The 144,179-nt window shown below is 40.6% G+C and overlaps 2 protein-coding genes and 1 long non-coding RNA gene across 3 annotated transcripts; 1 reads left to right on the forward strand and 2 right to left on the reverse strand.

Annotated features, from left to right (window-relative positions):
• Positions 1-16,057: 16,057 nt before the first annotated feature.
• LOC137765177 (uncharacterized) lies at positions 16,058-17,257 on the reverse strand. The gene is made up of 3 exons (XR_011074129.1): positions 17,113-17,257; positions 16,402-16,957; positions 16,058-16,306 (listed from the first exon to the last, which is right to left on the reverse strand). It is a non-coding gene; the product is annotated as an uncharacterized lncRNA (long non-coding RNA).
• INO80D (INO80 complex subunit D) lies at positions 17,069-77,215 on the forward strand. The gene is made up of 10 exons (XM_068544607.1): positions 17,069-17,165; positions 34,430-34,534; positions 39,699-40,441; positions 46,727-46,835; positions 58,811-59,035; positions 64,767-64,876; positions 66,288-66,421; positions 72,078-72,295; positions 73,441-73,598; positions 74,831-77,215. Exons 1-10 carry the CDS (start codon positions 17,158-17,160, stop codon positions 75,994-75,996), a joined length of 2,976 nt encoding a protein of 991 aa, XP_068400708.1. The 5' UTR covers positions 17,069-17,157; the 3' UTR covers positions 75,997-77,215.
• Positions 60,183-60,639, reverse strand: LOC137764785 (large ribosomal subunit protein uL15-like). The gene has a single exon (XM_068543817.1). It carries the CDS (start codon positions 60,633-60,635, stop codon positions 60,195-60,197), a length of 441 nt encoding a protein of 146 aa, XP_068399918.1. The 5' UTR covers positions 60,636-60,639; the 3' UTR covers positions 60,183-60,194.
• Positions 77,216-144,179: the final 66,964 nt, after the last annotated feature.

Here is a 144,179-nt window from a genome sequence, read left to right on the forward strand (position 1 = left end):
CTAAGCCCGTGTGCCAAAAAAAAAAAAAAAAAAAAAATCTATCACGAGGCAGCAAAAATTTATTTGCCCAAGTATCCGTCCAGGATTTTTCCAAGAACTGGAGAAATAATACTGTTTTAATCTGTTTGGGCTGCTATAACAAAATACCACAGACTGGGTAGCTTATAAACAACAGAAATTTATTTCTCACAGTTCTGGAGGCTGGGGTCAAGTTCTGGTGAAGACCCTCTTCCAGGGTCTGGAAGAGATGGTAGCAGATTACCATCTCTCGCTGTGTCCTCAACATGAAAGGGACTAATCCCATTCATGAAAGTTCCATCCTCATGACTTAAGCACCTCCAAAAGGCACCACCTCCTAATACCGTCACCTTAGGCATTTAGGATTTCAACATATGAATTTTAAGGAGACACAAACATTCAAATCATAGCAAATACCTAAATTGATAGCAGTCCAACTTAAATATGGGAAAGTAACTGCCAATGGCAGAATAGATACTAGTGTACAGTTTTACCTTATTCTGAATAACTGTGCTGGGAGCTACATTCTCCCTGAGTCATGCCATCAAATTAAAGAGATGATTTCAACAGCGGTAATGATGAACTTGAGTCTGAAATGTCCCGGGCTCTAGTTATTGTACGTGCATTCAATAGGACTTAGATTTACTAAGTCTGTGCAGCATTTAGGCTGTTTCTAAAGTTTCTGTTCACTGTATGTATCACAATCTATTGAGATTATAGTTTTTCAGCTGTATGCCAAAGTTGGGGAAAATGATCCAGTTACGAGCAGCATTTGGAACAATCATTATATCCAAATTTTTTTTTTTTTAAACTGGGTGGCAGCACTATGTGATACTGTACACACGGATTTGTGTGTTAGAGGAGAGAGCTCTGGAATCGGTTCCCTAGATTTAAGTCCTGGTTCTACTGCTTAACAGCCATGTCGTCTCTATTACTGTTACCTATTGATATGGGGGTGATGATGATAGTGACACCTGCCTCATAGAGTTGACTACATAACGTATTATGTGTAAAGCACTGGGCAGGAATAAGTGCTTAATAAGTTGTTGATATTTCATCCTTTAAAAAGAAAGAATGAAAAAGTATACCTAGAAGCCTGTGATTTCGTATGCAACCAATCTATAGTTTAGTACTAGAATAGAAAGCATTAAATGGCTTTCCTTTTTTTTGTTGTTTTTTAAAAAATTAATTAATTTATTTGTTTTTATTTTTGGCTGTGTTGGGTCTTTGTTGCTGTGCGGGCTTTCTCTAGTTGCGGCAAGCGGGGACTACTCTTTGTTGCGGTGCGCGGGCTTCTCACTGCGGTGGCTTCTCTTGTTGCAGATCACGGACTCTAGGCGCGCGGGCTTCAGTAGTTGTGGCGCATAGGCTCAGTAGTTGTGGCGCGTGGGCTCAGTAGTTGTGGCGCATGGGTTTAGTTGCTCCGCGGCATGTGGGATCTTCCCGGGCCAGGGCTTGAACACGTGTCCCTTGCATTGGCAGGCGGATTCTTAACCACTGTGCCACCAGGGAAGCCCCTAAATAGCTTTTCACACATAATACTTTACATCAAAAATTGTATTTCTAATTTGTTGAAAGTAGTAAGAATGGGAAAACCTTGGTTTTAGAAACGAACTCCCAGACAGAAAATAAGTATAGAAGAATTAGATATTTGAATTATTCCCTGAGGTTAAGCTTCTAAAAGCAATATCCCCATATTTTGAACCATGATTTATTACATCTTACTGGTCATCACTAATATCTATCTAGTGTCTTGCACAGTCAGAAATGAATAAAAAGTAAATGTACAGTTATAGGCAGGAGTATGAAGAGAACATTTAATTTTTTTCATTTGTCTCTGGCAATGTAATTTCCAACCAATAATGTGCACACAGGTTATAGAAACTGAGCCCTTTGGACAGCAGAGTAATGTATCATGGTAAACTATAATAATTGCTTTTACAACTGGGTGTGATCCTGTAAAATCTGTACTGTTGGTGACAAACAGTGAAGGAGGAGGAGAGACAGATGGATGAACAGGAGTTCTTCACTGCTTCTGGAGGACAAATCAAAACCAATGTCCTACCAATGGAGGATTAATGACATTACTTTTACAAAGGATTTAGACAAATGCGCAAATATATTGCAATTTTTTAAAAAGTGACCTACTGGGCTAAGAAGAAAAAGTAAAAAGGGACCTGTTATTAAAGGGATATTTTCCTTTTGCCTGATTTATGTGGACTGATGGTCCCATTAGTCCAAATATATTCATGTGGTTGGCAGAATAATGGCCCCCAAATATGTCCATGTTCTAATCCCCTAAGCTGTGAATGTTACCTTACATGCAAAAGGGATTTTGTAGATGTGACTGAATTAAGGGTCTTGAGATAGGGAGATTATTCTGGATTATCTGGGTGGGCACAATGTAAGCAGAAAGATAAGAGCTAATAAGAGCAAGGCAGGACAAGAGTCAGAGGAGGTTGAAAGACACTATGTTGCTGGCTTTAAAGACATAGGGGAATTCCTTGGCGGTCCAGTGGTTAGGGCTCCACACTCTTGCTGCCTAGGGCCTGGGTTCAGTCCCTGATCAGGGAGCTAAGATCCCACAGGCCACGAGGTGCAGCCAAAAAATAAACAAAGACATAAGAAGGAATCAGGAGTCAACGAAAGCAGGTAGCTTCTAGAAGCTGGAAAAGGCAAGGAAACAGATTCTCCCCTAGAGCCTCCAGAAGGAACGTAGCCCTGCTGACACCTTGATATTAGCCCAGTAGAACCATTTCGGATTTCTGACCTGCAGGACTGTAAGATAATAAACCTGTGTTGTTTTAAGCCACTAAATTTGTGGTACTTTGTTAGGACAGCAAGTCAAAACGAATACATTCATTAATCTGCACCTAACCTGTGGAGACACCAATTTGTAGCCAGTACAAACTGAAATGTACTTCTAGGTCTCTTGGATTAAAACTGGAGTTATCCGTGGAAAAGTGATTTATTCTGGGGCTGGAGCAGGAAAAAATACAAGGTGAATCTAGAGTGTCTTATGGCGTTAGAAAGTAAAGAAGTGCTGAAAAAGGATGAGAGCATGTGGAAAGGGCATAGGAGCTAACCTGAAAGAGCTCCCAAAGGCCAAAGCTGGAACAATTAGAACAACAAAATAATGATAGTGTTGGATTCTAATTCCCCAAATAAAATATATATCCACGCATCCACAATGAAATAAATAAATAAATAAATGGAGGAGAATGGACAGTTCCACTGATGAATGTTAAAATTAGTGTAGGAAGGTTTGAGGAGAAATAAAATATTTGCATAGTTCAAAGTATCTCCCCCAAGGTATCTTTTAATTACAAATGGCAAAATAGTAACGTTACAGCGGAGAAACCAGAAGACCACCAGCCAAACCAAGTAAGCGGGCTAATAGCACTAGCGTGGTAGGCATAATTCTAAGATGTCCACTCCCTCCCTTTCCTCCCCACCTTCGGGATACATGCCTTTCATAACCATCCAGGCTGTGAATACGATGGATTTTAATCCGTGACTAGGTTATATTATGTGACACAGTTGACTTTAAAAAAGGGAGTATGGGTTTGGGCCTGACCTAATCATATGAGCCTTTTAAATCTGGGTCTAGAAGTCAGAGATTCAAAGTGTGAGAGGGACTTTAGGGCAGGGAAATTCTCCTGCTGCCCTTGTAAATGGAGAAGCCACCAGTGAGAATTTGAGAATAGCTTCTAGGAACTGAGAGTGAGTCCTGCTGCCAACCTGCAAGAAAACAGTCCATCCTGAATTCTGCCAACAACATGAATGAGCTGGAAGAGGACCACAAGCTCCAGCTGAGAACACAGCCCAGCTGACACCTCGATGGTGGCCTTGGGAGACCCTGAGCGGGGAGCCCAGCCACACTCAGCTTGGCCCTCTAAGCTGCAGAAACTGTGAGATAAGAAGCTGGGTGTTGTTCTATGGTGCCAGGTCTGTGGGGACGTGTCACAGCAGCAGCACGAAACTATACAACCAGTCGTAACACAGGTCAACATCATGTCCTCCCTGATAGGATGCTCTGAAAAGGACATATGACGTCTGAGCTTTTCCTGCCAAAAATACATTCCCTCATCTAATCATGAGGAAATATCAGAGAAACCCAGACTGAGAGACATTCTACAAAATAACTGACTGCCACACCATTGTAAAGCAGTTATACTCTAATAAAGATGTTTTAAAAAATAAATAAATAAATAACTGACTGGTACTCTTCAAAAGGGTGGAGGTCATGAAAGACAAGAACAGACTGAGTATCTGAAGCAGAAAAAGGACATTAGTGGTAGACCTGCAAAATCAGAATAAAGTCTGTAGTTAACAACAACAAAACTTACAACAGAACATACCCAAAGTTATTCCTCTGTAGAATCAGGCGACTCTATGTAATCTTAAGCAATTCACTTCTGGAATGTTTTTCCAGTTATTAGGTAACACGAAAAGCATTTGTAGTGTGCTTTAAGATTCTTAGCTGAAATAGTAACAGTTGTGTTGCTTACTGTTTGTCTTTTCTATTTTCCTTTAAGATGGCTAAATTTTGGAAGAGTTATTGTGTTTTGGAAGACTCAGTATGCTTCAACATTGTGATGGCTTTGATGCAACAGTATAGATTAATGAAAACAAATACTATTAATGGATGCAATCCAAAAATGAAAAATTAGACAATTAGTATATTGTGGAGGCTTTTGTGGTTGTTGCTTTGATGTTTGCTTTTTACTATTATTTCAAATTAAGGAGTTGGCATGTAAAACTATAAATACACAAAATCCTTTCAACAGCTTAAAAAAATGAACATTTCAGAAGTTTCCTGAATTCAAGTCAAGACAGAGGGAGGGAAGCAAAAAACACTGTTTGAACAGTTTGATTCAGACAAGATAGAAATGCCCTTTCAGTAGAGAAAAAAAGGGCAAATGACCTGCATGGAGTATTTACATCAGTTTTCTAAGAATGGTATCATGTGTCTCCTTTCCCTATAATCTTTTTCTTAGCTTCATTTCAGAGAACTGGACACATGCTATAGAGACTGAGTGATAATTTATCACTGCATCAGTGATTATTACATGAAGTACTCTGACTTTGCTGCTCATACATTTTAGGTAATGTAATTCTTCCCTCCTTCCTCCATAGAGAGAAACATAGTGTCTACCATCTAGCTCAAGGCTGGCTTAACGGCCTCCTCTGAGGTTAATGTTAACATCATTCTGGAGGGAGCAACAGGAAGCATCTGTGTATCTTACCACAAACTGAGATGATCCACTCTTTCCCCATTTGAAGTATAAATTCTGTTGGTATTAAATTACTTAACTGCTCTTGCTGTGCACACCTAAAACACTTAGATATATAAAACATCATGGTAATAAGCTCTGAGAAAACTGAAATGATTTATGACTATGTAAATATTTATTTAATTCTTCCCAGTTGGTCAGTATTGATTTTTTTTTTTCCCCGTCTATAATTTAAAGGAAACTTGTAGTATGAAAGCTATTCTGACAAATCTTTGGTTCTTATGTTCTGGAACCATCTATGGTGACAGCAAAACTCAGGGAACAATGTTAGTTAATTAACAGCTGCCGAGTTACCTGGAGGAGCAGATGGTATAATTGATCACGTCCTACAAAATGGGGGAAGGGAATACTCCAAGACATTTGCTCAAATATGCTTGAGCGTTTCCACGCAAAAGGCTTTAATGAAAGCCATACTTTTTCCCTCTTGTATGGTTGCCTTTTACTTCGGGTGATTCTCTTATATTGTATTAGTTAACCTGTCAAGTGTTCAATATTAAGTGACATTAAATGTCATTTAAAAGTAGAATATACAGAAAATAAATACATAAACAAAAATAGAGCATACATTTTAAGTGTTTTTACCAATAAAGAATGTACAACACTTGGGGAATTCCTGGCGGTCCAGTGGTTAGGACTCTGAGCTTTCACTGCCAAGGGCGTGGGTTTGATGCCTGGTCAGGGAACTAAGATCCTGCAAGCCGCACGGTGTGGTCAGAAAAAAAAAAAAAAAAAAAAAGAATGTACAACAGAAATATGCCAAGAATACTTAACACCACCCCCAGATTTTTTTTAGCTGGACTATAACATGGTCAAATGGAATATAATGCTCAAAGGTTATTGACATAATTAAAATTGTACAGATATTTTATTAATCATCTTGGACCTGTACTGAGATTGACAACAGAAAGTCCATACTTGCTTCCTTAGAACCTTTCTCATTTAACCTATCCAGAAGCCATATCTTAATTATCTAACAGTCTCAAAGAGATTGTACTGCTTAAAAGTTCAAAATCTCAAATATTCATTAATTCAAATATTTATGGTGCATATTTTGTGCTAGGCACTCTTCTAGATGCTAAGTCAACAAAATAGCTCAAGAGGAAAAAAAAAAAAAAAAGGACAAAACCCTTAGCCTTGGGACTTCCCTGGCTGTCCAGTGGTTAAGACTCCACGCTCCCAATGCAGGGGGCCTGGGTTCGATCCCTGGTCAAGGAACTAGAGACTGCATGCCGCAACTAAGACCCACACAGCCAAATAAATAAATAAAAACAAAACAAAAAACCCCCTAGCCTTCACAGTTTATATTTTTAAAAGTAGGATCTGTATAAAAATAAAACATCCCCCAAACAATAATTCTCTCCTTTCTTGCCAGACGTAAGACACTTGAGGGCAGGGACTGCTGTTTCCCTAATATCCTAACCACAGTGCCTAGCACACTATAAATGATTCATAGGTACTCCTTGAATAATTAAATAGCAGATCTTTTTTTAAAAAAACATTGATTGATTGATTTATTTGTTTGGCTGCGCTGGGTCTTAGTTGCGGCACACGGGATCTTTTTTAGTTGCAGCATGCGGGATCTTTAGTTGCGGCATGCGGAAAATTAGTTGCAGCATGTGGGATCTAGTTCCCTGACCAGGGATCAAACCCGGGCCCCCTGCATTGGGAGAGTGGAGTCTTAACTACTGGACCACCAGAGAAGTCCAGAAGATCTTGCCTGTTAACATCTGTTTGAACTTTTCAGCTTGGCTCTCAAAGTCCTCTTAACTGGGCCCTACCCTACTGCTATCTTTTCCTCCATTTTTCCTCACACACCTTCTGTTGAGACATGCTCACTCCTGCTTTACCAAATGCCATTTTCTCTGTCCAGGTAAATAAAAATTCTCTCCATTTAAATTCAACAAACACTGATCCAGTATCTCCTATGTGCCAGGACTGTGCTAGAGACGTTCACAGATCTTCTTGAATCTATACACATACTCTCATTGGTTTTAGGAGTGGGAGAGGCTCGGAGTTCTGAAAGCAGCCAGGGGTCCCTCGGCTACTGAGTCAGGGCCGGATCTCCCACAGTAACCCAAGGCAGTCTTCTCTTACTCTGCCCATTTTGTTCCCTCCTGAGCCCTTGATTGTTCTCCAAGGGCTTCCCAGATGTCATTTACCTTGCAAGTAGATCGTAAACTCCCTGTGCACAACTGTGCATTATATTTTCTTTTACTTCCCTGCAGAGCCTAACTGAGTACCATGCCCATTGAGCACTCAATAAATACCCTGCTAACTGAGAAGGTTAACCAACTCGGGCTGAGTGTCCTACTTTCAACTGTTAGAAAGTTAACCTTTGCAACAAATTCTATCTTTTGAATTAAGTTCTATATGGTCAGAACCTGCTGTGTGAAAAAATACTTCCTTTTAGTCATAAATACTTCATTGGAGATGCAAGTTATCTTTGACTTGTAGGTAAACAATTTAATGTTCAGCTGATCTACTTCCTTCATTGACTTGAATCACAAGCCTGTTCAGTTTATTTTTACCAGCAAAGAAGACCCAGTGTTTCCAGGTTCTCTTTCATTCTTCTGACCATACAACCGCTCCTTCGTATCTTTGAGGTACGGCAAGCTAAACTGCATGGACAAACTGTATTTTGATGAGATAACCTATCCAGGGTCAAATGTTCTCATCAGCCAGCAGATTTACCACAGATGTGTCCAGCTTGGCCAGGAGTCGGAAAAAAAAAAACTTAAAATATTTTTAAGCGCAGTGGTCTCCAAGTTCCTCTCAGGCCTCACCTTCCCTATAGTGTTCAACCAGGGCAATTCAGACCCTTATCCTGTACCTAGACTGTAAAGCCAATGAGGACAGGGACCGCCTGTCTTGCTCACTAAACCACTGCAGGATGCTACGAACGTCAGCCTCATAAGATATAGCAGTATCTCTTCAACTTTTTGTCCTTAACCCACCATAAAAATATACATATATGTATCTATAACTGAAATTTTTTGTGAAATAATACTTCGACTGCGATGACTTTGGATATTTTCTATTCTATCTCACTCTATTCTTTTTAGTAGGTCATAAGCTGCCAAACTGATTTCTTAAGTTCCCTCTTGTAAAGACTCTATGCCACAGAGTTGAGATGGGGTCTCTCACCACTGTATCACCCCGTACCCTGAATAAGAAGACCCCATAATCATTCTCTGTTAGAGCCAAGTGCCAGGGAAATGCATAGCTGTCTGGCACATGGCTGAGTGAATAAACGCTTGTGGTTTTGTGTTGGCTGAGCCTGTTCTTACTGTGAAAATATACAGTTTGATCATATTTTTTAAAAATAATTAATCATTTTCTCAAGAGCACTAGTAACTAACCAAAAAGAGAAATCTCACACAAATCATGCAAAAAAGTAGTAAATAGGGTTCTAATTAATTTGATATTTGTTCTTCAATACTTGAGAAATTGCTTCTAGAGCAAGACCCCTTTTTATAGTTTTCTAATTAAAGTCCTGCCTTAATTCCAGGCACTTTCTATGAATTCAGCAACAAAAAATGGAAATGGACAGTTGTGGAGTGGCTGATATATGTCATATAGTGTACTACATATGGTTCTATAAATCATCTTATTCAAGCAATTGTGTTGAGAATGAGGGCACTGAGGTTTGAGGGTCTCGGGAAACTGCCTGAGTTTGTACGGTTAGTAAATAAATATTACCTCTGGAATTCACACATGGTTTTCTGATCTAAACCCCACACTTTGTCTACTCCTTAACACTGTGCATTTTAAAACAATAAACTAGTACCTGCCCTATCAAACAGTTCACTGGAAACATTAAATGTGTCAAACACCTACTATTCCCTTTGTGGGATGACTTTTTTTAAAAAAAATTATGTATTTATTTATCTATGGCTGCATTGGGTCTTGATGCACATGGGCTTTCTCTAGCTGTGGTGAGCAGGGGCTACTCTTTGTTTCGGTGTGTGGGCTTCTCCTTGCAGTGGCTTTTCTTTGTTGCGGAGCACAGCTCTAGGCGTGTGGGCTTCAGTAGTTGTGGCACATGGGCTCAGTAGTTGCGGCTCACGGGCTCTAGAGCACAGGCTCAGTAGTTGTGGCGCACAGGCTTAGTTGCTCCGCGGCACGTGGGATCTTCCTGGACCAGGGCTCAAACCCGTGTCCCCTGCATTGGCAGGCGGATTCTTAACCACCGCACCACCAGGGAAGTCCCAGGATGACTTGCTTTGAAGATATTTCGTAAACCTTTTTATGCCTTGTTGTCAGAAACGTCTTCTCCAATATCTCATATTGAAATTTAAATGCATCTCTCTCTTTAGAACGGCTAATGAAGAGGCATTAACTGGTCACAATATTTCTCTTGCTATATGTTCTGTATGTACTCTTCCTGTATCTCATTTTATATATATATATTTTTTTAAATTAATTTATTTATTTACATTTTATTTTTGGCTGCGTTGGGTCTTCGTTGTTGCACACAGGCTTTTCTCTAGTTGCTGTGAGCAGGGGCTACTCTTCGTTGCAGTGCGTGGGCTTCTCATTGCGGTGGCTTCTCTTGTTGTGGAGCACAGGCTCTAGGCGTGTGGGCTTCTGTAGTTGTGGCACACGGCTCAGTAGTTGTGCCTCGCAGGCTCTAGAGCGCAAGCTCAGTAGTTGCAGCGCACAGGCTTAGTTGCTCCTTGGCATGTGGTATCTTCCTGGACCAGGGCTCGAACCCGTGTCCCCTGCATTGGCAGGCGGATTCTTAACCACTGCGCCACCAGGGAAGCCCTCATTTTATATTCTTTAAGACCTTGATTGAGTCTGAAGGACACCCAAATCTCAGCTAAACTTAAAAATCTTTGCTACTGACTGTCAACTATCTGGGTATTCAAAAATATCTGGAAAAAAAAAAAATAATGGATTGTTTTTGTAGGTATTTGGTATGGCATAATCATAGTCTTCTTTTTCTGTATTGAATTAATTCAACTTGTGACTAGTGCTGCTAAGGCCACTGTCTTGGTAGTGTTTAAAAACAAAACACAACACAAACAAAGCAGTACTCCCTGACCTTGGGATGTGCTGCCTGTAAGGTGTTTACTGGCAAGCAACCAGAGAGAGCAGCTGACCTTTACACGGCACTAAGACCCGCCTTGCGCCTTACGTGCACTATGCCCTGTAATCCTCAAACAATGCAATGAGGTAGGTACTGTTCTTATTCCTTAGAGGTTAAGTAGCTTGCCCAGGGTCACACTACCAAGGAAAATGGTAGAGCCAAGTTTCTAAACCAGATGGCCTGGCCTGGAGATTAAGCTCTTAAACCATTAGAGCTCCTCCTGCACAAAAGAAACGCATGTGGGGAAAAGAGAAATCCTAGAAAACAACTCAAGGCATTAAAGGAAGAATAAGGTCGCTGTACACTCAGGTTGGCACCAGAAGGCTTCAGGAACAAGATTTTGAACCAGTCCTCAGAGCAGAGTGGGATTTACCTGGCCAAGCTGAGAACAACAGAGGCATCACGACGAGAATGGCCGTGGCTTGCTCTGCGGGGCAAAAGCAGCATCAGCCTAATAGGAGGAGGCTAGGTTGGGTAATTTTTAGTAGAATCTTATCTACTTCTGTGCCCTCATTTCTTTCTCCTTCTGGTTTTCCTTAAGAATAACACAAAGTGCAAATACCTACTGTAAGACCATACAGCACCCAGGTATGTATAAAACAGAATCACCAGTGTATACAGTTAAGGTAAACAGTACAATTTTTATTTTTGACTGAGGTCTGTTCCTCTTCCTGGTGTACTGCAACTGGCCTCACCATATTATATCTTTGATAATCTTCCTTACCTGAATTTAAATCAAGCTGTTTAAATTGTGTTAAATAGTTATTCCTTACTTTAACTGAATGAGAGGATTTCCCCCTTTTCCCCACCCTTACTATTGAATTCTGGCAGCCTGTAACAAACATATGGCAAAGTTATTATAGTACAGGAAGTCCAAACTTATTAATGGGCTGTGTTCCAGAATATCGCTGTGAATTAGTTATTTGGAACCTGGGATTTATTTTCCCATGGAAATAGTGGTTAAGTTCCCAGCGGGTCTACAAAGCTTGCTTAACCAGGAATGTAGCAGAAATGAACAGTCACCTTTATGCTGATCTCTGCCTATTATTCCGAGGACTCTATGGATTTCTCTTCTTACTGCAATGTTTTAGCTAACCACCACCTCTGGGACAGTTTTCTCATTATGAATTATAGAAAAAGTTGACTAACACTTATAATTCTGCCCAAATCCAATCTTTAATACTGCTTTGGGGTGTTTTTACTAACCATTACTTAGAAAACGACTTAAGTTGGAGAGGTGTTTTCCTCAGTGTAAGGTAAGGAGTCAATAAAACGGCCCAAGAATGCTACGGCCAGGGCGATGGCACATCCTCTGCCTGCAGCATGACGAGAAGGCAGTGAAATGGCACCAGGGACATGTCTTGCCCCTGCTGTTGCCAGTGACCATCTGGTTTTTGGAGGATATCTTTTGTCCCTTATGGGGATTAAAAAAAAAAAAACAGACTTTCTTGGTTTCTGGCTTGGCATTAGGTAGTAGTCCCCAGGTCTCAGTGCCCCTTGGTAGGTGTCAGAACTTGGAGATTACCTGATCATGTGTGTTTTGACTATAGTTGCATCTATATTATAGAAATGTCATATTCGAATAACCTAAAGCTATGATGTGGATGTCTCCCAAATACAATGCTTGTCTCAGAAACATTTTCTTAGTGGCACAGTAACCACAGTACAACTAAAATCTTTGTTTTAGATAGAAACATTACCAACAAATGTTTCCAAGACAGAAATGCTTAAAGTGAAAAAAATTTACATTTATGGCCATAATAGTATGATTTTTGAAAACTTTTAGGCTCTGTACACACACTTCTTTTCACCTCCTTGGAAGTTTTCAAACTACTAGGGACCTCTTGGTACGACTTCAGAGTTTGCCTTTAGAAATGTTAGGAAAAAACATTTCTGTGATTAGGGAAGGTTTATAATCACACCCCTACTCTCTCAAACCCCCCCCCCCCCACTAAATTTGTATAACCATGTCTGCTGTCAGTGCCTTTTTAAACACTTGGTGATTCTGTCAGCAAAACATTCGCCAATAAAGGCATGGCTTTATTGCTTAAAAACATCTAATATATTAAACATGCATAAATCTTTCACTTTAAATCCACACAATCTGTGAATGAGCTCTTTTAAGAATATAAGTTGTATTTTCTTTTCTTTTGGCCACACCCCGTGGCTTGTGGGATCTTAGTTCCCGGAGCAGGGATTGAACCTGGGCCCTTGACAGTGAGAGTGCGGAGTCCTAACCAGTGGACCACCAGGGAATTCCCTAGGTGGCATTTTCTTCACCATAGTGTTCACAATAAGGTGGTTAATTTTTACAAAATTAAAATCATTAATACCAAAAGGCAGATCAATTAAAGTTTATAATAGTAAAAATATTAAGGCAAGTATCTCCTATTTCAACTGAAGGCCAAAACAAGCTACTTGTGAAATTAAGGCATAATAACAGAATAAATAAAAGACACTACTGCTCTAAGTATCACATAGGTAAAACTCTGGCATTCATGGCTCCAGGTCACTTCATCCACTGACTAGATCTTTTAGAAACTACCATAACTTTACAACATAGGTAAGATTTCTAATTATGCTAGTGCATTACAAGTACTGTTCACTTTCAGGATCAGGAAGGAAATCTCTCTTAAACACAGTGCATTTCAATTGACACATATATATTTGTCTCAAAACAATGGATAGACTTAGGTACTAGACTTCATGAAGGTGAAATAAGCCGCTGGTTGCCACTAGTGAATGAAGGGGCTCCAGCTGCTGGCTACTCAGTTTGTTTTTGGCAAAGAGTAAATGGCAGGGGACTTCCCTGGTGGTGCAGTAGTTAAGAATCTGCCTGCCAATGCAGGGGACACGGGTTTGAGCCCTGGTCCGGGAAGATCCCACATGCCGCAGAGCAACTAAGCCCGTGTGCCACAACTACTGAGCGCCTGCACTCTAAAGTCCGCGAGCCACAACTACTGAGCCCGTGTGCCACAACTACTGAAGGCCACGTGCCTAGAGCCTGTGCTCTGCAACAAGAGAAGCCCGCGCACGGCAACGAAGAGTAGCCCCTGCTTGCTGCAACTAGAGACAGCCCGCGTGCAGCAACGAAGACCCAACGCAGCCAATAAATAAGTAAATAAATAATAAATTCTTAAAAAAAAAAAAAAAAAAAAAAAAGAGTAAATGGCAGAAACTTAGCATTTCCAGATATAGCGTATAGAGCTGTGGAAGGCACCTCAAAAACTATAGAGCGAAAGGATTTGGAGTCTTATTGAAAGCCTTAGGGCCAAGAACGTCTACATTCCTTGAAATTGAAGACGATTATCCCAACTGTATTTAAAAGAAGAAAGAAGTGGAAAGGAGGAGGAGGAGGGGAGAAGGGAAAGAAAAATAATACTTTTTGGAGCCCTTGGGGGAATTAAACCAGAGCACATACATAAAAGTGTCCAGCAAGGTTACCAAGATGTATTAGGGGCTCAATGTTAGCCAAATTTGAGTACAGTATTGGGAATTTTATTGGGCAAAATACGTTTATTTAAGGTTAATTATGTCAGTAGTTTTGTCAGCACCTGTAGTTTCTAGGAATTAGAGATAATAACTCCTGAAATGAGTTCAATTATCAACCGAAATAAACACTGACCAATCAAATTCACCAATGTTACAAACGTAGCAGGATTTCTTCTTGTTGGGGCTGTAATTCCCCAAGTCTGGGCTATTTAGCTCAGCTGGTGGATAAACATCATGGATCACAGCCCTGTACAAGTCAAGCTTTATAAAGAGAAAGACACTGAAATGCTAAGATTATGCGCCATATCCCTATCCCAGATGGACATCACGCAAACAAGCTTGTTGGTCACAAGAGGGATTGCATAAAAGGGTCCAGTCAGCTTAAAGCAAACACATCTTAATTTCTCGAAAAATTCAAAGCAGATCTACAAAGTCATGTCATGTCACATATAAGAAACAAGTTGCTCAAAAACACGTTTTTCAAGTCCACTAGATTTCTTCATTAAGGGAACGGATTTCCTTGTTATGACCGAAGTGTTTGATTTCCAAACATTAAAAAAACAACTGTAAATAGAACACAACTTCATAACTGAGGTTTCTGAGATGATAAGAATCAGTTAATTTTACTTTAATTACTTTAGATTTTTCTAGCAAAGAGTAAGGGAAAAAAACTGCAAAAGAAAACCAAGACTATTCAGGTACTGTATTCAAATATAGATGATAAAGATGGGGGTCAGCATGAAAATAATAAATATCTGTTACATGCAATATCTGAACTCATTTTAACATTATGGGAATTTCTAAATTTGGAAGCTCAAAAAATAAACATTTTAAAGTGAGTCATCAGTTATTTCTAAATGCTTTGTAATAAATTTTAAATGAAAGAAATTAAATATTCTACTGAGTCCATTGACAGATGAATGGATAAAGAAGATGTAGTACATACATACAATGGAATATTACTCAGCCATAAAAAGGAACTAAATTGGGTCATTTGTAGAGACCTGGATGGACCTAGAGACTGTCATACAGAGAGAAGTAAGTCGAAAGAGGAAAACAAATATCGTATATTAATGCATACATGTGGAATCTAGAAAAATGGTACAGACGAACCTGTCTGCAAGGCAGAAATAGAGACACAGACATAGAGAACAAACGTATGGACACCAAAGGGGTAAGGGGTGGGTGGGTGGGATGAACCGGGAGATTGGGATTGACATATATACACTAATATGTATAAAATAGATAAGTAATGAGAACCTTCTGTATAGCACAGGGAACTCTACTCAATGCTCTGTGGTGACCTAAATGGGAAGGAAAGCCAAAAAAGAGGGGATATATGTATACACATAGCTGATTCACTTCACTGTACAGCAGAAACACAACATTGTAAAGTAACTATACCCCAATTAAAAATAAATATTCTACTGATGCAAGGCACTACTATTACAAATTCATTCCCACTATGTCAGCCAACCTGTGTCAGAAAAATAACTCTTCGTACAAGATTCAATTCATCATTCCCTGTAGAACATACAAAAAGACCTTTTGTTCATTTTCTAGTACGCTTCTCTTTCTTCATAAAAACAGCAAAATATCTCTGCAATTTGTTCTTCTCCAGTAAGAGTTCTATGGGAATTGTTGCAAGTGGGCAGCACCCTTCTCTCCCTCACCTCTGTGTTAGCTCTGCACTGTGTGACTTTGTTCCCATCTATCTACTAAGCTTTGCTTATGGGAAAAAAGTAGATTCATGACATCCATTGCAATATATTAAAAGCACTTCACACAGTTTGGCAGCACATTAGAAATTCTGAACATTTCAACTCTAACAACAATAGACACATTTCTCAATTCTGTGACACAGAAAGTGGACAGCAACATGTGTAACGCACCAAAGATCTAAACCTTGAAGGATCTAAATTAAAATAAAAATTAAATGCCTGTACATAATTCTAAATAAGCAATTGTACTCAGAGAAAATCTAAAGCTGTCTTTAAAATCTGTTTTCAGTTGTACAGTAACATTTCTTCATGGGCAGACCATAACAGCATTAGGATTATTTCTATAAAGGTGGTCAGTTATACTTAAGTTGTATTTATGCCCCCAGTGATCTCTGCCTTAATTTGCAGTGTGAAAAATAAACAACTGTATCTTGCTCTTCTGGGCAATCAATAGGTTTTATTTACATTGCTTTGAGAAAAGGAGACAAAAGACATCCCTTTACAACTGTCTTCCAGCAATCTCAGTTTGGAGGGGACTATATAACACAAATTTTTATCTATAAGGAAACATATAAATCTCTCTGTATATCAATACAAAAACGTATAAATAAGTAGACAAGTAAAGTGTCTAGGAAGTCTCTTGAAGTCCAAATTTATAAACTGACCACCAGACCCAGAACTTAGATCTGTAACGGAAAAAAAAAATCATTATTAGCCTGAAAAAAAATTCAAACACCACTCTCACGAACATGGAAAAAATTAAACAGAAAACAATAATCACCGGAAAACCTGTGTCTTGTAAAGATTTCTTGCCATCAGAAGATGCAGAAACATTTTTCCCCCTGGTGCAAATGCAAACGTTTCTCAAGCACCCCCAGTTTCTTCCCCGCTTTTTCCCCCAGGCGCCGGTGTAGACGGCCGGTGTGGACTTTTTTCCAGAGATGAGAAGTCGAAATTTGTACTTTATCGGGAGCGGGTGCACTTTTCCCCCCGGCCCCCCTTTCCTCTGCCTCCAAGATGGTAGGAAAGTTGTCGTTTCGGAGGGCAGAGGAGCGGCTCTCTGGTGTTATGTCCTCGCAGTGCCTGTAGTGGTGCTGTAGGAGGCTGCTGCCTCTTCTTGTGCAGCTCCGGCAGCCCTGCCTTCTTGGCTGGAGAGTATATTCAGGGATTTCCCCTTAATAATCACCGACCCTGGGAGCACTTTTTAGTTTCCAAAATAAAAATATGATCCTCACCCCTCTTGCTTGACAGGGAAAGGCTCTCGCCGGAGCCCAGGGGGGAGCAGTAGCAGCGGCGGCCGAGCTTCCTAGTCCATTGCCAGCGCCTCTCACTCTGATCTGTCAGACCAGCCGAGGGAAAAGGGGGGAAGGAGAAAAAAAAAAAACCAGCTGAAAGGTAAGCAGAGGCGGCCCCAGGCCCGGCCCACATCCCCGGGCTCCCGTAGGGCGGCGGGCTGGGCCGCGCAGGCAGGGCGGGCGGCGAGCGCGCTTACGTGAGGCCGGGGATTCGCCGGCCCGCGCCAAGCCCCGGGCAGAGAATGAAAGGGTGAGAGGGGCCGGCGCCGGGGTGGCGGGGGCTGGAGACTCGGGGGCCTGGGGGGTGCCCACGGTTGACGACGGCGGGCCGCCGGGCGGGGGTGCAGCCGGGGCCGGAGCGGGGCGAGCGGCGCGGCCTGCGCGGGCCGGGGTGGGGTGGGGGGGGGGGGGCGCCGGTTAGGCCTCGGGCCGGCGGGCGCCGCAGCGGCCGCGCCCTGCCCCCGCACCCTGGGCCTCCCCGCGCCCCTTCGGGTCCCCCGGGGCCTCCGGGCGGGACGGCGGCGCTGCTGGGCCGAATCTTGCGCGGGGCCCCGGAAGGCTCCCCCGCGGGGCGGCAGGCCCGGGCGGCCGGGACCGGGGCGTCAGGGCCTAGGAGCGGGGAATGGGCGCCCAGCCGCCCCCTCCCCCGGTCTCTCGCCGACGCCTCCCACCCCCGATTCCGGTAATAGTTGAATTTATTTCTCCCCCTCCTCTGCGCTCCGGGCGGCCAGGCCGGGGCGGGGCGGGCGGCCTGGCGGGCGTGGGGTGGGGTGGAGGGGTGGTGAGGAGTCAGGTGCAGCCGCGGCCCGGAAAGTTTCCTTTTAGGCCCGAATTGGGGGCTGGTCTCCTTTCGGGGAGCCCCGGTCCTAGCGCTCGCGACCCTCGAGGGCGTGGGGGAGAGCACTCGGCTATTTTGAAACTCTTTGCCAGTTCCTGTCCGTGGAAGGTACTCCGCCCCTGCACCCCTCGCCCGCTCCCCGGCGAGCCCTTCCAGGGCTGTAGACTCCAGCCCCTTCCCCGGGAGCCCCCCGGTTGGGGAGAGGGCCCTCTCGGCCCGTTTGCAAAAGTTTTCCAGGGATTTGTCTTAGCTTATTAGTTAGTGACTGGGCTTGTTGCAGTGGGAAGGGAGGAGGTAAATTCAGGTGGTATTTCTACGGGGCAGGCTTTCCTAATCGCTTTTTTAGCCCTCACCCCGGAAACCAGGGGTGTTAGGTTCAGATTGAGCACCCACCCTCCTCCCATCCCGGGCTCCTTTGGGTCTCGAGCCCCCTTTTCTGGACAGCCTTGCTGAGGGAAAGAGGTAGGGAGCGGTGAGGAGCCTGTCAGTGCGAGGGGGCTGGATGTCTCGAGCAGCCCCCAGATGGAGGAGTTTCCTGTCCTATTTGGTCAATGTCCGGGAAAACAAGCGCGGGGACGGGACCCAAGAGGGAGACCCAGGTTCTCAGGACGGACCCTGCTGGGAAGCATTAAGAATGAGGAGGGAGTGGAGGTGGGCAGGGCAGCTCTTGAAACAAAGTCTGCAGTTTAAGGATCAGTCGTTTATTTATTCTGATAACAACTATTTGGATTTCTGTGATACTCTTAGGTTCGACCCTAGAAATAGAAAAATGGGCATTTGAAGGAAACTTGTTATTGCCACAACTCAAAAGGGTCTGTGGAAGAGTCCTCGGGGAACTGAACATAGCTGACACGGTGTGGTTTGGGTATGGGCTTTTTTTTTTTTTTTTCTATGTTTTAAACGGATCCAATTTTAGCTATATTTTGGTGCCGTGAGTTTTGAAAGTTAAAAAAAAAAAAAAATCGAAAACTTAAATTTCCAAATCTAGATTTCCTGGTTTTCGGGGATGGGATGTTTCCTGTGGCTACACTTAACCTCCTGGTGTTCTTTAGTGTGGAAGTCGAAATGTTAATGTGCCCTGCCCCCCACTCCCAGCCCCCGGCGTGGGCATGTTTGGAGAGGTGATTTTTTCCTCTTTCATTCGCTCTTTTCTGCCCAGCTTTTTTTTAGCAGACCTAGGACAGGAGGTTGTGTGTAGGTATGTGTGTCCTGCCTGGTAGCAGGCTGGAGTTGGCTGGCAGAGGTGTTCCACATTCTGACCGCTCAACGCCCCCCCCCCCCGCCCCCCAGAGCACTGTTACCCAGGGACAAGGTGGTACTTGCAGAGGGCAAGGGGTAACCCAGGACTTGGTCAGTGCTGACTTCTGTTAGGCGTGGAAGTGAGATTCCTTCTGTGATTCTTACTGTGTCTTCTTTTCCTTTTGTCTGCCTAAAATAAAACTCCTGTTTCTCCACAATGACAGCCATCCAGCCATTTAGTATTTTACTTAAGAAAGGCTTGATATTTGAGATTGTATGGATTTCTTACAAAAATGCAAATTACATTTAATGGTTGTTTAACTTTATTGATTAATTGAAATTGCTTATTGATTTCGATGTTTTCATATACTGTGTACCCAAAATTATTACTTCTGTTATAGCTTGTCCTTATTTTTGGAGCATATTGGATGGAAGAAATCAGTCTATGAGTCTCTTAGGACATTTTAAGGTTTAAAAAAATCTCTTTGCCTCATAATTTGATATTTTTAAGGTATATTGTTGGCGTCATATTCCCAGACTTTCAAAATCTGTATATGAACAAATCCCAAAAGTTTTGAACTCCCCCGGCCTCCACATCTTTCCTAATCTAATCACCCCATGGGCTACTTTATTTTTGAAGGAATGGTGGGTTTCAAATACATTGTATTTGAAACTAAGAAAAGACTTTCAAGGCAAATATTGAATGAATTTTAAGTTGCTAAGGTAATATACTTTTTCACTATTGAATATTTAGTTTCAAAAACAGATGTTTAATTTTCATTTATAAGTCTGAAGTAATCGTTTTCTTTCCTCCAAAAGATTGTGTAAGGAAATTTGTATACCCTACCCCAACCATTTTTCTCAGTGAGTAATGTTAGTACTATTTTTAGAGAAATGAAATTATAGTTTAGATGGCTTTAAAAATTTCCAAGTCAGAGCACCCAAAATTAAACATGTCATTTCAAAAAAAAAATGCTGATCCATTCATTCTTACCTGAAATGTTTCCCCAGCGTTAGTAGCTCTCACTATCCAGCTTTGGAACAGTAGTTATTGATAATGAGAGGTATTTGTATGTGAATACAGTTAACAGCAATATTCTGAGACGGGTAGCACTCCGTGTCTCCCCACACACACCTGGTAACTTGTAAACAATGGATGAATTGGTGAGACTGGGGTGGAGGCAGCAAATTGTCCCCGAAGGAGATACTCCACTGCATATACAATGGTGTCCCATCCAAGTCCATTTAACTTATGCTAATGTGACTCTGTGCTTTGCAAAACAAACAGCAGTGGAGTCTCCTCCCCACTTCCTTTAGGTATGAGTTTGTTCGAGAACCCCAACTGTAATGGCTGGTCCTGGCTTTTTGGGGACACTTGCAGAGTTACTTTTGATCAGCTTAAAATGAAAACCTTAGGTCTTTCTTTTTTCCCCTCCTTGCACTTAAGATGCCAGACTACTTGGTTCTGATTCTCTCCCAGAATGTGACTTGGTTTTAAGACAGCTTTTTGGTTGCATTTTATTTGTAGCATAGTATCCTGCAGTCAGCCGTATTTGGGCTGGGCCTTGGGTTCTGATCCCAGTTCTTCCACTGGGCAGGTTCCTCAGTCTTTATCTATAAAATGGAAATAACTTTTTTTGGATGTAATGTTGTAAAGATTAGATGAGATAGCCCATGTGCTTGGCTCTTAATTCCCCTAGCCCACTCTACTTTTCTATTAGCACCGTCTGTACTATTTCTCTTGTTTGTTTGCTTTTTTTCTGACTAAAGGTAATATTTGCTCATATTCATCCCATTCAGGAGATAACCATTGTTAACATTTTGTTGTGTGTGTGTGTTTTTCCCTATTTTGTGATTGTATATACGTACCACATAATTTCAGGATCTTCCATTTAACAATGTTGTATAGTTTTGTATTGCTTAAAAGCTTGGGCTGTGGAGACAAATTGGCTTTGAATCCTACCTATGTAACTTGGATAAATTACTTACTCTCATTAAGTCTCAGTTTATTCATCTGTGAAAGGGGGTGATAATAACACCTTTTTCATAGGGTTGCTGTGATGATTAAATGAGGAATTGCACATAAAGCCTTTAGAGTAGTGCCTGGTGTGTGACCTTTATACAATATTTTCCTTTAAAGATTTTTTAATATTCTCGATGTGAATTTTTCAATGTGAATGAGTGCTTGACTCAGCATATATTAATACTAATAAGTATTTGAGTACAGATACAATATAATAATTACTTTCATGGGGCAAATAAATATTTTTGTGCCAGTAAAAAATCAGCAGTATATTCACAGAAAGTTTCAGTAGCTTGATGTTAGCCTACTCTCTGTCGTTGAACTCTGTGAGTTGGTAAATGTAAAGGAGTGGTAAGTACACCAGTGGGCAAAGAAGGTGGGTTTACTTCTAGCTCCTTTTAAACTCTTGAAGTTATCTGCCTGCAGCTGTGTGTGTTGCGTGGCTTTGAAGGGCTGAGTAGTCTGTGGCTTTGGTAGGCTCACCTTGGGAGGGTAGGATGTTTATCTGAGGTGATGGTAGGATTTGCTGAAGCCAGTGCTGTTTCATTCATTTAACAGATTAGCTTCTTTAGTGGTAGCCCTGGGCCTTGTAATAAAAAGACACATTGTCTGCCCTTGAGGAGTTTTCAGTCTAGTGCAGAAGAAAAATAAAGCTGACATTTACATCTTTGAATGGTGAGGGATAGTTTAGCCTGCAGGAAGGAAACCTACTTATTCTGGCCTAGGGGCAAGCAGTTAGCATTTTCCAGGGGGGGATTTCTGCCCTGAGCGAATGGGAGGAGTTAGAAAGGCATTCCAGGAGGTGGGACCTGCAAGTACTAATAAATGCCTAAGGACAAAGGAGTATTCTGTATTGCAAATTGTAGGAATTGGGGGAGTAGGAATCTATAATGGGAGAGGGAGTGGTCAGCCTGACCAGGTCCTAAGGAGTTTGTACTTAGGCCAAGGGATTTGGATTCATTTTACATTTATGTAGGCCTTTGGCCAAATAAATTATTTGCATTTTAGAAGATTTGAATCATACGAAAAGTGGAACAAAGGAGGGCAAGTGAGACAGCTGCTGAGAAGAGATTGAAGGTTTGGACTCACGAGGTGGCAGTGGAGATGGAGAGGTCAGTGGAGAGGCTGTTACGGAGGTAAAAGTGGTCTTCGTAGGTTGACCGGATGTGGATTTGGGAACCATCCTCGTATAGGTAACAGCTGAAGTTGTAGAATTAGAAAAATTTGGTTTAGTCAGCGGTTCTTAGTCTTTTTTGGGAATCTGATGAACTTTCTGGCCCCTTCTCCAGTAAAATGCATTTATGCATATTCACAGTTTTATACATTTGCTTGAAACCTGGGATAATCTAGTCTTGGGGTAGATGTAGAGCAGACATTAAAATGAAAGCCTGTAAAAATGTTTTGTTTGACATTCACTCTTTGTGTGTGACTTTATCACTGACACTTTATAGATGAGGAAACAGATTTGTAAAATAACTTGCTCAAGGTCACGCATCTTGTATTTCAACAGTTTAAATGAGCTGCTGACATGGAAAAGATTTTGTGGGAAAATTTGGATTTTTGTCTTCTTTGAAAAATGGGAAGATCTGGAAACCTTGGGTCCACGCGCGCCTGTGTGTTTTAATTCCAACAACTTGTTGGAACTGGTTTGAGTCTGGTGCCTTTAGATAAGCAAAGTTTGCCAAAGTCTGGCCATGGCCCACCCCTGTGGCCCATGTAGGCATTTCATCTTGGATCCCTATAAAACAAGATTAAGAGAATCTTGGGGAACATTGACATTTAAGTGTGGGTTCAAGAGAAGCTTTAACTGAGCGGCCAGAAAGAGTTTTCAAGAAAGAGAAAGTGTCAGGTGCTGCAGAGAGGTCAAGTGAGATAAGGATGGAAAGGTGTACCTGGAATTTAGCAACAAAGAGGCCATTGGTTTCAGATTCTTAGAACAAAAGAACTTTGAGGACTAGAACTACAGCTTAATTTTTCTTTCGTCTTGTCCTGCAGTATAGGGTTTCTGTAACAATTGAGAGTGACTGTGGCATGGATAGGAACTCAGAAAGCATTTGTTGTAAAGGATTGTTAACTGGAGCTAATAAATGCTGTAACCCAATGAAACACTGCTCGTTCTGCTAGTATTGTCATCCTAAGAACACCAGAACACCAGGAATATAGATGTTCTGTAGAATGGAGAAGATATTTTTAATACTAGATTTTTAACATGGATTATAGAAAACAGTTCTCAGTGGATTCTGTTACCCTAGCCTCAAGAAGGTGGGAGGGCCTGACTTAACCGAGAATTACCTTACACCATTCAGAAAACCAGCAGCAGCTGGAGACTGCATTTCAGCCCTGCAGATCTTTGATTAAAATAATACCAATAAACTACTACTTACTGTTTCTAATAGTACAGTGATTAGTATTAACATTAAGTGATTAGTATGTGCTAGGTACCATGCACATGAAATACCTAATTTAATTCTCCTAAGTGACTGGATGAGGTACATACTATTGTAATCCTTTCTTTACAACTGAGAAAACTGAAACCTAAATAACTTGCCCAAGGTCAAACACCCAGTAATTAGCAGAGCCAGATTGAAGCACCATCTCGGATACCCACTAAAGCCAGTAAGTGCTCTCAACTGCTGCATGAGCTATCCTTACCTTTCTAATAAATTAGGTAAAGAACTCGACTAGCATAAAGGCCATTTTAATTAAAATTCACAATGCAAACTTATTTGTACAGTGCTGTTTGAGCACAGTGTTTGGCACATAATAGACATTCAATAAGCAATTTATTTTTAAATATTCTAATTTGAACTTTATGTTGAATATTGTTGATATTTTGGGGTGATAGGCAGTTTTTTCTCACGGTCTTTCTCTTTGAATCACATCAGTTGATAGATTTTTATCATTTCTGAGTCTAGTTTTACTACTTTTCAAATTGATATGTGGGATATTGCTGATTTTTAAAAAAATCAATAATAATAATAATCTGTTTAGTATCACATTTTTATGCTCCATGAAGTTGAATTAAAATTCATTTCAAAAAAAGCTTAAAGTAGGGGGGACATGCTTTTTAAGACTTTATATGATCTGGGATAAGTAAAACTTCTTTTCGTTTGTATTAAATATATTAGAAAACTAACATTCTGAGAATTTAGGTTCATGTTGGATTAGAAAAAATTGTAAGGTATGTTGTAGGTCCAGGCTCTAAAAAGGGGGTAGAATATAAAATTACAGATGGCAATTAGGGGAAAATGCTGTGGCAGTGAAATGAACGTGCTTCTGAAACTCGAGAATCAAAAGAACAGTAATGACATGCAGAGATTCCACATGGAGGTGATACAGTAGCAGTCCCAAAGAGAATAATGTTCAAAGTTTTGCAAATTGGTTTATGGTTGCTGTTGGAAGACCGAAAGGGCTGTAGGTTGCTTTTGTTAAAAGCTTACCTTTCTTACTTTTCTCCCTGCTAATGTCTTATTCCTCCGTATTTGCAAGAAGAAAGAAACTATGGAAAGGAATTTATTTTTCATTAAACTCAGCATGTAATATCAGGAGGATTTTTTTTTTTTTTTTACACCTACCCATATTTCCTTCTCTTGAATTTCAGTATATGGATATGTTTGCTGTGAAAATATTCTTTCTGTGAGTCTATTCTCAGTAATAGTTATTTTTGGTAATAATTAATAAGGGTGTATATTCTACTGCTGCTTTTAAGTGCTTAATTACCTTAATTCTGTTCTTCAAGGGAGCATAGATCTGTTTGTATTCTAATTCTAAAGAAGCTATTTCCACAGCTGAATATAGTATGTACTATAGCTGTGATAAATTTAGTCTGGTTAGGATTTTTTTTTTAGTGATATTCATCGTGTATTAAAAGGTAGAGCTTAGGTATAGTTCTAAATGGATTAGTCAGTGGGATTGTATTTAAATATTAGGGTCTATAAGACATTTGATCAAGATCATGTGGACTTTATACATTATATGTTTCCTCTCTTATTTTATCTTACAATGAATGTCAATGAGTGAAGGCCATGTGAACTTCACCTTTGGTGGAGTAGGGGTAAAGAACTTCAGTGGTGGAAGGCTAGATGTAAAAAATGAAAAATATATAGTTTTTTTTTTTCTTCCCCTGAGATCTACCTTAGCGCTTCTGTGATGATTTCTTCTTTAATTTAAAAGGAAAAACCTGTTAATGTAGAGAAGACCAGATGAATAGTTGTTTCCAGTTTATAGACAAAGTGATTTTTTTTTTTTTTTGGCCGTGCCGTGCGACATGCAGGATCTTAGTTCTCCGACCAGGGGTCGAACCAGTGCCCCCTGCATTGGGAGTGCAGAGTCTTAACCACTGGACTGCCAGGGAAGTCCCTATAGACAAAGTGGTTTTGATATTGAATAATACCCATTAAGAAGGAAGTTAGATTTCAAAGCAGAGGGCCATTGTCCCCCAACATTCTTTCCTTTTATGGTATATAAAGTAAGTTTGAATACATTAGGGAATTGAAAATATAAGTATAAAGATTAAATTGGGCTTTAAAAATTTTTTTTATTGATTTATTTTTGGCTGCTTTGGGTCTTTGTTGCTATGCGCAAGCTTTCTCTAGTTGCGGAGAGCAGCGATACTCTTTGTTGTGGTGCACAGGCTTCTCACTGCGGTGGCTTCCCTTGTTGCCGAGCACAGGCTCTAGGCACTCGGGCTCAGTAGTTGCTCTAGGGCCTGCGGGCTTCAGTAGTTGTGGCGCTCGGGCTCTAGAGCACAGGCTCAGTAGTTGTGGGACACGGACTTAGTTGCTCCGCGGCATGTGGGATCTTCCTGGACCAGGGATCGAACCTGTGTCCCCTGCATTGGCAGGCGGATTCTTAACCACTGCGCCACCAGCGAAGTCCCTGAATTGGCTTTTTAAAAGAGGGATCTGAAAATGGAGAACAGGTAGGTGATTGTTCAAAAAGGAGATGGATGTTTGGCTTTTAGTAGGACTTTAAAACGTTAAAAATCAAAGAAATATTAATAGAAAAAAATAATCACAGGTAGATGTAAAAAAAACTAAGGTTGAAGAGAAGTTGTTTATAAGATGTTGCAATTAAACATCTATTTGTAATGGCATAGAGATCATTAGCAAGAGCTTTGGCACCTTGTGGCAAATGCTGAAAGAGGGCAGTTGGATAGATTAATGAATTCTTAGAGTTAGGAGGAAGTTGAATAGGTAGATTTTAATTCATTCTTACATTGTTTTAAAAAACATTATTTGCCAAATAGACATTGGGTAGCAAATTATGTGAATCTATTTGATGAAATGTTTGGTGTTACCTCAGATGTACTGCAATATTCAAAAAATTTAAAGCTTCTAAATTATATTTTCTCTTGGTATATGGCTATGGCTATTAGAAATTATTGTGTAGACTGTCTGAAGTACCAATTTAGTGATTTTTAAAAATTACTTAATGATTGGTGGGTGAATCTAGTAACCTGTTTTGGGTAGACAACCTAGAATTGAGGTACTACACAGAAGCTATTTATGTAGGCAGCATGTACTTATTGAGCAGCTATTAACTTCTGGATACTATGCTAAGCTCTGGGATATAATGATGAACAGAAAACTGTTTATCCCTCTAGGAGCTTATTTCCTAAGAGGGAAGACAACGGAAGAACAGGCAATTAAAGTAGAATGTGATAAGGGTTGAAACAGGGAAATGCACAGAGTACCTCAGAGGAGCATGTAACTAACTCAGCCTTTGGGAATCTGCATGTGGTGACAACTGAGCTGTGTTCTGAGGCTAGGGCTGGCCGAAGGAGGGGGCACAAAGAGGAAGACATCCATTGCTCTGGACAGAGGGCCTGTCCTTGGGCTTAGTGAGACCCGAGGCGCCTGGGTGCTCAGAGCTCTGGGTGAAGTCCTCCAGTTATGCACTTCCTTTCTTTTGAGTGCATCTCATTGCATAGATTATAATCTTTTCAGGGAAAAAATTATGTCTTTTACTATTAGTATCCTATATAGCTTCTCCGAAAATGATGGACTTGCCATCAGTGTTTAATAAATACATACTTGTCATTAAAGCTAGAATCACATGGATCTGACATAGTGAAAATGAATCAAGTTTAGTAACTTCTTTAATAACATGTTGATTCTTTAAAATACACAGAAAATAACATAAGGAATATGTTTGTTGTAAAAATTAGATAATTTGTTTTATGATTTTGATTTTATTTTGGTACATTTTACTATACAGAATTTTAAAAGATACTTCTGGTTAATGATGTCAGAATACTGACATCTCTGTTCTCTAAACCAACTAAAAAGAATAAGGAGAATGAGAAACAGAAGAAAGACTCAATCTTTGATAACTAAAAAAAACCTCATAATCAGAATATATGAATTAGTGCTATTTAAGTGCAGTGGGAATGGAACCAGGGCAAGAGAGGATGATTTCCTCTGTAGAACTCAAGCAAAGTGGGGGGAGCAGCTTCCTCCCAAGTAGGTGACACACCATGAGGACGAAACTAGTGATCCCCTTACTAGGAATGTCAAAGTTTGTATATACATTGTGCTCCCTGAGTGGCAGGAGAGGTGGGGTTGAATAACAAACCGTAGAGTCGTACTATTTTTGCACGAAGTTGAGAGTAGAGGAGAAGCTGGAAGCATGTAGCCATATAGCTGCTGATCTGGTCAACTGAAGAGAAATAAAGCCTAAATTATCATCCCCTAATCTATGCCATGTGGGCCCCTGTGAGTTGGGGAGACTAGTCCAACATTGAATCAAGCCTTAAGGGAGGAGTGTTGGAGTTGATCATTTTCAGAAAGAACAGAGAAAGTGAAAATTATGAATAAATAGTTCCTTATGCTGGGAGGTGGTGTGCAGGGTTGGGGGTGAGACATGGCTCCTCTGAAACAGGAGTTTAAAGATGAGATACAAAAGCTCAAGAAATAAATAAGATTTAAGAGTGAGCTCATGGAACCAGGGTATGAAATAAAAGAGGAAAATATAGTCATTGTAGAAATGAAGGTCACTTTCAAAGCAGCACATATACACTATAGCTGATGATAATGGAGGTGAGCTTGAGAAATTTGAGCAATCCAAAATGGAGAAAGTAAAAATAAAGACTAGAGACGGAGGCAGATATGGAAGACAGTAAATCTAGCATACCAATAATTGGTACCCCTGAAGAATACAATAGAATAAATGAAGTAGAAAAAAAAATTCAAGATACTAAGGAAGAGTTTCCCACAATAAAAGACGAATTGAAATTCTAGAATGGTTTCTAGTATTTAAATATAGAGACTTTTTTTTTTTTTTTTCCTTTTAATTTTTGGCCACACCACGTGGCTTACGGGATCTTAATTCCCCGACCAGGGATTGAACCCTGGCCCTGGCAGTGAGAGTGCTGAGTCCTAACCACCGGATTGCCAGGGAATTCCCATAAAGACTTTTATTGTTAGGTTAAAATGGGGGGAAAAAGAATCAAACCTCCTATAAAAGAGGCTGGCCTCAGGCTTTTACATTCTAGGAGACATGGAAAAAAATTATACAAAGTCAATAGACAAAAAAAATATATGATCCAGGACTTATGTCCAGGCAAGCTATAGTTTAAGTATAATTTCAGTTGACATATATTTTTAAACAAAAGCCATGGCTTATTTTCCATAAGTCAGTCCTTGGTGGGGAATGTGGAAAAGGGAGGTAACTATTTTATAAACTATTGAATCAAGAGATGAATTGAAAACGAAGTTAAAAGATTAGTGATTAGCATCGAATAATTTTAAATGTAGGACACACGTTCAAATGTCATAAGCTATAGCAATGTAAAAATAATAATCTAAGGAAGAAATACTGAGTTGGAATGGGTAGGTAGTTAACAAAAACGGAAATTTTTCACATTCATAACATGAGGTTAATCACAATAATGCTAAATATACTAATTTTCTTAGTTTGGAGTAAAGAAATGTTATTTAAAGGACACAGACTATAAATCTTCCAAGAAAATAGACTATATAATGAAATATGTAATAAGATAGAATTGAAAGCTAAAACCAGTACAAAAAATGAAGTAATAAAATTAAGATGAAACACTTGTCATGTAAGTAAATACAAAATTATTAATTGGATGAACCCATTTACTAAAAGAAAATGACTCAGATTGGTGCAAAAAAGTCAAACCTGTTAAGAGATGCATCTAAAAAAGGGACCAACAAATAATAATTTAGTAAATATTTTAGGCTTTGTGGTACAACTACTAGTTCTACTGTTACAGCGTGAAAGCAGTCATATACAACATGTAAATGAATGAACAGAACAGCCTTCCAATACAACTTTATTTACAAAAACAGGCAATGGGCCAAATTTGTCTTATAAGCCAGTGTTTGCTGACCTGTGATCTAAAACAGTGCCTCAGAAAACCTGAGAGTAAAATGATGGGCAAAGACTTAACCAGCAAGTTCAAATCCAAAATATGGAATCCAGGTATTAGTGTCAGACAAGGTTGAATTCAAGACAAAAAGCATCAATTGAGTTGCATTTCCTAATGATAAAGAGTGACAGTCTAGTGGTCATGAATCTCTGTATCAAATAATACAGCTTTAAAATTTGTAAAATAAATACAAGGAGAAACAAATAAGATGATAGTAGGAGATTTTGATTCATCTCTTCCAGCTCTTGGTAGATAGAGAAAGCAAACGAAATAAGTAATATCATAGTGAATGTTAATAGCATGATATATGATACAACTAACTACATACCCTGGAAACAATGAATACTCTTTCCCAGGAATATCTATTAGTCCCCAAATAAAAACTCAGTCAAATCCAAAATAGAGATATATGCAGATTATGCTCCTTCTTTTTCTTTTTTCCTTGTGAATTTGTTTTTATTAGGATATAGGGGATGGGTTGAGAAATACTCCGTGGGTTATGCCCCACCAGGGAAGTGTCCATTCTGATCTTCCTGGGACAGCTTTTAGAACTTTTCCTTAGCGCTGCTGTTCTTGCTGCCAGCAGACTCTAAAGTTCCACTGCTGAGTGGCTGCTCCTTGGAAGAGAATTTCCTCTTTTTCTTGGGGGCACTCTCGTTTCTGACTTCAGGGTCACTAACTGGTTCCTCTTTGGGGAACGATTTCTTCCTCTTGGGAAGGCTTCCACTGCTAGCTGTCTCTTCAAGATCACTGCTAACCAGCTTCTCCTTGATTTCTTTTTCTTGGGTTTGGAGAAAGAGATGGGTCTTCCATTCCATTCTCCTGAGGAGCCTACTGGGGCTTTTACTTTTTCTTCATTCGGGGTCTTACGCTCCTGGGAGGCAGCCGAGGACAGAACACACTTGCCCAGGTGATGGGTGTGTGCTGCAGTCAGCTCTCTGGGCTCTCAGCAAGGTCTCAGCACCTTTGTCCTTCCTCACACTCCTCCTCTACACTGCTGCTGTTTTCTAAAGATGTGAGGGCAGTTGCAGCCAGCTGTTTCTTTTCCTTCTTCAAGTGTTTCTTCTGTTTCTCCAACTTCCTTGTAATCTCAGCAGCTGTTCTCTGCCTGAACCATTGCCTCCTTCATGACATCCATTCTTTTGTGGAATCTCTCCAGTCTCATAAGACAGCCGTTCCTCGACTTACTCGTGAAGCTTCTCCCCAAATACACTTGTGGGCACCTCAGAGAAGCAGTCAATTCATGAAGCAGTACTGCGTTTGTTTGCTAGGTATCTGGAGATGCAGCCTTTGTTCTTGGCAGCTGCTAGGCCAATGAAGGTGGAGTGGAAAATAAGTCCATATTTTGGGGTGCTACCCCTTGTCTTCAGAGTTCTGGAAACTTGGTTCCTTTGCTGGGCCCAGAGAATCACTCAGATACCAGTATGCTCCTTATTCTTTTTTTGTGTGTGTGGGATCTTAATTCCCTGACCAGGGATTGGACCTGGGCTCCTGGCAGTGGAAACACGGAGTCCTAACCACTGGACTGCCAGGGAATTCCCAATGCTCCTTATTCTTAACTAGAACTAAAACAAAGGGAAGCATAAAACTCTACCACCTGAAAAAATTAAATACTCTTGGGTCAAAGGAGAAATAAAAAAATAAAATCCAAATCAACTAGAAAGTATTGATAATCAGAATTCTGTGTATTAGTACCTATGGGATATGATTAAAACAGTACTCAGGAAAATTCATAGATGTAAACAAATTACTAAGCAAGAAAAGAATGAAAATAAAAGAATTCAGCCCAAGAAGTTAACAAAATAATAAAATAAATGGAAAGTAAGCAGAAAGAACGAACAAATATAAAAGCAGAAATTGATGAATTAGAAAATACATGGAGGTGCTGATAAATCCAAGAGGTTTTTGTTTTGTTTTGTTTTTTGGGGGAGGATATTGGTAAAAATATTAAACAGATAAACTCCTGTTGAACCCAATCATGAACAAAAGGAGAAAGCACAAATATCATGTATGTGTATGGACATACACAGAATACGAGAATGAGTCACAGATATTTAGAAACTTAAACGTAAGAGGTCACATTGCTAAATTGTATGCAGATAAATTTGAAAACCTGATCTGCACAAAACACTAGTAGGCCCAGGCAACTTTCTAAGTAACATTATAACTACAATGCTTTTTAACTGTTCAGGAACATAGATTTTTATAAATTGTTTTTTAAAATATTATATTAACACCTAATTCTGCCAAAGCACACAAAAAAACTCTAGACATTCTCAAAATACAAAAATCAGAAATCCTCAATATTAGCAAATGTAACTCAGCCATATATTAGAAGAATAATGCATGATGACCAAGTTGCTTTCATCCCAGGAGTGTAAGAAGAGTACAGTATCAGGAAATACTAAATACTAAATATTTTTAGTACATATTTTTATAAGTACAAAAGAGAAAAATGATCATTTCCCTAGAAGCTGGGAAAGAATTCAGTAAAAATTAACCATCAATTCTGAGTTTTTTTGAAAAAAGAAACAACTCTTAATAAAGTAGGAATTTCTTTATACCTCCTTAACATAACACAGAAGTCAGCATTATTGCTGCCATTGACTCAAAGCAGTTCTCATTTAAAGTTAGGAGTACCCGTGGTTGCTATTATTAACATTGTTCCAGTAGTTCTAGCCAATGCAAATAGGAAAAAAAAAAAGGTGCATAAACATTGGAAAGAAAGGGGGAATCATCAATCTTGATAGATATGATGCCACCTAGATAGAAATATGTCAGTAAAAAGTGAACGTTAACCCTTCATGTGATTTATAAAATATTCTCATACATATATAGGCTACCTTTTTCATAATGGCAGTTACTTTTTTCAGTCACTTATTTCCAGCCTGTTTATTTCCTGAAGTTCATATAGACTTACTTGGACTAATTCATGAAAGATTTATGTTTGCCAGGTGGATGAGCAGGCCAAAGAGAGGGTGTAAAAATGAAACAGCATGGGTTTGCTTTGAAATAATTTCCTGTCCTGAACATCCAGACCTTCGGGGCAGCTAAATTTAAATTTTTAGTCCAACTTTTCTTCCTTGCCTCTTGATAAAGTGAAAAGGGAAAGCTGTTATTTTTGTTTTACATTGATGTATGATTAGGTTTACTCAGTAATAAATGTGATTTTTATTAACCAGGCTAATGTTTCAGATTTTTTTTTTTTTTCTGCTAAAGTAAGTGTAATGCTTCTCAAAGGTAATACAGATTCTCTACCTTTATCATCAGCAGGTAAAATGTAGTAATAATAAGAACATTTATGAGTAATAACTTCTATTTGTTCAGTGCTTAACAAGGCATGGTACTTCGCGTGTTGCGTGCTTTGTATCATCGGATCCTTAGAGCAACCTGATAACATAGCTACTAATATTACCCCTATTTTACAGATGAGAAAACTGAGGTTAAATGATTTGTTCAAGGTGAATACTGTAGTTACCTTGGCAGATAATCAGACTTGAGCAGACATATCTTCTGACTCTTCAAGGGTTTATGTATCTTGTCATTCACTGGTATGAGGAGTTTCATATTTAGTTTTGGAAATGAGAGAGTGTTTCTTGAGTTTCTCTGCAACTGGTATCTAAGCTGTTCATCAGCTGTCTGGGTGACTTCTGGAGTGTGGAGAAAGTGGGTTAGACCAGTGGTCCCCAACCTTTTTGGCACCAGGGACCAGTTTCGTGGAAGACAGTTTTTCGGCGGGGTGGTGGGGTGATGGTTCAGGTGGTAATGTGGGCGATGGGGAGCGATGGGGAGTGGCAGATGCAGCTTCGCTCGCTCCCCGGCTGCCCACCTGCTGGGCCGCGGGTTCCGTCACGGGTCCACGGCCTGGGGGTTGGGGATCCCTGGGTTAGACCACAGCAGCCCCCTATGTCCTGATGTGACAGATTAGTTGTTTCAGTTTCATCGCAGACTATATGGTGTTATGGTACATAAATGTTACTGCTGGACCTTTTGTGTGTAGAGAGATAGTGACTATTGTGTGATTGCTTCCTTCCGTTTTCTTCTTAAACCTCCAAAGACTCATAAGCCATGATAATTATATTATAGCACAGTGTGCTGCAGAGCACTCAACTGAGTGGTAGAAATGTGGTGAATAGTCTTTGGACTCAAGAAATTTACAGTCTGGATGGGATAGGTAGGGGGGAATATTAGAGAGAAAATGACTTTTTCAAACAGGAATTTGTTCTTTTTTTGTAGTTTATAGAAACATTTGTTATAAACTGCTAAATATTTTGCCAACATATCAAAAAATGTAGAAGTTCTGGGGGAAGTTTTGGGTCTATGAGCTCATTCCATCGTCATTTTAAAGAGATCTGGGTTCTGAAAATAGGCATAGCATGCAACCATCAATAGTGAAAAAAATGACTTGCCACCTTATGACATTAGTTTGGTGGAAGAGCCCTGCTGCTTTGAGTTATTTACAAAACTTAACCAAAGCAGAAATTATTTAGTTCAATTTGGAGTGGCAGGGCAACTGGATATTTTATAATGTGTCTTATTATTTGAATTCAATATTGGGATGTTGGATTACAATGAAGAATCCATCCTGTTAGGAAGGGTGATATCCTAGTATTCTCCTTCCCAGATGAGCAAGCTTTGCTTATTTCTCTTTGTTAACTAGGCCTTTTGATATTTTTGTAGACAATCTGCTTCATCTTGATTCTGCAGCATTCCAAACTGTGGTATCCTTGGGGTTCTCTTAACATTGCTATGGTGCAGAAGATTTAAAATCAGGTATGGCTGTGGGGCAGAAGTCCCTCAGTGAAATTCTCAACTTAAATCTGCATTATACTCTCTGATTTATCATTTGGGTTTCTTTTTTTGTGGTGGTCTTTTAGCTGATGTTCACAAGGAATAGAGTCACGTGATGTATGAAGGGAAACATATACACTTCTCTGAGGTTGACAATAAGCCCTTGTGCTCATATAGCCCCAAACTGTGCAAGCAGCGGCGACTCAACGGCTACGCTTTCTGTATCAGACACGTTCTGGAGGACAAGACTGCCCCCTTCAAGCAATGTGAATATGTGGCCAAGTATAATAGCCAGCGCTGCACCAACCCCATCCCTAAATCAGAGGACCGCAGGTAAGCGCTGACAGCGGGAAGCAATCTTTGATTATTAATTAGTAGGCTTGGAAGTTGGGTTTTTTTGTTTGTTTGTGTTTTGATATGATGAACTTAAATGTTGAGTTCTGGGGGTAATCTAACTAAGTAAACTTTAGAATGGTTCTAAAGATGAGTGATGGCAATTTTTAAGAAATGGAGTAGTAACTTTGGGGAATTATTATTATTTTTTTGGGGGGGGGGAATTATTTGAAAAGTATGTTTGTTTTCTTCTTTTTTACTTAATAGACTTTCTAGGATTATTTAAAAAAATTTTTTTTTTTGCTTCAAGTCTTGGCACTGATGTGTTTGGTTTGCAGCCTTAGAAAGTATTTCCTGATTTCTCTACTTAGAATTTCATCAGCCTAAATGAGAGAAATTATAGGAACTACTTAGGTGTTATAATTAATGATAATAATTTTGGAGTTTTTAAATCTTTGTTTGAAAGGTAGCAAATGGTATGTACTTATTGAAAAAGAATTATTCAAAAGAATGACTACTTGAATCATTCAGATTTACTTCCTCTCAAACTTCTTTTGGTTAAAAAGGGTTCCATATAGACTATGTTTACTATAATTTAGAAACTGTATTTTCATAGTTAAGTAGGCTTTTTGACTAGGATTATGAATTTATATTTTTCTGAGTTAAAAAAAAATGTGGAGGTGTTTTTAAAGGAGTCTTAATGCTGATTATTCATCTTTCATATTCTTAGGAAAATTTATATGATTTCACATGTAATCTCTTTTTTTCATGTCTCTTTTTTCTCAGTTCTCCAGAAACCATGCTGATCATTGTAGGATATTACAGAGAGATGCATGCTTATTTTCCTAAAAGTTTCAAATACTTGTTATCTTTAGGTAGAAATTTGAACTTTTTACTTCTGTCTTTAAAAAATACATATACAACCTTTATTTTTGTTCCTATATATAAGCGAATGTCACCTACATAAATTGGTTGAAAAGGAATCATGTATTTTATATGTCATGGTGAGCAACTTTTAAACTTTTAGGGTGAAATAAATAATTTGTGTTGATAAATATCCCACCAAAATGAATACAGTATAATGTGGTGATTTGGGAATACTCTCGTAGAATTTCTAATGAGCACTTCAGGCTTCAGATTACAATACCTGAAAGTTAGAAACAGCTGTTTAGTGAGGAAAGGAATAAAATTTTAATCTCAGGTGAGAAAGGTACCAACGTATTAGGCTAAGCATGTCTGTCCAGTTGGTTTTAGTTGACTGAAAATAATTTCTTACTGCTGCCCTTTTCTAACTTGAAGAATGGATGGACTTGGATTAACTTTTTTACTTCAAGATCCATTATAATCACATTTCTATAATTTTGTCTTAAATTTAGTTTATACACACAGTTGCAATTTTTGTCAGCCTTGGATTTTTTTCATTTCAGTCGAAGCAAGTGTTGCCCTTTTCTAACTTGAAGAATGGATGGACGTGGATTAACTTTTTTACTTCAAGATCCATTATAATCACATTTCTATAATTTTGTCTTAAATTTAGTTTATCACACACAGTTGCAATTTTTGTCAGCCTTGGATTTTTTTCATTTCAGTCGAAGCAAGTGTTATCTTAATAGCTAACAGCAAGAAGTAAAGTGAGAGTCACTCTGAATTTCTCCAAAATATTAATTCTCCGAAGCATACGTCTTCACCTTTATATTTGAAGTAATTTTCTTTTTTTAGAAAAAGAAGGGAAAGGACTTTTGTGTTGCTGTGTCAAGAGAAGCTAGGCTTAATAAATGCTAAGTTATATATTTTTTCAGAATTGGTCCAAGATCATATGAACACAAATGCTATGAATACTTTTCTTGTTGTAGGGTTGTTTGAAAACAGATTAAAGTAGACATTAGTAGGAGGTAATATTCTTATTTTACCTCAAGAAACCCAGGTTGAATTCATGTAATAATATGTTTAAACCTGTGTATAAATATAATAGTTACAACTGTACTATATGATACAATGTAGAAAAGATTAATATTCTTTTGAAAATAAGCTTTTATCATTGTTAAGGCAGTTACTCCTTGGACATTTAGGGATTTGACATGGTTTTATGTATAGTTTTAGAAAACAAATTCCCAAGGACTTTTAATTGACAGAATTATCTAGTTGGTAGTCAGCTAGAGGAAGCTTCTTAATAATATCTGGTGTGTAACTTACCTGGTGTGTATTATAAATGCTAACTTATGGGATTCCGTCTTTTGGATAGAATAGTGTTAATGTTCGGTAGAAGTACTGGTATAATTGAAAAGTCCATTTTCTAATATACAGTGGGAAGCTAAGGCCCATTACTGTAGCCTTGATAGCTTAGAGATAAATGGGTATATTAAGTTGGTTATTTTATATGGTATTTTAAATTTAAGTTTGGTATAATTTTATATATGTATTTATTTAATGGTATGTATTTACCAAGAAATTTTCTTGTTTCCTATATTTATTCTTTTCTAAAACAACTTAAGATATAATTCACATACCATACAAGTCGCCCATTTGAAGTGTACAGTTCAGTATTTGTTAGTGTATTTACAGGAGTGTGCAACTATCAACACGGTCTAATTTTACATTTTCATCCCCCCCAAAAGAACCCATTTGCAGTCAGTCCCCTGTATTCTTTTAGACTGGAAATTCATATTTGCATTATTTTAAATGCTGTTCATAACTAAGTAAGCTGTTCTAATTCTAGTTATGAAGAATATTCCCTTTTAGAAGAGGCAGAGTTTTTAAGGGTTCAGGCTAAATGTTGCGATAGTGTGACAGTGGCTGGAGTGGGAGTTGAGGGTGGGGTTGAAGGAGGACTGTATATGTGGATTCGCCTCTGCTGGGTTAGGTAATGTAGCACCTAGTAGCCTCATTTACCAGTCCAGGCTGCCCATGTAAATGAGCAGAAAAGTTTGATTTCTAAATTTAAAAAACCCACTTCACTTCTCCCCACTAATAGTACTAATCCTTTTGTTAATTTGAAAATGAATAGAAAACAACAAAAACCATTAACTCTTTGTTGGGAAGCTTAGTACAGTTATCCCTGAAACCCTATTCCTTGTTGGCTGCAGCTTTATGAATCTATTCTGTTTAAGGTGTGTAAGGGACCTAGCTCAAACCTGCTAGGCACACGCGCGTGCACGCGCACACACACACACACAGTGTAACGTCTCTTTACTGTCCAGAAAGCTTTTTCTTAATAGTTCTCTTTAAAATTAAAGAGTGCCTCTGATAGATTTATTTTTAAGACAAACCAACAAAACCATGTGTCCTGATTTTTGGTGAATCTGTGTTTTTAAGAGTCATTAAAACAGTTTTTTGTTGCAGCCCGTTGAGTTTGGGGATTGACATTATTTACTTTATTGCCTTTTTCCCCCAACTGTGTTCTATGGAGATATCATAAATATGCTGCAGTAAAATAGGTACCATTTTAAATACGTTTGGGAAGCAATGCTATATGGGTAGATTTCTACCCTTGGTGTATAATGCACATTATCATACAAAATGCTTTGAGAGGTTGTTTAGCAGAAACAAATGATGAAATTGTTATCTAATTCTGTTTAAGCCAGCATTTCCCAAATTTATTTAAGCATGGAATACTGCTTTTATGACATACTTGTTAACATACCTTGGAACTGCACGAGGTATACCAGTTCAGGAAATACTGCTTTTCTACTGGTTAGAAGCCTCCACAGGATTTCAGTGAAATTTATTGGAATAACATGCATTCTACTTTCTCATTATGTAGAAGGATTCTGTCTTTTCATAGTATTTTTAAAATAGCGCTTATATTACAGAAGTGACCTGCTCATTGTTGAAGACTTATTGAGTCTTCATGAGCTTTGACTTTTATTTTTTTCTATTTTTTTAATTGAAGTATAGTTGATTTACAATGTTGTGTTAATTTCTGCTGTATAGCACAGTGATTCAGTTATACATATATACACATTCTTTTTCATATTCGTTTCCATTGTAGTTTATCACAGGATATTAAATATTGTTTCCTGTGCTATACGAGCTTTGATTTTTAGTTTGTCTCAGCTCTGTCACTTTCCAGATAGGTGGTTTTGGGCAAGTTATTTAATTTGTATAAAATTTAGTTTCCTCATCTGTATAAAGGGCATTATTTTGGTACCTACTGCAGGTAGAAACTAGCTAGAGGAGATAATCCATGTACTTAACACGTGGCTGGCTATTGAGAAACTCATTTAATCGATTATCACACTAACTAGTTTTATTATTTTATTTTCTCCTCTTCCTTCTCCCTCTCTCTTTGTGTGTGTGTGTGTGTGTGTGTGTGTAGAACACACACAGTAGACATTTGACATTCTTTTTTTTTTTTTAAACTTTTTATTTTATACTGGAGTATAGCCGATTAACAATGTTGTGATAGTTTCAGGTGCACAGCAAAGCGACTCAGCCATACATATACAGGTATCCATTCTCCCCCAGACTCCCCTCCCATCCAGGCTGCCGCATAACACTGAGCAGAGTGCCCTGTGCTATACAGTAGGTCCTTGTTGGTTATCCTTTTTAAATATAGCAGTGTGTACATGTCGATCCCACACTCCCTGACTATTCCTTCCCTCCATCCTTCCCCCCCTCCCCCCATAACCATAAGTTCATTCTCTAAGTCTGTGAGTCGGTTTCTATTTTGTAAATACGTTCATTTGTATCATTTCTTTGACATTTAACATTCTGAAGTGTTATGTCATAAGATCTTTGTGAATCTCCAATACTTGAATGGCATTGGGACATATATTTTTTTCTCCACAAGAGAATTTTAAGTGATCCTTTAGACTCCTGATGAGCTACTTTGTATGCTATGAATAGAGAACAACAAAGCGGTGTGAGAAGCAATAGCTGGGTGGTTGGTTATCCAGGGCCACTCACTATTTGAATGACTTGCTTCTGTCTGGCAGCCTCTTCACGTGTGCAGTTCATATATTTGCTTTAGCAAAATTGCACAGACTTTGAGGATTGCTTGAGGGTAGTGGAAGTTGTATAAATCACATCCACGAATGCCAAAGAGTTATTATAGTCATGCATTTTGAACATATTAGGATTCACATTTTATGATACGTCGTTTTATATTCTCCTTTTCTTAATATGTATCATGAACGTTTTCCTGTATATGTGTGTATTTTTAAAGGTACTGCAACAGCCACTTGCAGGTACTTGGCTTTATCCCGAAAAAAGAGAGGAAGAAAAAGAATGATCCTATAGATGAGGTAAAGGTCAGGCACCAGATGGATACCATGGCCTTTAGCCTGACGGTGCCCACGTTGGCCTTGAAGATGCCCAATGGACTGGATGGAATGTCCCTCTCTCCACCGGGGGCAAGGGTCCCTCTCCACTACCTGGAAACTGAGTTGGAAGACCCATTTGCTTTCAACGAGGAAGATGATGACCTAAAGAAAGGGGCAACTGTGAGAAAGAAGTTGCAGAGCAAGTTGGCCCAGAATCGGCAGCGCCAGAGAGAGACAGAGATTTTAAAAGTTCGACAAGAGCACTTTAGTCCCCCTCCTGCACCTTCTCAGCAGCAGCCTCCGCAGCAGCACTCCCACCTGTCACCTTTATCCACTTTAAAACCTCCAGCGCCACCGCAGGGTCTAGTCTGCAAGTCACCTCAACCTCAGAACACCAGCCTACCAATGCAGGGAGTGGCCCCCACTCCACACACTATAGCACAAGACAGGCAGTTGTCTCACAAGAGGCCTCTGCCCCTCCTGCCATCTAGTAGGGCTCCCGTCGTGGACCCGCCCAGGACTGACCGGGTCCTTATGAAAGCCACAGCCTTCTCTCCACACTTCTCTTGTATAAGTCGACTGCAGAGACTGGTGAAACTGTGCACCCAAAAACATCAGCTGGACACTGATCTGTTTCCCCATTTAGGTGAGTTACCGTCTATTTTACCATATCCCATGTGTGTAATGTAACAAAATGTGCCTGTTGCACAAGGCTTTATTTTCATAACCTTCTCATGTGTAATAGGAGTAAAAGAATACTTGGACAGAGTGGTCAGTTAAAGATTCGTATTTAGGTAGACCGCTTAAAGTAAGTATGCTACTGGAGAGGACAGTGATTGGTGAACAGGATACAGAAGAAATAGGAGCTGGGAATTTAGAATTCCAGTTACAGCTTCTAGCAGTAGTAGTAGCAATATTAAAAGCAGTTGTGTTTGGTTTTGTGCCTCTGAGCTCAGTCCCTGTGTGTCTAATGAAGTTCTCCACATGTCTTATCACAGGACTTTGGAATAAGATAGCATTGTAAATATCTGCTGACAGTTTTCAGAAAAAAAAAAAAAAAATTCTTAAAGTAATACCTGTTCACGATTGAAAAGCAAAAATTTACAGATAAAACTTTAATGTAGTCAAATGTCTGTCTTTTCTTTGTTGCTTCTGAGTTTTCTGTCTTACTCAAGAAAATCTCTCTGATAGCAAGTTTATACAGTTATTCTGTATTTTCTATTAATAGTTTGTTTTGTTTTATTTTTGATCATTTAAGCCTTTGATTCACTTGGAATTTATTCTTGAATGTGTTGTGAGTTGTGATTCTAACTTAAGGAAAAATTATTTGCATGACATATGACAGCAATAGAAAAATGGGAAAAGGATGGGAATAGAGGAAGAAGAAATATAAATGGTCAATAAACAAATGAAAACCTCAATCCTCGTAACAGACGAGGAAACACAAATTAAAGTAACAATGAGTTACCATCATATTGGCAAAAAGTATACCTGTTGTTGATGAGGATATGGGATCTCATACGTTGCTGGTGAGTAATGCAACAACATATACTAATTAAAAGTATATGTAGAGCCAGCAAGCTCACTTCTGGGACTCTATCTATGGATTAAAAAAATATCAGAAAGTAAGGATATGTGTTCCGGGATGTTTACTACAGCATTGCTTACAGTATTGCTTTCAGTATTAAAAATCTGCAAACAACCTTTATAACCTATAGGAAATTCAGAATTGAGTAAATTCTGGTACATATACATTTTATGAAGTATTATGCGGCTATTAAAAAGAATGAATGAAATCTCCATCTTTTACCTGGATGTGCTCATGATACATTAACAAGTAGAAAAATATCAAGAGGTATTGTACTGTCCCATTTTTGTAAAAATAAGCAAAGTGAACAAACAAGGGACACCAGTAAATCTATTGATCAATCATATGGATAGATGTTTGCCTCTCTGGTATGAGCATAGTTAAAGTGTGAATGGATGTACACTATCAGTCTCTTAACGTTGGCTACCATGGCGGGGGATGGAATTGGACAGGATGTGTTTTTGGGAGATGGGAGTGATACTCCTTCTTCTATAGTTTCATATTATTTCATTTGTTATTAAACCATGTATGACTTTTGGTAATTAAAAAACCTAATAAAACTTAAAGAAAAAATTTAGATAAGCAAAAGTAATAAATTAAAACACCCCAAGCCTTATTAATACCTATTTGTTAATATCTTGGCATATTCTTTCAGATATATAAAATTAAGTTCCTGCTAAATGTACAGTATTGTAACCTATTTTAAAATGTTTTGTAATGTATTATCACGTTAGTAATTTTTCATACAGTTTGTCACAGCTGAATTCTTTCTTGAATTTAAATCATTTCCAATTTATTGCAGTATAATTATAGCTATATAGCCCTCTCAGTAAAATAATTACCGTCACATCTTTAATTTTTCCTTCAAATAGATTCCTGGAAGCGGAATTGCTGATCCCAAGCTTTTGCACTTTTTAAAAAGGTTTTTGATATGTATTGCCAAATTTTCCTTCAGAATTATTTTGTCAGTTTACTTTTCTTTCAGCAGTGTATGAGAATGACAGTCTCTCTACATCTTTATAGCCCTGGATATTAGATATTATTACTATTATTTTGCCTTTGCAAATTTGATAGAAAGTTTGCTTTAATTTGCATACCTTAGATCAGTGTTTCTCAAGTGTTTGGCCTGAGAATCACTTTATTTGCACTCTCAAAAATTATCGAGGACACGGTAGAGATTTTGTATATGTGAGTTATATTTACTGATATTTACTGAATTATAAGTTAAAACTGAGAAATTAAAAAAAATACTAATTCATTTTAAAATAACAATAAATTTACTGCATGTTAACATGTTCTTTTTATGAAAAATAACTGTTTTCCAAAACAAAAACAAATATAATGGGAAGAGCAGCATTGTTTGACATTGTTTAGCAAATCTTAATGTCTGGTCTGCTAGATATGTGCTTCTGCATTCAATGTGTCCTGATATGTGGGTTTTTTTTTTCTGGTTAGGAGATAAAAATATGGCCTTACACATTTGTAGTTGGAAAAGAGAGGGATATTGTAATAGTTTTTTCCAAATAATTGTAGGTATTTGTAATTGGTTCTACACCAAAACTTGACAAGTGGTAGTTTCTTAAAAATTAGTTTCAACATGGAATCTGAAACCATATCTAGGAATTTTGCATACTGTTACATTAAAATCCATTGATTTTTGAATGAATATGTTACCCATGCGTGATGTTGTAACATCGTATGTTGGTCATTTGGACGATATTGCTCTACTGAGTTACACAGATGTCCCAAATGTTGACACATTTCATTATTCAAAAATTTTAGATTGCATTCATTAATATTAACACCAGTCTTATCGGAGAAGTCCAGCTCTTAGGTATTTGTCATACTGTCAGTGATAAATTCAAGTTTTCCCCCAAAACTGAGCTTTCAAGTGAACATTTGAATGTTACCATTGGCAACAAATACTGTTCATTGTTTTCCTTGGGGTGATGGTTTCACTGTGTTCATTTTAGAAAAAATGACTGCCAGATAGCCAATAGTTTATCTGTCAGTCACTCTTTCAAGTAAAATTGGTGTTGAATGAGGGAAAAGCAGCTAGTTCAGGTCACAACTAAGAGTCCTACAAAGTGCTTTTCCTCAAGACAGCTGCTGTACTTTCTTCGGATGCAGTAGAGGTGCTTTATATATACCTCATATTTCATCACACACAGCATCATAAAGACATATACACAAGAATCAAGATTTAATCAAATAAACAGTCTTTAATAAATGAGTGCTTTATCAAGGATGGTCTTAAATTGTTTTTTGTATACTTGTTTTCATTTAATTGCAAGTCATGGTATGGAATATATATTGAAAACTAGTACAGTTTTGTGCCCCTGCCTTGATTCACGCTAAGGTGTCAGCAGTTTCACCCACCATGGGTTTTTTTGTTGTTGCTTTTACTGTCAGTGCAAATGTCAACACAGTAAAAAAGGCAAATAACATTTTAGTATTGTTTTGAAGATAGTGTTGACCTAAGCATCTCCCTAAAAAGGGTTTCAGGGACCCCTGGGGATCTGTGGGCCATACTTTGAGTAAGAACTGCTCTTTTAGATTAATAATGTAGTTTTGAATATTGGTTCATACTGCTTTTTTTGGACATATGTATTTCATATTTTATCTTGTCAGTTTTTTCATCCATTTTTATTTAAGCATTTCTCTTTTTTATTGATAGGTGTAAGAGCTTTTTATACATATTTAATGTTTGTTGCAAAACCTCTCCTCACTCCCGTTTGTTACTTGCTTTTAGTATCTATTATAAAGGTTTTGGAATTTAGAGGTTAAATTTTTTTATGTATTTTCTCTCTCTTTTTAAAGATTTCTTCCTTTTGAATCAGGTTTTTTTTCTCCTCTTGTTTAGGCTCTCTTCATTCCAAGAATATATAAATATGTTCACCTATATTTTCTTTTAGCCCTTTTATTATTTTAGTCATCTGTTTGGGACTCATTAGGTGTTAGTTTTGAGGCAGAGATCTAACTTTTCTTTCCAAATGTTTGCCTTTTATTTTACCTTTTACCCATATCATCTGCTAAATTTTTTTTTTTTTTTTTTTTTTTTTTTAATGGCTGTGTTGGGTCTTCGTTTCTGTGCGAGGGCTTTCTCCAGATGCGGCAAGCGGGGGCCGCTCTTCATCGCGGTGCGTGGGCCTCTCACTATCGCGACCTCTCTTGTTGCGGAGCACAGGCTCCAGACGCGCAGGCTCAGTAGTTGTGGCTCACGGGCCCAGTTGCTCCGCGGCATGTGGGATCTTCCCAGACCAGGGCTCGAACCCGTGTCCCCTGCATTGGCAGGCAGATCCTCAACCACTGCGCCACCAGGGAAGCCCATCTGCTAAATTTTTATTTATATTTCTGTTTATTTCTAGATGCTGATAATATTTTAGCTTTTGAAACTATGAAATTTTATGTTGTGTTGAGGGCTGACTTTCAATCATTTTGAACAGAACTAAAACTAATAGAAAAGTTTTGTCTTTTTATTTTTAAAAAATTCAAGCATATGAGGGACCCAAATTTTTAAAACAGTTTATTTTGGAGAAACCAGAAATTACAGTGCACTGTTATAACCAAGTGTACTCTGCATTCATGTCAGCAAAGAATACTTAAAAACGCGGTATTTAATTGGCTTCTACAGTCCTGTTTGGGCTGGTTATCTCAATTAGTTACACTGAAACTAGTGATAATGAAGGCAAGATCAAAGGTTTGCTTTATTGGACAGTTAATTTTACAACAGGAGAAACACTTCCATCTTACTTCTTATGACTTAGATCTTGACTTTTTCAGAGAAAGCATGGGTATCTTAGTAGACATTATTATGACTTCTACAGAAAATATAAAAGATAACAACTCATGTTCCAATTTTTAAAGGTGCCTTGAGTGTCACTTTGTGTTTGAAAGATCTCACCTTTCAACATCCTGAAGGTGATGATGTGGTCACTTACTTGTTTTTTGTTTTTTTGATTTACTCTTTAACAAGCTACTAATTATTTTAGTTAGAGAAAGTAACTTACTTTTTAAGATGACCTGACATTTTGAATAGTCATCTTGGAACTAGATTTGGCGTTTCTTTATGCCAATGGCAATATTTAATTTTAAGCATTTATAATTTGCATTTCAATTAACCTTTTCTTAATTTCCCAATTTGGCACATGTAAACTCATTTAAATTATGGAAGAAATCTGTGAGGTCCTTTTTAACTAACTGTGCCTAATGAAGATGGTCTTTTGATTTTTGAGGGTCTCAAGAAGGAAGACATAGAATACTAGTCATCAAGGTATCTGATTAAAGTTTCATAGTGGTATGAGTTTATTAAGGTTATGTAGTCCACACACTGTTGTATTTTAGGCTATGCAACATCAGTATTTAAGACCTCTTCAAGATACAAAATTAAAAAGACAAAACCTTTGGGACTTCCCTAGCGGTCAGGTGGTTAAGATGCTGTGCTTCCACTGCAGGGGGCACAGGTTCGATCCCTGGTCGGGGAACTAGGATCGCGCATACTCTGCTGTGTGGCCAAAAAAAAAAAAAGAAAAAAAAAAAGGCAAAACCTGTATGTTGGAAGCTCACAATTATCCAGTCATTAAAAATAATAGCATTTAACAAAATAAATAAGCATTATTATACTGTATTTCTCTACTTTTCCCTCTAACCTTGTTTTCCAAATGGAACTCAAAATGTGACAGCTCTTGTTTAAAAGAACCGAAAGAAACCCCAAGCGATACTAGAAAGAGAACATTGCCATCCTACCCTTCCCTCTTCCCGCAGGGGGCAGGAGCCTGGGAATGGCCCTGCCTAGTGGATGGTGTCCTTTCCTCCAGAGATGTTGTTGGGAAAAGGGGATGGAGTGTGCCTGACTTTCACAATATATTCTAGGCCCCTTCTTTGTTGAGGTATAGCATGAGTCCACTGGCACCTTTTGACTTTTTCTTGCCTGAACATGCATTAGGCTTCTTTTCCTGTCGTCTTGAATATGTTTTATGTTTTTCGACATTATTTTAGTGTATAACGTTTTGATACTTAAGAAATTCTACCCCTCTTTTTGACTTGAACTCTCTCTTTGCTTTGTGTTGTTCCTACTCCATTTGTGAAGCATCTGACGAAAGAAGTTCATCCGTGGAATATAGCTTTTTGTTGTAATGTCATTATTTTAAATGCGAGTGCATGTCATACATTCATTATTAATACCTTTGCCAGAACAGGGCTGAAACTCATCAGGAGGGATTTATTCACACTATGATAGTACTTGCTATAGGTGTCGGGTTATGTATTTCAGGTAGCTTTTTATCTAAATTTTAAATAAATGTTAATTTTTTCTAACTTGCAACATCCTCTCCTCCGTCCTAGGGTTGGACTGGTCTGAAGAGAGTGGAGAAGAACTGGAGGACTCAGAGCAGGCCTCGCCATACCAGGTTGCCTGGTCCATCCGAGAGACCCTCAGATACGAAAGACACACGTGAGTCTTCCTTTTTCTTTTTATTCTTAAATTTCCACTGTAGTAGATTGATTTTTCCTATATATGCTAATTTCATTTTGTTTTTTAAAGATAAATTTATTTACTTATGGCTGCGTTGGGTCTTCTTTGCTGCGCGTGGACTTTCTCTAGTTGCAGTGAGTGAGGGCTACTCCTCATTGCGGTGTGCGGGCTTCTCATTGCGTTGGCTTCTCTTGTTGCAGAGCACGGGCTTCACTAGTTGTGGCGGGAGGGCTTCAGTAGTTGTGGCTCGTGGGCTCTAGAGCGCAGGCTCAGTAGTTGTGGCGCACGGGCTTAGCTGCTCCGCGGCATGTGGGATCTTCCTGGACCAGGGCTTGAACCTGTGTCCCCTTCATTGGCAGGCGGACTCTTAACCACTGCGCCACCAGGGAAATCCCTATCCATTCTCTGATATTTCTTTTTTTTTTTTTAAAGATTTATTTATTGATTGACTGATTGCTATGTTGGGTCTTCGTTTCTGTGCTAGGGCTTTCTCTAGTTGCGGCAAGCAGGGGCCACTCTTCATCGCGGTGCGCGGGCCTCTCACTATCGTGGCCTCTCTTGTTGCGGAGCACAGGCTCCAGACGCGCAGGCTCAGTAGTTGTGGCTCACGGGCCTAGTTGCTCTGCGGCATGTGGGATCTTCCCAGACCAGGGCTCGAACCCGTGTCCCCTGCATTAGCAGGCAGACTCTCAACCACTGCGCCACCAGGGAAGCCCCTCTCTGATATTTCTAATGCGCTGAATATTTCTGTGTTAAAACATTTTTTTGAAATAATCTAATTAGAGGTTCTCGATATCTGCCTTATCAGAAAGCTGTAGGTTAATGCCCAGCCCCTTCAGTGGTAAGAAGAAGACTAGTTCTCTTTCAGGGGACTGCCTCAGCGTCATAGGTATATGCTTGGTGCGGTGCGACAGGACTGAGATAGATCCTTGTCTGTGGGGCTAAAAGATGACTCACAGGGCTTCCCTGGTGGCGCAGTGGTTGAGAGTCTGCCTGCCAATGCAGGGGACACGGGTTCGAGCCCTGGTCTGGGAAGATCCCACATGCCACGGAGCAGCTGGGCCCGTGAGCCGCAATTGCTGAGCCTGCGCGTCTGGAGCCTGTGCTCCGCAGCGAGAGAGGCCGCGATAGTGAGAGGCCCGCGCACCGCAATGAAGAGTGGCCCCCGCTTGCCACAACTAGAGAAAGCCCTCGCACAGAAATGAAGAGCTAACACAGCCATAAATAAATAAATAAATTAAAAAAAAAAAAAAAAGATGACTCACAGACTCAGCTAATTATTATTTTTGTTTAAGTACTGTGGTTTGAATAGGTGTTCGGCAAGACAGAGGGGAGACTATCTGCACCCAGGCCGACTCCTAGAATTTCACAGTATCATAATATGCATATACATTCTAAGGTCCGGTTTCTGAATTTATAGGCTTAAAAATGTGATTTGTTAGTACACCCAGAAATGATTAGGCTTAGGGAGCTGATTCACTAGAGGCTAATGTATAAGCCAAAATGACGGTTTTTAGTAAGAAGTATCATCATTAAGTGGTACAGATGTTCACTAAGCAAAACTATATGGGAAGCAAATTATAGTCAGAAGCTTATTTGGACATGGAATTAGCGCAAGGAGAGTTAGCTGGATTTATTAATGGTCAGTGTCATTAAACTATAACAGCCTACTGCCTCCATTTCCACTCTTGGGCTTTATATCCCGTATAGTTGTCCCTGTCTCCCCTGTCTCCTAGTTAGTATTGGAAAATGCTATATATATTTTTTCTCTCTCTGAGATTCCATTTTATATGTCATTTAAGACTGTTTCCTCACCATTAGCATTTCTTGTTTTCAGATAGAAGTACAATTGAGCTTAAGCTTTCTAAGTTACAGATAATATCAACCGTGCTTCCTAAGGTTGATATTCAAATCAGCTTAGCTTGACTTGGGATATTTTGGGTTAATTTTCCAAATGCTATAAATAGGTAACATAAGTAAATGCTCGGCACAATACCTGGTTCATGGGAAATGATAAATGATAGCTAAGAAGCCTATTTTAATTCTGAAAATTACCTGAACATTAGTATTGGGAGTATTTGCCCTTGATTAGGAGCAATGTATATTCCATTTCTGCCTTCTAGTGCAGTTCTCAGAATATTTCTTTTGCTGTTATAGACTTGTGACCATCATCTTTGTCTTCATCTCTATAGCATTTTACTTTCTTGGCCAGTTTGGCTAACTTGCTTCTACTTTGACTTACCATGATACTCTGCTTTCCTGGCTCTTCTTTTCCTTCAGTATATATTTCTCCTTTTTACAAGCAATTTTCCTTAACTTCCTGCCCAGCTGTCCCTTTAATCTTTTCCTCTTCACTCATTTGTTTATTCACTTGTTCAACATATTCTGGTTGAACTAGTATTATGCTTCAGGCATGGGGCACTACATTCTTTTCCTTGGGTGAAACTGGGATTGCGTTGGTTTACCATCCCTTCTATGCCTGCAGCTGCACATCTGCATCTGCCACTGTGCTCTCTCACAGGAGCCTCTGTCCTTTTTTTTTTTTCAGACTACCTATAGAACTACTTTATTCCAGCTTGTTGTTGTGCTTCAGTGTAATAGAAAACGGAGAGCTGTAGAAAATTGGCCCTACCTAGCCTGTCCATTATATCTTCAAGAAGTTTTTGCCATGTGAAATTTCTCAAGGTTTTGCCATTTAAAATTCCTCAGTGAGTTCATTGTGTTTTGGGGGGAAAAAAGGCACAGTGGTGTGATGGTACATTCCCCCCGAAGAACCTTTTCATGAGCTTTCTTCCTAAACCAAAATTGTACTTAAAAGAAATTTGGGGAGAAAGTTTGGCAGAGGTTCCTTGGTTACTTAGTTTAGTTGTAGATGCATATGCCAAAGTGGAGCTCTTAGGATTTTACTTAGGTCTCTCAGTAGCAGAAATAAGTTGGTATCTTAAATGTAGTATTAAGGAACAGTAAGTACTGCCAGTAACTGCTTCCCTTTTCACATTCCTAATGATGTCTTTGATAGAATAAAGTTCTTAATTTCAAAGGGTACAGTTTATTAGTTTTTTCCTTTATGGTTAATTTGTGACCTGCTTAAGAAATCACTGCTTACCCCAGGGTCATGAAGCTATTTTCTCATATTATCTTCTAGAAGCTTTATTGTTTCACTGACGATCTTTCTGGAATTTATTTTTGTATATTTTATATATGATGTGAGTTAGGGCCAAGGATCTTTTCTTTTTTTTTTTTTTTCCATATGGCTTCTCTATTTAAGCAACACTGTTTATTGAACACTTATTTTTCATTGCATTAGAAGCCTTGACATATATGTGTATGTCTGTTTGTGCATTTTCTAATCTCTTCCATTGGTCTGTTTGTCCTTGTGCAAATAACTTCAAAGTTTTAATTAAAATAGCTTCAAATAGGGACTTCCCTGGTGGCGCAGTGGTTAAGAATCCGCCTGCCAATGCAGGTGACACGGGTTCGAACCGTGGTCTGCAAAGATCCCACATGCCACGGAGCAACTAAGCCCGTGCACCATAACTACTGAGCCTGCGCTCTAGAGCCTGCGAGCCACAACTACTGAAGTCGAGCGCCTAGAGCCTGTGCTCCGCAACAAGAGAAGCCACAGCAATGAGCAGCCCGCGCACCGCAACGAAGACTAGCCCCCGCTCGCCACAGCTAGAGGAAACCCACGCACAGCAACAAAGACCCAACAAAGCCAAAAAATAAATTAATAAATTAATAAATATAAAAAAATAGCTTCAAATAGGTTTTAATCTTTTTGAAGAATGCTTTTGGTTTCATTGATTTTTTTTTTTTTTTTTAATTTTTTTTTTTTTTATTTCATTGCTTTCTGCTCTTTGTTTCCTTTTGTTTGGCTTTAATTTTTTTGACGTTTTTAAGGTAATACCTTAAATCAGTTAAATCTGAGATGTTTCTTGTTTTCTTTTTTTTAATTTTAATTTTATTTTTGGCTGCGTTGGGTCTTGGTTGCTGTGAGAGGGTTTTCTCTAGTTGTGGCAAGTGGGGGCTACTCTTCGTTGCAGTGCATGGACTTCTCATTATAGTAGCTTCTCTTGTTGCGGAGCACGGGCTCTGGGAGCGTGGGCTTCAGTAGTTGCAGCATGCAGGCTTCAGTAGTTGCAGCACATGGGCTCAGTTGTGGCTCATGGGCTTAGTTGCTCGGCGGCATGTGGGATCTTCCCAGACCAGGGATCAAACCCATGTCCCCTGCATTGGCAGGCAGATTCTTAACCACTGCATCACCAGGGAAGTCCCTCTTGTTTTCTAACATAGATACTTGGTGCTATACATTTCCCTCTAAACACTGGTTTTAGCTGCATCCTACAGATTTTGATATGACATGTTTTCATTTTTATTCAATTCAAAATATTTTCTAATACACCCCCCACCTTTTTTCTGTTTTGGCCACGCTGCGTGGCTTGTGGGGTCTTAGTTCCCTGAATAGGGAATGAACCCAGGCCCTTGGCAGTGAGAGAGTGGAGTCCTAACCACTGGACCACCGGAGAATTCCTTTTAGTACCCCTTTTGATGTCTTCTTTGATCTATGGGTTATTTAGAAGTTATATTTAGTTTCCACATATTTGGGGATTTATCAGGAATTGGTTTCTAATTTAATTGTGCTGTGTTCAGAGACCACATTTAGATTACAGTGTTCTGTAAATGTCAATTAAGTCAAGTTGGTTGATAGTGTTGTTCAGGTCTTCTTTAATTTTCTTTCTTTTCATCTTTGGTGATTTTCTTTCATTTTGTTCTATCAGTTACTGGAAAGGGATGTTGAAATCTCTATTTGTGGATTTGATTATTTCTCCTTTTAGTTCTCTCACTTTTTTTTTTTTTTTGGAAAATTACATTCTTTATTTTTAAACTATCCCTTAATATTATCACATTTGCTTTGTAGCCAATAAAAACAACATATGTATGCTTGGGTGTGGAAGATGGGGTGAGGCAATGTTGATGGAGAGCAGGACGACCATCAGCCCCTGAATAAGACTCTTGGTATCATTGTTCACAAAGTTTCTTTTGCTGTCTTATTTCTACCATGAGAGACTAAGCAGGATCTTTTTTATTATTCAGTTTATTGAAACTGGGCTTCCCTGGTGGTGCAGTGGTTAAGAATCTGCCTGCCAATGCAGGGGACACGGGTTCAAGCCCTGGTCCGGGAAGATCCCACATGCCGCAGAGCAACTAAGCCCGTGCGCCACAACTACTGAGCCTGTGCTGTAGAGCCCGTGAGCCACAACTACTGAGCCTGCGTGCCACAACCACTGAAGCCCATGCACCTAGAGCCCGTGCTCCGCAACAAGAGAAGCCACCTCAATGAGAAGCCTGTGCACTGCAACAAAGAGTAGCCTCCGCTCTCCATAGCTAGAGAAAGCCTGCGCACAGCAATGAAGACCCAATGCAGCCACAAATAAATAAATTAAAATAAATAAATTTTAAAAAAAAATTTATTGAAACTAAAAAACAAATAAAACAAAATCCCCCAAAACACAGTTCACCTATTTTTCTTACTCATTACCCCTGTCTCTGGCAACCACCAATTAAGTCTCTGTATCTATGAGCTTGATGGGGGTTTTTGTTTGTTTTGTTTTGTTTGTTTATTTTGGCTACACTGGGTCTTAGTTGTGGCATGCAGGATCTTAGTTACAGCATGTGGGCTTCTTAGTTGCACCATGAATGCGGGATCTAGTTCCCCGACCAGGGATCGAACCTGGGCCCCCTGCATTGGGAGCGCAGTCTTACCCACTGGACCACCAGGGAAGTCCCTGTTTTATTTTGTTTTGTTAAAGATTCCACATATAAGAAAGAACATATGGTATTTGTTTCTATTTCTGACTTAATTCATTTAGCATAAAGCCCTTGATGTCCATCCATGATGTCATGAATGGCAACATTTCATTTTTTTTATGGCTGAATAATATTCCATTGCATACATATCATACAATTTCTTTATCCATTCATCTGTGTGTGGGCACTTATGTTGCTTCCACATCTTAGCTATTGTGAATAATGATGCAGTGAACCTGGGGGTGCTGATATCTCTTTGAGACAGTGATTTCATTTCCTTTGGTTATGTTTACCCAGAAGTGAGATTGCTGGATCATATGGTAATTCTGTTCTATTTTTAATTTTTTGAGGACCCTCCATACTGTTTCCCATTGTGACTGCTCCAATTTACATTCCCACCAACCAAGGATTCCCTTTTCTCCACATCCTCACCAACACTTGTTATTTCTTTTTGGTAGTAGCCATTCCAGCAGGTGTGAGGTGATATCTTATTGTGGTTTTGATTTGCATTTTAATGATGATTAACTATGGTGAGCATCTTTTTGTATACCTATTAGCCATCTGTATGTCTTCTTTTGCAAAATTGGATTTTTTGCCTTTTTGCTATTGATTTGTACGAGTTCTTTCACTTTTTACTTCACACATTTTGTAGTTCTGTTATTTGATACATAAACATTTAAGATTGTTCTGTTCTCTCGATGAAGTGATCCTTTTATTTTTATAAAATGACGCTCTTTATCCCAGTCACAGTGTTTGCTCTGAGATCTTACTTTATGTGATGTTAGTATAGCCACTCCAGCTTTTTTTGGTTACTGCTAGCTTGGTATCTTTTTCAGTCCTTTTACTTTTAACCTATTTTGGTCTTTATTTATTTATTTTTTTGGTCTTTATATTTGAAGTGGGTTTCTTGTTGGCCGCATATAGTTAGGTCTTGCTTTTTTATGTACTCTGACAATCTCTGCTTTTTATTTGGGGTATTTAGACCATTTAAATTTAATGTGATTATTGATATTATTGGATTTAAGTCTAACATCTTTTGTTTGTTTTCTATTCGTCCTATTTGTTCTTATCCTTTTTCCCCTGTTTTTCTTTTCTGATTATTTTTCATGATTTCATTTTATCTTCTTTCTTGGCTTATTAGCTGCATTCCTCTGTTTTATTTTTATAGTAGTTGCTTTAGGGTTTACAGTATACATACTTAATTGCCTTAGTGTATCTTTAAGTGTTATACCACTTCATGTATAAGAACCGTATGGCAGTGTACTTCCATTTCTCCTTTCCCATCCTTTGTGCTATAATTGTCATACATTTTACTTCTACCTATGTTATAATCCCCCACGTTTTTACAATTTCTAGAGAGCTCTTTATTCTTTGAGTAGTTCCAGATTGCCATCTGATGTCATTTTCTTCTGTATGAGAGGTTTCCTTTAATATATCTTGTAGTGCAGGTGTTCCAGTGATAAATTCTTTCAGCTTTTGAAAGTCTGAAAAAGTTTTTATTTTGCTGTCACTTAAAAAAATTTATTTTTTATTAAGGTGTAACTGTCTATGCCTTATTTTTTTTCCTCAGCTCTGACTATGCCTTCTTTTCTTAATATTTATTTATTTATATGCGTGGCATGCGGGATCTTAGCTCCCCGACCAGGGATTGAACCCATGCCCCCTGCAGTGGAAGCTCGGAGTCTTAACCACTGGACCACCAGGGAAGTCCCCTAATTCTTTAAACATTTTGTATAAGTCACCAGTGAAGGCATCTGGTCATGAATCTTTTCTTTGTGGGAAGTTTTCGCTCTTTTGTTGTTTTAATAAAGTAAAATAAAGTGACTTTTATTTGGAAAATTTCATGTCATGCCTTGAGATTACAGACAGGCCTGAAGTTTTACGAAATCAGGTTTGGAATTTACTGCTCTGTATTTGGAGCTATTAGTAGCATCTTAATAATAATACCTGTACTTATATTGTGATTTCACATGTATCATTTCTTTCTCTTGACCATGGGAGTTAGGTGAGCCAGCTATGTCTCCATTTCACCCAGATGAGAAAAGTTAAAGAAAGAAGGAAACTTAACACATATCGAGAAATGCTGTAGGTACCAGCCCTTGTCACTGCTGGTATATTATGGGAACTGGCCTTTCTCTTCCTAATTTGCTACTCTTCCTCAGCAACCAGATTTGAAATATTAATGTCTAGCATCTTAGAAGTGGGAGGCATCTTGAAGATCTTCTAGTTTAGGACAGTGCCAAGGATGGTCTGTGGACCTGTGCTAGTCTGCAAACTGCTTGTTACTGGACCACAACAAGATAATTTTGGAAGTTATGAATAAGCTTTGAAAACTTTTTTTTAAATTTTTATTAATTAATTAATTTATTTATGGTTATGTTGGGTCTTTGTTTCTGTGCGAGGGCTTTCTCTAATTGCGGCAGGTGGGGACCATTCTTCATCGCGGTGCGCAGGCCTCTCACTATCGCGGCCTCTCGTGTTGCGGAGCACAGGCTCCAGACGCACAAGCTCAGTAATTGTGGCTCACGGGCCTAGTTGCTCCGCAGCATGTGAGATCTTCCCAGACCAGGGCTCGAACCCACGTCCCCTGCATTGGCAGGCAGAATCTCAACCACTGCGCCACCAGGGAAGCCCTGAAAACTTTTATCATGATGTAACATGCAACATCCAGGTGCATCTTTCCATGGTTAATTTGAGAAACACTCATCTAGTCCATTTTCTCTGCAGTAATAAGAGTCTTTTTAAATAACAACGTTGGCAGTTGATTTTCCACCCTAGCTTTATTTTCCCTTTAAGACTTACTGTTTCTCTTCTTTCATCTTTCTGTTATGGTGCTTCCATTCTCTTAGTTATACAGATTCAAAGTCATTATTGACTTTCTTACCCTTCATACCCAGTCACCAAATTCTTTTGAGATAATGGCCCTTATGTGTTGTGTTCTTTCTATTATCTCTGTGGCCTTTTACTTTTAGTCACTCCCAGTTGTTAGCCGTTGACTCCAAAATCTGTATCTCTTCTCTAAACGTGCCCAAGTTTATAATTTCCAACTGTTTTTCCACCACTCCCTTTGTTGCCTCATCTGTACTTTTTAAAAAAAATAAATTTATTTATTTATTTATGGCTGCGTTGGGTCTTCGTTGCTCTGCCCGGGCTTTCTCTAGTTGCAGCAAGTGGGGGCTACTCTTCGTTGCAGTGCACGGGTTTCTCATTGCAGTGGCTTCTCCTGTTGCGGAGCACGGGCTCTAGGTGCGCGAGCTAAGTTGTTGTGGCACGCGGGCTCAGTAGTTGTGGCTTGCGGGCTCTAGAGCACAGGCTCAGTAGTTGTGGTGCATGGGCTTAGTTGCTCCGCGGCATGTGGGATCTTCCCGGAAGAGGGCTCGAACCCGTGTCCCCTGCATTGGCAGGCGGATTCTTAACCTCTGCGCCACCAGGGAAGCCCCTCATCTGTACTTTCAATTACCTAGGTCTAAAATGGAATTTATTTCCTACCCCAAATCTGCTGTTGCTCCTGTTTCCTGCTCTTTGCCGATGGAAACAGCTGGGTGATTATTGTCCCTTACATCTTCCTTGCCCAGTTGACAAAGTCTGTCTCTCTCTTTTTTCTTTTTTTAATTATTTGGTTGCTTCGGGTCTTCATTGCAGCACGCGGGATCTTCGTTGCGGCACATGGGATCTTTTGTTGTAGCACGTGGGCTTCTCTAGTTGCAGCGTGCGGGGTCTGGAGCACGCGGGGTCCAGAACACGCTGGCTCAGTAGTTGTGGAGCACGGGCTTAGTTGCCCCACAGCATCTGGGATCTTAGTTCCCCGACCAGGGATCGAACCCGCGTCCCCTGCATTGGAAGGCAGATTCTTAACCACGGGACCACCAGGGAAGTCCCCAGAGTCTCTTATACATGCAGATTACCTCTCATATTCTCCAGTGCTGCTGCTGCCCCCCTGGTGTAGGGTCCTTGTTATGTCTTACCTGGAGTTTTATCATAATTTCCTCACTGTTCTCTTCTTCTGTCTCTTCCTCCACTTATATCTGCTGACAGTGTAATCTTTCTCATGCCTAGCTCTGTTATTGTTAGCTATTTTCTTAATAATCTACAAGGTTCTTCATTGCCTATGGAATAAAGGTTGAACTCTTTAATGTGGCCTTTAGCTTTAGAAAGTCTGCCTAACCCACCAGCACTCCCCTGCATTACCCACTCCTTTGCATTACCCACTCCTTAGCCAAACCAGGCTACTCAGTCCTTGCTGTTCCCCATCCTGTCCATCTCTGTATCTTGGCTTATATTGCTTTATCCTTGTGAGGTACCTTTCTTTGCTCATCTTCAAATTCTACCCTTTCTTCAAGGTTCAGTTCTGTTGTCACCTCCTCTACAAAAAGCCTTTCATCCAGCAGTCTTTCTAGGGAACTTTAAAAGCATTTTATCTGTACGTCTCCTATGTTTCTTGTTCTCTACCTCACATTAAAGATACTAACAGCATGTACTGGCTCCACTACAATTCCCAAACGGAGACCTGCTGTGGGACTTTGGGGAATAATTAAAATAGAGATTCCTGCGTCCCATCCCATGGAAATTCTGGTTCAGTAGATCTAGGGTAGGTCTTGGGAAACTGAAATTTTAAAAAGCTCCTAGCTTTTTCACAAAGCATGATAGACATAGAGTAAATGTTGAATGTCTAATGGGTGAAAAGGTTGAAGTGAGATCCTTCAATTGGTATATCTGTAGTAGAAACTATACTGAAGAGAACATGACTCTTATGACATATACTAAACAGAAGTTTACGGAGTAGCCTGTTATGGGCTATTCTGAAGAAAAAACAGGTCATACCACTCAAGAAGAGAAACCAAGAAAGGATTTACAGAATATTGGTAAGATAATATATCGTCTGTAGTGTCATATGTGTGCTGTTTGTTTATGTTATGATATAAGAGAAGGAAGGTAAAATAACACAGGTCAGTTTTCAAGTCTTGTATGCATTATTCCTAACAGTAAAAAAAATGAGATCACATTTATTCTATAGAATGGTGACCTTTTTAACCTCCCTGGTGGTAGACATTGCTGACTAACCACAGCTCTCTTTCTTGTTGAGCCTAAATGTGCCCTCAGCGTCCCTTTCAGTGTAGTGCTCCAGCAGGGGCCACCAATCAATCAACATTAGCGTAATGATAGAAAAGCCTCTATGTAATGCCCTGTTATATGACATGTTGTTTAGGATATCTCCTGTAGTTTAAAAAAATACTGTAGGGCTTCCCTGGTGGCGCAGTGGTTGAGAGTCTGCCTGCCAATGCGGGGGACACGGGTTCGAGCCCTGGTCTGGGAAGATCCCACATGCCGCGGAGCAACTGGGCCCGTGAGCCACAATTACTGAGCCTGCGCGTCTGGAGCCTGTGCTCCACAACAAGAGAGGCCGCGATGGAGAGAGGCCCGCGCACCGCGATGAGGAGTGGTCCCCACTTGCCGCAACTGGAGAAAGCCCTCGCACGGAAACGAAGACTCAACACAGTCATAAATAAATAAAAATAAATAAATAAAAGAACGTGAATTTCTTTAAAAAAAAAAAAAAAAAAAACCTCTCCTCAAAAAAAAAAAAAAAAAAAAATACTGTAGAATGATTGTGATCCCTATAATCAAAATTCTTTTAAGTGCTTAGCAAAAAAAGGGTAGTTAAAAACCAATACATCTGAAAGAGCAGCTCTTAGATAGTATTCACTGCTCCATTAGAATTCACTGCTCTATTTCTGGTATGACCTATCTTTTATGAAATTATGCTGAGTGTTTCCTCATAACCGTCATGTCATTTACTCAGACTTTTTAAGTAAGTAGAGGTAAAGAAATTATTTTCTTCCCCAAAATCCCTAGTCACTTAAAATTTAGAAGACACTGATGCGCTGAGTGTCTAACTATGACAAGCTAAGAAGGTTAAGCTTCTTAGAGCATTGGATTATCTCTACTGCTCACTTATTGTTAAAACACTGTACTTATTTTCAGCTGCTCTACTGAAATTCTCTTCCTCTAATTTTGTTAAATGTGTGCTCACATGCCACAAGTTTCAGCCCTGTGCATCCAGCCCCCCTTCCTCATCTGCTTTTCCCCTTTTTTAAATGAGCCTAACGTGTAATCAAGTTTTCTGCTTCTCTCCCTGCACTTTCTAGGTCGGATGATGATGATACAGAGAGTAGGAGCTCCAGGGTGACCCAACTTTGCACTTACTTTCAGCAGAAATATAAGCACCTCTGCCGCCTGGAGCGGGCAGAATCTCGTCAAAAGAAGTGCCGGCACACGTTTAGGAAAGCTTTGCTGCAGGCGGCCAGTAGAGAGCCAGAATGTACTGGCCAGTTGATCCAGGAACTACAGAGAGCTGCATGCAGTCGGACCAGGTCAGAGCCTCACACTACCACCTCTTTCTAAGAACTCACCTCAGTCCGTTTTCTCTAATTTTTGAGAGGATAGTCGAGACACAATGAGTGGTGGGCATATTATCTTGAAATATTTAAGCATTGTATTTTGGTTTTGTTGCTCAAAGTTCTATGATGGGAAAATAATCCTGCCATGAGGTGACAGTAAAATTAAAGTATTACTATAATTTTGCTGGCGTTTGATTAGAATTTATTCAGTAGAGGATTTGAGAATGTTACCTGTCTTTAAAAAAATACAATGCTTAGAAATTTTGTATTATTTAAAAGTAATATTTAGTTTTTTTTTTAAACCACAGAAGTGGTATTGTATGTTTTTTACTTATATTATTTTAAAATTTTCTTTCCATTGTATTTTCTGTTAATATCTACATAATCCCATGTATCATGTATTCAAAATGTTTTATTACATTGGATTTCTTTGGGGGGGAAAATCCCTTCTGTTTATAATGAAGATACTTGCTTATTGTGAAAATTTGAAAAATATAGAAAAAGGCAGAAAAACTCCATAATATCACCATTCACAAAACAGACCAAGCACTGTGAACATTTTGATTCTGTCTCCTTCTCGTCTTTTTCTGTGTGTGTGTGCGTGCGCACACGTGCGAATAAACATTATATATATAAAACATTTCGGGGTTTATATACCTAAATATTACCAGTGGTTATCTCTAGATGGTGGGATTATTGATAAAGTTAAAAAAAAATTTGTAGTCTGTGTATTTTAATTTTTCTATAGTGATCATGCATGAGTCATTTGAGGAAAAAAGGGTTTAAAACAAGCAGAAAACTAAAAATTAACCTTTGCTTTGTAGCTGTTGATCATATTCCTTACATATACATATAAATTTTGAAATTTCATTTTCATTTTGTATATTTCTGTTTTCATTATATTTGCTGTAAAAAAAAAAATAACCTATTTTTCAGTTGGGTATCTCAAAAAATACTATGCCCTTAAGATTTTTCTGCTTCTTGGCATATTTAAGTTGTTTGAAACTGTGTATGTGTATCTAATATACCTCCATAGTGGCTGCAGCCTGCAGTATTTCCCCTCACTCTTTTTTTTTTTTTTTTGAAAAGCACTTGTTATCATTTAATGAATCTCCCACCACGTGGCTTCAAGCTACCAGGACACAAGCCCCACCGACACCCTTAATCTTCTCCTCAGCTCTTCTGCTGAAGAATTTGGCCTCATGATGACAGGCTGCTTTGGGAGCTTTCCCTTCCCCAGAACTTTGTAGTAACCCGATCGCACCACATCAGTGATAGGAACAGCTCCAGTCTTGTTCTTGGCAGCATTTACCCGTGTCTGCTTACTGACCAAGGTCCACAATTTATCAGGGTTGACAGTTGGGCAGAAGCTCTGGTTCCTCTTTAAGTGGTAATGCCTCATACCAACTTTCCCGAAGTATCCTGGGTGATGTTTGTCGAAGTTGATCCTGTGGTGATGCATGCCACCAGCATTACCGCGGCCTCCCGGGTGCTTCCCGTGTTTGCCGATGCGGCCGTGGCCGTGGCTCACGCGGCCCCTAAGTTTCCGGGTCTTCCTTAGTCTGGATGGCATGTCGGCGGCCGAGACGAAAAAAGCTCCCCTCAAAAAAAAAAAAAAAAAAAAAAAGCTCCCCTCACTCTTAAGAGCTCCCAGTCCCCTGTAATGGAGGTAGTGTCTGTCCTAGAACATCTTTAGTTCTTAGCTTACTGCTTACTTACTCAGAGACTTGCCTTTCTCAGAGAAACATTCCCAGATTCCACTGACTGTGTTGGGTCCCCCTGATATATATGCTATTGTGCTCTGTACTCTGCTTCATTGTAGAATTTATACTTACATTAATGTCTGTCTGTCATGCTAGACAGTGGTTTCTATGAGGGCAGGAACAATGTATATTTTGTTTTTAATCTCCAGTGTGGATGAATGAATGAATAGAATTGAACAAGTGAAGGTCTATTCTCTGTTTATTGAAAGAACTCACTCATTTTGACATAGGTTTTAAAATAATGATATCTAACATTTATATGCTTTCAAGAGTATAATTTCAGTAGAAATTTGAGTTTTGTCCAGCATGAAACAATCTAGATGTAGACCATTGTAGATATCGGGTCTCGTATATTATTATGACCCTGTCAAAGATGTAAGAGACTATACTGTGAGCTTGGGACAATTTGCTATTTGTGTGGAAACTGTATTTACCTATGATTTTTAACTGGCAGAATCGACTGCTTCCTTTTCAGAACATCTCCCAAACCACCCTTAGTGATGTTTTTAAGAAAATTTCATGATAACTAAGTATTACAAAACAAACACCAAGATGAACTTGATTACAGTTCTCAGATTTATATGATGTCATTTGGTTATGTCTCCCATGATTAGTAAAAAGTTTATTGCTCAGTGCATCACTGATAATCATATGACAGTGTGCCATAATCATTCCTTGGTGATTAGTAACTGACTGCTTTACATTGCATATATTTTAGGTTTGCAGAAATCAGCTGTCAGTTGAATAATGTCCTCTGTGTTTAATATTTTTTGTTCTCAAAGGCCTAGTTCCACAAAAGACATTTAAAAGGTTGCTGTTAGATATTTTATTTTTATTTTATTTATTTTATTTTAAAATTTTTAAAATTTTATTTCTTTAAAAATTTTTTGGCTGTGCTGCACGGCATGCAGGATCTTAGTTCCCCGACCAGGGATCGAACCTGCGCCCCCTGCAGTGGAAGCGCGGAGTCTTAACCACTGGACTGCCAAGGAAGTCCCGCTGTTAAATATTTTATTTATTTATTAATTTATTTATAAAGTTAGGCTACGTTGCTGTGCGCGGGCTTTCTCTAGTTGCGGGGAGCAGGAGCTGCTCTTCGTTGTGGTGTGTGGGCTTCTTATTGCTGTGGCTTCTCTCGTTGCGGAGCACGGGCTCTAGGCACGCGGGCTTCAGTAGTTGCAGCACGCTGGCTCAGTAGTTGTGGCTGCGGGCTCTAGAGCGCAGGCTCAGTAGTTGTGGCTCATGGGCTTAGTTGTTCTGCGGTATGTGGGATCTTCCCGGACCAGGGATCGAACCCAAGTCCCCTGCATTGGCAGGCAGATTCTTAACCACTGCGCCACCAGGGAAGTCACTAAATATTTTAGAAATTAAAACTATAGGGACTACCTTCTAATAGGTATTCTTTAAATATAGTTTAGATATAAACTGAACAATATTAAAATGTTCTTTATATAATAACTTTGTCATATTTATTGGTGAATATGTGGAACAAGCCATTGAAATAACTTAAAGTATGTAAACCCAAATCTCAGTATCTTGTAACCCACAATCCTGCAGAGAGATAGTGTTGGTTGTGTGAAAACCTCCTTTTTAATGGGGGATCCAGTATAGCATACAAATGGGAAGCCTGTCGTAGATATTTTCATATTAACGACATCAAAACCTTTGTTTTGTTGGGATTATTTGGATAATAAAATATATCTAACATCACAGCAGGCATTTTTACCTTAATTATCCATGGGGATATTGAAATTCTGACTTTGGGTTTATTTTAAGAGAAAGATTGGTGAGTTGGAACATAATGGTGATTTTAAAAAATGAAACCAATGGTTTACTTTGAAGTTTAGGGTAAAGAAAGTGAGGGTCGTGTTGTAACACTAGGCCTGGTAGCTGGCTGAGCAAATTATTAAACTGTTCAATGAAAATTATCCATTCAAAATAGAGAGGTACCTTCTATTTAAATCTAGACCAAGAGAAATTAGGCTTAGCTGCCAAAATAGTAAAGCTTCGTTTTTTTTTGAAAATGTGTATTCTTTTTACAGGGCTTAATGACCTAGTTCCTCACTCTTGTGATCTGACAAATCTTGCAGAACTTTTAATGAAAGCAACTTCTGTGGCAGCACCTGGCAGCATCTATTTGCATTTACTGTTTATATGAAAGTTACAATTATAATGAAAATATTCTTTTATTTAGATTTTATGTAATAAGTTCATATGTAACTTATTCTATATGACCTTCTCTAATTAGTGTAAATCATTCCACTTAAATCCTTAGAAAGATATTAGAAACAATTCAGAATATTTCTTTATGTTTGATGCCTGACTTGTGACTCAGTGCATTAAGTAGATTCTTTTTCCATACTCAGGCATGTGTAAAGGCCTAATAGTTTGTGACGCTCTATAGAATTACATAGATAGCATAGTTTTTATGTTGATACTTTCAAGAATTTAAATATTGTTTATTTTGAAAATTTTTTTATGTTTGTATAAAACTATGGAAGGATCACAAACTAATAAAATGAATTCTTATTATAGAACGAGTGGGAACTAGCAAGTCAAGACGAGGGTGGAAAGGAGATTCTTCACTGCATAGCTTTCTGTTCTGTATCCCATTCCTCATGTATTAGGTTAAGTTTTCTGCAGATGTATTGTTTAGCAGCTTGACGAGGCGGGACAGGAATAAAGATGCAGACGTAAAGAATGGACTTGAGGACACGGGGAGGGGGAAGGGTAAACTAGGACGAAGTGAGAGAGTAGCATTGACATATATACACTACCAAATGTAAAATAGATGGCTAGTGGAAAGCAGCTGCATAGCACAGGGAGATCAGCTCGGTGCTTTGTGACCACCTAGAGGGGTGGGAATGGGAGGGGAGGAGGGAGACACAAGAGGGAGGGGATATGGGGATATATGTATACATATAGCTGATTCACTGTTATACAGCAGAAACTAACACACCATTATAAAGCGATTATACTCCAATAAAGATGCTAAAAAAAAACTGAAAAAAAAACATGATGATGATGATGATGATAGTGGTGACTAACAACCATTGACTCTTTACTGTCTATGGACCATACTGTATACTGTATGTGGTAAGTGTTTTAGGTGTGTTATGTCTTTTGGTGCTTGCCTGTCGACTAGAAGTACTCTTATCTCCACTTTACAGGTGAGGAAGTTGAGGCTTAAGCAAGGCTAAGTAACTTGCCCAAGGTCACAGAGCTAATAAGAGGTAGAGTGGAGATTCAGAACCAGGTCTGTCTGATCTAGTCTCCTGGTCTTCATCACTACTCTCTACTGCCTCTTTGTAAAGTAAAAGGAACCAAAATATCACTTAAAAAAGCAAACAAACAAAAAACAAAAACATAGACATAGCCGAGACCAATTATAATGTAGTATTTGTTTTGTCAGTAGGTTGGAGAAGTATTGGAACTGGTCATTGTAATTCATATTTGCATTTTTTTAAAAAATAAATTTATTTATTTATGGCTGTGTTGGGTCTTCGTTGCTGCATGCGGGCTCTCTCTAGTTGCGTCAAGTGGGGGCTACTCTTCGTTGCGGTGTGCGGGCTTCTCACTGCAGTGGCTTCTCTTCTTGTGGAGCACGGGCTCTAGGCACGCGGGCTTCAGTAGTTGTGGCACGCGGGCTCAGTAGTGTGGCTCGCAGGCTCTAGAGCGCAGGCTCAGTAGTTGTGGTGCACAGGCTTAGTTGCTCCGCGGCACGTGGGATCTTCCCGGACCAGGGCTCGAACCCGTGTCCCCTGCATTGGCAGGCGGATTCTTAACCACTGGGCCACCAGGGAAGCCCCCATATGTGCATTTAAATAATGAATGTAGGTAGTTAAAAATGTGGGTGTTACAGAGTAGTAACGTTATTTAAATAATTGCCCTGGATTCTTAAACCATTTTTAAAAATCAGTTTTGTGGTTTTTGTTCCTTAGCATAAGCCGGACCAAGTTGAAGGAGGTGGAGCCAGCAGCATGCAGTGGGACTGTGAAGGGTGAACAGTGCACCAACAAAGCCCTTCCATTCACCAGACATTGTTTCCAACGTATCCTCTTAACTAAATCAAGTGTGCATTGAAAAGTACTAATTCATTGGGGTGATATATTTCATTCTTAGGCCAAGTGATGAATGACTTTTGAAATCATAGCTGTAATATTGAAAATAATTTTTATATTACTTCTGATTTTCTTGGTGTCCTCTGAGTAGTTTTTTTCTGCTTATATCATTGTGACTCTGTATTCAAGAATCATGTCAAAATGAGCAAAGCTGACAGCAAGCAGTAGGTTTTTCCAGTGGCTGTCACTTACATAAATTTTGTTAATAGGATTCTGGTCCTTCCAGTGGTTCTAGGTAGTTTGTATGAGGCAACCATGACACTCATTGATGGGAAAGTCAAATCCCATTATTCAAAAGCTGTTTTTAGTCTTCCAAGGAAGTTATGCAGTTTTACAGTACACTTTTTTGCTATGGGATTAATTTGCTATTTTTATCGAATATGGTGCTGATTTGAGATGAGTGAAAGATAACAAACATCACTGACTAGGAAAGAAGATATCTTAAGACAGGATATACTTGAGGAAAACCTATGTTAAGGAGCTTCAGACTGGTTATGAAATCTTATTACTTTCACTTTTATTAAACATTTGAAGTTGAGTAGCATTTTAAAAATTTATATAGTTGCAATTACTTTTCTGATTTTTGCCTTCCTTTCTGTTCTTGGTGTTGTATTTTCACAGCTTTTTCAGCAGTAGTTTCTATGCAGTAAAGGCTTTATAAATAGCCTTAACCGTAAAATCATAAAGGAAAAATGAAAGGTATTTCCTTAATAGATATAAAGTATATCTATGGAAATGTAGTTAGTGGCTGGCTAAAAGTATAGGTGCTTAAAAATGATGATGATAAAAAGCTGATGTTCCAATTTTAATGGTACAGTTTTGATTTAAAAGTAATTTTTCATAAGTTATAAGTTTGAGTTTGGTGTTGGAAGTGTGAAATGAAAAATTCAAATTTGGATAGTCAAGTTTTTTGTTATTATATCTTTAAATATTTATTCTTGATGAGTATCTTAGGCAGAAATTTTCCTTAAAAGAAAGTTTTTTGTTTGTTTGTTTTTAATCATCATAGTGGAACTTTTAGGAGTCAGTGTGTTAGGAAGGAAATGACCCTGCTTCTCCAAATAACAGAAATCACAATGGCCATAAATCACAATGGGAGACTCATGTTAGAAGCTCATGAGCAAAATAGACTCCTTCAGAAGTATATTCTGAGAAATAAAGATGATAAGCTCAAACTATTATCATTTTTCTATTAGTAGTAGTTGGGTTGGTTCTTTAGCTTTTATAGATAATAAAATTTATACTTACTAAGCACAAGTTAGGGAAGAAACAAATTTTATGTAGAACTCGAAAAATTAAGTGGTTTCAGTGTATTTTATTCCTAACTTAAAAAAACCCCAGATATCCTCTTGAACCGCTCTCAGCAACTCTTCTCAAGTTGCACGGCCAAGTTTGCAGACGGACAGCAGTGCTCTGTGCCCGTGTTTGACATTACACACCAGACACCTCTGTGTGAAGAACATGCCAAAAAGATGGTAAGTTCAAATTTTATTTTCGGCGACAGAGGCGTTCAAAGTTTATATATATATATTTTAAATTGTATTGAAGTATAGTTGATTTACAATGTTGTGTTCATTTCTTCTGTACAGCAAAGTGACTCAGTTATACATATATGTATATACATACTCTTTTTCATATTCTTTTTCATTATGGTTTTCACAGGATATTGAATGCAGTTCCCTGTGCTGTACAGTAGGAACTTGTTTATCCATCCTATATATAATAGCTTGAGGCTTTCAAAGTTTTGATAGCTGTCCAGAGTAGGAAATATTTTATGACTTAGTACAAACCATATGTGTATGTAAATCACTGAAACAAGTTTTGTGAAAAAATACTCTTTTAATACCTCATATTTTGTAGTCTCTTCTATTTCACTAAAAAAAAAAAAAAAAAATGCTGGTCATAACCTATTGAATTAATTTTATACCCTCACTGAAAAAAAACACCGTTCTAGAAAGTATTTAGTAGTTAGTTAGATGTGGTCATTTTGTTTATTATCTACACCTAGTCTATACTTCTCTTCTCCTCAAGATACATTTTCTTATACATAGGCAGATTTCCCAAGATCTTTCTTTGCTCCATTTCTCTAGGATTTTGCTTTTCTTATATATAATTCTGCGAATGTCTTGGATATTTGATGAAATTTTAGCCAAAAGCCAACCCGTATTATAATTCCACTGGACTTAATTATTGCTTTAGTTAATGCTGGTAGCGTAAGCCCTAATTAATTCAGAATAATTTGGAGAGAAAAGTCTGAATTAGTGAACTACCTGAATTATATAATCACTTAAAATAAATGCATTTCACCCATCAGACACTTACTGAGTTGTTCTGCTATTTGCAAGGTATTGTGCTAGGTACCTATGTATTAAAAAGTTGAATAAGACAACTCTTACCTGCTATGAGCATATTTTAGTTTGCAGGATGCATCAGGGTAACCAAGTGGCCATTGGACAGGACTTAGTAGTGTAACACTGTGGTCCTGGCTTTGCCACTAGCTATATGTATAACATGGACTATTGAGTCATCCTTTCTAGACCTCAGTTGCCGTGTATGAAGTTTACCGGCTTCTTCTCTAAGAACCTGTTTTGTTTTCTAGATTTCCTTTATGGACCATATATTTTGAAAAGTTGTATGCTAAACTACGTATACAAATATTGAATAATTACTTTCCCATTTTAATTTAAAAACATTTAAAATATAGACATTTTTGTTAGCTTATTGAGGTTTTATCACGGCTAAAGAATGACTTCCATATGTTTTTTGAACCACTTTTATGGACCTTCATTGATGATTTCACAGACCCTTGGTAATACGGGCACTGTAGCTTTCAAACCACTGAAATAAATGATCCTGGTTGTAAATGTTGGTTTTAGAATTCTACCATTCCATCATACTTCTAATAAGACTAGGAAAATATTGTTAGATAGGGAGGCTGTACTTTAGGATCTGCTTTATTGATTTAGTGAGTTGATGATTAGTATAACAGTTTTTATGTGAATGCTTCTAAAGAAATTGAAAGCAGTTTATACTTTTCAGCTGGTTAAACATTCCTACTTAGGTAGATTCAGCCAGGCAAAAAGAAGGTTGAATTAGTATAATAAAATTAGTCATCAAATAATATATATTTTATATAATAATGGAAAATAAAAATACAGTATAAAATAATATTAATCAGGTTTTTAAAAGTTATTTTCAACGCAAAGTTTCTATAATACGATACAGGTGGCTTTCTCTCTGAAGGCAGTTATAGAATCTGACACTAGTTAGAGCTATTTTTAAGTTAAAAATTACGTAAGAGTAGAGCAAACACTTGTATTCCATCCGTCCCGCAGTGAGAGACTAACACTGGGTGATAAAAACTGTGCAAATCTCATGGCTCTACTTTCAGACTATATCTTGAATTCACACACATTTTACCAACTTCGCTGCTACCATTTTAGCCTTGGCTACCATCATCTTTGCCTACATTATTGTAATAGTCTGCTAATTAGTCTCCCTTCTTCCTGCCATGCCCACCGTGCCCAGATGTGTTGCTCACGTATCAGCCAGTGTAGACTATGCATGTGGGTCCCACTGTCTTTGAATTTACATATAGTAAAGTTCACTCTTTTTAGTGTTCAGTACTATGAATTTTGACATGCATACAGATACATAATCAAGATACAGAATCATTCTGTCACCCCCAAAAGTCTCTCGTGCTGCCCTTTGTAGTCAGCCCTTTTCTCTCCCCACTGATCTGTTTCTGTCCGTATAATTTTACATTTTCCAGAATGTCTTCTAAATGGAATCATTCAGTATGTAGCCTTTAGAGCAGGCCTTTTAGAATATACATCTGATCATTTTAGTTCCCCGATCAAAACTTTCCAGTGGCTTCCCGTCGCACCTAGAATCCAATCCGAAATTCTTACCGTGCCTATGAGGCACTTCCTGATCTGGCCCTGGCAGCCTCTCCAGCTTCGTCTTATACCCTCTCCTCACTTCCACAGCTCCAGCAACATTGGCCTTCTTGCTCTTTCTTAAACACTCTAAGTATGCTCCCACCTCAGGGACTTTCTGCTTGTTTTTCTCTTTTCCTGGAGTGTTCTTTCCCCAGATTCTCCATGTCTCACTCCTTCATTTCCCTCAGGTTTCTGATCAAGTGTCAGTTCATTTCTGCCTCCCCTCTACCCTGCTACTTTTTATCCTCCTACTCTACCTTATTTTTCTTCCTAACATTTATATTTGCCTAAATTATGTATTAATTAGTTTGTTTATTGTCTGAATCCCCCTACTAGAACGTAAACTTCACAAAGGCAGGAACATTTTTTTGTTCAATGCTACTATATCCCCAGTGCTTGGAACAAAGATGCTTCATAAGTAATTGTTAAATAAATTATCGGTTAGGCACATGGCTTGTGGGGGAGAGGGGTGAGATTCTGAACTGGACTCAGCCACTTGATAGGACAGCCATTGGTAGAAGAGGCTAGAGCTGCCCGAGGTCCAGGCTGGCAGACACAACCTGGTATTCAACAGGTATGAGACCATACAACAGATGGTAAGTTACTAAATGCGTTGTCCTGCATAGAAGTAGAATGGGACAGTGAGAATGCTGGGAGTGAACAGTGTTTGTAAGTAGTGTAGGTAAATGAACAGTTGGCCTTATTAGGAAAGCCCCTAGGACACAGGTGCTCTCTGGAGGAGCTAAGTAAGGGAATACCAAGAGCCAGGCAGGGTCTCAGTCATGGGCACTTCTCTGTGGAGGAGCTGGCACGTTACCAAAAACGTTGCCTGGCTACACAGCATAAGCCTAAGAGAGTAAGACAGAAGCCTAGAAGCAGAACCAGTAGGACTTGTATATTCTTGGCTAGAGCTCTCTTCCTCCCTCCTGCTCAAGATTCACACTGGTCCTAGAGGGAAATCCTGGAATGGATGCCAGCACCTGGTGGGTACTAGTAGCTGCTTATTCACTATTTATTCAGTTACACAGTGGGCATAAAAAAAAGGAGATGTCAAGTGTTGAACCAAAAGGAATTACAGAGGCTGGGAAGCAGCCTCTTTTTTGTTGTTTTCTAAATTTGTGACTTTTGAGTCTGTAATTGTGTTTGGATTCAAGTATTTGTCTGGGACTAAACATCTTTTAGATTTCCTGAATTTATGCTTAATTTTATTCTTTCTTGCTTTGAATTTGTTTGATGCTAGTGATAATTATTAGTCTTCAGATCTTTTTATGTATTTGATTATAAGAGTTATTACTGAGTTCATCAACTCAAAGGTGACATCAATCGTAAAAACCACGATTGTTTTATATACCACCAAGAAGGAAAAAATGTTGCACAGTGCATTTCTTATCGCTTAAAATTTTTATTTTATACTTACCAAAATAGCTTTTTTAGTCTTAGATAGACATAGATATTTTTATCTTCTATAGTGCTCCTGGTTTCAGCTAATTCTTGGTGTGTGAAAGGCAGTATTTTCTACATACATCTACTATAACACAGCTTTGTCCACTTTGTGGATTATTTTCCTTTTTCATTTGGTTGTTGCTTTGCAATAAAAAGGTGGGTGGGGGGGATTGTGGTCAGTTCTTCAATAATGAACATTTGCTTCACCAGTAACAGTTTTATACACTGCCGCTTTTTGTGCCTTTCTGCATACACAGCAGTTTTTCGTCTGCATGTAAAACCAACAATGCACATACCTTCATTCAAACAACGACAGTACAAAGAGCTATGACCAACTTTGAACATGTAGGCAGCACCAACTGTAATGACCATCACCTGGCTGACGGCAGTAATAATATGCTGTCATTGTAAAATGCTTTCCGATTGTAGAGAGAGTAAAATGTGCATCTGGGTCTTCAGATTTAAGGGTACTAGCTGAAGAAAGCTAGTTGTAGTGCAGGTTTCTTATTCCTTCCTGGTTCTTCTTCCTTTGCCTCCTCACTTAATTGCAGCAGTTTTATAAAGCTGTGTGCCCATTGTCTTCTCTCTTTACCATGTCTCCCTGGTCCCTATAAATTATTTGAAGGACTTTTACTGTGTCACGATTTCCAGGTCTCTGTCTCCATCCCCGTCTTCCTTCCTGTGCACCAGATAGGGTTTTCTCCTGCCTCCCTGGACGTCGTCACACCTCAAACTCTATCTGAGCCCAGCTGAATTCCGTAACTTTTTTCCTGATTCTGTTTATTCTGCCGTGTTCTGTATCCCAACTAATGGCATTATCCCCTAACAATCACCTCAACTAGAAGTCCTGGACACATTGGAGAATTTTATATTCCCCTCATCCTCACCACATCCAAGGAGCTGTCACATCTTGGGAATTCTCTCTCAACAGGCCCTCGCTTTTCCATTCCTGCTCACTTTGCCCTCAACTATTTATCAGTCTTGTAATACTTGTTGAAATAGCCCTCTGATTGGAACCATTTCCTCCACTCACTTGCCTCTTCTTCTCTTTATCCCTTTACGTTGCTACCAGGATAGTGAATCCTTTTTAAAACAGGTACTCCTGTCATCAAAAATCATTTCCCATTGCCTATAAAATAAAGTTTAAAATCTGAACAGAGTATTCAAAGTCATACAGGATCTGGTTCCAGGCTTCTTTAGAGCTTACTTTTATATTTTGTCCTCCATTATACCCCGAGCAATAGTCATACCCAATTATTTGCTGTCCTTTCTGTCTGTCTGTGCCATTTCCTTTAGCCTAGAATGATCTTCGCCCTTATCCCAACAACTTAAAATCCTGTTTATCCTTTAATCTCACATAACTACAAATTCAGGATTTTCCTTTTGTGTACCCTTAGAAGGTATTTATATCATTATTGCCCAGTTTTTTCTCCTGTATTTATGTATCCTTGTAGTCCTGTTTTTCCCATGGGGAGACTAAGTTCTTTGAGAGCACAAATCAAATTTTATTCAATTTTTTATACTACAGCACCTATGACAATGCCTGTAAATGTGGGATGAGCTATATGTATATATTGAATTGATTTGAATTAAATTTTAAAATGAATTTCTTCCTCATTTAATTATCGTTATACATAGTTTTAGGCACTGTATAGAATTTTAAGAGATGTAAGTATTTTTTTCAGATAGTTGTTTGGTTTTTCCCAAATAATCTCAGTTTAAAAATACCCATTTATTCATTCCAAAGGATAATTTCTTGAGAGGAGATAGCTCCCGTAAAGTTCAGCACCAGCAGCAGAGGAAACCCAGGAAAAAAACCAAGCCTCCTGCACTTACCAAAAAACACAAGAAGAAGAGAAGGCGTGGACCTCGTCGACCCCAAAAACCCATTCCCCCTGCAGTGCCTCAGGGGAACCTCAGCATGCCCACCAGCGTCTCACTGCCAGTGGAGGCCTCTCACATCCGGTCAGTGATGGCGCCAGAGTTTACGTCTCCTTTACGTGTTCTGATTGTTCTCAGAACATCTGGCTTCATTCACTTTTCTAGTGTTGGAAGTAGGCTAAAGGAACCATTTGGTGTATAAGCCTAGACTTTGTAGTTTTCAGTATGATTTTTTACAAAATATCTGATGGGGTTAGATCTGAAGTAAAGCTTTTGATAACCAAGAGAGCAAATGCTGATATTGGGAATTTAATTGACTAGTCTCAGATTTTTCTATTTCAACAGAAATTCCATATATGTTCCAACAGAAATATTCCATCAGAAATCTGATGCATTATTAATTTTGGCAGGGGTAATAAGCATTTTGACCAGATGAATGAGGCTTCTGTTTCAGCTAAACATCCCAGTTTTATCTGTTTCATTTTTTAAAATTTATTTATTTATTCATTCATTCCTTCATTCATTTATTATTTATTTATTTATTTATTTTGGCTGCACTGGGTCTTCGTTGCTGCGCGCGGGCTTTCTCTAGTTGCGGCGAGCGGGGGCTACTCTTTGTCGCGGTGCGCGGGCTTCTCATTGCGGTGGCTTCTCTTGTTGCGGAGCACGGGCTCTAGGCACGCGGGCTTCAGTAGTTGTGGCTCGCGGGCTCTAGAGCGCAGGCTCAGTAGCTGTGGCGCCCGGGCTTAGTTGCCCCGCGGCATGTGGCATCTTCCCGGACCAGGGCTCGAACGCGTGTCCCCTGCATTGGCACAGGCGGGTTCTTAACCAGTGCGCCACCAGGGAAGCCGTTTCTTTCTTTTTTTTTTTTTTAATTATTATTTTGACCAGATTTTAAATTCTACTAGAAAGTACTAAGACACACTGATACACCAATTTGTAATTCATTTTACTAGTGCACCAAATTGTCATTCATTCTACTAATTTGCAGTAAAAATAGTTATCTCCAAATGGTTGTCTTCTCTTAATACATGGGTAAGCGTTGTAGAAGTGTGTAACTGCATACGGCGAGGTCTGTCGTTTTGGTTTCCGATTTCCTTCTCTTAAAGTAGGAAGGGAGACATTTTGAGTTAGGATTTTCCGTTTTTGCATCGACAGACTTGTCTCGGGGACACTGGTGTGGCGGTCAAGTAGGGAGGGGGCGGGGCCAATCGTGTCGTCTTCCCCAGGAGCCCGTCCACGCCAGAGCTGAGTGCTGATGAGCTGCCGGATGACATTGCCAATGAGATCACTGACATTCCACATGACTTGGAATTGAACCAGGAGGACTTTTCAGACGTCCTGCCGCGGCTACCTGATGACTTACAAGATTTTGATTTTTTTGAAGGTATGGTCAATGTTTTGATTGGCGAAAACTGGTTTTTAAAATGAGTTTTTTAAAGGGGGAGGTAACTTTTTTGAGATATGTTTGGAGTATCCCTCCTCACGTGTAACGTCTTTCACCAGAGACGGGAAAGGTAAAGCACTAAGACTGTTTTACTCTTTTTAGAAGGTGAGGCATGTACAGTTTTTAAACTGATATCCTAGCCTTAGTGGATCAGTACGTTTGAGAGCTAGGTTTATAACTTTGTTCCTTTACTTGTTTATTATCTTTGGCCGCACCGCGCAGCACGCGGGATCTTAGTTCCCCGACCAGGGATTGAACGCGGGGCCGCGGCAGTGAAAGCCCTAAGTCCCAACCTCTGGACCGCCCTGGAAGGCACCTACTTCCGTTTATTTTTGCACAAAGACATTTTAAATTTGAGTTTATTGGTACCTTTCAGAACTTGTCCTCATTTTAATACGCCACCCTGTACTTCAGTTGAAGTGTACTTTTCCAGAACAAAGTTGACTTAATACCGCCAATTCTCTAGTGCCTTCAGGGGAAATCTTTTATACTCTTAGAAGGTTTCTTTCACCATTAAAAACTGGGTATTTGGGGGGTGATCAGTTCGTAACAGTGGATTTTTTATATAGGAAATGAAATCAGCGAGGCCTGTGACTTCCATTTTGTGAAGATCACTTAGAAATGGGAGAAGGGTGAGAGGGGAAGGGTAGAGAGTAACGCAGAAGCATTTCTAAAGGTAGCCTATGAAGCGAGCTGAGTGCTTGGTGTTGCGCTGAAATACGCACGTGAGTTCTGTATTCTAGGCCTCACAGCTGCCCTTCCAGCTGGAAGAGCCCAGGAGTAGAGGCACAAAGGCGGCTCCTCCCGCACAGCCTTTTGTCTCAGATCCGAACTGATTGACGTGTTTTCCGCTTTAATGACGTTAACATAACTTCGGGTAAAAACATACGTGGAATCAGATAGTCAGCCCGGGTCTTACACTGGTAACGCTTAGACTCCGAAGCACCGCACACTTTGCTCAGGTGGCTTCTGGTGGTGCTGTAAACGAACTGAAGGTGCGATTCAGGCCGGGACAGCTTCAGCCCTCACACCTTTCCTGCAGCCGAATGTTTCACTTTTTCCTTTCCATCCGATCCTTAATAGAATATTGTTACCAATGATTCCGCCGTTCGATTTTTGTGGTCGGGGGCGCTGAAAGCTCTGCTGACTGTTGATGGCTCTCGTTTACTCAGGCAAGAACGGGGATCTCCTCCCCACCACCGAAGAGGCCGAGGAGCTCGAGCGGGCCTTGCAGGCCGTGACTTCTCTCGAGTGCCTGAGTACCATCGGGGTGCTCACCCAGTCAGACGGTGTACCCGTCCAGGAGTTGTCAGACAGAGGAATAGGGGTGTTCTCCACAGGGACTGGAGCTTCAGGAATTCAGTCCCTGAGCCGAGAGGTAAACACGGACCTGGGGGAGCTGCTGAATGGGCGTATAGTACACGACACTTTTCCTAGTCTAGAGCTGGATGAGAACCTGCTCCGTTCCGCTACCTTGTCTAACCCACCTACACCCCTGGCAGGGCAGATCCAGGGGCAGTTCTCTGCCCCAGCCAACGTTGGCCTTACTTCTGCCACTCTGATCAGCCAGAGTGCGCTTGGGGAGAGAGCCTTCCCAGGACAGTTTCACGGACTTCATGATGGCAGCCATGCCTCCCAGAGGCCACATCCTGCCCAGCTGCTGAGCAAGGCAGACGACCTAATCACCTCACGACAGCAATACAGCAGTGAGCATTCACACTCCTCGCCCCATGGAAGCCATTATGACAGCGAGCACGTGCCGTCCCCCTACAGTGACCATATCACCTCTCCCCACACAACATCTTACTCTGGTGATAACATGGCAGCTACCTTCTCAGCAGAGATGCCCATCATGGCGCAGCACTTGCTCCCAACCCAACTTGAGGTGCCACTTGGAGGAGTCGTAAACCCCAGGACTCACTGGGGCAATCTCCCTGTCAGCCTCGGAGATCCCTCTCCGTTTAGCAACCTTCTCGGCGCGGATGGACATCTTCTTTCCACTTCCCTGTCCACACCACCCACCACTTCGAACTCAGAGACCACACAGCCTGCCTTCGCCACCGTGACCCCCAGCAGCTCCAGCGTGCTTCCGGGGTTACCGCAGACCAGCTTCAGTGGCATGGGGCCTTCTGCCGAACTGCTGGCCTCCACCTCTCCCAAGCAGCAACTCCCTCAGTTCAGCGCAGCCTTCGGCCACCAGCTGACTTCTCACAGTGGCATCCCCAAGGACCTGCAGCCCAGCCACAGCTCAATAGCGCCTCCCACAGGCTTCACAGTGACAGGTGCCACAGCTACAAGTACCAATAATGCATCTTCTCCCTTTACCTCCCCTAACTGAGCGTATCTGTGTGCTTGCAGGCAGGTGGGGAACCTGGTGTTTTCTATCTTGTTTTCCTCGTAATCACCCCTCTCTCCTTTTCCTAAAGAAGATTTTAAAAATAACAGATGGGGACTAGAGGAGAACTCCCTTTTCCAGTTAAGCAAGTTACCCCGCAGTGGACCTCGCTTCAGTGTTCACATGTGCTCCTTCGCACTGGTGCTCATTCCCTCCTGGCAGGTCCACTCTCCCCCAATGGTTTCCTTAGTGGCTCAGCACAGTGACTGGATAGAATCGACTTTTAGCAGCAAGTCCTAGAAGTGAAAGATACCTCAGATTACCAGTGCCCTTTACTATTTCCTAGTATTCAGATCAATGCTTTCCATTCTAATACCAGGTCTTTACATAGGTGGTTCTAAATAGAATGAGCCTATTCATCGAGTTCCTGTGTAAGAGACGGCAAATGGTGTGTAGAGGCAGATCAAGGCTCTGACTTAGCACCAACTGCTAAACATCACATGAGGCCAGGATTCCATTCCTAATTGTGATCATGTTTAATTAAAAAGAAAAAAATTAGTCTTTTGACTGCCTGTGTGTGTGTGTGCACCCACGCGTGTGTTTTTGTGCAGGGCAGGAAGCAGCTGTCCCATTGTTATTTTTTTTTTTCTTTCCTAATGAGTAGAAGGCTCTTCTCCTTTCCCACATCTCACAACCCTGATAAGGTTGGTCATTCTTTCCCACTGAGTTAACCGACTTTCCTGAATGGAGAAGGGTGGTGGTCTGGTGGCGTGAATAGCACAACCCTTTTCTGCTAAGTTAGCCCAGAACACAAAAAGCTGAATTCATGTCAGTGCCCTGCAGATGTCGTGAAAAGCTTGCCTGGAGGAACTGCGGGGTTGCTGCGATTCTGAGGTCTGGTGGTTGGTTATATTGCCTTTTTAGACATGCATTTGTTTCTAAATCCCTCTTCCATGGAATATATTCGCAAGATGTAATTAAAATAGTTTGATGTGAAAAGCAGGATAGGTCAGATAGGTTTGGAAAGATGGGATCTGTGAACTCCTTGATCCATCTTTTGCTTTTGAATTTTTCATGTTTACAGTAGTGATTCTTTGGTAAGATTTGTAAAATGTTGAAGACACTTGTAGAATCAGTGTACCAGTTGTGAAGTGATGTGTAATATCTGAAGGATACACATTTTAAAGTTTCTTTCAAAGCAGAATATGGAAATTAGACATAAATTTTACCCACCCTTTGGTACTTTTAAAATAATTTAAGTATTTAGGTTTAAGTTTGGGGAAATTTTTTTTTTTTTTTAAGTACCAGAACTTTAGGGTTAAAAATCATATTGGATAGTTTAGTAAGTTGGTGACTATGAAATGAATATGTGAGGTTTCTTTTTACCTGCCTTCTCCCCGACCCCCGATCCCCCCGCCCAAGGGTGGAACTAGATTTTAAAGGCATCTGTACTCTGCTTTTGCTGAGAAGTTTCACTGTCCCTTGAGATACCATTGGCTATTTATACCTGAGTCTAGTCTAATTTACATATATATATTTTAAGATGAGTAGAGAGAACATATCTATTAATGATGTGATATAATAATTCATTTGTCAGGGAATATTTGATCTTAATTCCTTTTCAATAGGTAAAGATTTGGATGTATTTTCCTACTTCCTATATGTATTCTCTTTATGCCATGCTAATTCTAACCAGTCCCTTCTTTTGAAAGCTTTTCTTTCTCTGCTTTTTAAAGGAATGATGGTAATCAGCAGGCATTATGCAGATAAAACGTGCCTGAGATTATGGAGGGGAAATGTCACATGACTGTATGAAATCATTATATGCCCTATTTTGTATTTATTGAAGTTTCTTTTTGTGGGCCAAAAATATGTTTGTAATATATTTAGTTTTTTTTTTTTTTTTTTTAATCATGATAATTGATTGGAAGATTTATTTTTTAATAGCTTTGCCTTTTTTGCAGATTGAGAAATTTCTAAATTATAAAATTATGTCACAAAGCAAAATTATATTTGGTAGCACCGTAAATTTCTATTCTGAAGGGTGAGAAGAGATAATTTGAATATTTTTCACCTGTGAACCTATGTTAGTAAGCTTTTTTATTTTAATGTACTGTAATGAAATGATTATGAGTAGTTACCTCTGCTCAAAAGTGTCATTTAGTTTGCTAAACTCTTCACATCCCATTATAATCATCACGAGATAACTGTCCATTCCCAGTGATTCGAGTCCGTCTCCATTGTGTACTAATTAAAGGTTGTAGCAGAGCAGCCCATTGACTTTCTTTTTTATTGAGGTAAAAGTGGTACATACACATTGACTTTCTCATCAGCCCTTCTTTGACAGTGAAGGGCAAGTCATGGGACGTCGATCTGAATTTTTCTGGCTATTTGTCCCTCGTGGTAGCTGCTTAAAATTCTTCAGTTATCAAAACTGAGTTTGCAGTAAGTTGCACATTTTACTGTTTGCAATTTTCTGTTTTCTGTGCATTTTTAAGCCCTTTTCTGCTTTCTGGTAAGGAGGCATGAAATGATCAGGAATGTTGCCAGTTACAGCTTCACACCAAAAACTTTGAGTAAATTCATTTTTGTGTAGATGCCCACGATGATAGCTGAAGAAAGGGCACCCGTAGAAAGTACCAGTGTAGGTTTGAGGAGTTAGCAAAAAAAACAAATTTTTCTTCTCGTTTCGTCTACTTCAAAACAAATATCCGAGCTTGCGATTTGTTTGCTCTTGCTGTTTCTTGTGAGTCCCTTTTTGGAAGAGAGAAGAACATCTGTGAACCCAGAGATATCTGTTATGTTGTTCTTTTAGCTAATGGAGCAATTCTAGGCTATTAGTAGTAGGTTTGCTATTAATATGTAAAGAAAGGAAGGAAGTGTCTTTTACTCCAGAAATATGAAAATCAGTGTCTTTTAAAATAGCACTTATTCTATAATAAGGCAATACTGGAATCAAAAACAAATTTTATATAAGGTTCTATCTAATTAGGTGGATACTAGCTTTCATTCTAGTGTTAAACTCATGAGAAATAGTGGCAAAGAAGGTTCACTCTGTTTCTGCAGTACTTTGGGACCATTTATAAAGGCCAGTTAGATTGTGTTAATGTGATTTAATTTACAGAGTTGCTGCAGCTAATGGATACATTCTGTGCTCTGAGAATCTGAATTCCATTCTAATGTATAATATTCACTGGCTGTGATCTGTATGTAGCACATCCGAAGGAAAGATGTGTTTTTCTCCTTTACACCCTCTGCATAATTGTTAGTATTATTTTAATTAAAGTACTTAAGACATTGTTTTTCTTCTGTACAAATGGCTTAGCAATTTGCACATCTGGGTAGGTTATGTAGTTAGTAAACAATTCGCAATAGTAAATAGCAATTACATTTAACCCACCAAGTGACAGACTATGCAATGGAAAAATTTTCTAATTATCGTCGCATAGCTTATATGGCAAAGGATTATTTTTCTCTGGTAACCTACCATGTGAGATAGAACTGCTTCATAAATGACTTCCTGAGCAATTTCATGTTGGCAGGCAGTATGGCGTGTCTAGTGTCCTTCCATGAAAAGAGTATAATTTAATGAGAAGCAAATAGTAGGTATGGAGATAAAGTTGGAAAAAATTTTTTTTTCTTAAAATTGTAGTTAACTGTCTTGAGCGGTTTAAGGCTAACGAAAGCTAATACCTTATCTTTGCCAAATAGTTATTTATAAGATTTATTTCTTAAATAAGCCCAACCTCTCAACCGCAAGTTAAGACTCATCACTTTCTGTGACTAACACTAAAGCTTTTCCTTATCAGAGCTCGTTCTCAGTCAGTGATCATAATCCACAGAGGCAAAGACAGTTCTTCGATTTGGAAGGAAACAGTGCCCGTGATACATGCAGATGCCCTAGCTGTACAATTTGCTTCTTACATGAAGAAATTTATATTTCTGTTGCCCTGTACCGTTGGGCTTTTATCATTGGGCACTAGAATTTGAGCCTCTGTAGGTCACGCCCATCCTGTGAATTCACTGATACCTGCCCGCAGCCCTTCCTGTGCCCCTGCATGGTGGGAGTGGCGGTGACGGGTGGTAGCTTCAGCGGCAGTGCTTGCGTGGGGCACGTTGCCTTTTCTTCACGTTAGTTCATAAGATTGCTGTGGACGGTATCGCAAGAAGACGAGGACGTTAACAGCACCAGGCGAACCAGTTCAAGTTAACAGCGTTAGAAATTCCTTTAAATTTTGTTTAGGTGTCTCGTTTCCAGTTTCTTCATCCTTTTCTTTTTAGCCTTCTTTTAACATTCTATTAAATTCTGTTTTTAATCTGGTATATATAGAATAATACAGTGGTCTTTTAAATGGTCAACAGAACTCTGCAGTTTAACGAAGCAATTTAAAGGATTCCCTGGAAGAAAATGTAGTCATACCAGATCTTTCATCACAGACACCTACATCGCTCCAAGGATTTTTTCCTGACAAGAAATATATTTCTTGAGGATGGGGTGGGGGGGTGGGAATATATATGTGATAGAACGTAGATTTTTTTTTTTTTTTTTTTCCTCTCAATACATTGAAAACAACTGAATTTTCATGGGCATTCTATAGAAAAGTAAAACGATGTAATGACTTCTTAATATTCTGAACTTTATAAAGCTTTCCAATATCATATTCTGGAGGGATCCAAAATCCATGTTCAATAGATTAAAGTAGCGTTTTTTAAATGCCACCTTTCAAAAGATGTGTAATAAGATATCAGTGAAGGACATAGTTGGATATCCGTTAAGCATTTTCTTCTTTCCTAACCAGTGAGTCAGGAAAGAAAACATAAAACATAAATGAATAATTATGTCTCTCCTAATGACCGGTGTCATTAATGTGAAAATTGTGGGTCAAACTTAGCCTTATTTCTAAATAGCAAAAATTCTCTTTTCACTCCAGCTCTTATTTTTTGTTAGCTTTCCTCTCTGCACTGTGATACAGAGCAAATAAAAAGAAACGTGGCATTTCAGAGAGAGAAGAAGAGAGCAAACTTGGGATGACTTTTTTTACTCCAGGTTCCCAAATCTTGGGGATGTTTGGCTACTTTTGAGTGGCAGGGTTTTGGTGATCTGAAGTTCAGTCCAAAAACAGTCTTATTAGAGAAAACCTGTCTAACTCTTAGCAATGTAGGGCAGCACAGCTTTCCTTCTGTTTTCCCTTCTGCCTGCTTGCTCAGCCCACACCCGGCACTGAAGTACACACACACACACACACACACACACACACGCACACACACACACACACGATCTGTACTGCTCCTGGCCTAAGAGTAATAGAATCCCCTTCTTTCACTTGGTTTTTGTTTTTGTTTGTTTTTTTAAGCTGGGGACCACTGAAGTAAGCTCTATATGCACCCAAAGTTACCCTTGGAAAAATTTTCAACATGCCGTGCAGAAGGCTGTAATGCAGCTAAATGCCACCCTTGCTTTTACTTGGGGAATAGACTGATTTGCCCTGAAATGACTCCACCCTGCGTTGTTGAGGTACAGTTGGCTCCAACCGAGGAGTGTGGAAGGGATGGGAGGTTTGGTGCTTGTGACGGTGTCTTCACCTGCTCTGAAGGGTTGAATCAGTTCCTCTCAACAGTGATAGTTCTTTTCACTGTGTAGTGTTGAGTATGTCTCAGGGATTCCTTGTGGAAATTAGGGCAGTTTTTAAAATAAGAAAATAGTTTTAAAAGAAACTAAAGGTGACTCATCATTGAAGAGAGCGCAAGAAAGAGAAAACATTTGGTTTCGTAGCCCACGGTGTCTTGCATGGGACGCTTTTCCTTCTCCTTCAGGCTCTCATCTCAGCCTCAGCATACAGAATCCTTTCCCACCACGCACAGCTTTAAAACTTTTATTTAAAAATTTCCTTCCCCAATGAGCTTTCAGAATACTTATTGTAGATTTTAAGAGAAAAGGTATATTAATTTATACTATTAACATCACCTCATAAATTATAAGTTTTATACTAAAGCTGTATTGAGTGTAATGAATTATGTTGCCTATGTGTTTAATAGCTAAAAAATTATATATGAGCTTTTTTTTTTTTTTTTTTTTGACAAAACAAACTAGTGAAGCACCTTTTTACACTGGATCTCTGCCGTGTCAAGGTGTATAGCTATCCTTTGCTACCTTGCAGATATATAAAATAAAAGGATATCCTGGGGCCTCAAAACATAGAACACCTTTAGACCATTTATTACTGCTCATAGAACTGTTGAGAATGATGTCTCTTTAGTAAATGATCTGTGGTTTACACTTACGATGGCTAGAAGCTTAGTTACAGGGTAAATAGAAATACATAGATCAAGTAAAGCTCCCAACTACTGTAGCTGGAATTTGTAAACTAAGTTTTTAAAACCTCTTTTATTTCCTATGGATTTATTCTTTAATTACAGTTAAGTTGGGAAGTAAAATAGAGAAAATAATAAATCTAGATGTTCTCAGTGTCTTATTCAGGAACTTTTTATCCCTCCTCACTAAGGAATTCCCACTGTGACTTAAAAATAGAATTAAAGTACTTGTGTGCATGTATATGTCTGTGCTTTTACACACATGCAAAAATATACATTGGGGGCACGTGTGTGAGAGAGATGAATGTGTGCTTAGGTAAAAGAAAAAGGTAACAATGTATGGTAGAAATATGATTTATTTAGTTGAGGGTATTGGAGTTACTTTCTCATCGTCTCTGTTGTATAAATACACCAAATTCTTGATTATGTTATGTTAAAAGGCTAGCTCTGATATCATGTGCATTTTATTTTAACCTTTTGATTAACTTATGCTATGTTTTTAAAATGACTCAAGAAACAGCAGGTTCTAAGACCAGCCTCTCACTTTTGAGAGTAAAAATAAGAGAGAAACAGACCTGGACATGAGCTCTGTTTATCTATTGGGGTGATGGGACCAGAGATCAGCTGAACCTTTTTTATGTTAATACTAGATTTCTTCATCTTCTGATTTATAAGATATTATTGATCACCTTGTCTCGGTGAAATTAAGAAAAGTATAGGCCTTTTATAAAGAATGACATTTTTTAAGGGGCTGCTTTGTTTAAAGAGTTGGTGGGATCATTTCACCATGCACATTTCAAAGCTGGGTTGATTTCAGTTATTTCCAAAATCTAAAAAAAAAAAAAAAAAGTTACTCAGTTGTGTTGTTATTTATGAAGTTAGCATGCCCCCCAACCCCCATATTTTGGCTATACGAAAAGTTATGCTACCCTTGACTTTTTACCTGATTTATCTGGAATTAAAAAAAAAAAATACATTCCTATATTTTGAGTTTTGTCTTTTTGCTATACATTCATTACTGAAGTATCTGGTGGTCTAAAATAGTCAAAGCTAGAGTTGTTATTAAATGCTCCAATCACATTTATTTTTAATATTAAAAAATCATATACTTTGAAACATGTCAAAACAACTTCTAATAATCCATCTGAATTTGTAGTTACCTTTGAAGCCTCATTCACCTTAGACAACTCAAGACCTAGGAAAGCTTTGTATGTTGTTCTTTTTACAGTTGTATTTTTTGCAGCATCTCCCAGTTTCAGTCACTCTTGCTTTATAGGTTTTTAAAATCTGCGTATTTCTTGTACATATGCATGCAAATGAAAGAAGGGAGGTTGTATTGGTGCCATTTCTCCCTTCAGTTACTATGGGATTTGCTAGAATAAATTCCCCCTGATTGAAGGGTGAAAATAGACCCTTTTGTGTATATCTGTACAGAGATGTGTATATGGGATGTGGTGGCACTTTGCTGAATGTGAACTTGCCTTGTCAGTGGAAAGATTGAGAAGTATTATGTTTATTTATACATTTGTATAAATCTATATATACACGTATGTATATGTGTGTGTATAGATAAATATATATATACATATATTTCCCTAAAGTGTGTGTATAATAGATAAACAGCCTTTGTTAAGCAAGATTATACGTCTATGGGAAATTCTGGATTATTCTATAAGCAAGAAGAGGTGACAGTCTAGGGTAATCGTCAGAGCATACAAAGATGGAAGTCCTTAGGATTATAGTCTTGTTGATGAGTTCCTCTTAGAACTGTACTTACTTGCCAGTCTCACTATTCTTCATCTTCATTACCTTCTAAGTCAATCTCTCACCATTTAAAAATCACACTTTGTTGCGTTTTTTTCCCTTTATTATGTCCTTTCTAGCCAGAATCATTTGGCTTAGCCATATTTCATTAATATTTCACTCGTTTCTTTTAAATATCTTTGTCTCTGAAATTTCCCAGAAGATAACGAATTTTGTATATAATACTTTTTATAGTAATTTTGAGAATTGGGCGTCACCTTTGTCTCAAAACCAACAACCAATAAACCCAAAAACCAACATTCAAACAAGACTACTTTGAAAGTTTTACCTAGATAATTTTGGGACGTTTTACTTCAATTGAAAAAGAACATAATTATGATTTTATGATTGACAGTAGTGTTAGGTTTATTTTGTCATTTATTGTCATTAATTTGTCCTTTCAAAAGTTTGGTTTACTTTGTGATTTAATCATAAATTTACCATTTTCATTTTAATGGAAAGCCTCTTGAATTCTATAACCTAAGCCTCTTAAATTCTATAATTCATTTTATTCATGGTGAAACTGCTTTAATGAATTCTTGTGTAATGAGTTCTGCTATATTTCCTTTTGACTTTTCTCACATTGGTGACATTCTGTTTTAACTTTGCTGCAGCTCTCTAGAAAACTTGCATCCCTATATATTGTGCCTTTAAAGCTTTTATGCACACACAGACAAAAGTGTATATATACATGTCGGAGCATGTGTACATATACTTTCATATATACTCACACAGTATGTCTCTAGTATATATTGTGGGAGTGGATATATAGATGTTCAAAGGCAATGAAATGTTGCTCTCTAGATATATATGTATATAAATAGTGTTGATATACTGTATATACATATGTATATGTATGAGTTTTAAATGGCAATCTTTTACATTTAGCAAAATGCTGCCCCTACTGGAATATTGTCACTGCTATGGCAGTTGTATGTAATGATTTAAAATACATTATCAAAAGTTATTTAAAGAACATTTAAAAGTCTCATCTAAAGACGTCCACACATTATTTATTTATCTTCCTTTTCCTTTTATTGTTATTTTTATTTTTTTTAACTGAAAGGGAGCCTGTCATTTTAAAAATGCCATCTGTCCCGTGAGAGGAAGAGAGCTGGAGATTCACTTGGGGAACCTTGTGCATTTTCCTCTCTCTGAAATGGAGATGTACCACAAAGTAGCCTGTTTATTTCAGTCATAAAGCAATCCTAACATTTCCATTACTGTATGTCATCCACCATCTCCTAGATCAACTTAATTCACCAATTTGCCTCTTCCTTTCATTAATAAATAATGATCATTAAGATCATTTTGCCTGGGGGAAGTTAACTACTCTCTAGCTGCAGGGAAATATATCACCTAATTGTTTTTCAGCCTTGTTCAAAATTCAGCTTTGAGAGAAGGCAGCTCTCTCATGCAGTTGTCTTAAGTAGGTTTTGCATTTATTTAGTTAGAGGTCTTCCCAGACTTTTTTTTTTTTTTTTTTTAAGCACTCCAAGTCTGCATGCACTCGACCTAGATTTGATTCTTACTCCCCACAGCTTCAGGTATTTTTCATTAGTATATCAATTTGATACCCTGAATGAAAGAATATTAAGAGAAAACTGTTACATATTTTATTTTGTGATGAGTTGGCAGCAGATTCCATTTCAAGACCTTATAGAGAGAGGAGTGTAGATGGACAATCCTAAATCTTCAGATGTTAACAAAAAACAGGTGGAATAAGAGTACCCTTGAAGACTCAAATAGAGGTTGGGGTTTGAGGGATTTCACAGAGTAGCTTAGCTGAAACTTGATATCAGAAGCAGCCTTTAACAAGTCTCTTGGCAATTGTATGGTACTAACCAGAGTACTGAAGTACAGATTGAAACCAAGTTGCAGTGGGAAATCAAAGGTGAGGTAGCTTATTGGAAACCAGTAAAATGACAGGTTGCACAGTTTTGAAATCTCTTCTAACAAAGTAACTGCACGGTAGCAAGGACTAGCCGTTCTCAAAGCCCTTCTTTTTCAGTGTTCTCCTTCACCTTGGCACACAAGTATGTTTTAAGGCCATACATTAAAAATATATACAAAAAAAAAAAAAAAAAGCTGCTTAAAGGGAACTTACAAACTGAGAATCTTCTCTGTATTTGTGTAAATAGTGGCTGGAAGCTTAGTTATATGCACAAAAGCTAGGAGCCACTTGTTTCTGCACAGACTGTAGGAGCAAGATGAGGAGATGGGCAGATTTTGGGAAGAGGCCCCCAGTTCTGAGGAAAGGCATATCTACAGCATTGGGTGTGCTGTTGCTGGGGGAGACCACATTTTGGGAGATGATGGGCTTTCGGTTTGTAATTTCCCTTTAAACAAGAAGAGATGGCTCACGTTTTCCATATATATCTCAATGAATGTACTGTATTACCGTTTTAAAAATTTGATGAAATAATAATGGATTGGTCTCCTTTTGTTATCTGGTCCTTGTTTAATTTGTTTAAGGGTTTTTGTATACAAAAGTTTACATTTTTATGTATATTTTTCTTGTGTAAAAACTGATGTAATATGTGTATAAAACACTGTATGTATTATCTGTATATAGTGTGACAAAATGATTTTTCTTTCTTTCTTTTGGATGTATTAATAAATCTTGCTGTGAAGTAGCCTTGCTTTTGGTTTAATTTCTTTTGCCTGGATATTGATGGAAGCTGCTAATCCAGGGTAGGTATTTTTCCCCTTTGTTATTTAAATAGAGTGTGTATGTGTGTGTGTGTGTGTGTGTATATATATATATATATATATATATATACGTGTGTATGTATGTATATATATATATATATATATATATATATAATACCTTATATTTTGTCAAGAACCCCAGGGGGCTATATTCATGGTACTTTATGGTTAACAATGATTAATATTCGTGTAATAACCGTGGATCAATTAAATGCTACTCAAGATGACTTTAATGTGGTATCCAACCTTGAAATCCAACTGGAAGTTGCATTGGAAATTGCTATATGCTATAATGGAGGTCTTACAAGCCAATTTCTATTTCATTTAATCAGGAGCCCTTTCTCTATGCATTTTCATAGTTTCACAAGTATAAGAACAAACAAAAAACTGGAAGAAACACTCTTCCTTTAAGGCAGGGGTCCCCAACCCCTGGGCCACAGACGGGTACTGGTCTCTGGTGCCAAAAAGGTTGGGGACCGCTGCTTTAAGGCATTGCCAAGTGCCCTGTATCTCCTTGGAATTGAATTTTTTTTTTTTTTAATATGTAGATTGGAACTTTTCATTTCCTGTGCTGAGGAATTTTGTGATACAAATAGAGGCTAGGAAAAAATTCACAAAGAAAAATTAGTAATCTTCTAATCACACATTCCTCGTGTAGAGATTTATGATTTTTAATTTTTGTGGGACATTTGGACTTTTCCTTGATTTCTGTCTAATCCAGGCATGTTTAAGATACATTCCAAAATTGTACTTTGCTTCTCTAAAAGAAATTAACGTTCTGCAACTAGAAGCAGATGACCACAGTGCTAGTGAAATGGCCAGCACTGACAGAGCTTCATTCATCCGTTTCTCTGCCTTTGAAATTGACAGGGTATGAAGAAGAATGCTTGAAATTGATCTGTCCATTTCTTCAGTTATATAGTAGTTGATTTTAAACTCCTTTTCTACTTAAGGATACTTTTCTAAATATCTGTGTAAATGCAGAAACTTTTGAGATTGTGCTGAGTTCTTGATTTGATTTTTTAAAAAATAGCCTTAAGGAGATAAGCTTATTAGTGAAATGTTTGAGTTAGGCAGTGTTTAAAGGGATGGTGCTGAGAGCCTGTGGATTGCCAGGTACAAGCAAAAATTCAAGTTTAGAAGAGAATGTTTCCTTAACTCCTTCATTAGCGTATCTCTAGCTCCTTGCTCTTTCATCTCCTTTATTAACTACAATGAGGTATCACCTCACACCAGTCAGAATGGCCATCATCAAAAAATCTACAAACAATCAATGTGGGAGAGGGTGTGGAGAAAAGGGAACCCTCTTGTACTGTTGGTGGGAATGTAAATTGATACAGCCACTGTGGAGAACAGTATGGAGGTTCCTTTAAAAACTAAAAATAGAACTACCATATGACCCAGCAATCCCACTGCTGGGCATATACCTGGAGAAAACCATAATTCAAAAAGATACATGCACCCCAATGTTCATTGCAGCACTATTTACAATAGCCAGGACATGGAAGCAACCTAAATGTCCATCAACAGAGGAATGGGTGAAGATGTACATATATACAATGGAATATTACTCAGCCATAAAAAGGAACGAAATTGTGCCATCTGCAGAGATGTGGATGGACCTAGAGACTGTCATACAGAGTGAAGTAAGTCAGAAAGAGAAAAACAAATATATAATATTGCTAATATGTGGAATCTAGAAAAACGATACAGATGAACTTACTTGCAAAGCAGAAATAGAGACACAGACGTAGAGAACAAACATAAGGATACCAAGGGGGGAAGGAGGGGTGGGATGAACTGGGAGATTGGGATTGACATATATACACTAATATGTATAAAATAGATAACTAATGAGAACCTACTGTATAGCACGGGGAACTCGGTGCTCTTTGGTGACCTAATGGGAAGGAAATCCAAAAAAGAGGGGATATATGTATAAATATAGCTGATTTACTTTGCTGTACAGCAGAAACTAACACAACATTGTAAAGCAACTATACTCCAATAAAAATTAATTTAAAAAAACCCCCCAAAACAACGATTATTAAAAAAAAAAAAAAACCTGTATTGTTTAAAAGCCTTATTTGCATTAATTTCTAGCTTTCAGCAATGTGTGGATCTGAACATTAAGGTGGTACTACTTTGTTTCTTTCACATAACTGGCTTCTTGGAAAATTCTTCTCTAACATGTGACTATGGTCAGTTATTTTTCCTACTTTAAATTCCTGTGATGGAAAGATGCCTACTGCTTAGAATTCTGAAATGTCATTCTAGCCCATGGTAGTATGCTATATTACTGCCTCTATTCTTCCATCTTTCCAATCTTCTGTCATTCTATCTTTTGTCTTTTTTGCCCTTCCATTCATTTTTTTTAATCCACTTGTTTATATTTTTGAGCACTTTGTGTTAAGGACAGTGGAACATATGAGAATGAATCACAACGGGATTCTGCACTCCAAGACTGCCACGTAGAAGAGAGAAGATGCACAACTACACAAACAAGGTATAAATCGTCAAGTGCTTAGAAGTGCGATAGAATGCTGTGTAAGTTCATGTCAGAAAGAGATCATTTGCAACCAAAGGGGAGAGAAAATTTTGCATCTGAACAGAGCATTCAAGGATGAGCAGTATTGGGACATCCAAAAATGGAGAAAGTATTCCAGATGGAGGAAGCTGCATACACAGTCAGGATGCCTCATGGTTTGTTTGAAAATAGGGAGTGGTTTAACTTGACATGTATACGGTGCATGAAGGAGAGTGGTGAGGAGAAGTTAATGGGGGTGAGAGCATAATGATCATGGAAGGATAGACTAGGCAGTGGGACAGGGAGAGATGGTCAGCTGTGATTCAGGAAGACTAATCTGGCCTCATTTAAGAGACGGGGGTTCATGGCAGAGAGGTGAGTTAGGATGCGGCTACTGCAATGGTTAGGCTTGCTAATGAAGTTGAAACTGGTGTGGCAGTAAAAAAAATGGAAAGGAAGGAGGAATTAAAAAAAAAAGACTTGGAAACGTGCTGACTAGATGGCAGGACCAAGGGAGGTGGAGGAAGAATAGAAAGGGGCTTCTTCTCTGGATTTCTGGAAGAATGGTGGTGCTGGTGGCAGGTGTGGACAGCACCACTCTCAACACACAACGGTTTCAGAGAGTCAGTGGGTTGGGTTGGTTTGGTTCTCAATGGGTTTTAAATACTTAAGGTTTGAGTTGGAAGCAGGGGCATCCCACTGGCATGGATAACTGATTGTAGTTAGGGCTCAGAAGAGAGGCCCAAGCTGAAGTTGCAGATGCAGAAGCTATGGACATACAGTTGATTGTTGAAGCCAGCTATAAGTGATGGAGAAGAAAGATAAGGACAGATTTTGGAGAACACTACGTAATCTGTTATATTTTACTTACAGACCTGAAAAGAGCTTCAATAATTTTTCCAGAGTCTCTTATCTAGTAAAGGCTTAGCAGGCTGACTTGCCTAGGGGTGATGGTGTTGAGGAAAGTCAGCCCCTCCCCTGCCGCTGGCCGGTGAGGGCCTGTGAACGTGCATTCACCCCTCACACTCCATTCTAATGACTTCTTGTTCACCTCACCTGGATAGGGCGCTCCAGTGTCCATACTCTTAGCGCCTGAACCCCCAGCCCCTGGCACGATGTGGGTTGCCCATAATCACAGGAAAATATTACTGAATGAAGTTAGGACTCTGAAGAAGTTCATGACAGGAAGGAATGCAGATTTGAAGAGACTTACAGGATCTGGTGAGAGGCAATGTAGCAGTTGGTTAAGGCTATGGACTTTGGAGTAAGACTTCCTTTGTTTTCTGATCTTGGCTTCGTTTTTTTACAAACTGTGTGATCTTGGGTAAGTCATTTAACCTCTCCCTGCTTCAGTTTCGTCATCCATAAAATGCATTGGGAGGATTACATGATACAACCCATGGAGAGCGTGTACAGTAGTCCCTGGCACATACTAAGTAAGCACTTTGTTATTTATTTTAGTTATGCTCATTTTATGACTAGAGGAAAAGACTGACGATACAAACAACATAGGTGTCTAGGGGAATTGGAAAGAAAATGAGCAAAAGAACAAAAGTTAGCTTTGGAGAAGGAGGATGAGGATAGGCACGAAGCTTGGGCAAGAAGTGTCTGAAGATAAAGGGTCTGATAGAGGAGTGCTGATTTTTGTAATACAAGAGGACATGGGTAACCAACAAATAGGGTTACTTTTACTCAAGTTCCAAAATATTCTAGGATGTATTCAGTTACTGAAACCCTGTAAACTAAAATATACATGTCTTTTGCTTTATAACTTTTATAAATTCTACATTTAACCTTATATAGTGCAAAGCATCATGTAGTGGAACAAAATATATCATTGTATCCTTACTTGTAGAATATACTTTGGGTTAAAAAGTATTTAAGAAAATAAAATATAAATACAAAGAATTAGTAGAGGGTCCTTTATCAAAAGATGTGCATGTCAACTGCTAAACTAAAAAGTAGAAATCAAATTTAAAGAGCCAAACCATATATCACCTCCGCAGTCCATAGAGGTCAAGCATGGTGCCCTGCAGTACTTACGCTCTGTACCACAGATATTTCTTTAAGACTAAGATCTTTCCTTTACTTTCTTTTCCCTTCAACTGCTGTCATTTCTTTTTACTGCTAAGCATCATACTTGCCTTTGCCACCTTTACTCCTAAATCCATTGCAATTTAGCTTTCACATTGTTATTTTCCTGAAGCTATTCTTTCCAAGGCTATCGATGATCTTTGCTGTCATTCTCCTTAACTTCTCTGATCCAGTCAGCATTGACGACGTTTCATTGTCCTGTTTCTCCACTTAATTCTCAGATTATGTCTTTTCTGGGTTCTTTGTTAGTTCCAACTCCTCTTTCTTCTCCCTAAGTTTGAACATGTCTCAACCTCATTCTTCAGCCTTCTCTGTTGTTCTTCTCTGTACATGAGCTCCCAGTGTAGGATCCTTCTACTGCCATGGCTTAAACGTTGACCTTCCTGGAGATTAATTCCAAACCTATGTCTACAGCTCTGATTGCTCCGATTAGTCTCACATCTCCTGCTGCTTCCTGAGGACCTCCACCTCCGTATTCAGTCATCACAATAAATTTGGTTTGTCTAAATCCAAACTTACCACCTATCCCTTTTAAACCAGCTTTCAGTCTGAATTTCTGCCCTTGCTCCCTTGTTCAATCATTCATTCAGCAAGTATAAAGACTCCTAGTCACCCACACTAGAATCTTCAGTCATCTTGATTTCTCCCAGCCTCCTAGCTTTTCATCACTTGGTGACTAAACCAGCACATTAGTTTTCTGACTGGTGTCCCTGCTTCTAATCTCTCCTTCTTCAAACCCATCCTTTACATATGCTCCTGCCAGACTGACCTTCCCACGACGCTCCCAAATTGGCCAAGAACAATTTATGATTTCCAGTGGGAACGTCCTTCATTCAATCTCCTTCCATTCCCCCGTTGGAAGGTCCCAACATACTTTGGTTTTCAAGGCTCCACATCTTGTCTCTTCTAACCTGTATGAACCACATTTCATTGCGTGATCATCAACAACAAATGTGCTTCCCTTCACAGCTCCTCTCTTCCAGCCAAACTTATCCATACACACTTGAGTGCATATACCCATAGTCCTGTCTAGACCTGTGATAGTGCATACTGTGAAGACCTGCCCTTTGCTTATCTAAGAGCTACCTTCCTTCAAGCCATCCTACCCTCAAGAAGACTTCCCCCTCCAGAGAAATCCTTAGTTACTTTTCCTCGGCAGCACTCATTACCTGTAGTAATAATTTGATGCAAAATATGTTTCCTTGACTTATTTATCTTTCTATGTCCTATGTCTGCTCGAGAAGAACAAGCTACATTAAGATAGCTGTCTTTTAAAAATCCTTATTGTTTTGGGATGGTGGCCCAGTGCATACAGCAGAACCTCAATAAATTGTTGCTCATTGTGACGCTTAGCAAAAGCCAAATAATACATCTGGTTTCTTTGGGTAAGGAGAAGACAAGGAATCTTCAAATATATCTTGATATTCACAGTTGCTGATCTTGTCTATGACACTCATTTGTCACAGCATATGCTAGATTGTCAGCCAGCATGCATTTATCCATGTCGTCTCGCTCAAAATATGTGTGGAATATTAATCATTAAGAATGTGTGCCAGGGGCTTCCCTGGTGGTGCAGTGGTTAAGAATCCGCCTGCTAATGAAGGGGACACTGGTTCGAGCCCTGGTCCAGGAAGATCCCACATGCCGTGGAACAACTAAGCCCGTGTGCCACAATCAAGGATATCTGAGCCTGTGTGCCACAATTACTGAAGCCTGCGTGCCTAGAGCCTGTGCTCCGCAACGAAGGGTAGCCCCCGCTCGCCACAACTTGAGAAAGCCCGTGCGCAGCAATGAAGACCCAATGCAGCCAAAAATAAATAAATAAGATAAATAAATTTAAAAAAAAAGAATGTGTTCCGGTGTCTTTTTTTATTTATTTAATTTTCATATACTGATGGAGCAGCTATGCCAAAATTATTTTTGAATTTTGGTATTGAAAGTATAACATGTTTTCCTGTTCATGGCTATTACCTACAACATTTCTCTCTGGAAATAGCAAGAAACTTGGGGCTATAATTTATTTGTATTATTATCATTTATTTATCTTACATACTCCTATTTAATTAATAAGCTACTTAACAAATTTATTCATGAAAAGTTGGCAGTAAATCTGATTTATATTAGTTCATCATATTTTCTTGTTGACATAAATTACCGGATTGGAGATGCTCTCTTTTGGAAAGTGTTTTGGGTCTAAGACTAAATTAAAATATTGGTAGATAATGCAATGAAACATTAAAGTCACATATTCTTAAATTGCTGATAAAATAATGCTTAAATTACTAAGAATGGAAGCTATTCTTGATGCCATAGAACTAGTCCAGTAGGGGAACAAAAGTGATTTTTAAAAGCATAATTTCAGTCTCAGAACAATAGAATTCTAAAAGTCAGTTTTGCTTTGGAACACATCCTTACTAGTGCAAATTTGTATTAGTAAATCAAACTGTGCAGCAATTTAGAAATGAGTAGTTGACTAGAAACAGCACTGTAGTGTGAAGAAATGCTCAGATGTGCAAGCTGTTTCTCTAAACTAGAAGTTTAACCTTGGAAAAATAACCTCACCCTTCTGGACCTTAGTTTTCTTACCTGTAAACTAGGACAATTCAGCTAAATTAGTGGTTTCTCAACTTTGCTCTGGGAGTGTCCTCAAGGCCCCTCAGAACAGTGGGTGGGATTAGAAAACGGTGGAGTGGGATGGACTGTCCCGCTTCCCTTTTCATGGGCTTTTGTTTGAAAAGTGACTTCTGGAGCTAGAAGTTTTAAATGTTTGGAAATCTTCGGATTATATTATCTCCAAGATTCCTTCCAAAACTAAAGTTCTAACAACTGTCATTTTAGTTTTGAAAATAGTGTCTTTACTCTGAAGTACAGAGTGCTAAGTAAACAACTGTTTGGATCTCTCTCTCTCTCTCTTTTTAAATTATACTTTTCCCTGCTTATTCCACCAGGTTCTAGCTGTGTAGGGTCTGAAGGATTAGGAAGATCCAGATTCTAACAAAGTCTGTTGAGCGCAATAATTAGGGAGCACCATCTATGACAGAAACTCTTCAAATGCATATTCACGTAACATAACATAATACGTTTCTCAGAACAGCTCGCTGGCCTTTAAAAATTCTTTGTTCTGAATAGCTTTTGATTTTGTTGATGTGAAGTAGTGTTTTCAGATCCATGTGCTGGGGTTGCCCTGGGCTCTCCCGTTATTTTGTGTCCCATGGGCTGTTTGTCAGCTCCTTGCCCCTAGTGGGTCCCACCTCAATGAGCCAATGCTGCCTGTAGGTCCTCTTTCTCTAGCCAACTAGTCAGTGACTCAGCTTCCTAATCAGAGCTCTTTTGACTATTTTTACTGATTTCTGCATGTCATTCCTCCTTCTCTTTCACCATCCTTCCCAAGAGACACTAAGCCCACCATGGTACAGGGGACGGCTCTGCCCTGGCGCCGTGCATGTCTGCCATGGCGATCTGTGCATGTCTCCACGCAGGCCCTGTGATTGTCTCAGAACGTGAGAGCCTTGTAAGAAGATGCTATCAGGCATTTCCCACTTGCCTCCCAGGCTCCCTGGGAAGCCAACATGAGACAGTTCCTCACTGCTTCCCAGCCTCTGATGAGGTTTGAGGCCTTGTCCCTACTGTGAGCGCACAACTGCAGGCTTTAAACTCTTTAGCTGAGCTTGGTGATGGCTCCTCTGCAATAGAGCTTCCTATCGTCCATGTTGTAGTCACCTGGCCCCCCTCTGTGGGACAGAGGACACAGGAGCTGGCCCCTTTGCTCCTTGCTCTTTTGCTATTTAAATAATAAACTGAATCTAACAGGGTTCCGGCCGAATCTGCCAGCTCCGCTTGACACACGGCAGTTATCAGTGGACATGTTATATCTGTCCTTATCATTCCCCCAATTCTTTTCCAATATGCTGTAGAAAAATTTAAAAACTATAAACACGCTACAACTACAACTAGATTGAAGGAAACTTTCCCAGATTTTGTTTGAAGGTAACTTTTCTCCTGTGGCAATTCCTATGTATTAGAATAACAACATAATCGTCATTTCTGTACACTTCCTTTGGAGCAAACTTGTGGTCCATTCATTGGTTGGCACTGGGAAATCTTTGGATTAATTTTAGCACCATTAGGAATGTTTGTCAGAATAATAGCCTTGGAGCCTAAGTGCATCAATTATTCAAGGACTAATTATCTGTCCTGTTAATATTCAAGCATCTTAGGTCTCCTACCTCTTCCTCTGGCTACTTGTTTTATAGACATTTCCTGCTGGATAAGCACAGGTACCGTAGCACAGGCAGGGGAAACAAGGAACCTCAGTCCGTTCCGCCATGTCAAAAGTTGTAATTGAAGACTTTAGAGGCTTTTTAAGTGAGCTGTGGGCCTTAGTTATCCTAGTAGTCCTAACGCTGCCCCTGGTATGCTTTTTTTCGTGCACAGTACTCTTGAACACTTCATCTGAAGGGTAGAACATTGGAATTGGAAGGGTAATTTAGACTAACTGTAATGCATGAACCATCCTTTAAAAGACTTAAAAGATGTCTTTTAACCTTCACTCCCTCTCAGGTAGCCCATGCCATTATTGTACGTCTCTAGCAAGAAAGTGTTATATACATTCCAGCTATTAATGTGTAGTCTGTATTTGGGGGACACACCACTCAATTATTTATTCTCTTCCCCTCCACAAAGATCTGAGTTCTGCCACTAACTTGTTTAGGGACCTCGTTTAGTAAACATCTTAACTTCCCTGGTCTCCTATGTTTTTCTCTATGAAAGAAAGAAGTTGAATGATAGTATTTACAGTATCCTCCAATTAGAAAAGTCTAGGGTTCTGTGATTTTAGTAGTGAAGTCAATATTTCCATTGACTGATTCCTAGTTATTCTTTAGAAAGGAATTATAAATCGGAGGCCTCAAACATGATGTTATGGTCACTGAATTCAAGTGTGCCTACCTTTAATGCTGCCTAGCAAACAAGTACCATAATCCCTTTACTCTTCTCCCTCTCGTAGATGATAGGTTCACACTTTCTCCTCTTTCCTCCAACCTCACCTCACACCTCATCCTCACCTTGAGCAGATATCCTTGCCTCCTGTTTCACTAAGAAAATTAAAGCAATCAGAGACCAGCCCTACACGCTCCTACAAAATATCTACTTATTGGTAGATGCATCTGTTCCCGTTTCCTCCTTTTGTCTTGGTACCGTGGAAGATGAGCCTTTGCCTCTAGCAGGGGCTTCACTTTCCACTGGTGCTTCGATCCCATACCTATTCATTTACCCAAAACACTGCGCCGGTAATTTTCCCTTCTCTTCCCTATTGTTTCTACTGGATCATTTCCACTTACAGACAAACGTGCTGTTACGTTTCACATCTCAGAAAAAACAAAACAAAAAACCCTCTCTTGATTCCTCATCTCTAGTTTTGATTCTATTTTTCTTCACTTTAGAGCAAAGCTCCCAGAAAGCTGTCTCCAGTTTCTCTCCTCCCAGTCTCTCTTGATCCTATGAGATTTTCACCACTGCTTCCAGCCCCGGCTGCTCCACCAGAACTGCTCTGGCCAAGGTCACTTACACTTCTGTGTTGCTGAATCCCAAGGTCACCCTTGCTCCTCGCTTCACTTATCCTAGCAGCAGCCCTTGACACATTTGACCACTCCCTCCATCTTCAATCTCTCTTTTCAGTTATCTTTTAGGATGCTAGAGTTTCTCCGTCTTTTTTCCTTCTCCACTCAGCTGCTTCTCAGTCTCTCTCTGGATCTTTCTCTTCTCCCTGACCTTATAACGTTGGGTGCACCAGGGCTCAGACCTTGCAGCTCTTCTCCCTACACTCACAGTCTTGTCATCTCCTGCAGTCTCATACCTTTAAGTCCCATCTCTTGACAGCTCCTGATTTACGTCTATTAAGAACAACAGACCCCAAAGGGAGTCGCTTATGCGAAGCCCCACGTCACCAAAACCGAGATTTAGCTTAATTAAGGTTTTCATTTTCCCAGAAACGGAACCTTGAACCAGTCAATCGGGAATCCCCTGATCAACACCAGTTAGATAATCTACCTGATAGGCCCCTGCCAATGGGGAAAGTGACCTTGTGATAATCGATCCGGTTTTTGCCTATTATAACTTTCTTGTTCTTGCACCCTTCTGCCTATAAAAGTTTTTCATTTTGTACAGCTCCTTGGGGTTCCTTTCTGTCTGCTAGACTAGACACTGCCTGATTCATGAATCAGTGCCTAAAGCCAGTAAGATCTTTAAAATGTCCTCAGTTGAATTTTGTTTTGTTAACATAGCTCTATCCAGCGTCTTTCCTTTTGTCTCCAGAAACATTTATCTTCTTGATACCTCCACTTGGTTGTCCAAGAGGTTTTCCAATTGAATGTTCAAAGCTGAGCTCCTGACTTCTAACCCTGTCTGCCCCTGCCCCAGTCTTCCCCATCTCGAATGCAATCACTGCAATCACTCCTGCTCCAAACCTCCACGTCATTCTTCTCTCCTTTCTTTCTTTTATACCCCACATCTAGCCCATCTGCAAATCCTGAGGATTCTACTCTCAAAATATACTCTGGTCACTAACAATTGGTTAATCTGATTAACCACCCGGTTACCATGGTGGTCCAAGCCACTGTCATCTCTTGCTTGGATGGTTCCAGTGGCCACCTGGTCACCCTGCTTTTGGTCTTGCCCGCTTCAGTCTATTCTCAACAGCAGCAGCCAGAGTGATTCTGTTAAAACATAAGTCAGATCATGTGAGGCCCCTGCTCAGAAACCTCCATGGGCTGCCCATCTCAGAGTGATGCGAAGCCCTACTGATCTGGCCTTTGTTTCGTCTCTGACCTTGTCTCCTTCTCCCCAGCTCCCTCCACTCCAGCCCTGCTGGGCTCTTTGATAGTTTCCGAATGTGGGCCATGCTCCTGCCTCAGGGTCTTTGTACTTAATCACCCTTGACTCTCTTTCCACACACACCTGAACGTGGCACATCCTTGTACCTACTTCTGGCCTTCACTCAATTAGCACCTTCTCTGTGAGGCTTTCCCTGACAATCTTATCTAAAATTTCAACCTCCCCTACACTTGCTACCCTTTGCCTGCTTTATTTTTTCTCCAGACCACTTGTCGCTACTAATATGCTATATATTTTTCTTATTTCTTTTTTGATATCTTTCTTCTTCATTAGAATGTAGGTTCCAGAAGTGCAGGGATTTCTGACTGTCTTGTTCACTGTTGTCTCCCAGCACCTAGAACAGTGTCTGACATATAGTAGACATTCATTCATTGAATGAATAAATGAATGATGAATGATTTGTCATTGATCCTTATCTGCTATGAAGACTGGTTACAATTTATTTACAGAAAACATTATTTAACTGTACTATACAAGTACCACATGTTCCTGTAAAAGAATTAGAAAATGCTGTTAAGCAAAAAGATGAAAATATCTATAATGCCTTCACCCATAAATAACCTCTGTGATATTTTAGTGTGTACTCTCCTAGACTTTTCTCTCTGTTTATCTATATTTATATACGTATTTTAAAAATGGGATCCTACTATACATATGGTTTTCTAACCTGCCTTTTAATCATTTAACATATGGTAAAAATCTTTCAATGTCAATAAATCTACAACTCCATCATCATTTTTAAATGGCTGCATAATAATCCATTGTATGGAAGTACTACAATTTACTTAACTAATCCTCTTTCTGGACAATTATAATATTATATATTGGTCTCAGATTGATATAAAAGTGTTGGCAGACTTGAACAGGAAGAGATCTAGGACAAGCACGCCAGAACATCTGTCTTCAATTATTTAAAGGATAAGGATGACATATATTTTGCGTAGTTCCAGAAAATAGGACTTGGATGAGTGGATGAACATTAAATGGAGGTAAGTTTCCACTTGATAGAAACAATTTTGTAACCTTTCTTAAAAATGGAAAAGGATGTCTTATGGAGGTAGTGAACTCTTTCTGGAAGTTCTCATGGAAGGGCTGGCTGGCTGTCCTTGTTTCTGAAAGAATTCCTGCCTTGAAGGGAGTTTGAAGTCGATGGTCCTCTGGAAATTGGCTACTTCCAGAAGCCAATTCTGTAGAAGAGTCACGAGGGATACTCTCATGCTGGTTTTGTAAAAGCTGAATGCTGTAGCTTCAAGCCTCCTCCTGTTTCTAGGCTAAGGCAGGAAAAAAAGTCTCCAAAATTTATCTTCTTGTGTATAGCCTGGGAACTAAGAGTGAGGAAGTGAGAAAGTAAATAGAGGTTGAGTGTTTAGAGGAGTTTTTATTTTCCTTGGGATTCTTTTATCTCCCACTTGTCTCACTTTCCTTTTTCTCTTTATTTTATACTTCTTTAATTTCTTTCTTGCCCTCTTTGATTTTGGCACTAAATTCAAGTCATAGGGTTGGTGAGTTAGGCCGTGACCTCAGAGTCTGGGGCAGGGACCCAAGCAGCACCAGGTCAGTGATGGGTGGCGAAGATTCAGGGACCGGCGAGCAGCTCAGGAGCTCTGGGGCCTCTTCCTTGCCTCTCACCCACCACACTTGGCCACCCTGAACTTCCTATCGTCCTTGCTAGGCTCCCAAATGCAAATGCTCTCCTTCCTGTCTTGGAATCATGCCCCTCCCTAAAAGACAAGACATTTCTTGTCTCCTTTTCTGAGTCTCCAGGAACTCTTAGCAGACCTCTCACCAGGAAAGAATAGAGTAGATTGGGAATAATTCCCCTTAGCATTTGCTGCTTGTGGGGTGCCTGGCCAGGCATTACAGGGACACGTGAGGAGGTCCCTAGAGCTGTCCTGTAACAGTGGCCACTGGTCATATGGGGCTACCGAGCCCTTAAAACAGCTTGTTGGAATTGAGATGTGCTGTAAGTGTAAAATACATACCAGATTTCAAATACTTAATATGAAAAAAAGAATGTAAAACACCTCAAAAATAAATTCTTACATTAGTTATGATGGCATTCTGAACTATTGGGTTAAATAAAAATGTAGTATTAAAAATCTTTTTAACTTTTTATTTTATATTGGAGTACAGTTGATTAACAATGTGTGTTAGTTTCAGGTGTACAGCAAAGTGATTCAGTTATACATATTCATGTACCTATTCTTTTTCAAATTCTTTTCCCATTTAGGTTGTTTCGGTGGGAAACCTAAATGTTTCCCATTGAGGTCGTTTCATTGAGCAGAGATCCCTGTGCTATGCAGTAGGTCCTTGTTGGTTATCCATTTTAAATATAGCAGTGTGTACATGTCGACCCCACACTCCCTAACTATCCCCCCCACCCTTCCCCCGGTAACCATAAGTTCGTTCTCTAAGTCTGTGAGTCGGTTTCTCTTTTGAAAATAAGTTCATATGTATTAAATGTATTAAAAATGTAGTATTAAAATTAACTCCATCTGCTTCTTTTTACTTTTTTTTTCTTTTGGTCGCGCCGCGCTGGCACGTGGGATCTTAGTTCCCCAACCAGGGATCGAACCCGGGCCCCCTGCAGTGGAAGCATGGAGTCTTAACCACTGGACTGCCAGGGAAGTCCCTCTTTTTACTTTTTTAATGTAGCTACCAGAAAATTTAAAATTACGTGCGGGGCTCACGTTTTCGCCTTGCCTTACATTTCTTTTGAACAGTGCTGTTCAAAAACTCACTGCATAGTGTGGCCCCTGCTCAAGCAGCATCAGCATTTCCCGAGATCTTGTGAGAAATACAGACTCTCAGAGCTCAGCCCAGACCTAAAGAATCAGAATCTGCATTTTAGATCCGCTGGGGATTCAAGTTTGAGAGGCACCTCTCAGAGGGCTTCCTATAGGTTTAGTGGATCCATCTGCTACCAGGAAAGCATGCTAGCGTGGTGGCATGCTGAACAGCACCCAAGAGACTTTCAGAGTGTTACTGCCAATTCTGTTTTTTTTCCTGTCTCCCAGCATGGACCCTTTGGGTTGAGGTGAACTTCCACAGGGAGGCTGTTGTCTGATAACACTTTCCAGGGTGGGCTGGGAGGTGGGGTGGGGAGAAGCAGGTGTGTCACAGTAGAAGAGGGAAGCCTCAGAGAAAAAGACGAAGTCCTTGTTTGGTCTCAAGTTAATGGTTAACTTACCATGGAGAAAGAAGCAGTTGAGACTGTGGACTTTAGTTTCTGGCTCTTTTTCTACAAACTTATGTGGCCTTGGTTTAATTATCCTCCTGTCCTGGAGAACTGCAAATGCTGTCAATAGATTGGGCCCTTTTACACCCAAGTCTTGTGAGGTAGGGGACTGAGCCAAGAGGAGCAAGGTCTGGGCTTTTCATTGTGGCTTGTTTTTCTCCGCTTCTCTGGATAAGTTAGATAACTCATAGAGCTTCATGGACCTTCAGTAGATCTCCTACCTATAAATAATGGGTTAGTGCTTTGCAAATAGTTGTGAATAAATAACTCAATAGTATTTGTAACAGCTTTATTGTATATCTTAGTCCATTTGGGCTGCTATAACAAAGTACCATAAACTGGATGGCCTGTAAACCATAGAAATTTATTTCTCCCAAGTTGGAAGTCCGAGATCAGGGTGCCAGCATGGTTGAATTCTTCCGGGTTGTGATGGTTACCTTCTTGTATTTTCACATGGCAGGGAGCACAGAAGGAAGCAAGCTCTCTCCCCACTCTTATTAGGACACTAATCCCACTCGTGAAGATTTCATCCTCATGGCCTCGTCTAATCCTAATTATCTCCCAAAGGCCACACTGAAGCGTAGGGTTTCGACATGAATTTTGGGGGATACACAAGCATTTAATTTACAACATTGAGATATAATTTATATGCCATAAGATTCACCCATTTTAAATGTACAATTCAAGCAGAACTTTTATTATATTTAAGTAAAAAAATAATGACACTTTTCTCAGTCCTCTTGTATTCGAATCAGTCATTGAAATTGTGGATGTTTAATTGTTTTTGACCTACAATGTGGTTCAATCTTACATCTAAAATACTGTTTGTTAAAATTCTTTCAAAGCAGGAAAGTATTTTTCCAGAGAGATTTTCTGTTAGAATGATGTCATCCATATCTCATCTCTCTCTTCAGAGTAAACTGCAGTATAATATATGTTATGCCAATCTAGATTCAATAATTCTATTTTTTCCAAAAAGCTCCTTTCCTACTAATTCATTTTACACTTGGAGAATGGATTTTTTTTCACCCAGTAAACAAGTCTAATCAACTTTTTTCCGAAAAGGAGATTTTTCAATATTCAGAAAAAAGAATGAGGAGAGCTGAGGGAGAACTAAACATGGATATTCTGCTGTACATAGAAATGATGATTTTCAAAAAGAAAATAAATATACATGCAATAAAACCCAGAGATATAAATGGAGAAACGAATAACAAGCCCAATCTAAGTAATAGACTCAGGCCTGCTCAGGCCCAATGAGCTCCTCGGGCTGAAAACGAGACGTGAATATTAACGCTCTGTTTTATCTCCTGCTCTCAATTTCTTCACAGAATAATTGAGAAATATATGTTTGAGGGATACAAATACCCATTTCATACACACACACACACACACACAAACACACACACACACACACATCTATGTGTATTCTCCTCTTGGCTAGAAAACGTCTTGTTTCACCCCTCAGTTAACCTGTCTGTGCCCCCTGTAGTGGAAGCACGGAGTCCTAACCACTGGACCGCTAGGGAAGTCCCTCGGTTGTTTCTTGACAGGACTTTGAGTGGATCTTCTCTCTCTCTCTCTCACACACACACACACACACACACACACACACACACACACACACAAACACACACACACACGCCATTAGCCAGGAAGAAAAGAGAAAATGCAAGTTAGTTACATGGAGCTCCCGTGACTCCAGCTGGATCAGCTTTTGATGCTGAAATGCTTGATGTAACAGCTGGCCTCGGACACTCCCGCCTCTCTCTGCCCGGGAGTCAGTGCTTTTCCCTCCCCAGCCCCATGCCTCGCTTGGCCCTTTCTTACTCTGTACTATTGCAAAGTAAGTTTGGGCAGGTTCGCAGCCCGGCCCTCAGCACCTGTGTCAGCTGCTCAGACAGGGGCGCCACAGAGGCATTTTGAAAGTGGACTGAGTGAACTTTTATTTTTTTAAGATTTTTTTTTTTTTGGATGTGGACCATTTTTAAAGTCTTCATTGAATTTGTTACAATATTGCTTCTGTTTTATGTTTTGGATTTTTGGCCCCGAGCCACGTGGGATCTTAGCTCCCTGACAGTGGATTGAACCTGCATCCCCTGCATTGGAAGGTGAAATCTCAACCACTGGACCGCCAGGGAAGTCCCTGAGTGAACTTTTTGACCTGAGCATGTACACTATAGGGGGAAAAAAGCTTTAAAAATAGATGTCAAGCAGAAAAAACAATTTTTTTCCTGAGAGCAAAAGGAGATCTTAGGGGAGAACTTGACACTGTGACCCTGGCTTTGGTGGGGAGAGTTGGGGCGGGGGGGGGGGCAGTGACCGCCCTCCCACCCTGCCCCCACCCTGGCTTTTGTGTGTCCTCTGGGTCACATGGTCCCACCCTTCTCACCCCTCTGACCTTGCTCCTCCAAGGAACTACTTTGAATGAAGGGCTGTTGCTTTTTTCTTTCGTCCAGCTTGGCCTTCCCAGGGCAACATTCATGGAAAAGGAGGAAACCAGATTGTCGCCTGTGGAGCCTTTGCAGATTTTTAGGCCTTGCCTGTCACAAACACCAAAATTAAGCTATTTTTCCTTTTATTTCCCGTGAATCAAGCCGAGGGAACCCCTTGCTACCTGATGTTTTCAGTCTGTGTCAAAGAGATCTGCTTTGTGGCTTTTGTGGATCTTCCCCAAGAACCCCCTCAGAGCTTCATTTCTGTTGAAATCTCGAAGGGCGTGTATAATTAATTACAGCAAAGGCTTGACAGGACAAGGCTGTCATTGGCACATTCATACCCAATAATGCCTATCCTGCTGTGCCTTCGGCCTGAATGGCTTGATACCATGCATCTAAATATGTAGCTTTCCCTATTTTCTTGAAAATAATCCACATTTTCAATCAAAAAATTCTCTTAAGGTGTTAACCCAAGAATAGCTGCATCATTCACTAGCTGGATGGTTACTGCAGAAAGAAATGTCATTGAAAGGGTACGTTTAGATTAAATATCTCTCCATTTTCCTCTCTCTCAACACTTTTTTTTTTCTCTCCTCCCCACCTTGCTTCACTGCCAGCATCATCAACCCAACAGATCATAGATATCTGTGTTCACGTGTACACACACACACACACACACACACATCCACCACACACACACGCGCAGTGGGAGTGTACATGTGTGTGTCATTTCACCGTCTGCTAAAATTCTGCCAATACTGCGAGGCCCCAGGGTTGTCTCTGGAGAACAGGGGAGGCTGGTGGAAATGCTCTTTACGCTGACATATGCAAATGTTCACCTGTGGCACCCTGCAGGGCAGAGCTCACTTCTGTGGTCTTTAATAGGCCTGGAGGATGCTATTACAATTATTGATCAAACGAGATTGAGGCTTGAAGGAAGGGCTGGGGATGGAGGGTGCAGGATTCCGTTTCTCTTTTTGGGTTGATTTTGGACAGGTTGGTGTTTTCCTTTAATTGGTAATACATTTTCACCGTAGTGTTTGAAGCCACTGTTGAGTACTAACTCATTAGAATCTAATATCGGCAGTTGTGATGACTCCCAGTATTTTCTCCTTTTGCTGGTCCTTGGTCTCTCTCTTTTGGTACCAAAGCTTTTTCAGACTAGCCAGTTCCTCTCACTACTCTTCACGTGTGAGTGCATGTGAGTTCTGATTTTCCTAATCATCTAAAACATACTTCTTCTGCTAAATAGAGACACAGACGTAGAGAACAAACGTATGGATACCAAGGGGGAAAGGGGGTGTGTGAGATGAATTGAGAGATTGGGATTGACCTATATATACTATTGATACTATGTATAAAATAGATAACTCACGAGTACCTACTGTATAGCACAGGGAACTCCATCAAAGCTCTGCGCTGACCTAAATGACAAGGAAATCCATAAAAGAGAGGGTATATGTATACGTATAGCTGACTCACTTTGCTGTACAGTATAAACTAACATAATATTGTAAAGCAACTATACTCCAATAAAGAAAACGACAAAAAATAATAATAAAGTAGTAAAGATAACGTCCCTCCGAAAACACAAAAAAAACCCAACAAAACAAACTTCTTCTGCTAGATTGTCGCATTCCTAGATCACCAGCCCTGTTCCCGGTGTGTGCCTTCACAGCTTCCTTTCTTCTTCCTTCTAGAACATCCAGCTCCATAATGGGAGTGATTGCCTGGTCCTCACCCAGGGCTCCCGCAAGCTCAGCTTTGGGGTCCAACAGCCCAAGATATGAACCCCAGTCGCTGCACCTACTACTCTTGGCCCCTGCAAGTTTCTTATCCTCTCAGGACTTCAGTTTCCTCTCTACTTACAGCAAGGTGGACCGTGGGTCCGAATTTGGCCCACAGATGCACATGTGTTTTATTTGCCCTGCATTTGTTAAGGATATTTAACATTAAGGGGAAAAATATAAGTATAAATATCTAGAATGTATGTACATATGTGTGTGTATATGTATACATACATGTACATATGTGTGAGTGTATACACACATTTTATACATATACTTTATATTTTTCATAGAGATGTGTGTCTATATATATATATATGTCTAGCTGCCCTGAAAAGTCCCCAGATCTGACTGCTCTAACCTTCCTCTTGGGCCGAGCTGAGCAGTGGCTCTCTCCTTTCGATGACAAGCTCTCTGTCACCACCCTGCCGCATGTCAGTATTTCAGTTTCCAGTATTGACTTACCTGAATTGCTCTGATGGTTCTTGGAGCCCAGCTGTTTCCTGACTCCCTTTCTGAACTGCATTTGTGAATTCCCGGGAACGAGAGGAAAGGGCGGCAGACGGGAGCCACATGACTGAGGAGCGCTGCGTGTGTTAAGTGCCTTTCTCACCAGCGTCGCGTTTTCATGCCAGGACTTTCGCTCATGCTGTACCTTCAGCCTGGGCTGCCCTCTCCCAGTTCTTTACCAGAGAAGGCATCTCCTCCTTCAAGGCCCAGCGTAAAGGACACACGTCGCCCCATTGGGGCCTTCTCCTGCTCTCCCTCAGCATTCAGAGTTAGCCCTCCTTTGCTTGGTGCCTGTGCCTCAGTTGAGCCCTGATCTGTCCTTTCCGGGTCTGCCTTCCCTGCCTTATTTCCGTTTCTTTAAGGCGCGGTCCCATCTAACTCATCCTAGATCCCGTCCCCTTTCCTTGCTCTCTAGCCTTCTGGCCCTGAATACACTATCCGGCACTAAGTTAAGGGCTGGGTAGATGTTTCTTGAATTGAGTTGAATTCTTTAGGGAAATTCAATTTTCAGATTTCGGATTGAGGAACTAACACATGAAGAAAAGTACTGTTGAAGGTCGAAGAGCCCCACGAGAGGAAGGGCTGGTTCAATCTCACTTTCTAACTAACTCATTGTTTTCACAACACCTGGCACATCATCGGAGTCCAACAAACAGTGAATAAAGGAGAGAGTGAATGAGGTATTTATAGCAAAGGCTGGACCCCAAGTCTCTTCATCATCCCCTCTCTAAACAACCATGATATACATGAAGGCAAGTTGAATTCTGTGTTGGATGTAAATTGGCATTCTCAAGAATGCCCCTGCTGTTCTCTCTCCAATTAATTAGGATGCTGCATTCTGTCCCCAAAGAAAAGTTGTTCTGCCCATCCCTAGTCACAGGAACTTCTTGTGAGATTCAGACACTGCGTTTTTCTACCTTTGGCACACCCCACCCTGAGTGGTGGAAGGAAGTGGGAAAATGTCAAATAATGAAATCACTAGATTGCTGTCTTTCCCAGGCGGTTTGATACAGAACATCAGTTCTCTTTGCTTTACTTCTTAGACCTTTGTTCCGAGAAATCTTCACATCCATCTTCTGTGATTCAACCTTGCTCTCCTCAAATGAGCACAGCTTTTATTCAAATGCTGTTCAAAGAGGAGAGGTTCCCACAGTGGTTAGTGGCAGGTAGCAAAAGAGCATTTTCACCTGACTTGCTGCATTCCTACTTTATAATTGGATGGTAGATATACCTGAAAGAGAAGCATTAAAGTTGAAGAAAAGTGTTAGGAAAAAAAGAATTCTCATTATAAAATTCCCTTAATGTACTCCTCTTTTTTTCCTAGCTGATTCTACATCGTAGGCGATGATTTCTAAAGTCTTGGATAAAAGTGGGGCTTCTTATTTAGTGTATACATATGGTGGGTTGACCCTGCCCAGGGAAGTATTTTGTGTTTTGGCCGTGCTCTGTGGCTTGTGGGATCTTAGTTCCCCGACCAGGGATTGAACCCGGGTCCTCGGCAGTGAAAGCACAGAGTCCTAACCACTGGACTGCCAGGGAATTCCCAAAGTATTTTTGATATCTTTAGGATCTAGGCATTTGGAGTTCATACCAGGAAGATTTTTGCTTCCTGTTATGGGTTGAATTATTTCCCCGTCAAATTAAATGTTGAAGTCCTAACCCTTAGCACCTCAGAATATGGCCTTATTTGGAATTTAGGTCATTGCAGGTGTAATTAGTTACGTGGGGAGGCCCCTAATCCTGTATGAATGTGCCCTTACAAAAAGGGGAAATTTGGAGACAGACACACACATCGTGAGAACATGAAGGCAAAGATGGGGTGATATGTTCATCCACCGAGGAATGCCAAAGATGGCCGGCAAACCACCAGAAACTAAGCAAGAGGCGTGGACCAGATTCTCCCTTGCAGCCGGCAGAAGGATGGAAACCTGCCGGCACCTTTCTCTTGGACTGTCAGCCTCCAGAACTGGGAAACAGTACGTTTCTGTTGTTCAAGGCACTCAGTTTGTGGTACTTTGGCTGGGCAGCCCTACCAAATGAATACACTTCCCTTTCCACCTCCTTCTCTCCTAAAAGAGACTAGCTTGCAAAGTTGAGGTGCCTTCCTAAAGGCCTAGCAGGAGGATTCATGAGGGAAAGAAGATTCTAGCATCTCTGTTTCCAGTGCCATTTGTGTTTCCTCTGCCAACAGCGGGGCACAATGGTTAAGGATGTGGGTCCACTTGACCTGGACCTGAATCTTGGCACCGGCCAGCTGCTTATCACCCTTGCTCTTGGGTTTCCCTTTCCAAGTAAACAGGGGATACGGGGATACGAATAGCACCACCGTTGTAGGCTTGTCCTATGGTTTAAATGAGATAAATCATAGAGCACTTAGAGTGTCCTCCCCACATGCTAAGGGCACAATAAATCCATGTTAGCTGCTGTTATCATTCCACTACTTGTGTTTTTCAGTGGAATCTCTCCCCCTGCTTCTCCCTAGCCAGCTTGTGTGGCGCTGGACCTTTCCTTGTAGACTTGTGTGTGTTTCTTCTCATGACCCGTCTGCTCAGATGACCTGAGAAAACGGGTGAGATAGATTTTCCAGGGCGCTGGTTCATAATATCTGGCTGCGAGATGGGCAGCATCCGCGTGAGTGTCATCTGGGGACTGGTAGGCTCCACCCAGGACTTAACGAAGGGATGTGCCTGTCTGTTCCAGGTGATTCTCATGCTCACTCAAGCTTGAGACCAGGATGCAGGATGGCTTTCCTGCTTCTGGGTACAGCAGCAGGTCCATGTGTGCCTTCCCCCTTCCCCTTCTTAAGTACCTTTTCTCCGGGCTGTCAGATAATATCTGCTCACAGAATAGGAGGCAGCGACACGGTTTATGCCACCGCCCCCAACCCTCTTGTCTGAAGTGACGTTGCCCCAGAGTCTATAAGGAGGATGTCTTTCTCTGCCAGGGACCACAGGAGGTGCATCTCCTGCCTTCTTTCCAACTCTGGGTGGGGTCCCCACTCCGTTTTGGGACCAAGTGTCAATCTCTCCACGTGCTGCAGGGCCCGTGTCAGGCAGAACTTCAGTAATGTTTACTGACACAGGGAAGTCACGGCAATCTATCGATCACCAACGTATTTCTTAGAGCACATCCTTCTACCGAGGCTGGTGAGGGCTGGCCTGGTACTTCTGTCACTGGTGTTCACCTTGTACAGAACCGAACCACAGTCAGAACCTGATATGGGGAGAGAGTCAGGCTCACTGTGCTTGTCCTGGCGCTGCTGCCTTAAGGTCCCGTCCCTGGTCCTCAGCATCCTCTCCTACCTGGCTGAGGCCAGCTGAGCCCTGCCCTGCCTCTGGCCTGTGATGCTGTGCCTGCTGATTTCTCTCACATCCTGTCCTGCTGCATTTTCACCCGAGCCTGCTTGAGGTCTTTTCCAGTCTGTACCCTAGTCCCATCCTGATGTGGGTGGCCGTACCGTCAACTCAGGGAGAATGAAGAGAGTCTTCTCAGCGTGGGGTGTGTGGGCTTGTCTCTGCCACTCTCTGCCTTCACCCCCATGCCTCCCTGTGAAGCCCCGGGATGTCCCCAGCCTCCACCTCCTTCGCTCTCTGTCCCAGATTGAGACACCCTCCGTCCTTTTACCTGCTGTCACCTGCTGAGCTGAGGCTCACAGCAGTTTCTGCAATACCTACACTAACACATTTGAATGCAGGTGGCCAGCAGCTTCTTTTGCAAGACTGCATTCCACTTTGGGGAGTGATTGCTATTTTACAACTCTCCCAGGATTATTTGCATGTTAATAGGAGGCTCTCGACTATCAAAAGCCTTCAAGTCTCAGAGTTATAAATAGCTTTGGGTGGAATACAATTACCCACAACCAGACAGTCGGGAAGGGATTTGGGGGCAGGCGCTTCCCCTGGGCTGACAGCCAGCCCCGAGCCCTGCCTTCTTGCTCAGTCACTATAAATTCATCACTGTGTCTTAGGAGGAAACTTGCACAGTCTGTTTATTTATTTATTTATTTATTTATTTTAATAACAACTTTATTGGGATATAATTAGTATACCATAAATTTCACCCTTTTAAAGTGTACGGTTTAATTTTTTTAGTATATTCATAGACATACAACGGTTACTGCTATCGAATTTAAGAACATTTTCATCACCCCCAAAAGAAACTTTGTACCTATCAGCAATCATTTCCCATTCCCCCTTCCCCTCAGGCACTGGCAACCACTAATCTACGTTCTGTCTCTATAGTCTGTCTCTACAACGGCTGTTCTGGACATTTCATACACATAGAGTCATACGATATATGACCCTTTGTGTCTGGCTTCTTTGACGGAGCATGACATTTTCAAGGTTCATCTGTGATGTAGCATGTATCAGTACTTCATTCCTTTTTTATTGGTGAATAATATTCCACTGTATGAATATGCCACATTTTATGTATACATTCATCAGTTGATGTGCGTTTGGGTGTATGTCTGGTTTTGTTCACCCATTATATGACCCAGCCATTTGAATTAAACCTGATGTACAGAGGAGAGAGAAACCTCTCTCTCATGCTTCATTCACCTTTCTTGGGCATATATCTCCTTCCCATGGACCCATGCACACTCAACAAGAATATGCTTACTGTTTTGCATATTTCGTTATTCATTCTGACACTCCCTTTGTGTATTAACCATGTCTTTTATTTTCTGTATTCTGATGCTCTGTTATTTGGGGCCTTGATGACCCTGAAGGGACTGCCCCCTCCCAGGGTTAGCCAATTCTTAGAGATAGTAAACAGCTTGCCCTCCAGTGTGCTTGTCAAAAGGAAAGAAACTGATCCAGAGCCCACACCCCAATCACCTCCTTCACTGGGGCTGTCACACTCTGGACCACTATCCACCTGCCCTATTCACCTGGGGCCAGGTATCAGACAGCCAGAGACACCCTTTGTGCCCAGCCTGATGAAATTATTCACACTAGCCTGCTTACCCTGTTTCACCCATTCCTTCCCATGAAAACTGCAATACTCTGCTTATGCTTCCCTCTTCTGCCTCCTAACTGACCCTGGTGCTTCCTCATGTGGCCCTGCGTGGCACGCCATTCCCTCGCCTCTTGAGAACTATGAGTAACAAACATCCTTTTCAGTGGCAATCAGTCGTCTCCTAATCTGTTGGCCTCACCACATCTACATGATAATAAAACATAACAGAACACCTTGCGCTAGCGCATTGCCAGATCCTTTATTTCTGGTATGATGTTGCAATTGTACCATCCGTTCTGACAAATGTCATGCTTTATAGCATCTTATGTTCTTGAACTTGCTTTATAGCATCTTATATTCTCCTCAACACTAGTAAACTAACACCTCTTACTTCATTTTTAGCATTGGACATCACTCGTCAAATTGTTTTTCTCACTAGCTTTGTATACAGATTTTATTTTTTTACCATCTCCAGCTTCTGTTGCAAAATAAGACTTAAAAAAAAGCATATCATGCAAAGCATCTTTTATGAGATTACAGCTGTGCCTGCTAAGGAGAGGTGGCAATAGTGTGTGTTTGGATCCTATTTGGGAAAGGTTGACTGACGCACCTGTCTGTAAATGGTTCTAATTTCTGCACATAGAACACATTTTATCAAGCCAAGTATTAATAGATAATAGAACTTTATTGTGGTAAAAGAAGAGGACAGCTAATCTTTTAACCTCATTTGAATAATTATATCACAGTTTCTAGCACATGGTTTGTCAATCTAGGCTCTGTTTACATTTTGGGTCAGATAATACTTTATTGGAGTGTGTGGAGGGAGCTGTCCTGTGCATTGTAGGATTTTTAGCAGCAGTCCTGGCTTCTACCCAGTAGAAGCCAGTGGCACCCCACCCCCAGTCCCCAGTTCTAACAAAGAAAAATGTCTCTAAACATTGTTAAATGTCCCTGGGGGTGGGTGGGTGTCGGGGGTTGGGGGGTGGTATGGGGGAAGGCAAATTTGCTGTAGGTAACTACCACTCTCGGGTTATGAGGGACCTTGAAATCCAGCCATTTCCTGGCTGTGGGAAGCTCTCTATGTCATCCGCTGATGAGGGGTTGGGGGTGGTAGAGCAGAATGAGTAATGCTTGAGCACTTCCAGTGGAGGCTGGGACTCCCATTGCCTGAGGGAACTTGCTTCACTGTGCTAATTTTTTTTCAGTTGAATTTACTAGCTGCTGCTGCTGCTCTCAAACAAATTGTACTTTCCAGGAAAGCTCCAAGTGTGTCTCTTGCCCCTGTGGTTACGGAGTGGTCCCAGATGTTGGGAGTGGAAGGAAGAACTGGATCTCGTATGGACTCTGAGGTACAGGGACCAAACTGGGAGAGCGCCCCCGTGTGGAATGGGGTCCCGGAGCAGTGTTTCTTACGTAACCAGGGAGAGTGTTGCAAATGCAAATTTCTGTACCCCAGCTGGCAGCTGCTGAGAGCACTAGCAAAGCAGAGGCATTTGCAGGGACACACACAGATTAGAAAATCGTCCAGTCTAGAAAAACATTATTTAAACTTCCTATCCATTCTATATGTGTTATGGATTGGGTAATTTAGGAAATTAAAGAAAAGTTTCCTGGCTTGATATTGCTTTATATTTTGAACTATATGTGACACTTCTGGTCTATTTAGGGCATCCATAATGGTCCAGAATCTCAGAGGGTAAAGCCTGGGCTTCTGCATTTTAAGTATGCATATCAACATTTTGGGACTATGACTTTGGCATAAATATTTGTAAGTATGTTTTTTAAAAAGTGTTTGTTGGAATGTTTCAATTACAAACACATTACACTTTTATTACAGAAAATTTGGAAATATGAGAAAGGAGAAGGAAGGCAAAACCGGGCCCCAGATCTCACTATCTGCCATACCTTCCCATCCTTCTCCTTCATTCTAGTCTATTTCCTTTTCTTTTACTTAATCAAAGACATACATACACATAGCTGAAAAGTCAATAGGTATCAAAAGGCTTATAAAGAAAAACATTCATTTACTGCTCCATTTCTCTCTACTCTCCATAGGCCCCCATTGTATTTACTCCATATTGATAAACAATATGCTCATGTTACTGTGTAATACTTATCCATTTTGGACACATCTCTTGACTTCCTGGTAGTTGAGGAGTTAGCTCCTTACACACTCTTCTCTCCTCTCTGCCTTTCCCTCCCCCATTCTCCCAAAATGGTGATATCAGCATTGGGGGATAAATTAACAGTCCTGTCTCTTTATTGCTAGGTTACATGTGTGAAATAAAATTAATAGTTTATGGCAAAACAGGAAAAATTTAAACATAAAAAATATTTTCTCTGCCCTTCGACCTCCCATCTCTCCCCCCACTGTGCATTGGGTTTCTGCATTATGCGTCGACCAAACCTCCTACATTGGCAGAAATACCTCCTCAACCAAAAAAAGCAACATTCTTCCAGCATCAACAAGACAACTCCTTAAAAGATAACATTCCTTCTTGACCTTGTAAGGGGCCACAATGATGCTTAGATCTGGATTGTGTAAACTGTCAATAATACATCATTTAATGCACAGGTCTCTGTCTCAAAAAACATATAACCGTGCCTTGACATCTAATGGGTGGAACAATTCTCAGAGTTTTCTGAGATGCTCTTCCTGGGTTATAATTTGGCTCGGATAAAATTTTCCATTTCTTGACAAACCTCTTAGATAGCCTCATCCTCCAGAGGGCAGACAGCAGAAGCAAGAAGAACTACAATCCTGCAGCCTGTGGAACAAAAACCACATTCAGAGAAAGATAGACAAGAAGAAAAGGCAGAGAGCTATGTACTAGATGAAGGAACAAGATAAAACCCCAGAAAAACAACTAAATGAAGTGGAGATAGGCAACCTTACAGAAAAAGAATTCAGAATAATGATAGTGAAGATAATCCAGGACCTCGGAAAAAGAATGGAGTCAAAGTTCGAGAGGATGCAAGAAATGTTTAACAAAGACCTAGAAGAATTAAAGAACAAACACCTAGAAGAAATAAAGAACAAACAGAGATGAACAGTACAATAACTGAAATGAAAAATACACTAGAAGGAATCAATAGCAGAATAACTGAGGCAGAAGAATGGATGAGTGACCTGGAAGACAGAATGGTGGAATTCACTGCTGCGGAACAGAATAAAGAAAAAAGAATGAAAAGAAATGAAGACAGCCTAAGAGACCTCTGGGACAACACTGAACGCAACAATATTCTCATTATAGGGGTCCCAGAAGGAGAAGAGAGAGAGAAAGGACCCAAGAAAATATTTGAAGAGATTATAGTCGAAAACTTCCCTAACATGGGAAAGGAAATAGTTACCCAAGTCCAGGAAGTGCAGAGAGTCCCAGGCAGGATAAACCCAAGGAGAAATATGCTGAGACACATAGTAATCAAACTGACAAAAATTAAAGGCAAAGAAAAATTATTGAAAGCAACAAGGGAAAAAGGACAAATAACATACAAGGGAACTCCCATAAGGCTAACACTGATTTCTCAGCAGAAACTCTACAAGCCAGAAGGGAGTGGCATGACATATTTAAAGTGATGAAAGGGAAGAACCTACAACCAAGATTACTCTATCTGGCAAGGATCTCATTCAGATTTGACAGAGAAATCAAAAGCTTTACAGACGAGCAAATGCTAAGAGAACACAGAACAACCAAACCAGCTCTACAACAAACGTTAAAGGAACTTCTCTGAGTGGGAAACACAAGAGAAGAAAAGGACCTACAAAAACAAACCCATAACAATTAAGAAAATAGGTAATAGGAACATACATATCGATAATTACCTTAAATGTGAATGGATTAAATGCTCCAGCCAAAAGACACAGGCTCGCTGAATGGATACAAAAACAAGACCCATATATGTGCTGTCTACAAGAGACCAACTTCAGACCTAGGGACACAAACAGACTGAAAGTGAGGGGATGGAAAAAGATATTCCATGCAAATGGAAATCAAAAGAAAGCTGGAGTAGCAATACTCATATCAGATAAGGTAGACTTTAAAAAAAAGAATGTTACCAGAGACAAGGAAGGACACTACGTAATGATCAAGGGATCAATCCAAGAAGAAGATATAACAATTGTAAATATATATGCACCAACATAGGAGCACCTCAATACATAAAGCAACTGCTAACAGCTCTAAAAGAGGAAACCGACAGTAACACAATAATAGTGGGGGACTTTAGCACCTCAATTACACCAACGGACAGATCATCCAAACAGAAAATTAATAAGGAAACACAAGCTTTAAATGACACAATAGACCAGATAGATTTAATTGATATTTATAAGACATTCCATCCAAAAACAGCAGATTACACTTTCTTCTCAAGTGCACACAGAACATTCGCCAGGATAGATCACATCTCGGGTCACAAATCAAGCCTCAGTAAAGTTAAGAAAATTGAAATCACATCAAGCATCTTTTCTGACCACAACACCATGAGATTCGAAATCAATTACAGGGAAAAAAACATAAAAAACGCAAACGCATGGAGGCTAAACAATATGTTACTAAATAACCAAGAGGTCACTGGAGAAATCAAAGAGGAAATAAAAAAATACCTAGAGACAAATGACAACGAAAACACGATGATACAAAACCTATGGGATGCAGCAAAAGCAGTTCTAAGAGGGAAGTTTATAGCAATACAAGCTTACCTCAAGAAACAATAAATATCTCAAGTAAACAATCCAACCTTATACCTAAAGGAACTAGAGAAAGAAGAACAAACAAAACCCAAAGTTAGCAGAAGGAAAGAAATAATAAAGATCAGAGCAGAAATAAATGAAATAGAACAAAGAAAACAATAGCAAACATCAATAAAACTAAAAGCTGGTTCTTTGAGAAGGTAAACAAAATTGATAAACCATTAGCCAGACTCATCAAGAAAAAGAGGGAGAGGACTCAAATCAATAAAATTAGAAACGAAAAAGGAGAAGTTACAACAGACACTGCAGAAATACAAAGCATCCTAAGAGACTACTACAAGCAACTCTATGCCAATAAAATGGACAACGTGGAAGAAATGGACAAATTCTTAGAAAGGTATAACCTTCCAAGACTGAACCAGGAAGAAACAGAAAATATGAACAGACCAATCACAAGTAATGAATTTGAAACTGTGATTAAAAATCTTCCAAAAAACAAAAGTCCAGGACCAGATGGCTTCACAGGTGAATGTTATCAAACATTTAGAGAAGAGCTGACATCCATCCTTCTCAAACTCTTCCAAAAAATTGCAGAGGAAGGAACACTCCCAAACTCATTCTATGAGGCCACCATCACCCTGATACCAAAACCGGACAAAGATACTACAAAAAAAGAAAATTACAGACCAATATCACTGATGAATGTAGATGCAAAAATCCTCAACAAAATACTAGCAAACAGAATCCAACAACATATTAAAAGGATCAGACACCATGATCAAGTGGGATTTATCCCAGGGATGCAAGGATTCTTCAATAGACGCAAATCAATGAAGGTGATACACCATATTAACAAACTGAAGAGGAAAAACCATATGATCATCTCAATAGATGCAGAAAAGGCTTTTGACAAAATTCAACACCCATTTATGATAAAAACTCTCCAGAAAGTGGGCATAGAGGGAAACTACCTCAACATAATAAAGGCCATATACGACAAACCCACAGCAAACATCATTCTCAATGGTGAAAAACTGAAAGCATTTCCTCTAACATCAGGAACGAGACAAGGATGTCTACTCTCACCACTATTATTCAACATAGTTTTGGAAGTCCTAGCCATGGCAATCAGAGAAGAAAAAGAAATAAAAGGAATACAAATTGGAAAAGAAGAAGTAAAGCTGTCACTATTTGCAGATGACATGATACTATACATAGAGAATCCTAAAGATGCCACCAGAAAACTACTAGAGCTAATCAATGAATTTGGTAAAGTTGCAGGATATAAAATTAATGCCCAGAAATCTCTTGCATACCTATACACTAATGATGAAAAATCTGAAAGAGAAATTAAGGAAACACTCCCATTTACCACTGCAACAAAATGAATAAAATACCTAGGAATAAACCTACCTAGGGAGATAAAAGACCTGCATGCAGAAAACTATAAGACACTGATGAAAGAAATTGAAGATGATACAAACAGATGGAGAGATATACCATATTCTTGGATTGGAAGAATCAATATTGATTGTGAAAATGACTATACTACTCAAAGCAATCTACAGATTCAATGCAATCCCTATCAAATTACCAATGACATTTTTTACAGAACTAGAAAAAAAAATCTTAAAATTTGTATGGAGACACAAAAGACCCTGAATAGCCAAAGCAGTCTTGAGGGACAAAAACGGAGCTGGAGGAATCAGACTCCCTGACTTCAGACTGTACTACAAAGCTACAGTAATCAAGACAGTATGGTACTGGCACAAAAACAGAAATATAGATCAATGGAACAGGATAGAAAGCCCAAAGATAAACCCACACACCCATGGTCAACTAATCTATGACAAAGGAGGCAAGGATATACAATGGAGAAAAGACAGTCTCTTCAATAAGTGGTGCTGGGAAAACTGGACAGCTCCATGTAAAAGAATGAAATTAGAACACTCCCTAACACCATACACAAAAATAAACTCAAAATGGATTAGAGACCTAAATGTAAGACCGGACACTATAAAACTCTTAGTGGAAAACATAGGAAGAACACTCTTTGACATAAATCACAGCAAGATCTTTTTTGATCCACCTCCTAGAGTAATGGAAATAAAAACAAAAATAAATAAATGGGACCTAATGAAACTCAAAAACTTCTGCAAAGCAAAGGAAACTACAAACAGGATGAAAAGACAACCCTCAGAATGGGAGAAAATATTTGCAAACAAATCAACGGACAAAGGATTAATCTCCAAAATATATAAACAGCTCATGCAGCTCAATATTAAAAAAGCAAACAACCCAATCCAAAAATGGGCAGAAGACCTAAATAGACATTTCTCCAAAGAAGACATATAGGTGGCCAAGAAGCAAGTGAAAAGCTGCTCAAAATCACTAATTATTAGAGAAATGCAAATCAAAACTACAATGAGGTATATCACCTCACACCAGTTAGAATGGGCATCACCAGGAAATGTACAAACAACAAATGCTGGGGAGGGTGTGGAGAAAAGGAAATCCTCTTGCGCTGTTGATAGGAAAGTAAATTGATACAGCCACTATGGAGAACAGTATGGAGGTTCCTTAAAAAACTAAAAATAGAACTACCATACGACCCAGCAATCCCACTATCGGGCATATACCCTGAGAAAACCGTAATTCAAAAAGAGTCATGTACCAAAATGTTCATTGCAGCTCTATTTACAATAGCCAGGACATAGAAGCAACCTAAGTGTCCATCAACAGATGAATGGATAAAGAAGATGTGGCACATATATGCAATGGAATATTACTCAGCCATAAAAAGAAATGAAATTGAGTTATTTGTGGTAAGGTGGATGGACCTAGAGTCTGTCATACAGAGTGAAGTAAGTCAGAAAGAGAAAAACAAATACCATATGTTAACACATATATATGGAATCTAAGAAAAAAAAAGGTCATGAAGAACTTAGGGGCAAGACGGGAATAAAGACACAGACCTAGTAGAGAATGGACTTGAGGATATGGGGAGGGGGAAGGGTAAGCTGTGACAAAGTGAGAGAGTGGCATGGACATACATACACTACCAAACGTAAAATAGATAGCTAGTGGGAAGCAGCTGCATAGCACAGGGAGATCAGCTTGGTGCTTTGTGATCACCTAGAGGGGTGGGATAGGGAGGGTGGGAGGGAGGGAGATGCAAGAGGGAAGAGATATGGGAACATATGTATATGTATAACTGATTCACTTTGTTATAAAGCAGAAACTAACAAACACACCGCTGTAAAGCAATTATACTCCAATAAAGATGTTAAAAAAAAAAAAGAGACGAATGGATAGAGAAGACGTGGTCCATATATACAATGGAATATTACTCAGCCATAAAAAGGAACAACAGTAGGTCATTTGCAGAGACGTAGATGGATCTAGAGACTGTCATACAGAGTGAAGTAAGTCAGAAAGAGAAAAACATATATCGTATATTAATGCATATATGTGGAACCTAGAAAAATGGTACAGATGAACCGGTTTGCAGGGCAGAATTGAGACACAGATGTAGAGAACAAATGTATGGACACCAAGGGGGGAAAGTGGCAGGGCGGGGGTGGTGGTGGTGTGATGAACTGGGAGATTGGGATTGACATATATACACTAATATGTATAAAATGGATAACTAATAAGAACATGCTGTATAAAAAAATAAAATAAAATTCAAAAAATTTTTCCATTTCTTTCTTGCATCGACTGATTAATTTTTCGTTGACACAGTTGTATAATGTTTTGCTTTTCCTGGAGTCAATCATTATCTTAATTTTTCAGTTTTGTAGTTTTCTGTGGATCTACCACTACACAAACTTTTTCCCTAAATACTTCAACAGACCTTTCCAACAAAGTACTTTATAATGCTTTCTCCAAATGCTCAGACAAATCACACAATCCATCAGTCCTGTGTTTCCTTGAGTCTCCGCCCTCTGTGGTCTGCTCCAGTTGGTTGGGGTTCTCTGGCTTGGTGCACACATGACTTCCTGTGATTTCCCTTTACTGCTCAGCTGTGTTCCACTTTCTCTGTTCTTATTTTCTGGAACTTGTATTAGATGTGCGATCGCCTTGATCTATCCCCTAATTTTCTCCCTGCCCCCTCCTTTCCCCCCTTCCCCCCTGCCATTTTCCATCTCATTTTCTTTTGGTTTAGCTTTTTAGAAGGTTTTGTCAGCTTAATCTAATAAGCCTTCTATTGAATTTTTTTAAATTTCAGCTACCACATATTTACTTTGTAAAGCTCTTTCTTACTCCCTGGTTATTTTTGTCAGCCCCACTATCCCAATAGCTTCCAACTCTTGTTGGGTGGACACTACACTCCTCTCTGAGAATATTAATTAATACCTCTTTGAGGTTTTATTTTGTTCCTTACATTGATTTCATCCCCCTTCCTTTTAAAATAATTTATTCATTTACTTATTCATCAGATATTTATTATTATTATTATTTTTTTGCTGTGTTGGGTCTTTGTTTCTGCACATGGGCTTTCTCTGTTTGTGGTGAGCAGGGGCTACCCTTTGTTGCAGTGCGTGGGCTTCTCATTGTGGTGGCTTCTCTTGTTGCAGAGCACGGGCTCTAGGCGTTTGGGCTTCAGTAGTTGTGGCACACGGGTTCAGTAGTTGTGGCGCACGGGCTTAGTTGCTCCGCGGCATGTGGGATCTTCCCGGACCAGGGCTCCAACCTGTGTCCCCTGCATTGGCAGGCGGATTCTTAACCACTGCACCACCAGGGAAGCCCTCTGACCACTTTTGTAAGTTATCTCCGGAACTGGTGTTTCATAGACCAGACTCTGGGAAATGCTCATGCGGACCAGAACTCTGTAAATACATTCACGAGTGGCTCTCAGAATGTACCAGGTCCCCGTCTTGTAATTGTATTATCAGAATGAGCTACTTATTTCCTCCACTTGGCTACCAATAGACATGTGCATGGCACAATGGTTGGTCATTGTAGACATCTGACCAAAGAGGTCTGCAGACTTAAATAACTGCAGTTTTTCTGTACATGTGTGGTAACCAGTCAGGCTCATCCAAGCAAGCAACGTAAGAGCCTGTGCGGCTTAGAGAAGATTCTTCAAAATTGGGTTTGTTTTTTCAGAATCCCATTTCTCTGCTCATTGGTAGAGGACTTGAGAAAACTGTGTTGTTCATGATTTGTATGAATTTACATGACTATCTGCAGTCTTTTGGTTGAGTATTGAGGGTCATTTCACTTTTGGCCACCAGATGGCAGAGCACTGTCGTGCTATGATGCTTGGATTTTCTTGGGAAGGTCTGTGCTTCTGGCTGGGAGAAGAGTAGCTGTGTGCCTTTGAGGAAGAGTTTATTTCTAGAACATTTTGAACATTAGATTCTATGTTGTTTTAGTGATGCTTGAATTTATTTCTATGTGGGTACTTAGGACAGGATAACTGAGCCATAAATAGGACTCACAGAAAGGGCTTCATTTTTTCTTAATGATTTGTCCACCTGCACTATTTACTTGTGGGCATTTGTTGCTTCAAGATGAGTTTTCTGGTAACGTAACAACTATATTTTTTTAACTGGAAAAATTAAGAAATTTGTCAAGTTTTAAAATTCCTTCAATTCAGGTTGCTCCTTTTAGGCACGGCAAAGAAGGCCTGAAGGGCTTGAAAACACCACTACTTCTTTTATTTGCATCTCAAGAACAAGGGTGTGATTATGGATACAGGGCAGTTTCTGCTTTTCTAGTCAAAGATGATCTTTTTCAAGGGAGATGAGAATTGAAACACATAAGATTCAGGAGAGATGGGGCCGCTGAAGAAAGGAAGGGATCCCGGGACAGAAAACAAGAGAACTCTGAGTGGTTTGGCTGGAATACTTATGATTATGGAACCCATGAAGGGGGAGGGAGTTCTCAAGAGGCCTTGAATCCTATGAAATGGGGAAAAATTAAATATAAGGCTATTTACAACCAATTTGCCAGACATTCACCTCAAACTGGTTCTTGAAGATGGGAAATGGGAGGACAAGGGTAACTGAAGCAAAGTTTCATTTCCTCTCCTCACTTGCCCTCCATCCTCTCTGCCTGGCACCAAGATTTGGGAACTACAGTCCTCTGTCTGTCTCCACCCCCATCTGGAAATACAAGTACACTGCCATTCACTAAGCGCCCTGTCATGACGGCTGGGAGTTGAGAGGTGAGGTGAGTGGCTATTTATCAGCTCATGCCAAGGTCCCTCTTAGCCTCTGATTAACAGCAAATGAAGAGGAATCCACACATAAGGAGTCCTGGCCTGGGCTCCGAGAGGCGAGTCATTTAGAATGTGTATCCACGGTGTGGTAGGTCTGTGTTAACATCGTTTGTGGCATAGCCAAGTTCCCCAGCATCTGCTCCTTCCTGGTGGCCAGAGCGGCCGTTTCTTGCCAGGATGGTGCTCTTGGCCAGCCCTGGGCACCAGCTTCTCTTCAGCTTCCCCATCTCACTGGGAGGGCTCTGGAGCTATTGCGTTCTCTGCCCTTGAGTCTGGAAGCTTCGATTCCCCCTGGGGCAAGTAGGAGGCATGCCCCATAACTTATGGGCTGCACCGGTGTTCTCACCAGGAACACAGCCGCCCCACTGCAGTCAGAGGCCAAGTGCCAATGAGAGCGTCTCGTTTAGCCTGAGCTCTGGGTGAGAAGCTGGAAGGATGAATGAGATGCCCTTTTCCAAGGTCTCTTCCTGCCCTATAATTCTAAGTTTCTGCTGTGTTTTGAGACCCTTGAATTGTTGAGGTCAAGAGAGTGAAAAGCATTACGATTATTTATTGTCACAATTGCCAGATCTGTCTGAGTCTCTGCTGACACCCAGGGCTCTCATCAATCTCTATGAACATCAGATTACCACTGCTTAAGGGGAAAAAAGTGCTTTTATGAAAGATTCATAGAAAGATGCAGTTTGTGGGGACCACCTCCTTGGCACCTAAAACCATCAAGAGGACCGGCATAAAGCAAGTTGTCCCAAAGCACATGGGGACGAGGAGGGTGGAGCTTGAACTTGGGTTCCTGTGAAAGGTGAGGCTTTTATTTTGGGCCGGGATTGTCTTTGTGTACACACACCAGCTTTGTTTTCTTATTTCTCTTCCTGCAAGATACACTGGTTACACTTCTCCCAACATACAGGATTTTTAAAAGCCTGGCTGAAAAGAATCATAACAAAAATATATAAGCCCCAGCTTTTACGTATTTCTCTTTTACTGAATTCCTTTTAGTATAAAAGTAGCCTATTTTGTAGTATCCAGTCCCGTGTCTGTCTGCAGATAGAATGCACTGAGTGAGAGCTGAGAGGCGGAAGGCAGATAAGGGAGAGGATGCAGCCCTGGGGGAGACAGAGACATCGCTACCTTCTGGGCCAGGGCCACACCTGCATCTCTCCTTTTCCATTCTGTTTCCTTTCTGTATTTGTGTTTTTCTATAGGGTTGGGTGTTTTTCTGACATGGCTTAAGGGTGCCTTCTAAGTTTCACTTAAAAAATTGTTTTGAATCACCTCTGTTTATTAATCAAATAAATGACAAAAAAGAAAAAAAAAAAAGCACAGAAGGGACATACCATCAAAGCGGTTTGTTTGGTTCCTTTTGGATAAAACATTCATTTCCTCATAGTTTTACTCAGAAATCCAGCTGTGGAATCAAATTGTGAATACGCGTCAGCTGATCAAGTTTTTCCACGTCCTAGTTCAGTGGAAAGAGATTTTCCAGCAGTTGCTTTACCTCCTCGCCCCAGACTTTCCCGAGTCTCTCACTGCCCTCTTTTTAAGCACTTTACACTGTGGGCATAGCCATGGTCACCACAAGCGCCGGGAGGCGTTTCACAAGATTACTGAGCGCTGGTGACGAGTGTGAGAGCTTCTGCTCGTGGGCGTCTCGGAGTCACTCTGTGGGCTGAGCATGGAGTTCCACATCCACACACGTCAATGGCAGGGCCGTGCGCCTTGTCCTGACAGAGGAGGGCTGGGAGGGCACGGGGCAACCAGGACTCAGCAGGACACCAGCTCCTCCCACAAAGCACCCAACACTGCCTGCTGATCGCATTTCATCTTCTTTGCTGTGGCTCAGCTTCTGCCCTGTGAGACCTCCAGGGCTGGTTTGCCTGCGAGTCCTCCAGGGCTGGTTTGCCTGCACTTAGGGAGCTGGTGCTCACAGGACGTGACGTGTGATCCTGACAGCTGGCAGGTGTGGAGGGGCTAGCACGGCGCCCGACACGGGGCGTGGTGCTGGGGGACACGTCCAGGCAGTGATTTCTGCTCCAAACAGCCTGCCCTCAGCCGGCCTGAGTTGAATGGCTCTGTCCCGCAGACGGAGAAGTGGAGGTCCTAGGGTCTAGCGGAGTCACCTCAGGGGACTCAGGAAGGAGCAGGGAAGTACATCTTCCCCAGAGACAAAGCTCCACACCCTTGGCTGCTCTTTGGGCAAGAGTTTGCCTGCTTTATGCCACCGCGGCCCCTTCTGGGCTGACTCTGCCCCCCTGCAGAAAGGGAGGGCTGGGGACACAGCTGGAATCTGCTGCAGGCTTCCACCTCCCTGGGGAGGCGGGCACCGCAGCCCCGTGAAGGCAGGAGCGCGCTTGGCTTTGTCGGGTGGGTGTGCCGTCATCACTCCCAGAACACGCATCTCACGCTGTCCCTCTGGAGCTCCCTAAGTTTGATATTTCACCACAACTTGTTTCCAGTGCTGAAAAAACACATTTCTTCTACGTTAGTTCGTTATCACTTAGGAGATGGCCTGTCCTCAAGTATCCTGACAGCTCACAAGCGCATAGTCCTAGATTGTCTGCTTAAATCTCCATCTAAGTTTTCTTTTTCTTTCTTTTTTTTAAAAAATTCGTCAGGATGTCTGTATAATAGCTCTTTTTGTCTTTTTCTTTCCCCTGCACCTTGTAACTTTTCAGGATGTGATGTTATCTTTCTCACATAAACCGGAATTTGCTACAAATAGGCCCCACTGGATACTTCACTTTACCTAACCCAGCCCCAGTTCTCTTCAGAGAAGAAGACTAGCAGGGGATGGCAGAGGAGAGGGCCAGACCCGAGCAGTCTCACTTTCTGGCTAACTCTTTCAAGAGGTCTTGGTTTAATTGAACACTATAAACTTAAAATCACCCTGCCCCCCAGTATGTCAAAATACTGCTTAAAATACCATTTAACTAGGGTTAATATACTCCTTAACTATTTCATCAGTAGGATGAAGTTATACATGCAATATTATATTAGGGCGATTGTCACAGAATCATAATGCTGGAAAGGGTCTTACATACATTTTCTGATGCCCCTCAGAAGAAGAAAGGGAAATGTCTGCAGAGAGGTAAGATATCTGCACAACTATTGTGTGGGGATTAAAGGCTGGCCCCAGGGCTTCCCCTTCTGCGCCCCACTGAGGATGTAACTTTATGGTGCCCTCCAAGCTGCCTTGGCTCAGACATGTGAACTGGCTTTGGTCAATGGGATGGTAACAAATGTGACACAACCAGACGATGGAAAAGGCTTGCTCTCTCACTCACCCCTCTGCCAACCCCATGAGCACGCGGCTGGGCCAGCCTGCTGGAGGAGAGAGGCGTGGGCCACAGAGCTGCCCCAGGGGATCCAGTCCAGATCAGCTGACCCCCAGTCGGATCCCAAATGCATAAAGAGTCCAGATGAGATCAATGAACCTCATAGATGTTGAGAAATACGCTGTTATTGAATGGCACTGAGGCTCTGTGGCTTGTCGTTTTATGGTGTGTCCTTGTATAATGGACTGAATGTTTGTGTCCTGCACCATGATTCACATGTCGAAGCCATAACCCCCCAATGTGATGGTATTTATTTAATTACGTGTATTAAACAGCTAAATATAGCACATATTAATGGCATTTGGGAGGTGCTTAGGGTTAGATGAGGCCTTCAGAGTGGTGCCCTGGTCTGGTGGGATTTGTGCCCTTATAGAAGAGATACCAGAGAGCCTCTCTCCCTCCCCCTCACACACCGAGGAAAGGCCATGCGAGGACACAGGGAGAAGGCGGCCGTCTACAAGCCAGGAAGACAGTTCTCACCAGCAGCTGGCCAGGCTGGCACTCTGATCCTGGACTTCCAGCCCCCAGAACTGGGAAGAAATAAATGTCTGTTGTTTAAGCTACCCAGCCTGGGGTGTTTTGTTATGGCAGCCGGAGCGGACTGAGGCAGGTAGAAACGGAGCGCTAGTTTAGTGGCAGAGGGAGGCCTGGGTCCTTGGTAACTTACATGAGTCTGTAGCTCTTTCTGCCCACCCTCTAATCCTTTTTTTTTTTTTAAACTTGAAATATAGTTGATTTACAATGTTGTGTTAGTTTCTGGTGTACAGCAGTGATTCAGTTTTTTATATATATATTTATATATATATTCTTTTTCATATTCTTTTCCATTATGGTTTATTACAGGATATTGAATATAGTTCCCTGTACTATACGGTAAGACCTTATTGTTCATCTATTTTATACATAGTAATCTGTGTCTGCTAATCCCAAACTCCTAATTTCTCCCTCCCACACCCCCTTTCCCCTTTGGTAACCGTAAGTTTGTTTTCTACGTTTGTGAGTCTGTTTCTGTTTTGTACATAAGTTCACTTGTATCCTATTTAAGACTCCTTTTTATGAGCGCGTGCATGTGTGAGAGTTTGGAAGTTCTCTCTTCCCTTCTCCTTCCAAGTTCTGCATTTAGTGCCCGCTCCTTGATCGTGGGCTCTGGGCTGAGGTCAGGGCCCGTGCACACCAGCCGGGCATCGGTACACGGGCCAGGCCTCCCTGCTCTGCCAAGGAAGGGCTTCCTGCCTTCTGACCATCACTCTCATTGCCAGGTGTAACCAGCCCTCCCTCCCAAGCTACTGCACACCTTACTTTCAACTCAGAACCATCCTTTTTTTTTTTCCTTTGCCCATTTCAAATGACAACTTGATAGAAAAAGAGTTTGAAATGTAATCGTAGTGTTTTCTGATTTCTTTCTTTAGCAGGTAGATACAGTTTTGGGGGGAAGCTCCTATTTAAATATGCCTAGATGGACCTAGAGATTGTCATACTGAGCGAGGTAAGTCAGAAAGAGAAAGACAAATATCATACGATATCGCTTATAGGTAGAAACTAAAAAAAAATGGTACAAATGAACTTATTTACAAAACAGAAATAGAGTCACAGATGTAGAAAACAAACTTATGGTTACCAGAGGGGAAAGGTGGGAGTGGGATAAATTGAGAGATTGGGATTGACACATACACACTACTATGTATAAAATAGGTAACTAATAAGGATCTACTGTATAGCACAGGAACTCTACTCAATACTCTGTAAAGACCTATGTGGGAAAAGAATCTAAAAACGAGTGGATATATGTATATGTGCAACTGATTCACTTTGCTTTACACTGGAAACTAACACAACATTGTAAATCAACTATACGCCAATAAAAAGTTTAAAAAAACTGAATCCTTAAAAAGTCAAAAAAAAAACCAACCCATAACTAAAACTGATGTTGGAGATGGAAATAATTTGTTAGCAACTGATAAAAATTATCAGAGCAAAGGACTCCCTGAGGGTCTAACTTTAAACTTTAGGCATCGCATTATTTTCAGTGTTCACTAGGCAAAGAATTCATAAAAAGAAGGAGAAGAAATGGTCCCTGTCTGAGCTCAGATAAAGAGGCCCACTATAGAGCTAAAAAATATATTAACCCTATTTATAACCCACTTGAAAAAAAATGAAATTCTGCGCTGTACTATTCAGATTATGCATATGAACATAATACGTACTGTTATGCAACTGTATGATGATTATATTTGTTTCATAATTCAATAGATTTTAAATAATTATTTCTAAACAAGAATATATGTATATACACATAAACCATATTAAAAGGTTATAAGTGGAGTTGAGAGTAAAGAACTAAATATTATACCCATAGCCTTGGGGCTATTTTAGATTATGCTACTGAGGTTGCAGTTGGAAGACAAGGATGATCAATGTGAGAGTTCAAGGAAAGAAAAGCAGAAGGTCACTATTTTGTTATTATGCTTTATGGACTGTGTTTATGCCACCCTTTCCCCAAAAGGATTTCAGATGGTTAATTTAGTTTTCTCTCTGGAGTTTGCATGAGAAATGGGGAACCAGAAGAAGCAAATAGCTGAAAATAAAGGTGAAGGTTGGAAGCTGTGAGGGGGGGAGAGCCTATTTAATTCAGCTGGGTGACCCGAACCATCCTATGCTATTCAGACTCTCGGATGAAAAAGCTTTCATCTATCCCATGGCTTTAATCGTCTCCACCTCCCATCACGAAGAGGCCAGGCGGAATCTTCCCTGGGACCCGATGGGGAGGGGTCTCCTGAAAGGATTGGAATAATGTCAACAGAAAACTCTTTCATGCATTCAGCCCACTTGAGTAAGAACCGCTGGGCTCCATCACCGATGAACCTGACCTTAGACACAGGGGCAAGGCAACAGCTGTTAAAGCTGGGAGTGGGCCTGTCCATGAAATTTGTGTATCTCCTCAAACATGAGAAATAATACAATGATTTAGTCACACAGGGAATCCATTAGACTTGGCAATTTAATTTCTTCTTCCTTAAGATCTTTTCTTGAGGGCTTGGGTCAGTAGTGTCTTTATAGTTAGCCTAATAGATCTGATTAGATTCCCTGGGGATTCCTGACTTGTTCTTTGGGGCGATTTTAAGAATGTGATTTTTTAAAAAAATAATGTCAGTCTTGTCTGAAAAGAAAATAGGTTCTGAGCCTTGATAACTTATCGTTTCAGATTAACGTTGAAATGCTGGAAGTTGGAGATCTGTCCAATGGGGTAGCAGAAAATATGGTTATCTCCAAACAAGGGAAGTGCGGATTAACAAATTTCATATCCAATAATATTTACTGAGCGTTTGCTTTGCTAAACTGAAAATTCTCCATTCTGAGTCAGTGAGTGTTCAAAGCGTCACAGGATAAATCTGTATTAAATGAAAAATAAATCAATTGTCATGCTCGTATAGCCCAGAAAATTTACAGCTGAAGTAAGACAGAGCAAAGTGACCCGCCTACCTCTTGCCTATGGCTTCCGCATCACTTCCCACCTCTGGGCTCTCCTGGGCACACAACAGTGGGTCAGCTCAGGATTACATAGGCACATAGGAAAAGGGTCATATGGGCTCATGCTTCACTTTGTTTGTTTTCTCAGGAGTCGTCTGACGCTGAGGGATGGAGTTGGAAGCTCGGTGGCGTTATCCAGCCATCTCCTGGCCTCCTTCTCCCAGCAATGCTGTCTTGCTGTTGAAAACCTCAGCAATGTATTTTGTTTTATTTTATTTTTAAAGTTTATTTATTTATTTATTTATTTTTGGCTGTGCTGGGTCTTCGTTGCTGCACGCGGGCTTTCTCTAGTTGCGGCAAACAGGGGCTAGTCTTTGTGGCGGTGCGCAGGCTTCTCATTGCGGTGGCTTCTCTTGTTGTGGAGCACGGGCTCTAGGCATGTGGGCTCAGTAGTTGTGGCGCGCAGGCTCAGTGGTTGTGGCTCGCGGGCTCTAGAGCGCAGGCTCAGTAGTTGTGGAGCACGGGCTTAGTTGCTCTGCGGCATGTGGGATCTTCCCGGACCAGGGCTTGAACCCGTGTCCCCTGCATTAGCAGTCGGATTCTTAACCACTGCGCCACCAGGGAAGTCCCAGCAATGTATTTTAGAAACACAAGAAAATAAACAGTAGTCTTTTTCCCCAAGTGCTTTAATGAATTCCATTTAAAGCTTAAAAGAAGAGGTCTTATGGAATTTTAGCCAGCACTGTTCTCAGCCACATTTCAAGGAGGGTGGGGGAAAGATGATTTCCTATTCTAGAGTTTGAAGTGGGTGGCATTTTATTTTAATGACTAAAAAAATGGTCTCACGGGGTAGCTTCTCTGAAGAATATAGGGATTTTGCTACCAAGGGCCTCAGGGGTGGGGGGCAAAACACTGGCTTAAGGATCTAGACACTCTGCCCTTGACCTGGAGTGGTCCCATGGGGCAGCCCACTTTCTCCAGTCTTCCCAGCTGGAGCTTTATGAGGTTGGCTTTCTGAGGTCTCTCCTGCTCTAACATTATATAAGTGGCACTTTTTCTGTAATCAGTAGCTGAACTAGCAACTCATTCTAGGAGGAAGGTGGAGCCAGCCCCAGGGTCTGATGGGGAGCTAGCCTATAGAAGCCTGAGGGTCCCAGAGGCTTTTCCTCTGTGGGCACATGTGCCCTCCTAGGGTGAATTTGGAAGAATGTTCTAACCTCTCAGGTTCAGAAGGCTTTCCTTGTGAAATTCAACTCTTTCCTTTTGTATCTTGTGGGTCCCACAAGACTTCATTTATTTGAGGCTACGGTATGATCCTTGGACTAGAAGGTTCTAAATATCTCAGTGCTCGTCCTGCCACTATGGTTGAGTCTTTTCAAGCCAAGTCAGTAGGGGAATAAGAACCATTCAAGTCCTTTGGGAGAAATTTTGGGGAAAAAACTAGTTTCTTTTTTTTTCTGATTGTCAAAGGTAGTGCCAGTGAGACAGTCTAGCTGCTTGTGACATATACTCATCTAAAAAGAGGCATTTTAAGCTCCAAATCTCACCTCCGACAAAGACTGAGCTTGTCGAATTCCTGTCTGGCATGTACAGCAGAAGCACTCTTATTATTTCATAGGTAACAATGACTGGCAGTTGGCTAGTTAATCAAAAAAAACTGGTTCAAGTGGGGGAATCATAAAAAATGTTACATACATGCCATAAACATTTGTTCTAACTTAAAGCGTATACCATATTTCATGGATGCACTTTTTTTTTTTTTTTACATTGACATCTCTGAAATTGGGATTGTTTTCTAATCAGTGTGTGCCAGGCAAAATTCAAGATGTAGCTGTCATTGCTAGCATGAGCATGTTAGTTTGCTACTCTTGATGGCACAACTAGACAACTGCAGATCCTCCATGTTTTAAGCCACAAAGCATCTAAGGGACTCCTTGAGGAGGGAACACGAGAACTGGCTGTTGTTGGCAAGCATTCCCATGACACCTTTTAGTAAGATCAAAAAAGGGACAGCATGAAAACTTGTTGAATGTGTGTCAGGGAATGGGGAGAATTCTTGGAAACAATTACGGAGCCCTCTTTTAAGAAATGCTGCGTTACCATCACCCTGATGGTCTATTGAGCTAAAAGATACAGACTTTCATGACTCTAGAAGGAAAATGATGTATAAATCAGATCTTCATGTCAGGTTTTAGGAATGCATTAACTAATTTATTTTGCATATATATGTATATTTAATGCACGTACAAAACTGATGAAGAACAATGTCTTCTATGTCTAAAATGATTTTTTCAAGAAGTGTAATACAAAAATTCTGAGCGATAAGAAAGTTTTGATTATGGTTTTGGCTGTATTTTTTCTTTCTTAGCGGCATGCATAAAATAATGTACATCTTACAGTCAATGGGATCTTAGATTTGATGAAACACAGTAAGCATAAATTCATCCTCCAATCTGGATACGTGGGCAATTTTCTTTGAACATCAGTTGTACCCCATTGTCTTTCTTGCATCTTCTATAATTTTCAGTTGCAATATCTTTAAAGTGGAGTAAGAACTTAAAGATGGTGAAGAAGAGTGGATTTCAGAAATATTTAAGAGGTAAAATTGGCAGACTCATCTATTGATTGGATGTATGGGGTTAAAGAGAGAGGAAAGATGGTGATTCCCAAGTTTCTGGTCAAAAGGGTGGACAAATTATGACCCTAGGGCCCCACCTGGACAACTACCTGTTTTTGTAAATAAAGTTTAATTGGAACACTGCCACACCATTCATTGATGTATTATCTGTGGCTGCTTTCACACTACAGCAGTGAAATTGAGTAGTTGTGATAGAGACCATATGGCTCCAAAGCCTAAAATATTTATTATCTGGCCCTTTACAGAGTTTCCTAACCCTTGGACTAGGCAATGGCGGTGTCTTTGAGTTAGTATGAAGACTATGAGAGGAAGACCAGATTTATAGCGAAAGATGATGGGTTTGTGATATTGGGCTTCTTTTATGGGTATATCTACAGATGAGCAATGTTTTTATTTAATGAGAAATCTGGAATTCAGAAAAACAAAGAACTGAACTGAAGGCACCGATATTTTTTTTTTAACAGCCTGGAGGGAGGGTGTTAACATGAATACAGATACTTTTGACACTGGTTCTGAACCAGAAGCATGGGAGAGAGAAAACCTGATCTTTCAAGGGTTTCATTCTCAGCCCCCTATGAGGCATAAAGTGTACCAAACACACACACAGAGCACTTCCGCCAGGGGGACTGGAGACAGAAGGGAGACATTCCCGCGATGTGGAAACTGGGATCATGGTCTTATTTGAAGTAGTTATTTAGGGTGGTGCAGTGCCAGTGGTATGCTTGGCAGAGCTCTCCAATCAAACATTATCTTGATGAAAGTGATCTAATCAACACACAGAAAATTAATTCTGAAAGTTAGTTCCGTGTATACTTTATCCTCTGAAGGTGAAACCAAAAGCTTTATTTTAGTTGGTTTTACTTGGAGCCTGAAAAAAAGTAAAGCTGAGAAAAACAATGTGAGAAAGCAATTTGTAAGAAGCAAGATGATCAGTTTAAAGGACTCTTTTGCCTTCTGGTCCCTCAGAGTTAGGGTGTAGGAGTGGATTTTATGTATAACAAAAGGTCAGTCATTTCTGGGCTCCAGAAGGATTAGAGAGTTGTCTGATGACATCAGCCTCTGTGCTTCCTGCTGACCACGGCCTTAATATTACAGCAAATGGGACGGTGGTGGTTGAGGTGGGGAAGAGCTGGCAGAGGGGGTGGGAGGCGGGGGGAGGAGTGGGAGGTTGAAACACTGAGTTTTAATCCCAGTTTGGAAATCGCTTGGAATGGCCGGGGAGGGGAGGCCAGTTGGAAACCTAAATAAACTGGCAATTGAAATTCATTAGACAACTTGAGTGAGCTCTGATCAAACAGAGTAGAATTACCTGCATTGTGAAAAATCAAAGAATGCCAGGAAAAAAGAAAACACAGATGAGATGAAGAGATCAACATTAGCTCTCTTCTGGGGAGGCTTGCTAGGATATTAATAACCTGCTTGAGCTTTTGATTTTCATGACTGCCTCTGAAATGAACAATCTGTTCACTGTGGGATGAGGATTTGCCAAACCGAGTTCACCAATTCACCCCAGATAAGCGGCTCCACAAGCCTCAAAGGCTCTCTGCTGCCAGGGTGGGCCCTGCCGGGGGAGGGTCCGGATGGACATTTCAGTTGCTTAAGCTCTTTGCAGGTTTTGGATAAGGAAGGAGGTGCCAGGGACGAGTGAGGTATCCTGACTGCTGGGCCTCTGAGAAGCACAGTGAGGGTTCTAGACAGATGTCAACTGTGTCTTCTTGGCATTTATTTCTCGGGGCTGGTTCTCAAAGACAGTTCCAATATTTGCCATGGGAAGGAGAGAGAGAGAAAATGAAGCACGTCAGCCAGCCATCTTTGTTAGACTAACGGGAGGCTGTGATCACCTCTTCAGGGTGACCTTTGAACACAGCTTTATGGAAGTGTAGAGAAATTCCGGGGCGCCTGGCAGCCCCTGTTCCTGTGTATGCGTGGCATGTTGGCGGGCAATTACTGAGCGTGGGGAAAGGGATTGCATTATTAATATATGAATTATTAATTATTATAATTGCATTTGTCATTTATTGAGCACAAGTCATGCACTGGAAGCTGAGCAGACCTTAAGAGTCCCTGCCCAGTGGGAGGTGACTGAGGTAATTACATTTGAAATAGCTGCGATCACAGGTGGCGTCTCCTCCGTGCAGGGTGTAACTCCTGTTCTTTTGCTCTCCCTAGATCCATGTATCCTCATTTGGTTTTTCTAATTTGTTTATGTAAAGATGGGGGACGAGCTTTTTGTCAAGATGAAAGATGCTGCATCAGGTTATTTTAATTAGTATTTATTACGTCTTCCTACCGGCGATAAAAAACCAAGTGAGAAAATGCTTCCATGACAAAACACGGGCAATCCTTTTTTTTCTGCCCAGCTTTCTCTTGGATGACGGCTGATGGTCAGAGGGGAGTCCATACAAGGGGGGAGGGACCAATCTTGCCCTGTTGGGAAACCTCTTCTGGGCTTACCTGAGCCATGAGCATTGTGTTTGCATGGTATGGGCAGCACATCTTTATAGTTTATTTATTTTTTATTTTTATTTATTTATTTTTTAAAATAGCTGCATAAATTATTTTACCTCTTTACTTTTTTTATTTTTAAAAAATTTTTTAAAGAGCTCCTGACTTATTTATTTTACTTATTCTTTTGGCTGTGTTGGGTCTTCGTTTCCATGCGAGGGCTTTCTCTAGTTGTGGCAAGCGGGGGCCACTCTTCATCGCGGTGCGCGGGCCCCTCACTGTCGTGGCCTCTCTCGTTGTGGGGCACAGGCTCCAGACGCGCAGGCTCAGTAGTTGTGGCTCACGGGCCCAGCTGCTCCGCGGCATGTGGGATCCTCCCAGACCAGGGCTCGAACCCGTGTCCCCTGCATTGGCAGGCAGACTCTCAACCACTGCGCCACCAGGGAAGCCCTATAGTTTATTTTTAACATTTAAAATGTAGAGTCCTAGAAGTTAATGCTGGAAACCACTTTAGAAATCATCCGTCAAAACTTCTTTTTTTGCAGATTTGGAAACTGAGCCTCCAGATGTCACACAATCTGCCTGAGGCTATACGTTCAAGGCAAAACTGGGACCACAACAGGGGTGTGTCAAACCCCAGGTCAGGGATCCCACTGCTAGCCCTTGTTCTACTTTCTTTGGAGAAGGAGCTAGTATAGAACTGGACTCATGAATTTGGGAAGGGAAAAACCAAGTTCAAGTCATGAGGGTCATTGTAAGAGTTTTCCAAGCAGACCCTTATCAGTGATTCCTCTTTCTTTTTTCTTTTTTTTGATAAATTTATTAGTGATTCCTCTTTCTGCTTTCACTATGTTCACGAAGCAAGCCTCCATCACTAATATCATTCATACATACAATGATTCTCCACCAGGGGGCGCCTGGAGCCTTATCCTTCCTTGGGCACCTTAGTGGGTCCAGGGAAAAGCTTGTGAAGGTTTGAGTCTCCACCTCATCCAAGTGGAATCTATCCAGACAGAGGAGCAGGTTTCCCACTCATTGTGTCACGGAGATGCTCAGGGGCCCTGGTTGTCAAGGCTCAACAGTGTGACTCCCTCTAGACTGCAACTCTGGCAGAGTTCCCAAAAGGCTCAGGGAAGCACATGAAATCCCGCCATATTTTAGTCTGAACCTCTGCAAATCATTTTGAGACCCCCAACTGCAGAACGTTGCAAGCTTGATACCTCAGAGGATGCATTCGTCTTTTCGTCCAGCCAGATGTGCTTGGGGACGGATGTCTGTATGTTTCACCTCCTTCCTAGGCTGTCCCTGGACTGGCATGGAAGAAGACAGCAAAATGATCATCTTTACCTGAGGAATGATCTTTTTCTGAAAACTGGAGCAACGTAGACACTATGTGTTCCTATTAGTCTTATTGAGCACTCTGCTGGGCGTGGTGGACAGACTCCTGGGTGAACATTCACTTATTTCCTCTTCCTACAGGAATGTAGTGGGGTATTTGAATAAAACATATGCAGCCTTCAGTAGATGAGTTATTTATTCACAATGAAAATTATAACATGGGAATATTACCTATAGCAGGGTTTTGCCATTCGTTTCTGGGAACACTCTGCATCTGTCTCTAGACTTCATCTTCCAGGCAAAGAATGGTCAAGGAATCTCTGCATCAAACTGCTCATGTAACCTGGAAATGTTTGCATCGGTGGTGCAGATCCAAATTCAAGCCTGCAATTTCTTTACACTCAAGTACTACTTTTTTCCCAACTAGACTTTAAAAATCTTAGTTTGCCTGAACACCAGGCTCAGGCCTGCCATGTTGAATGTCTGTTTCTTTCTGCAACGGCGACTCATCACCAATGCCAGCTAAGACTCTCCTTTCTCAGTTGTATAAATGACCACGTTCCCATCTATTTTCGTAAGTGCTTTGGCATTCAGACTGCATATACATTTTATTGAATTTCCCCATATTATGGCTTTTCCATTGGAGATTAAGAGGCTAATTCAGAGCCATGTGATTACAGGAAGATGTGTGAGGAAGGCAACAGGGATACGATTCTATAAGGTCCGCTGGGCCCAGACAAGGAATCCATATGTTTCCATTTCCCTAATAGGCAGAGAAAATAAAAAACAAAGAGGCCTAGAGACGTGCACCTGCACAAGCAGCCCAGCAGAAGTAACCTATAAACACATGAGAAGCAACTCTCAACAATTCCATCTGCATTTTATTGAAAGAAACCTTTGGAAAGGAGAGAGAGAAGGTACGATTTACAAGAACCGTGGTATAAATCCTGCCACAGTGCCAATTGCTAAAAGCATTGGAGCCTGGAAAGGAGGGAGAAATCCATTCATTCACTGCCCCCAGAAAATAGGCATCCAGACCAGCCACATACCTCATGCGTCCTGAGGGATTTACACCTCTGACTGACTGATTGCATGAATCACCTTGGATTGATTGCTTCTACAGAGAATGTTCCTTTATAGCGTATATGCTTTCTCATTGCAGAGCTCAGCTCAATTCCATTCTGCAGAGCCTCTTTGGGACACTTTGCATGAGAGATGTGGGAGAAGGGAGTATTTTGTTTGTTGGTTTCTCTGGTACATTTCAAGACTGATTTACTCTTAAGCTGGGTGCAGAGGGAAATTCCATCATTCCCACCTCAAGTGAATCCCGAATCAAGTGGCCTCCTCCTCATTCCTACACAGGACCCTTCATTTTTCTCTTTCCCCTATTGTTATTACCATTTAAAAAATCTCTCCTGGGCACATATGTATCTTTTTTTCTTTCCTCTCCTCTCCCATCTTTTTTTTATTTCCATGGGAAAATAATTTTGTTCATTGGGTCTGTCATTCAGCAGTGGCTAGTTTTAATGGTGTGCTCAGGGCAGCTGAATTCCAAGGTTTCTGTTTTTCTCTCTTTACCTCCTTCGCCTATCTCTTCCTGAAACACCGGGTTTCTCCCCGAGGGCTGTCCATCTGTCTCTGCCTCTTAAGGGTTTTGATAACTCTTGCAGTCATTTTGCTTTTTGTCGTCCTCATTCCCGGTGAACATGTTCAGGCCACCGAAGACCCCTTTGGAAAATCTTTCACATCATCGGAACTGGCCACGTGGGACTGAAGATTTGAGAGAAACAAGGGTCTGAGAACGCTCCCGCGTCTGGCGGGCAGAAATCCATCGCCTCTGGGCGCCAGCTGCCCTCGCCGGAATGTGTTGGTGCCGGCGCCGAGCACCAGGGGGCGCTGCAGGCTCGCGCACGGAAGGGAGGGCGCCCCGCGGAGCAGGGAGGCGGCAGCGGTGCCAGGGTCCAGGGAAGACGCCCAGCTCCGACCCGACACCTGCGCAGCCAGCCCCGCTCTCACTGTCTGGGAGCCTCAGGGGCCGCCACCGCTGTGGCTCAGACTCTGACTTGTGTGAACCTGGCAGGGACCCTCCGGGCTTGTGGAGGGCATGAGCCGGAGCAGGTGGGGAGCGTTTTAACAAACGTGGGTCTGGCCTCCACACCTGCAGAACCCCTCTTCAGTTCAGTTGGTTCCCCAGCCCATTCGTGTGGAACACTCCCTCCTCCTGCAGTGACTTATTCTGACCATAAGAAGTAGTTACGGTTTTCATGAATAAACGAGTGAATGAATGAATGAATGAATGAACCTAAGATCTGCTCTGTAGGAGGTGGCCCTGGGGAATGAGGCCTGAGCTGGGCTGACACTGAAGACTTGGGTTGGAGCCTATTCTCTAAATGAAGAGCCTCGGACAGGTTGCTTACCTCCCTGACTCTCTGAACCTCAGTTTTCTTCTCTGTGAAATGGGAACAATGATGTTGCTATGAGAACGAATCAGACTCAGAGTACTTGAGGCCCCCTCCCTCCCTTCACTGTTTTCATGGCACCATTCTCCTGATTTTTTTTTTTTTTCTTTTTCAGGTTTTTAAGAAGCCTTGTTTGTGGATTTTCCCCCTTTTCTATAGTTTCTTAAATATAGGTGTCTCCTGGGTTCTCTCCACACCCTTGATTCTTTTGCTGTGGTTGTTGTTTAAGTAATCCTGTGTGCTTTCCCTGGGCAACATTACCCACCAGGATTCGGCTCGCCCTGCGGTTTCCCGGGTCCACAGCTCCACATCCAGCCCGTGTCCAGGGCTCAGAGCCCAGAGGAGTTTCCGCACAGACCTGCCCGGGGTGTTATGCGAGCCCCTACCTGACTTGATGGCCAATTCCTTCTCTGACCCCCTCCCTGCTCCTGAATTCCTGGCCTCACAAATGACCCCAGTTTCTATCAGGCTTCTAAGGCAGACCCTAGGAATCAGCCTGACCTCCTGCACTCACCCTGGTCCAGGGGTCACAGAGAGCCGTTGCTTTTCCGAACCGTTTCTCCATCTGTGTCCCTTCTCCTTACAGCCACCCAGGGAGTGGGTCCCCTGCTCTCTGACCTGCTTCCCCACCTCTGGCCTCCTCACACGCAGCCGCACTTCATCCCTTCACACCTGCAGCCAGAAGGACCTTTCCCAAATGTGGATGCGGTGGTGTCATCCCTCTGCTTCGAATCCTGCCGTGATTTTTGTGACAGAAGCCAGACGTTTTGCCCGGGGCACAAGCCCCGTGAACTCAGACCCCTGCTGGCCTTGTCCCTCCACCTGCGCCCTCCCCAGGGCTGTGACGGTGACGCTCGCAGCCCCCGCTTAGCCGGCCCCGCGCTGCTCTGTGCTCACCTCTCCTTGCTGTCTAGAATCACAGCCGGCCCCAGGACTGGGCTGAGGGTCACCACCGCAAAGCTTCCTCAGCTGGCCCCCGCCGGTCTGGGCGTGCACGGGGGCTTCTCTGTCGTGTGTCTGTCGCACTGTGTTCTAAGTTTCCTCCTCCCAGCACGGAGCTCTGTGGGGCAGGGGCACCAATGTCCTTCACTCCTGTGACCCAGCACAGTGCCTGGCACACACTAGGTGCTCAGAGGGTGTCGGGGACGAATGACTGATGGGGAGGGACCCTGCCGACGGTGAAATGCAGTGTAAATGGAAGCGTGTTGTTGTTATGTGGAGCACCTGTGGTGGGAGAGAGAAAGATGAATTAGACATGGAACTGGCCTCCGTGGAAACGCATTTTGAAAACCATCACAGAATGCAATGAACCGTTGACGCGGCTCTCATTCAGGTTTTCAGATCCCATTGAAGAGCCATGTCATGTTACCTGCTTCCCCATTTACCTCTGCTCAAGTCGTTTTCATGCCCGGAAGCCACCAAGGGGCCCTCTGTTTCTCAGGGATCAGCCTGGGTCTCAAAGGACACGAGCGCCTCACTTACCTGAAATGGTCCGATTGCCTTGCTCAAGGACACCAAGCGCGGCGGGCAGATGACTTCGGCAGGAGAAGGGAGCACAGGAGGGGGGGAAGAAGAATCATTAACTCCTGGGAGACTCTGAAGCTGGGGATGGGGGAGATGTGGAGAGACCTGGACCTGCAGGGGCCTTTTCTATTCACCGTGGACTCAGGAGGGAAGAGGTGCTGGGAGTCTGGGTGATGGGGGCTACACGGTGGCCACAGGCTTATTGCCCTCTTGGGCCTTTGCTGTATGGGGGCCGGGTCGTTCTCACTAAAGGGATGTGATGCAGGGTCATCTTGCAAAAGGGTTGGTGCCTGAATGACCTCCACACGAGGCCCAAGGACTCAACATTTGTAGGACAACTTCCTGGCACCTCCTGCCGGTGGGAGCCATCTGCTGGCTGTGGGGGACCTCCTCTTGCCCCACTCGGTAGATGCTTAACGTCTGGATCACATTCCATTAAAACTGTTCGGAGTTGATTTTCTGGCAATGTCTCCCAAGTGGCTTGGTATCATCTATAGTTCAAGACTTCTCTTTATGCTCAGATTCTTTTAATCACAGCCAAGGGTCCCCTAGTTCACTAGGATCAATATCCTGACAGGATGCAATCCATCAGCTTGGGCAGCCTGCCGAGGGGAGGGTTCTGAGCATGATGGGGGCCAGGGTGGGCTTGGCTGTGCCCGGCAGCAGCCTGTGTCGCCTCACCAGGCCTCGGACAGCAGGGCTCGTCGGGCTGGGGAGAAGCTAAGGATGGTTATCGTAATGACGCCCAGTCCCCATGGCCCACGGTAGCTCGGCCTTCTCTGTGCACCTGCTGGGTGTGAGATGTTTCTCCTCTGTGCTGCTGTGTGTCTGGAGGGCTCAGAGCTCTTGGGTCATCTGGTCTCCCCTCCCACCAGGCAGCGAATTCCCCAGAGTGTCTTTCCTCCTCTCTGTTCAGCAGTTATACGAGCCTTATGCGCCAGAGTTTCGGCCACTTTCCATGTGGGAATAATTCCACACACATATACGGTTGATGGTTTCAGAAAGTCTGCAGCATCGTATGATGGATGCTGTGTGGGGCGGAGAGCATTCCCTGGTTGGGTATTTTACTTTTCAAAAAAAAAGAAGAAAAGACCTTAACTTCCTCTCTCTTTTTTTCTCTTTTCAAAAATTAAGTAAACTGAATTGCCGTGAGCAATAGCTGACTCATTCCTAAGTAACCCTTTCGAGTCTCTTGTCTTGATTTTCCTCTAAACTCGGGGTCTTCTGCAATTTTAGGTCTCTTTCCAAAAGTGCTGTCCTCTTTTCCATGGTGCACTATGGTGAATCTAGTAAAAGCAAACCTATGGGGGGGTGTTCCTTTTATCTCTACCCCAGTCGATATAACTTGAAATTACTTGAAATCAGACTGACCTAGGTTGGAATCCGAGAACTCTTCCTTTTTACTGGCCTTGTGACCTTGAGACACTTACTTAACTTCCCTGAGCATCAAGCTTTTCACCTTGTGAATGAAGGGGGCAATGTGGGGTTGATATTATTTCACTGGGTGGTTGTGAGTTTTAATGTGACATTGCATGTCACATGCTTAGCAGAGAGCTTGGCACATTGCAAGGACACTTCTTAATATCTATTTAATTAGATATCAACTTACTATAAAAACGGTAACAATAGGCAGGCCTATAGAGGTGTCTACTGACCATTCTGGGATTGGGTTGCTATTATTTAAGGGGAGAGAGATTCTGAAGGAAGAGTCAGGTGCCCCAGCTCTGTCCCTTACCTCCCTCCCCCTCTTGGCAAGTTACATCACATCTTCAGCCTGTTTCCTCACTTAGCAAGTGGTGGTTGTAGGGATTCAATGAGGCAACGTCTGTAGGAGCAGGTGATTCTGTGCTTGGTACTTTGTGGGCTCTCCATTTCAACCACTAAGGAAAAGCTGTGAAATCAAGTGTTCATTCCTTCTCTTAACTCTCTTCACTTCCTCTTTTTCTCCCGGAAAGAGGCTGAACGACAGCAGCACTTGTCACATTTAGTCCTCACCACCATCCTGGGAGGTGGGGGAGATGAGGAAAGCACCCTTGACTCGTATGCAGTAACATCCCGAGGGTCATCTCCACCGTGCCCCATGATTCCAAGACACCCCAACTACTGGATTTTGGCAGATGAGCCTTGAGAGTTATAAGCACTTTGAGGGCAGGCAGGGGGCAGAAGGTCTGAAGAAGATGCTCTAGACGGTACCACCGTTTTCTGCGGAAGATGCTTGGCTTACGTAAACTGACTGCGGATCAGAGTCCTGGTGAAATGTGGACCTGTGACTTGAACTCCCTGCGGAAGTGGGTTCAGCTGGGTAGAAGTCAGAAGGGAAAGTCTCTACGTTCATGCTCTCTATCTCCGCCACCTCTCCGACTTGGCTGAGGAAATACCAGACTTGTTCCGATGGAGGTAACGAACAACTGACCATGTTAAATGCATCAGCCCTTCCACAGGAATTTTCATTTTAACATCTGAAGGAAGCCTCAAGTTAGAGGAATGATTCCCTAGTAAGTGAATCATAGACCCTATCCAGTGGAGGAGGTATTATTTCAGCCAGTTAAGTGATCCTAACATCACACCAGCAATTCCTGTAGACATACAATGCATTTCACTATTCAAGCTTCAACAAAATGCTTGGCGATGATAAGTATCAGTATTTCATGAATCCAGGACAGGCTTTTTGGAGAAAGTAAAGAGATAAATTAGAAATAGACGTGAATCTGTGCTGGGAATGAGCAGATTCCCTCTGCAGGTAGAATCAGCGAAACGTCCTAACCCACGATTTCAGGCAGGTGAGCCCTTCCCACTGAGCCGAGGAGCACAGCTTAGGGTGCGAGGGGACTGCTCTCTTCTTTTTCCTTCCCTCTCCCTCCCAACTTATTTATTTATTTTAAAAATTGAGGCATAATTGACCTATAACATTATATTAGTTTCAGGTGTACAACATAATGATTTGGTATTTGTCTATATTGTGAAATGATCATCACAATAAGTTTAGTTTAACATCTGTCACCATACACCCTGTTACAAAAATGTTTTTCTTGTGATGAGAACTTCTAAGATCTACTCTCTTAGCAACTTTGAAATATGCAATACAGTATTATTAACTAACATCACCAATGCTGTATGTTACATCCTTGTGACTTATTTATTTTATAACTGGAAGCTTGTACCTTTTGATTTCCTTCCCCCGTTTCACCCACCTCCTGGGACCTTTCTTTTGAGGGTCCTTTCTCTTTTTTTCATTGAGGTAGCATTGGTTTATAACATTATATAAGTTTCATGTGTACAAACTTATATTTCAACTTCTGTATACCCTATAGCTCACCACCAAAAGTTTAATTTCCATTGGTCACCATATAGTTGACCCTCTTTATCCATTTTGCTCTCCCCCCATACCCCTTCCCCTCTGGTAATCACTACTCTGTTCTCTGTATCTATAGGTTTGTTTTTGTTTTGTGTGAATTGTTTATTTTATTTATTTTAAAACTATTCCACATATGAGTGAAATCATATGGTGTTTTTCTCTTTCCATCTGACTTACTTCACTTAGCATAATACTCCCAAGGTCCATCCATGTTGTCAAAAATAACAAGATTTCATCTTTTTTGTGGCTAATATTCCAGTGTGTGTGTGTGTGTGTGTGTGTGTGTGTGTATCACATTTTCTTTATTCATTCATTCACTGATGGGCACTTAGGTTGTTTCCATATCTTGGCTGTTGTAAATAATGCTGTCATGAACATAACGGTGCAAGTATCTTTTTGAATTAGTGTTTTCATATTCTTCAGATCAATACTCAGAAGTGAAATTGCTGGGTCATATGGTAGTTCTACTTTTAATTTTTTGAGGAAACTCCACACTGTTTTCATAGTGGCTGCACCAATTTACATTTCTACCAGCAATGTGTGAGGGTTCCCTTTTCTCCATATCCTTGCCAACACTTGAAATTTATTGTCGCTTTGATAACAGCCATTCTAATGGGTGTGAGGTAATATCAAAGTTCTGATTTGCCTTTCCCTAATAATTAGTAATTTTGAACATCTTTTCATGAGCCTGCTGGCCATCTGTATGTCTTTTTTTTGAAAAACGTCTATTCAGATCCTCTGCTCATTTTTAATCACGTTGGTTTTTTGAAGTTGGATTGTATGAGTTCTTTATATATTTTGGATATTGTCTAGAGGGTCCTTTTTCTAAGTACAGTTCAGTTTGGTGCTCCATGGATTCCATGAAAGAAGTCATGGAGTTAGGAGTAGAAAAGAGACTAAGAAACAGTTCGGCTGATAAAATTGATGGAAACGGATGGTATAATGAAAAGGCAAACCAATATGATAAACTGAATCTCTGTTAGAGACAAAGAGGAAATGCTGGCGAAGCCAGGAGCCCTGTGTAACCATCAAGTAAAGTAAACTATTGTCCTCTCCAAATGAGGATAACTAGTACTCTTGAGTGCAGGAGGAAATACTCCTGAGGAAGGACTAGAGTGAAGAAAGGGGGCATTGCAGACCCTCTGTGGTTGGCAGAATAATGGCCCCTCAGAGATGTCCAAGTCCTAATTCCTGGAACCGATGGGGAATTCAAGTTGGAATCAGCTGGCCTTAAAATTGGGAGATTATCCTCGATTATCCAGATGGGCCCCAGGTAATCACAAAGGTCTTTTCAGTGTAGAAGAGAGAGGATGAAGATCAGAGTAAGAGAGAGATTGCTCTGCTGCTGGCTTTGAAGATGGAGGATGGGGCCATGAGCCAAGGAATGCAGGAAGCCTCTCGAAGCTGAAAAAGGCAAGGAAATGGATTCTCCCC

This window comes from Eschrichtius robustus, chromosome 5 (genome assembly GCF_028021215.1).
Source record: "Eschrichtius robustus isolate mEscRob2 chromosome 5, mEscRob2.pri, whole genome shotgun sequence".
In the NCBI taxonomy this organism is placed as follows: domain Eukaryota; kingdom Metazoa; phylum Chordata; class Mammalia; order Artiodactyla; family Eschrichtiidae; genus Eschrichtius; species Eschrichtius robustus.

Coding starts and splice junctions, on each gene's coding strand:
- LOC137764785 (XM_068543817.1), bottom strand. CDS start 60,635: ATGCCATCCAGACTAAGGAAGACCCGGAAACTTAGGGGCCGCGTGAGC.
- INO80D (XM_068544607.1), top strand. Junction 59,036..64,766: donor GCTGCATGCAGTCGGACCAG/GTCAGAGCCTCA, acceptor TTTGTTCCTTAG/CATAAGCCGGACCAAGTTGA. Junction 73,599..74,830: donor AGATTTTGATTTTTTTGAAG/GTATGGTCAATG, acceptor TCGTTTACTCAG/GCAAGAACGGGGATCTCCTC.